The following is a 144,179-nucleotide window of genomic DNA, read 5'->3' as shown; positions in this document are numbered from 1 at the left end:
GCATGCTTGGCCAATCAGAGCGCAGTCTGTCTAGCGAGCTGTAATCTGCCAAAGTACACCTAAAACTGGTCTGTATATTGTGCCACCTGCACAGTTTACACCTAAAGCTACCCCAATTGCTGGTGTTCTGCTGGTCCTATACCACAGGCAGCTGTAGCAATTACAGTCGGTGTATTTTGCCACCTGCACAGTGTACACCTAAAGCTACCCCAATTGCTGGTGTTCTGCTGGTCCTATACCACAGGCAGCTGAAGCAATTACAGTCGGTGTATTGTGCCACCTGCACAGTGTACACCTAAAGCTACCCCAATTGCTGGTGTTCTGCTGATCCTATCAGCAGGCAGCTGTAGAAATTAGAGTCGGTGTATTGTGCCATCAGCATAGTGTGTACTTAAAGCTACCCAATTGCTGGTGTTCTTCAGATCCTATACCACAGGCAGGCAGCTGCAGTAATTACAGTTGGTGTATTGTGTCATCTGCACAGTGTATGCCTAAAGCTACTCCAATTGCTGGTGTTCTGCTGATCCTATACCGCAGGCAGCTGCAGTAATTACAGTCAGTGTCCTGTGTCATCTGCACAGTGTGCACTTAAAGCTATCCCAATTTCTGGTGTTCTTCAGATCCTATACCACAGGCAGGCAGCTACAGTAATTACAAGCAGGCTCTGTGTCTAGAAACAACAGTGCTGGTCATTAACATGGTGCATCCTCATCAGCATGTGGCCCTGAGACATGCTTGTCCTTATTTTCAGCAACTGGGCGTGTTGAGCTACAACATGCCGAAGACTTGGTAGAGTGGATGTCCAAGCCCTCCTTGTCCTCTCTCACCCAAGCTCAGGGTACTGGCAAAGCAACTGCCAAGGCGGCCTCTTCCCTCATCTCAATGGCATCAGTCACTCCTTCCCTAGCCCCACCATGTCCTCCTGAGGAGTCACCCGAACTGTTTGAACACAGCATTGGGTACATGCTCCATAAGAATGCCCAGCGTTTTGAAGGCTCTGATGATGATACCCAGCTAGAGGAAGGCAGTAATGAGGTAGCAATTACAGTCGGTGTATTGTGCCACCTGCACAGTGTACACGTAAAGCTACCCCAATTGCTGGTGTTCTGCTGGTCCTATACTGGAACTGCAGCAAACAACCCAGAGCAGGATAGTGCCACCAGCAGGCGAGCTTAATCCTAACAGATTCCCCCCCTTAAGGAGCGGCATCTGGACACTCCATTAGGCCCCACCACCAGGGTCTACAAGCTGACTGAACACTCCACTGTCCATGTATGAAGGCCTGGCGAGAACCCCACTGCTGGGGTCCCAATACTGGCTGGGTTTTTTGCTTGTCAGATCCCCAAGGAGGCGAAACACCAAAGTCTTATTCTCAAAAGCAGCCTGTGTGCCAATTCTGGGACACCAAAAGACACCTGACCACCCAATGCCAGAGTCCCTGGTCTGTGCAGGTACCCTGATACCAGGGCATTCCTTCATGACTGGACCTTCTCTCCCTCTGTTACTAGTGACCCTCTGCATGGTACCTGTCCCTCGGGTCTGCCCAGCACATAGGTTACCGCACTCAGGTCCCCAAATGCACCAGAGATAGCAGAGATGACTCCTGGGTCAGGACAAAGCTCAAATGGAACACTGTCCTTTCCCATGGGACCTCTACTACCGGGGCTGTAATAGCAGATGTGGCTCTCAAGTTCAAAGTGGAGATCTGGACCTCCTGGCCTTGGCACAACAGGCTCCTCTGGCGGCAAAAAGAACTCAGGATGAGCAAATGTAGGGATTTTGACCCATCTGATCTTGCAACATCTGATCTTGCAGTAGGACCTTTCATGCCCCCAGTCCCTATGGTCACCTACAGATGGGCTAAATCAGTAGGTGACTTTCTAGTCCAAAGTGAGATCTATAAAAGGTTTTGTCTGGATAGGGTCTGAAATAATGAAGGCTGTATGGATAAATAAAAGGGTTAAAATGGATGAACCTGCTATATATGCTTTTGGTAACAACTAGTTTATTTATTTATGTATTTATTTATTTTTTCTCTTTGTAATTTAATTTAATTTATTTATTTATTTTTTATTATTTTCCCAGTTCTGTTATGGTGTCTATCTTGAGATTCTGTATTTGTCTATGTTATTTGTATGTCTACTCTGATTTTTTAATCAAATATAATGTGTTTATCCTTATAAATCCTACCTTGTATATTGTTGGATTACCTGCATATATTAAGATATGTGAACCTTACATTTCTATTTTTGTCTGCTGAATCGTTTTTTAATTTTGATACAAAATGGCATAATTTTTCTGGCTTTCAATATTAAATTTTACAGAAGGGTAGATGTCCTGTTCCAGATATGGCTTGTTGGATCATCCCAGCACACAGGGGCCTCCGGACTGCTTTCCTTTTTTTCAGTCCATAGGCATTCCCTCTATCAGGACTGCACTACACTGTGCACTGTTCGGTAAATAGATTTTTCCCGACGCTTGCACACTGGCGGACCGCCGCTACATGGCCCTCCTGATACACCTGTCCCAACCCTCCAGGTCAGGTGTTTCAATTAAAAGAGTGTCTGGGATAGGTTTCTTTCCCTACCACTCCCACTTCATTTTGTTATTTAAACCAGGTAAGGTGCAGTCATTATTAGCTGCACAGCCATGATACCAGTTGTCTCGTAGAGAGCTGAGTCCTTATGTTTATGATTCAAGGTATTATATATTTCATATATAATTATTTATTTTTTTTCAATAATTTTTTCATGGATCCCTTTTTTTTTATTATTATGCTGTGATTTCCTAGTGCATTGAATGCCTGGATATCTGCTTGGGTTTAGTTACCCGCATATTCATAATTAAGTAATTGATCGATAAATTAATTTTTTATTGTCTTTTGCTATCACTACACTAATAAAATTCAAAAATTATTTGTCTAATATTTGTATATTAGACCTATTCTGATTTTATTTTATGATTTTTGGCAGGCATTACTTTTCAGCCCGTTGTGGCACTCCTAGTATGCCCTGGCCTGACCTGCTGTCTCTGGTTTTGGTGACATATAAAACCCTTTTCTGTTTAAAGCTTCATACAATATATACCCAATTTAGTATCTCAGACAACTGAATAGCTCTGTCTGTAGTCTTTTGATTCCGGAGCTTCTGTCCTTTTGTTATGATTCAGCAGCATCTGAAATGTGAGGGACCTTTGGTATCAAGTGTGCTATAGGATGTTAAGAGGAAATACATGATTTGTAAGTATCATATGTATGAGAGTTTGCTTCTCTGCCAAAAAAAAGGGTAATTAATTGTTATAATAAAGTAGATATTTTGTAACTTTTTTGTATATTGTTTCACACGTCTTTTAATAGAATAATATCACACCATCATAAACACACCACTCTTTAAACCCTGAAGAAGGATATGGATAAATCTCCAATTATGCTTTGTGGCTTTATTTCCCGAAACATGTTTGGTATAGTTGCGACTATCATTTACATCTGACCATTTTTTCGGGTATTTCTGTGTGTCTCAACAATTGGAAGTTGAGTTCTATTTTTATATTTTTCTAGATGTATGTTTTGTATGTATTGAATATTGTAATAAACTTTTTTCACATTTGTTTACGTACTTGTAAAGATTCTAATCTTGTATGGATCCTGCCTATTTTTTCTACCCACAAAATCCCATGGGGCAACTTCTTTCAGTTTTTACAGAGCGAGTCATAAGGGGACAACTTCATAATTTACACTAAAAAATCCTCTTCTTCCTTCCTCCTGCACAAACTTGGTTCACAGACACAGCAGCTGCTGCTCACTCCAACAACTCACTCCAACTAACAATCATTAACCACTTGGCGCCCATACTACGTCTATTGACGTCATGGGCTTTCGGTGGTTATATCTGAATGATGCCTGAGGCCACAGACATCATTCAGATATCAGCGTTTTCAGCCGGCGATTCCCTGCACCATAAGAATGATCATAGCACCTGTTCCGCCACTTGATCGTTCTTACAGGCGGCGGGAGGGGACTCCCCCCTCCCGCCGCCCTCCGGTGCTTGTACCGACTCACCTCTTCCATCGGTGAGTCGGTTACAGGATCCGCCGGCCCCCGCAAGTTACCATAGAGATTTCCGGCGGACCAGATCGTCCCCGGAGTCTCTATGATCGTTCGGAGGCCGGGTGCGATGTTATGACGTCACGCCCGGCCTCTGCATTCAAATTAAAGGCGCCGATTTGGCTAGGAAGCCAGGATCGTTTTTTTTTTGTTTGTTTTTTTATTCTTCCCAGCCTAGAGGTGAGATATGGGGACTTATTGACCCCATATCTCACTGTAAATATGTCCGATCGTGCCATAATCCTATTACAAGGGATGTTTACATTCCTTGTAATAGGAATAAAAGTTATCAATTTTTTTTTTTTTTTAAGTGTCAAACTAAAAAAATAAAAATAAAATTAACAATAAAAAAAAAAAAATGTAAAGCGCCCCTGTCCCCGTGAGCTCGTACACAGAAGCGAACGCATACGTAAGTTCCGCCCACATATGAAAACGGTGTTCAAACCACACATGTGAGGTATTGCCGCAAATGTTAAAGCGAGAGCAATAATTCTAGCTCTAGACCTCCTCTGTAACCCAAAACATGTAACCAGTAAAAAAATGTAAAACGTCGCCTATGGGGATTTTTAAATACCAAAGTTTGGCGCCATTCCATGAGCGTGTGCAATTTTGAAGCGTGACATGTTGGGTATCTATTTACTCGGCGTATCCTCCTCTTTCACATTATGCAAAAAAATGGGCTAACGTTACTGTTTTTTTTTTTTAAGCATGAAACTGTTTTTTTTCCTGAAAAAAACGTGTTGGAAAAATTGCTGCACAAATACCGTGCGAGATAAAATGTTGCAACGACCGCCATTGTATTCTCTAGGGTCTTTGCTAAAAAAACATATATAATGTTTGGGGGTTCTATGTAATTTTCTAGCAAAAAAATTTGGAATTTTACATGTAGGAGAGAAATGTCAGAATTGGCCTGGGCGCGAAGTGGTTAATATTATTTCAGCATAAGCCCATTACAGGCTAGGAACATCCGTCCCTTTGTGAATAAAAGTAGCACATAATGGAATGAATAGCATCACCTTCTGCCTTCCTGTAGATCCTGAGTCCAGTTCTAACTCTGCAGAAGATACCAGCCCACCTGGCTCCTTGCTTCCCCAGTCCTCCTAACTGGCATAATCCCTCAGTCCTCCTGACTGGCACACAACCATGGAGATTCCCCAGGGCAAGGATTAAGACTTAAAGAGGAAGTAAAATTCCCTGGATTGTTTGTACCTATAGGTAAGCCTATAATAAGGCTTACCTATAGATACTGTGAATATCTCCTAAACTTAAAAAAAAAAAAAAGAGGCAGCATTTACTTCCTCTTCAAGCATGCCCCTGTTTTCTGAGAGCATTGTTACAGCTGACAGTCTCTGCCCTTGTTTTGGTCCTGCACTGTGCTGAGCTTTTCTCACTATCCTTGCTTGCTCTCTCCCGCTGCCTCTCCTAAAGGTTCTCCTCCAACTGCCTTCTGTGGTGGGATCTTTCCAGCCAAGCTGTCCCAAGGAGGCAACTGTCCCCCCACCCCACCCCAGTAAGGGGTCCCTCAAGGGGCCATTTACAGCCTCTCCTCATCACTGTTTCTCCATCTTCCCCCCGACTCTCTTGCTGGAATGGCCTATGTCTATTAATGAGGTTGTCTCTGTACCCTGCCAGCCAAGTTCTGGGCATTGGCTAAGGCCCCATAAATATTCATGACAGCTCCTCCTAACTCCTGCCCTCTAATCCTAGAAGGTTCTCCAACCTTCCAGACACCAGGGGAAGGCACCAGAGAGCTGCCAGAATGAGTCACCCAGCCCTGACCTCTAGTGAACCCTGACCCAATTAAGATTCACAGGCTGTAACATGAGTCAGGTCAATTTACCAACACTGCCACTTCTAGTAGCACACTAGAGGGTTCTGCACATGCTTTACTGCATATACACACTGATTTTACTGTTGTGGGTTTAGTAACATTTTAAAGAGTGTAGCCATAGTTTGTTGCTGGAATGTAGCCATAGGTTGCTGTTTGAAGTACTAAAGGCTACAAATGTTAAAACCAGAGCAAGAGGCAACAACACAGTCAAGAAATGCAACAAAGGTCAGAAAAGGTGGAGTTCAAGCAAGGCCAGGACCAACAAGATCAGCAGCAGGATCAATCCACAATAGAGTCAGACAAACAAGCTAAAAAAAAAATTATAATGGCAAAAGTAAGATTGCATTCAGCCTGCCCTTAAAAAGGGAACTTGGCCAATAAAGCATTGTTCTGACACTGACTGGTCCATGATAAGATAAAAAAAAAGTCCAGAAATGTGCAACAGACATGGTGCAAGGTTTAAGAGACTACAAGAACTTGAAGGGATTCTCAAGACAGTAGAACACCAGGGAAAACTTGAGTAGTGGGGAACGAGAAAGAAGTGCCTGCAGGAAGAAGTTACAAAGCTTAATTAGTAGCTGACCACTTAATGCTTACACTTCAGAGAGCTGATCACAAAGTGGATGACCCACTGTCTGCCAAGTTGGCTGCATGCATAGCTGGTAACTTCCGACCATTGGATTGCCTTATCAACATATGCATACATCTTTATTGTCTGCTGAAAATAACATAACTATTAATACCCTGCAACACCTAGGTACATCAAAATTTCTTGTTATTATCATCCTCATCCCTACTACCACCATCAAAGTTCCACATACTGTATTTCCACATCCAATAATCCATACAAGATGTCTTGAGTATAGATGCCAATTTATTCAAAGGAACAGCAGTTACATTTCTCCTCTAGTTCTATCCTTCTAACCCTGTCACCAAGAGTAAGCCCAGAGTTATTCCTATAGCTCATTATCAATGAAGAGTTGAGAAACTTAGATTAGGTCTCTTTATGGATTCAACCATACAACAGAAAAGTGTTCAGTAAACTGCTGCCAGTAACCAGTTTGCACTTTTTAATTTTTTTTTTAATAACTTACAGAATATACAGGATTCTTTGGATCCTTTGGTATGTAACTTGTTTTCAGTGCTGATTGGCTGCCAGTGCTGATTGGCTGACCGTTCGACAAATTTGATATGTATAATGATTTTTATAGAAATACATGACTCATGCACATAAATTCATAGTTTCCCTAAATCATGGAGAACCATGCATTTGGTGTTTGGCTTTAGAGATTTAAAGATTGCCCTTAATAACAAAATAAAAACTTTGGACTAGTGCTTTGCTATTATTGGCTTGATCTGAGATTTTTTTGTTGGTTTTGTATACTTTTTCCTCTCATATATGAGAGTTATATATATTTAGTTATTTTATCTTTTAAAACACCTTAAAAGACAAAATATCTAAACCAGCTGTTGCTATAATATTCAACTTCAGTCAAGAGATTTCTTCTGCAATACATTTATTCTGCTGCTAGAAATGTAATGATGTATTAATACATAGTTAGTAAGGTTGAATAAAGACACCAGTCCATCCTGAGAGAGCGTCTACAATTGTCCCTATCCCTGTACATTGCACACTCACATCGGTCCCTACCCTCAAGTAGCCCACAATCCAAGGTCCCCATTCATATACTAGGGCCAGTTATGGACTGAAGCCAATTAACTTCCATAAGGATTACTGAATGTATGTTTTTATCTGCCAAGTGTTCAGCCTTAAAGCAGAACTTTACCCATAGCATTAGATAAAAAAGAATGTTCTTTAAGAAGGAACATACATTCCACATTTATAATTTTGCTACCAAAATTAGTGTATGCTGTAAAATACCTCCAGCATTGCTCCTGTTTCTTTTTGCTGGAGGCTGCAATTTTGCTGAAGGCCAGAGCCCCTAAACAAAAGTAAATATAAAGTGGAAGTAAACACATTTATTTAAAGATTTAAAAGAAAAGTTACATTCTTGAAATGCCAGGATTGATAACGGTCACATTTACTTGTTTCCTCAACAAAAACTGTCAAACCATCAAATGGCTGGTGCCATAACTGATCACATATGCAGCACCATGGCAGTTGTAGATCAAACAGAAACAGCTTCTTTGGCTGGTTTAATTCTGCTTTAACCACTAGAGATCCGCGCTATAGCCAAATGACGGCTACAGCGTGGACCTCCTTTGCCGGGACTACATCTATTGACGTGATCCCGTGCACGAGCGGCCTGCGCGCCCCCTGAGGGGCGCGCGCGGCACGCTCTGTGATCGGCGAGTCTATGAGACTCGCCTGATCACGGATCCGAGCAAGGGGTCGATCCCGACCCCTTACCACGTGATCAGCTGTCAGCCAATGACAGCTGATCATGTGATACAACGGAGCAGGTAATCGGCTATTTTCCTCCTCGCGCTGTCAAAAAAAAGAGCCGATCACCGGCGGCCGTGATCGGGACATTAGTCCCGATCACGGCCAGCTTTACCAGTGCCCACCTGCCCCCTGCCAGTGCCACCTCATGAATAAATAAGTGCCCCCAGTCAGTGCCACCCATCAGTGCCCATAGTGCCACCCAGCAGTGCCCACAGTGCCACACATCAGTGCCCTCAGTGCCACCCATCAGTGCCCACAATCTGCCTCAACAATGGTGCTGCACCCCAGTGCCACATATCCATGCCCATCAGTGTCATCTACCAGTTCCCATCAGTGCCCATCAGTGCCCAGCAGTGCCACCTATCAGAGCCACCTATCAGTGCCCATCAGTCCCATCTATCAGTGCCCGTTAGTGCCACCCATCTGTGCCCATCTTTGCCCATCAGTGCCGCCTTATCTGTGCCCATCAGTACTGCCTTATCTGTGCCTATCGGTGCCACTTTATCTGTGCCTATTAGTGCCGCCTTAACTATGCCTATCAGTGCCCACCAGTGCAGCCTATCAGTGCCCACCAGTGCAGCCTATCAGTGCCGTCTCATCAGCGCACTTCAATGAAGGAGAAAAATGACCTGTTTGCAAAATTTTATAACAAACTATTAAACAGGATTTTTTTTTTTTTTTTTTTGCATCTTTTTTTGTTTGTTTAGCAAAAAATAAAACTCCCAGCTGTAATTAAATACTACCAAAAGAAAGCTCTATTTGTGGGGAAAAAAATGATAAAAATCATTTGGGTACAGTGTTGTATGGCCGCGCAATTGTCATTCAAAGTGTATCAGCGCTGAAAGCTGAAAATTGGTCTGGGCAGGAGGGGAGTTTAAGGGCCCAGTAAGCAAGTGGTTAAGGCTGTCAGCCGATCAACCTCTTAAAATAAGAAGCAACTGAGCATGTGCAGATCAGAATGAGACAATGGGGCTGATTTACTAAGATGAATGTGCTGCTCAGGTTCATACCTCCATTTGTGCGCCAGATAAATTATCAAGTGAGTGTATGAACCAGCGCACACATAAGTGCAACACATGATATTCCGGCGCAATTGATAATAGCGCACGCCGTATCATTAACAGTTCATTCACACAGGGGCAACACGACTTCCAGCACAACTTTGGGAGGCAACTTGGACATGACTTGAGTGTGAATCAGAGCGCGACTTGGGGCGACTTACAACACGAATTTAAGTTGCCCCCAGGCCAGGCAACTTTAATAAAAGAAAAAAAAACGGCCTGGATTCCCCTCCAAGAGCATACCAGGCCCTTCAGGTCTGGTATGGATATTAAGGGGAAACCCGCACCAAAAAAAAAAAAAAATGAACGGGGCCACCTGGTGACCCCGCCTCCTCTGCAACACGGAACCATCAGAAGAAGAGAAGCGTCACACAGCTAGAGCCACCCATTGCGCTGAGCGGCCCGAGAACGAAGGAGAGATGCCGTGGAGGAATATGCCGAACGAGAACACTGGAGCAAGAAGAAGTGGATCGGAGGAAGAAGAAGATGGAGGAAGAAGAAGATGGAGGAAGAAACCGAAGGATGAAGAAAGGAAGAAGAAAGAAGACCAGAAGAAAGAAGATGAAAGAAGACTCTAATAAAGGACTTGTCAAAAACTGTCTCTTGTCATTTTTAACACTTTTGTCACTTTTTTGGTGAAATGGTAGGCCCTTACCATTTCACACGACGGGACGGGATATGGGGGTCCCCTTGTTAAAGGGGGCTTCCAGATTCCAATAAGCCCCCAGCCTGCAGACCCCCAAAACCACCGGCCAGGGTTGTGGGGATGAGGCCCTTGTCCTCATCAACATGGGGACAAGGTGCTTTGGGGGTGTGCAAATAGCCTTAAAAAAACCCATAGAAGTGAACCAGCGCAAAAAAAGTTGCGCCTGTTCAACTTATGCAAATTAATCTACGTGGCTTGACATTTACTAAGATTTTGCCGGCGCAGTGAACCAGAGCACTTGAACAGGCGCAAATGCCGCTTGGGCATGCGCAGTGTATAAATTGACTTAGCGCAGTTCCAAGTGTATTTGCAGGCGCAGCAAGCTGGCTCAGAGAAACTTACTTTTCCATTCTATTTGGGACATATTTGTTACTTGGACAGTCATATCTATACTTCCTCACATCACCCCACATCACCCCCATAATATTGGCACCTCCAGTTTCTTTTAATTCTGAGTTGAAGATGCCGTGCGCCAGTCTGAAGTGATCTAGTACCACTTAAAGTGGATGTAAACCCTCACATATACCCAATGAAGTGAACAGCCTCAGATGATACACAGGGATGAAACTCCCTGTATAAGTTTTACATACATATCTGCTGTCTTTATCTGTATATATCCTTTAGAATGTGCTCTTCTTGTTAAAGTTGTTCTCTTCCTGGTTAGCACTGGGAGTGGATTATTGGCATACAGTCAAGACAACTGATTGGAGGAAAGGCACACACCCCCTCTCCTCATAGGCAAAGGAATGTGCACAACTCTGCTCTTAGATGGCAAGATGGCTACTAATCTATTTATAGCAACCTCCCTCCAACACACACTTCTATCTCCTGTCTCGGAGAACATGTGAAAATGTATCATGCTGATAATAGAAGAATGGAGCAGGAGACAGCTACGGGACATAGTGCTTTGGGGAGAGATAAGAAAACACTGCAGATATATATGCCCGGCTCAAATTTTATGAATCGGGTTTACATTCACTTTAATTTTCTGATTAAAGTTCCACTTTAAAGAATAGTTGTGATAAGCAATAATGTCTAAAAAGTATTTTTTTTGCAGTTTGTCACAGCAAAGCGAGCCTAAACTCATTCCTCTTTAGTGAGAACAATCCATTGGCCAGCAAGGATATTCCTATTGCACATGGTGGGTGAAAGTTGGAGATTTGCCATGAAATCAGCAAAAGTCAAGTCCAAGTTACAAAGTGAAATGAAATCAGAGAAGAGTCACATAATAGGCCCTTCTGATTATTGGGGCCTGGTAACAGTTGACACCTTGTGATGTAATGTATCGTGTAATGTAATGCTTAAAGTAGAACACAGACTCATTTTATTTTTATTACATACAGTATATAACTGTATTAAAATTGTGTTTTTTACATCTGCCTGGGGTTCGGCTTGTAGAGAAAACAATAATAAAGTAATGAAAGTAAGTGAAACTTGTAGAATTCTATTGCGGTTTATTTGAAATGGACAATGTATCACACAGTGTAATGCATATCAGCAAATAACCCTTAATTTTATTGATGTATTTCCTTTACGTACTTGCCAAGATTCATTAAATTTTGATACAGGCAATTACACTGTAGTTCTGTGTTAACTGCAATTGACTTGAATATAGAAATGCACTGAACCTATGCAACCAAAGTAAGTACAGTAATTAAATTAATGGGATTCATTTGATCCTTATTTTAGCTTTCTGGACTTATTGTGAATTTTAATTTAATTGCCAAAAAAGTATTCAGTGCAGCACTGAATTAAGATCCTCATGGGACTGATGGTAAAATTACAATGCCACTTCTCAGGATCCAAGAAGTAAAAAAAGTAACAAAAGTAAGTTTAGTTTGTGATGATATTAAAGCAAACCTTTAGGAACAATAAAATATTCAACTAACAGCAGGCTCAATGAAGAAAATAGGTCTAGATCAGGGGTAGGCAACCCCTTGGCACAGGTGCCCCAAGCGGCACTTGAAGCCTCTGTTGCCAGCACTCAACTCCCTCCCCATCAGCAGAGCAGCACAGAAAAGTGTCAGTGAGACACTAATGCATTTCAATTTCACTGAGGGGGAGGCACTGTGCCCCCACACATTGTAAAAAATGGGAAACATTGTTTGGTTCTCTAAGTTTGCTGTAGCTGCGATCATCAGATTTTGTGATGGGGAAGAGATTGGGTGCAGTTCTGCTGGGGAGGAGGGCGGTTCCTGTTTCCAGGAGGAGGAGGACTGTCATTGGCCATTGCAAAACCCAATCACATTCCTGCTAGCCGTGTCCACCATCTGGAGCAAGATGACTCGCTTGGTTGCCACTACCAATCTCAAAGAAGGGATTTCACTGTGACTGAGAAAACCACAATCAGGTGACATTTTGTGGAATTACTGTTGAGCTTCTAGGAATTTTGTTGATATTCATGAATCATTGCGTCACTTACTACTGAACCCCTGCACTCTGTGTCCCATTAAGCCACAGCCAGTATTCAGTGCAATTAAAATCACACCCAAATTTTGCTGCAGCGTGTAACACCGCACCTTTTCTCAGCTACGGGGCCAACTTATGATCCTGCACACAGGCTCACTGCTTTCAGAAATTTCCCCTGACCTGAGCTCATCATTGCACATCCATTCCAGATGCTTGTATGTGACATCACATACATCACATACAAGCACGTGGGCTGGATGCGAGAGGTGGATCAGCAGGATGAGTGTGCCAGGACAGGTAGATGTGTCTTATCTCTACTTCCTTTCACCACTCTGCATATCACACATATCATAGATGAGAAGAGGGTACAGCGGTGGAGCAGATGAGCAGGAGGGTACAGCGATGGGGAAACTGAGCAGGAGGGGTTCAGAGGTGGGACAGAAGAGCAGGAGGGTACAGCAGTCAGGCAGATGTGCAGGGAGGTACAGAGGTACAGTGGTGGAAGAGATGAGGGGGTTCAGCAGTGTAACAGAAGAGCAGAGGGTATAGTGATGGGGCAAATGAGCAGGGGGGTTCAGTGTTGAGGCAGATGAGAAGGGGGTTTACAGTGGTGGGACAGAAAAGCAGGGAAATAAAGCAAATGTGAAAGGAGGTGTATTGGTGGGACAGATGAGCAGGGGGTTACAGTGGTGGGGCAGGAGAGCAGGGGGCTACAAAGGTGAGACAGATGTGCAGGAGGTACACTGGTGGGGCAGATGAGAAAGCGGGTTACAGTGGTGGGGCAGATGGGTTCAGTGTTAGTACAGATGAGAAGGTGATTCAGTAGTGAGACAGAAGAGCATGGGAATATTATCAGATGTGCATGGAGGTACAGTGGTGGGGCAGATGAGAAAAGGGGTACATTGATAGGGCAGATGAGCATCAGGGTTACAGTGGTGGGATAAAAGAGCAGGGGGTACAGTGGTGGGGCAGATGTGCAGGAGGTACAGTAATGAGAGGGATGAGAAGGGGGTTCAGTGGTGGGACAGAAAAGCAGGGAGGTACAGTGATCGGGCAGATGTGAAAGGAGGTGCATTGGTGGGACATATGAGCAGGGGGTTACAGTAGTTGGACAGAAGAGCAGGGGGTAGAGAGGAGGGGCAGATGTGCAGAGGGGTGCAGAGGAGAAAGGAGGTAAATCGATGGAACACATGAGCAAGAGTTTACAGCGGTGGGGCAGAAGAGCAGTGAGAACAGAGGTGGGACAGATGTACAGGAGGTACAGTGGTGGGGCAGATGAGAAAGGGAGTTACAGTGGTGGGACAGATGAGCAGATGAATTCAGTGTTAGGACAGATGAGAAGATGGTTCAGCAATGAGACAGAAGAGCATTGGGGTATGGAGGTGGAGCAGATGTACAGGGAGGTACAGTGGTGGGGCACATGAGAAAGAGGAACATTGGTGGGGCAGATGAGCAGGGGGTTACAGTGGTGGGACAGAAAAGCAGGGTGGTACAGTGGTGGGGCAGATGGGCAGGGGGTTACAGTGGTGGGGCAGATGTGCAGGGGGGTTACAGTGGTAGGGCATATGAGCAGGGAGTTACGGTGGTGGGGCGGATGTACAGGAGGGACACTGATCTGAGGTGTAAAGGTGCATGAATTGTTGCTGACCTGAAGTGTGGAGTTGCAGGAATTGGGGCTGATCTGAAGTGTGGAGTTGCAGGAATTGGGGCTGATCTGAAGTGTGGAGTTGCAGGAATTGGAGCTGATCAGAAGTGTGAAGTAGCAGGAATTGGGGTTGATCTGAGGTGTGGAGTTGCAGGAATTGGGGTTGATCTGAGGTGTGGAGTTGCAGGAATTGGGGCTGATCTTAAGCGTGAGATTGCAGGATGTTAATTTCTCACTACTACTCAATAGAGGTGCGCATTTTCACTGGCCTCACGATTCGATTCGATTACGATTATCATGTCAGCGATTAGATTTGATTCCGCGATGCATCACGATGCATCACGATTACTGTGCACGGTTTTCTTAAAAAAAAAAGACAACACTCCGTGCATGCAGCAAAGTCTAATCACAGCAGACAACTTAGAGGAGTTCCAAGCTCCCCCCCCCAAAAAAATATATACTGCAGGAGATGGTCAGAGACTGCAGACATACTACAGGAGATGATCAGAGACTGCAGACATACTACAGGAGATGATAAGAGACTGCAGACATACTACAGGAGATGATCAGAGACTGCAGACATACTACAGGAGATGGTCAGAGACTGCAGACATAGTACAGGAGATGATCAGAGACTGCAGACATAGTACAGGAGATGGTCAGAGACTGCAGACATAGTACAGGAGATGGTCAGAGACTGCAGACATAGTACAGGAGATGGTCAGAGACTGCAGACATAGTACAAGAGATGGTCAGAGACTGCAGACATAGTACAGAAGATTATCAGAGACTGCAGACATAGTACAGGAGATGATCAAAGACTGCAGACATAGTACAGGAGATGATCAGAGACTGCAGACATAATACAGGAGGTGATCAGAGACTGCAGACATAATACAGGAGGTGATCAGAGACTGCAGACATGATGCACCAAGTAGCCAGCGCTAGGTCCTAATGCGCTGCTGCCATGGAGACAGAGACCAGTGCTATCAAATTTCGGTGCCAGGAAAGCAACCCTGGTTGTTCGCCCACTGGTCCACTGTCAGAGGATTCCCCCATCCAACTGGAATGTGTAGATGGGAGAATTGGATCATATTTTTTTTCCAGTGTAAAAAAAATGCAGAGCTCACTGATTCAGGGAGGAGGCTGGAAGTTCTCACAGCTTGAAATGTGTAGCTGCTGACTGCTGCTGTTCATATCTCCTGCGCACACTCCCTCTCTCCTCTCTCCTCTTCACAGCTGTACATCGGGATAGGAGAGTGGGCGGGCCAGGCAGACACAGGGAGAGAGAGGAGGAGGGGCAGACGTATGCAGTACATTGGTCCATTGGTGGGGGGGGGGGGTGAACTTCGCTGGGCTGTGTGTGAGACGAGTGTCAGAGACACTCCACTCAGCTGCAGCCACCAGCCTCTAAATGTATACACTGATCATCCTGTCCTACGGACGGGAGAAATCAGTGTGTTTTTTCTCTGTCACAGGGATAATGGGAGGCTGGAAACACTGCATTGTCCCTCCCACAGTGCAGTGATCTGTCTCACAGCTCTGCGCCTGCCGATGGGGAGATGAGAGGGGTGTCCACCGCTCCAAATCCCGAGGAGGGGGGGAGAGCCTGGGTGGGGGCAGCATGCTGAGGCTACATCATTGACGGGGAAAGGCTCAGCCAGCCGAGCGGTGGCTTGTCATGACCGGCAAAGACACTGCTGTGCAGGGGGGAGGAGCCAAAATGACATCATACATAATCGATCCTCTTGGCTAACCGCATTGATGCTGAATCGGGAAGGGCAAAATGGCGATGCATCGATGCGGCGATCATTTTCAACACTCCTACTACTCAAGTAGTTTTTGTAATTGAGCGTGTGACGTTGACTTTTTTTGTTATAAAATCGGCATGCTCAATTTCTTTGAAAAAAAAATTTCGGCACACTGTGCTCAAAAGGTTGCCTACCCCTGTTCTAGAGAATCAAGTTCCAGAAATAGGTAAATGTATTTGTAAAAGAGGATGCTCGCACAAAAGTGGGGCCAGGAACGGACAAGAAAGAAAGGAAAGTAGTGCAGGGACGGGCATGACAGAGTGTTATGGGGAGACAACGCAGGGGTCAATATGAGAAGTGCTAAGAGGGGAGGTGACAGTGAGGAAAGTCCAACAGGGTGTGGTGTTATCTAAGGAGAAGGCGGTACCAGGCTGGGGAACAGAAAGTTGGGGAGATAGAAAGGAGGAGGCAGTTTTTCACTGCTCCTACAACATGTCTGATGTAGATCTTATTTTGGCATGCTTGAGAGCAGCTGTGGCCACACAGCCAAGTTGTGGCCTTGATTGAGGACCAGGTGAGCAGCTCCGCTGAGGGAGGTGTGGAGGTCTAGGCCTTCAGGGCATTTTTTTCCAGGGCCTTCCCCTTGTGCGGTGCGCCATCCCAGGAGCCCTCTAGGGGATCCATCCGCTCCCCCAGTGAAGAGAAATCAAACAGCCTCCGCAGTTGGGCCTAGGTGGACTCCTCACTGCAGGCCGAGCTCGGTGGGTGGGGCCACGGGCCATCATAGTGCCACATCGCAGGAATGTACAGCATTCGACCCCCCTCCACGGATTCCACTAGGGAGGAGGCTCGGCAGGAGAGAACCACAGGCACGGCCATCGGGCCATTAATGGATGAGGCCGGCAGCTCCGTGGGTGGGGCCTACCTGAGTGGCAGGAGAGGGGACATGATGGAGGTGGATGGACAGGACAGGCTGGTCGGGGCCCATCACTGGAGGGACAGCACGGAACCACGGCAGAGGGCAGAGATTCAGGGGTGAGACGTGCGTTGCAGCAGTGGAGCTCCACGGCCTCCAGGACCACTTAGCTGGGGGGGTGGCTATCAGCACTGGCAGTCCTGGCCCCTGAAGACAAGTCTGAGGGTGAACTGTCAGTCTCGGAGGAGGAGGAGCCTTAGAGATGCGGGCCAGCAAGGGAAGCAGGAGTTGCAGCTGTTGGGGGTGCTCCCGGTCAGCTTGGTAAGTCTGCTAATTTTTCTAATGTTTCTCTGACTACTGCATTATGTGATTTGTTTTAGGGTGGGGGATAGGGGTACACTGGGGGTGGTGGGCATGTCACTGCATAAAGCGGTGGCGGATGCTGGCCCGCCAGTTCTGGGACAAGGTGCAGCTGCAGGATTTGTTTGGCTGTTTTGCAGGGGGCAGGGACAGCCCCCTCCAGTGGCTTCTTGGGTGCAGCCCGGTAACATTGCTGTGGCAGATGACGGGGGGTCAACCCTGGCTGTGGGCCCAGAGGTTTCAACGTCCCCTGCAGTGGCTCCGGCTGGGCTCTCTGGAGCACCGGCAAGTAGCGAGAAGGCGGGAGACAAAGGAGGGTGGCGGAGGCCCAGAGTAAGGTGGAAGTAGTAAGGATTGTGGATGCAGCAAAAGGTGAGGTGTATGTGTGCATTGAGGGTCCACTGGGAGCACATTTGAAGCAGGAGGTCCGAGATAAGATTTGCAAGGGTGAGTATGTGGAGATTTTTTGCCCTATCCGAATAGTGTTAAGCCGAACGACTCCAAGAAGGAGGATGGGGAGAAGTGGCGGTACCGATTGATTCCATGTATGTTTGTTAATTGGCTGCAGAGAAGAACCCCAAACATTGTTCGGCATTGCTCTGTTATATTGATGCCATTGGTGAGGCCCACAGGGTGTATGGGGGATCTGGCTGGCTGCGGTATGATGAACAGTTTAGACAGCACAGGGCAGTCAGGCCGTCGCTCCGATAGGATCATAAGGACATCAGCCTCTGGATGTGGCTCCTGTCGGCAGTGAGGGCCCCCCAATCAGTTTCTTCAGGGGGGGCCGGGGGTACACCTTCCTCAGGACTGCCGGCCGGAAAGAAGTGGGGGTTATGTTGGCAATAAAACAAGAGCTCATGTAAGTTCGGGGGGTCTTGCCATTTCAAACATGAGTGTTCGGGTTGCGGGGGGTCCCATCCCTTGTCCCATTGCTTCAAAAATGGTAGGAGTAACGGCGAGCCTGTGCGCAAAAGGGACGATGCCAGTGAGGGGGGAAAGGATGCAGCCTTTTCTAAATAGATACCCGGATAGGGAAGCTGCTAGGATGCTGGCCTCACCACCTGTAATAAAGCTGCTGCGCCATTTAGTGTTGCATAGCTTGCAGTTGAATATTTTTCTTTATGCTGTTTATCTGCCGGTTATCGACAACACGCTGGCTTACTCCTTGTCTCGTTTTCAGTGGGAAAAGTTCAGAAAGCTGGCCCCAGCCGCAGAGACAGATGGGGTTCCTTGCCCGTGTTTGATATGGGAGCTGGCCTTGGAGTCGCCGCTGGCTGGATTCAGCGATCAGTGATTGAGTCCACATGGGTGGCTTATTCGAAGGTATGGCAGGAATGGTTAGGCTTAGTGCTGGAGGCTGGTGTTAGCATGGGAGGTTCAGAGGTAAGGTTGTTGGTCTTGTACTTTGTTTCTAGGAACATGGAACGTGCGGCGGGGTGGGGGGGTCGGTGTCGGCCATTGAACGCAAGCTAGCTGGGTTGGCATTTTTCTTTAAACTCATGGGCAGGGAGGATTGGACGAAGGATTTTTGGGTTAGACAGTCGGTTAAAGGATACCGTAAGCTACATAAGAAAAAGGATGCACAGCGGTTACCTTTTCCAATCTGCAGGCCATTTGTGGTACCTTGGGGTTTGTGTGTATCTCTAGCAGCATTTTCCTTGGGATTTTATGGGGCTTTTCACATCGGGGAATTGGTTTGCCCATCGCACCGGCTGGCGGGTGGGCTTCTGGAACAGGATGGGTGCGTGATGAAGAACAGGGTATGTTTGCAGCTACACAGGTCAAAAACTGACCAAACGGGAAGAGGAGCGAGCGTGCTGCTGTTTGCACTGCTGGGCTCCAGGGTATGCCCTGTGGGGGCAGTAAAGGAGTTTCTTGAGGTTAGACCGGCCGGGGAGGGGCCGTTCTTATTGCACGAGGATGGGTCGTATTTGTTTAGTTCCAACTTGTTTCGGTATTCCGGAAATGCCTCAAGGAGGCAGGCTTGGATTGCGCTGATTACGCCTCACACTCCTTCTACATCGGGGCAACTACTGAAGTCTGGGAACTGATTTCAGACGTCAAGTCCGATTTTTTGAAACTTCGCACAGCTTTTCCTGACAGAGTGCTTCTGTGGTCCGACATTGTTGCCAGGACGTCGTGGAGGATGGTAAGGTCCGTGGCGAGAATTACCGTATTTTTCGGACTATAAGACGCACTTTTTTCCCCCAGAAATATGGGGGAAAATGTGCCTGCATCTTATGGTGTGAATATATGATTGGCACAGCCCCCCGCCGCGATCCGGAGCGCTCTGTGTCCTTGGCCGTAGGAAAGGCAGCGGCTTCAGCCTAGCTCCGGAGCGGCGACCATCTTGGTGCACCTGCTGTTTACAATGTGATCGCTCCATCAAATTACGGAGCGATCACTTGTAAACAAACCGGCGTCATCATGATACTCATCATACTCTGCCAATACTCTGCAATACTCTGCCATACCCTGCCAATACTCTGCAATACCCTGCCAATATTCTACCATACCCTGCCAATACTCTGCAATACCCTGCCAATACCATGCCAATACTCTGCCATACTCTGCCAATACTCTGCAATACCCTGCCAATACTCTGCCATACCCTGTCAATACTCTGCCATACTCTGCCAATACTCTGGATACCCTGCAATACCCTGCCAATACTCTACGATACCCTGCCAATACTCTGCCATATCCTGTCAATACTCTGCCATACCCTACCAATACTCTGCCATACCCAGCCAATACTCTGCAATACCCTACCAATACTTTCTATGGTAATGGTTGTAAGGAAATGTAGAGTTACTCTTTAGATATTGTAAGTGAAGGTACAGTCTGTTTTAGAAGATAATGTTTTAGAAAATGTTTTTATCTCATGCTAAGCTTGTGCTAAAAGTACCAGACATGCTAAGACAAAGTGTGAAGCAGGATGCGTCTGCGGTTAGTTGCTGGACATTAAGGACATATATGGTGTGTTGAGAACATTGGCCTCAAGCCAAGGTGATAAGGTCAAACATTGTGACGTTGAGTCTGTCTCTAGGCAGAATTACTATGAATATCTTTTAGGTTAATATTAATTGTATATTGTATTAACATAATGCTTGAATGTGATTGGTTGTTTATGGGGCCTTCCCCCTATACGACCCCTTTTTTGTTTATTGCATATTATTCTGTGAAGCCGGAATACATTTTTGTATTCTTGATCATCCACACACTGTGTATGGTGTCTTGACTACCCGACCGGTCAGAGAGTTTTTCCAATGACCACTAGAGTCCAGCTCGAGCATAACTATAGGGGCACACCTTACAATGGTCACTCTGCATTTTCTATGGTAATGGTCACTCTGCATTTTCTATGGTAATGGTCACTCTGCCTTTCATGGGCACTGGAAAATATTTTAGTACACCATTGGCTCAGAATATTTTTTTTCTTGTTTTCAACCTCTAAAACCTAGGTACGTCTTATGAAGCGAAAAATAAGGTAACAAGGCCTGCATAAGAGTAGACAAGGTGGTTGGTAGGTTTGATGCTCAGATTGGGGGCATGGTCATAAGGCATGTTGAGTTAGAAACTAATGTGGGCCTGTATTTGAGGAGTGATGGGGTACACCTATCGGCAGTGGGGATTGATCTCTGGGTGCTAGGGCTGCAAGATGGGATCCAGTGGGCCCTGTGGGTGTGGAGGGGCCCTTAAAGTTAAGGTGTTTTCCTTGCAGGCTGTGGCGGTGTTTTGTTGGTCTTTGATGGTGGCAGTAAACATATGTGATGGAAAGGGGTGGGGGGCTCATCGGTAGTATGCGCCCCTCCGGTGTATTCCAGCAGAAAGGTTAGCTGGAATACTGTAATTGCACTGTGGGAAGGGGGTTGTCTCCGAGCGGGTTATATGGCTGGAGGCCTATCATGCTGAAAAAAGTTCCCGTAGTGTATTGGTGGAATATGTGATGGAGTTTGGGGTGCCATCAAAGCCCAACAGACTGGGGTTAAACAAGTTGTTACGGATGTTATATATTTTATTATATTTTGATATTGGACTTATTTATATTGTGTTAATAAATAGGCTGCTATGGCCATTTATACTCCAAATTAAGGTGTGGTCTCATCATTTTAGAAGGGTAAGAAATGGGGGTGTTGGAGTACATGTGGTTGAGCAGTAAAAGGAAGGTTGGGTACATCTGGACTATACTGGTCATGGGTATCACATGTTTCCTTAATGTGTTTTACACAGCAAGAGCCTAATCAAAAGGCTCATGATTAGGTGGTATTAAATGCATCAAGGCAATAAGTGGTAATTTTGTATAAACCTCCTCTTTTACACATAAATCTCCAGATTTCTATATTTTGTTATTGTGTTGTATTGGGCCAGTCAATGTGTAAGCCCTTGCACACACAGTCGGACATTCTGACAACCAAATCCGTTGGATTTTATCAGACGGATTTTGTCCGAAACTGTTGCATACACAAAGTTGTCGGAAAATCCGATTGTACATAACGTGATGATGTTCTTTCGTTACGATGGGACTACGTTCAGGCTAGTAGCCAATAGCTTTGGTCTAGGAATTTGTTCTGAGCATGCGTGGCACTTTGTCCGTCGGAGTAGGCTACACATGATTGGAGTATGTCCGATCGGAGCATGCTGTCGGAAAATGTTATAGACAAGTTGGAAAACTTGGTCCGTTGGATATTCCGACGGAAACAGTCTGATGGAGACCACACACAGTCGGATTATCCGACAATATGGTCCGATCGGACACATTCCGTTGGAATCTCCGACCGCGTGTGCAAGGGCTTAAAGTTTCCATTAATTCAGATTGTAGGGCAACAGCAGGATCAAATACTTGACAGAATAAGCTGCCAACACACAATTCTTACCTTTAATTGGAACTTCAGATAGAAAAGTGGAATTTTAGTCAGAAAATTAAGTCCTGCTGTATGACTGGCCCCTTTTGCAGGTATAGTTATATAAAACATTACAATTAAGTGTCTACTGTATACTGTTTAGAAATCCAGTAATACACTGTCTCACCCTGCTCTGTACACGCTCAGCCTTAAAGCAGAATTAAACCCTCCTATCCTTTACAGCTAAGGAAGCTGATTCTGTTTGATCTGCAACTGCCATGGTGCTGCACATGTGATCAGTTATGACACCAGCCATTTGTTAAATACAAGCAGAAAATACTCAAGCTCAACCGCACAATTGGGAAACACTTGTTGAGATTCGGTGCTCAGGCTGGGGTATCCCCACTGCCCTGTTCAAATGTCCAAAGCAGAAATTAAGCTGGCAACTGGGTAACTCCTTGGTATTATCCTTTATTTGGCTATATCATATACACAGGATCAATGCTGACATGTTTTGGCTATTACAGCCTTACTCACAACAATGCACATGTAACGGTTAGCATTCTGGGCATTCCAGGAATGTAACTATTTTTTTTAAACTGTTAAATCGATGGGCTTAGTTCAGCTTTATGATTTACAACTGGGGCTCTGGGATTCAGCAAAATGGCAGCCTCCAGCTAGAAGAAACAGGAGCAATGCTGGAGGCAATTTGCATCACACACTAATTTTAGTAGCATAATTGCTAATGTGAAATGTATGTTTATTGCTAAAGAGCGTGATTTTTTTATAAAGATGTTATAGGTAAAGTTCCGCTTCAACTTTAGTCAGTTCTTCAATGGGCAAAGTGACAAGTTCATTTGAATCAATGTACATGTTCACCACTCATCTCATTAAAGTGTATGTACAGTGTAAACTCAATCACTAAAACCACATGTAAGACTTAACATGATAGCCAAAAGTAATTTTCAAACTAATAACTACTTGAGAACCTTAGACATAGCAGATTAGCTCTCTTTTGTTGTGTTTTTTTCCCTCTGTTGCAGCTCTCAAACACTTCTGCAAGTTACAGCCCAGAATTGCTATGTATTATATGGCAGTAGGAGCTGTGAAAATACAGATGCACCTTTGTAAAATGACACTTGCAGATGGTCTGCAAGAGTTATTAAAGTTTTTAACCACCTGCTAACAGCACACAGTAAATATACTGTGAGCAGGTGTAGGCTCGGCAACGTACATGTATGTTGTCAGGTTGCTTTCAGGTTTGGACACAGCATAAGTTTGGCAGCAGATTCTTTGTTATTTTTTTCTAATTGGATAGGCTATAAGACCCCTTTCACCACACCGCCCATTGCATCAGCGGTAAAACGCCGCTATTTTTAGCGGCGTTTTACCGCCGGATTTGCTGCGCATTTCGGCCGCTAGTGGAGGGCTTTTACCCCCCGCTAGTGGCCGCAAAAGGGTTAAAACCGCCGGCAATACACCGCAATAGCGGCGTTTTGCCGGCGGTATTACAGCGCTGCCCCATTGATTTCAATGGGGAGCAGCGGTGGAGGAGCGGTAAACACACCGCTCCTTCACCGCTCCAAAGAAGCTGCTGGCAGGACTTTTTTCTGACGTCCTGCCAGCGCACCGCTGTAGTGTAAAAGCCCTCGGGGGTTTCACACTACACACAATGGTGCAGCTTCTTTAGGGCGGATTGCAGACGCTATTTCTAACGCTATAGCGCCTGCAAAATGCCCTGGTGTGAAAGGGGTGTAAAGGAAAATAAAAAACATTGTAGGTCAAATACAACCAAAAGAAATCTCTATTTGTGTGAAAAAAATGGTATACATTTAATTTGCAAACAGAGTTACATGTTCATGCAATTGCCAGTTAAAGTAGCACAATGCTGAATAGCAAAAAATGGACTGGTTATTAAGGGGGTAAAAACTTCCAGTGGTCAAATGATTAACAAATAAACAAGAGAGTATACTTACCTGCTCTATGCAATGATTTTACACAGAAAGATTTATTTTACCTCTTCTGGGAATCACTACCGGCACTCTCTGCTCCTTCCTCCTTTGGGTGCCTCCAGCAGCAAGTCAAATGCTAAGGAGGCACTGCATATGTTGTGCGATCATGTTGGGTCCAGAGCTAGGCTGTGTGTGTCCATAGACACACACAGCACTGATAAGCCACACCCCCACTCCCTCGTCACATAAGTTTGTCTCCGCAGCCCTCATTTTCTCCTGTGAAAACAGGTAGGAAGGGGAGTGGTGATGAAGCAATGACATGGAACAAAGTTTGTATTTGGAGATAGGAGACAGATAATGTGGCAGTTTTTACCTTAGTGCAGAGAATGCATTAAGGTAAAAAATGTTTACACTTTAGAAACACTTTAAGGCTGGTTTCACACGGGGAATCTGATCAGGTCCGCCTTTTTAGTTTTTCACAACCTTATTGGACCATCCATTATTTTCTATGGAGCCGCAGATGTCAATGGACATGTGTCCGCTGCCACCCGCCATCCGATCCTGTCCGCCAAAATCAGACGGATCCATTCTTCATTCATCTGGTGGATTGGATCAGATGACAGTCAGATAGAAATAAACAAGGGGTCGGTTTCCATCCGACTGCCCCACAGAGAACAGCAGGGCTGTGTCTGTGTCCACAACACGGACTTATCATCTGTCTGTTCAGCTGGGATAAGCATAAAGATCCCCTAATGAGCAGACGGATGCGCTTTATGGAGTTTTCTCCGTGTGATAGTGGCCCTAATAATACAATGTAACAGCGTACTGTGTGTGTGTTTTGCATTTGACATCAGTTACAGTGATTCTAAAGGCAGAAGATTTTTTATCTTAATGCATTCTAGGCATTAGGATAAAAAAAGAAGGGTTTTTTTTCCACCTTAGTTTGCACCTAAGAGAAGGGGCAGCCCAAGGTGGTAAAGATGGCTACTTTTGTGTTATTGGACAAATAAAAGATTAGGATAAAAAACCCTCTGTGTGCAGCAGACCCCCTAATACTTACCTGAGCCCTTTCTTGAGCCAGTGATGTTGCACAAGTGCCTCAGCCATCTGGGACACCCTCTCTGGCAGAACGCCGACTGGCTTCCGCCCGTAAAATCACTGTGATTCTACGGGCGGGAGCATTGTCATTCTTAGACAGGCACGTCACTTCCGGCTTTCGGCTGCTTTACGAAACCCGGAAGTGACGTCGGCAGCTCCGTTCCTCAGCCCGAACGGAGCTGCAAGACAGGCAGGAGGTGAGTCAAGTCACCGCATAAAGACCTTAGTTTCTACTTTGTTAAATGTTCATGCATTTAGCTGAATGAATGGAAAAAAAGCTTTCACACTTCAGCCAGAAAGGTTTCCCCAGGCCAGGCGACTTTTGCCGTGGCCAATCAGAGAATGAGCTCTGAAAGGGAAACTCCTCGCCAAATTTCTGAAAAAAAATTGGCGTGGGTTCCCCCTCCGAGAGCATACCAGGCCCTTAGGTCTGGTATGGATTCCAAGGGGAACCCCCTATGCCGAAAAAACGGCGTGGGGGTCCCCCCCAGATCCACACCAGACCCTTATCCGAGCACACTACACGGCCGGCCATGGAGGGGGGGTGGGGACGAGCGGGCGGCCTCCCCCCTCCTGAGCCGTACCAGGCCGTGTGCCCTCAACATGGGGGGGTGCCTTGGGGGAGGGGGGGCGTGCGGCCCCCCCACCCCAAAGCACCTTGTCCCCATGTCGATGAGGACAAGGGCCTCTTCCCGACAACCCTGGCCGTTGGTTGTCGGGGTCTGCGGGCGGGGGGCTTATCGGAATCCGGGAGCCCCCTTTAATAAGGGGGCCCCCGGATACCGGCCCCCCACCCTATGTGAATGAGTATGGTGTACAATGTACCCCTACCCATTCACCTGTGAAAAAAAGTACAAAAAAAAAACACAACACAGGGTTAAAATATTTTATTGCACAGCTCCGGGGGTCTTCCGTCTTCGGGGGTCTTCTCGCCGGACTCCTCCGCTATCTTCTTGTAGCTCTTTTGCTAGCGGAGGAGTCCGGCTTTCTTCCTCCCCGCCGGGCTCTTCTTCCGACTTCGGGGGTCTTGTCCCCCTCTTCGGTTCTTCTGCCGGGCCACCGCGCCTTCTTATAGCTCTTTTAGAGGCGGTGGCCCGGTCTTCTGCTGCCGCTGCCGCCGCCGCCGCCGCCCGTTCTTCTTCTTCTTCTTCTTCTTCTTCTCCTTCTCCAGGAGATGTTGCCTCGACGATCTCCCTGGCCGGAATGCCAGGGACGCGCTGCGCTGCCACTTTTATAGAAGAACAATGGGGCGGTGTCACATGGGTTGATGTCACATGGGTTGGTCACATGGGTTGATGTCACATGGCGACTGTGACATCAACCCATGTGACCAACCCATGTGACATCAACCCATGTGACACCGCCCCATTGTCCCTATATAAGTAACAGCGCAGCGCGTCCCTGGCATTCCGGCCAGGGAGATCGTCGAGGCAACATCTCCTGGAGAAGAAGGAGAAGAAGAAGAAGAAGAAGAAGAAGAAGAAGAAGAAGAAGAACGGGTGGCGGCGGCAGCGGCAGCAGAAGACCGCCCCTGCCTCTAAAAGAGCTATAAGAAGGCGCGGTGGCCCGGCAGAAAAACCGAAGAGGGGGACAAGACCCCCGAAGTCGGGAGAAGAGGCCGGCGGCGAGGAAGAAAGCCGGACTCCTCCGCTAGCAAAAGAGCTACAAGAAGAGACAAGAAGGTGGGGGGGGCGCCCGCTCGTCCCCACCTCCTTTCCTGGCCGGCCGGGTAGCGTGCTCGGATAAGGGTCTGGTGTGGATCTGGGGGGGACCCCCACGCCGTTTTTTCGGTGTAGGGGGTTCCCCTTGGAATCCATACCAGACCTAAGGGCCTGGTATGCTCTCGGAGGGGGAACCCACGTCAAATTTTTTTTCCGATTACATAAGGGGTGTGTTTTATGAGAAGTGGGAGGGGCCAAAATGGTGGGCGTGGTCATGATGGGCGGGGTCTGGCGCCCCCCCATCCAAAAACTTCACCAGCCGCCACTGCTCTTCACCATTGGCTCCCATTGCTGTTCAAGTCAATTAGCCAATGAGGAGAGAGGGGGCGGGGCTGAACTGTGGCTCCCTGTCAGAAGGAGGGAGGGGAAAGGAGCGCCGGCAAAGGACCCGAGAAGAGGAAGATCTTGGCTACTCTGTGCAAAACCACTGCACAGAGCAGGTAAGTATAACATGTTTGTTATTTTTAAATAAAAAAAAAAACAAGACTTCCAGATTCCGATAAGCCCCCCTGCCCGCAGACCCTGGCAACCAACGGTCAGGGTTGTTGGGAAGAGGCCCTTGTCCTCATCAACATGGGGACAAGGTGCTCTGGGGTGGGGGGCACTGGGCCCCCTGCCCCAAAGCTCCCACGTCCCCATGTTGAGGGCATGTGGCCTAGTACGGTTCAGGAGGGGGTGTGCATACTCGTCCCCACCCCCTTTCCTGACCTGCCAGGCTGTGTGCTCAGATAAGGGTCTGGTAGGGATTTTGGGGGGACCCCCACACCGTTTTTTCAGCGTAGTGTTTTCTCTTAAAATCCATACCAGACTGAAGGGCCTGGTATGCTCTTGGAGGAGGAACCTCGTTTTTCTTTTTTTAAATTTGGCGTGGAGTTCCCCTTCAAGATCATCAGAGCACAAGTCGCATGCCAAAGTCGGATCAGTTAGATGGCGATCCGACTTTGATCCGACTTCAGTAATATTCAATGGGCTAAAGTAGGATCAAAGTAGTGCAGGGAGCATTTTCAAAGTCGGACCGACTTGTGTCGGACCAGTTAAGACGGCTCCCACATTGATTTTCACAAGTCATGCGACATGAACTCTCAATGTCGAGGCATTTGTCATACCAGGGCGAACCCAGCCTTAAAGAAACTGCAAAAAAAAATGTTTCAATGTTTTCTTATTTAACCTCTTGTTAACCCATAATGAATCCTAAACAGGCCTAATTAATCTATTCCTCCCCTTCTGCCCTTATTTATTATTGTTCTTCTTTTTTAACTTCCGTTTTTACCATTATTATTTATGTTTTCATTAATTTTGTTTAATATTTTTATAAAAAAAATTCAGATTGAAAAAGAGAGAGCTAAGGTGGTTGGAAGAATTCTTGGTGATCCTGCAATGATGATCCTTGTTCGGGAACTTCCTGTTATAGGGTGACAATGCTCTGTCCCTATCTTCCAGTTGTTTTCTTGCGTTGTCACAGTTTCACATTCTCTTCCAATGGAGACTACAAGTGATCATGCCAGCAAACATTGTATGAGAATCATACACTGTTGTGACCATCAGAAAACCCCCTCAGAGAAAAAACATGCCGCGTGTAGACATGAAGTGATTACAAGGAGGCTGAAGGAAATCAGTAGGATGATTAGACAGCAAAAGAGGAAAAAAGTAAAACGTATTTTGAAGTATTATTATATTATTATTGTGTTGTTTATTCAAGCTCAGCTTAAAATGACACTTGTGCCCTTAGCAGGGAATGAGGCACAATGTTCTGCTTCTGTGTGCTTTGAATTACAAACTAGACATTACACACAATGCAGTTTGATTAGCCACTTCAGCCCCGGACCATTTTGCTGGTCAAAGATCGGACCACTTTTTGCGATTTGGCACTGCGTCACTTTAACTGACAATTGCGCGGTCATGTGACGTGGCTTCCAAACAAAATTGGCGTCCTTTTTTTCCCACAAATAGAGCTTTCTTTTGGTGGTATTTGATCACCCCTGCGGTTTTTATTTTTTGCGCTATAAACAAAAATAGAGCGACAATTTTGAAAAAAATGCATTATTTTTTACTTTTTGTTATAATAAATATCCCCCAAAAATATATAAAAAAACATTTTTTCCCCTCAGTTTAGGCCGATACGTATTCTTCTACATATTTTTGGTAAAAAAAATTGCAATAAGCGATTATTGTTTGGTTTGCGCAAAAGTTATAGCGTTTACTAAATAGGGGATCGTTTTTTGGCATTTTTATTAATAATTTTTTTTTACTAGTAATGGCGGCGATCAGCGATTTTTATTGTGACTGCGACATTATGGCGGACACATCAGACATTTTTGACACATTTTTGGGACCATTGTCATTTATACAGCAATTACTGCTATATAAATGCAGTGATTCCTGTGTAAATGACACTGGCAGTGAATGGGTTAACCAGGGGGTGGCAGTGTAGGGTTTAAGTGTTCCTAGGGGTGTGTTACTAACTATGGAGGGCTGGGCTTTCATTTAGTGAACACTGATCTCTGCTCCAATCACATGGAGCAGAGATCAGCGTCACTAGTTGCTAGGCAGAACGGGGAAATGCTGTATACAATGGCATTTCTCCGTTCAGCCGCCCCATGAGACGATCGCGGGTATTAAAGATTGGACGTACCTGTACGCCAATATGCCTGCCCGTGCCATTCTGCCGACGTACCGGTTAAATAGATATAATATATATATATTATGTGTAGCATTCACCCCTGAAGGAGTCTCTTCCCTATGATGACCTGCCTTGTAGCTGCAGCCTAAAACTCTTTGACTCACCAACGGTGACAGTTAGGCCTCAGTCACACTAGTTTTAGGCTTGTGCACACTGCCGCATGAGGGCCTACAGCATGTATGGAATGCTGCAGGTGTAGGGGAGTCACAGGGGCAGGGTACAGCTTTCCATCGCAATGAATGACTGATTGCTGCAATACAAGAGTTTACTTTGGTGCTTGTGTATACTTGGGCATGTACACAGAGAACAGATGTTCATTGCAAAAGGAGGCTGAGTGCTGCATCTTTGGGTCCTTTATGCTGGCTTTTAATGCTTCATGCATGTTGCATGCCCTCTTGAAGCTAAGAGCATAAAGTCTAAGGGCCGGTTCACACTGCAGGCGAGGCGAGGCGACTCCGACTTGCCTCGCCGCGACCTGTCGCGGCCTCAGCGGCGACTTGCAAATGACTTCTGTATAGAAGTCAATGCAAGTCGCCCCGAGGTCGCCCAAAAGTAGTACAGGAACCTTTTTTCTGAGTCGGAGCGACTCGAGTCGCTCCTCTCAGAACGGTTCCATTGTACAGAACGGGGCGACTTGCGAGAGCAAGGCGAGGCGAGTCGTGTCGCCTCGCATCGCCCGCTGTGTGAACCGGCTCTAAAGGTTTATTTGTTCAATTTATTTGCTATTTTCTGGAGAGAGGGTTAGGGGTACAAGATAACCCAGAAAACAGGAAACTTCCTCAAGACGTTAAGCTGTGAAACATAAAAAATAAAAATAAATGAATGGTGGCTTCATTATCCACAGTATCAGCTTCCTAATAATAAATTGACACAAGATAAAATGGAAGAAGCCAAGTAAATTTCAGTAAGCTATTAGTAGCAGTTACTGTAAGCAATCTGAATAGATTTCTGGCCTTTGACTCCATACACAGTCACATTTACCTTGAATGGTTTAGTAGCCCAAATTCTATTGCAATATCCTCTGGCTGCAGTTGCCCCCAAGCTCTTCAGGATGCTATACAGCACAGCTGACTCCTTGGAAAATGCTCCCACTGGGTAGCCACTTCTTTTTTAGGCCTCTGCTACAGACCTGCTTTCTCAGATTCCTTAGGCCTCTGCCACGGGTCAGGTTTCGATTTCTGGTCCTCAAGAATCATTCCTGGTCCTTGGCATGGGAGGAAAGACCCACCCCACCAGACAGAAGCTTAGCAGGCAAGGCCAGACAAGACTCCTCTACACTGACCTCCTCCCCAGGCCACAGCCTTGGAGGAAAGGATCCTTCTTGAAGGCTGCTCCACCTATTTATTCTCTTCCCTCACATGGCTGCAATAATGTCCTCAGTGATTGGCAAGGAAGACAAATATTCATAACACAATTGTTAGGTAGACTTCCAGCTTTAGGTTAACATGTTTTCTCAGACACCTGGATGCTACCATCAGCTGGGGGGGTAAAGAGTGCGGCCACATGCCCTCTAGCTCGATTGGTCATTGGCACAGGTGGTGCCTTATTTAAAGCTCAGCAGCCCCTGCTTGTGATAGCATCGGCTTCCTGGCTCCCTGTCTGTTTCCTTGTCTGACCTAGATCTGCTATCTTTCTTTGTTGCTGGCTGTCCCGTTTCTGAAAGGAGACTGTGATGATGAGGCTAGCCTCTCTTTTATCTCCTGCCAAAGCGCCCCTGAAGGTGAAACAGAGGGTGCAAAGGGACAGGAGGAACACGAGTGCTGGAGGATTTCATTTGAAGAACCTTAAACTGCAGATGTTGACTAGGAAGATCCAGCAGGACATGCAGGCAGGAGCACCAAGCGAGGAATCAGCATGATAATTAGCAGAAGTTAAAGAGGAACTCTGGCTAGTTCAAAGGTTCAAGATGGCAGAGCTCACAGACGATGTCAGCAGGCATGTAATAGAATGATGTATAGAAGAAGGCAGCTGCATCAGCATGTAAAATAAGTAGGCACTCGACAATGGTGCAGAGTAGAATCAGAGGCAGAAATGTAGTCAAGATCAAGCCAAGGTCAGGAACAGGCAATGGGCAATGAAGTATCAAATCAAGAGCCACATTAGGGAAGAAGTTGAGGTCAGGAATGAGTAGAACCAAAGTACAGAGCAGGATCCAAATCATGTCAGGAAGATGCCAGGTCGATAACTGGAATCACATGCAGAACATGAATCAGGGAGCAAGGAAAACACTGAAGACCAGTCAGTGCTGACACTGAGTTTGATCCTCTTATAAACAGGCCATCTGGTGCCAATGCTGACTCTGGCTGTGCATGTCCGTGCACATGCACAACTACATGCATACTTGCTCAAGCATACATGCCTGGCTAATGTTTGTGCATAAGTATGCACATGCACATTTTTCTAAGACAACTGAGTAAGGCCCCTTTCACATGGGCTTTCCATTCAGGTCCGCCTGTCAGTTTTTTAGGTGGACCTGATTGGACACTCTATTCACCTCTATGGAGTGGCTGATGTCAGCAGTGACACCCGCTGCTATCCGATCCGATCCTGTCTGTGAAATCCAGACGGCTGGTGGTCCAATTTTCCATCTGTCTGGCAGATCAGATCAAATGAAAAAGGACAGGTGGTCCATTTTTTCATCTGATCTCCCCATAGAGGAGATCGGGGCTCTGACAGGTCTGTCTCTGCACAGTAAGCGAAGATGGACCTGTCATCCGCCTGCTCAGCGAAGATCAGCAGAGCAATCTGCCATTGAGCAAAGCGAAGTCCACCAGGTGCCCCGCCCGTGTGAAAGGACCCTAACAGGAATTTTCTGATACTGATCATTGTCTTGTACCCAGATTACTGTTTGAATTACAGCCTCAATGTAATTTCTTACTGTAGTATGCTTGCTCGATACCTGCCCTGACCCCAGAATTGCCTATTGGATTATGCTTATTTGCTACCTGCCCTGATCTTCGAACTGTTTTTGGACTTGCTTGCTACCTGCCCTGACCTTGGACTTTCCCAGGATTTTGCTACCAACCATTGTCTTTTGCCTGACCAACACTGGGACTACAGTTACTCTTCCTTGTCTCAGTTGCCATCTGGCAAGGAACTATAGCATCATATTCTAAAACCAGAGAGCAGAAAGTACCAGTAGGCCTGCTTGCCTTGAGGGAACAGGAGCTGCTATAGGCAGGGCAAACACCAGCCAGCTATAATTTCTGACCTAGGCATCAGGCTTTGCATTATAGCAATACATTACAGCAATACATTATTACTTCTTATACATAAAGTCTTGAGCTTAGAAGAAACTTTGCAAACAAAACTCAGGCTGGTTATAGCCAAGCTGCAAAAACACTAAGGACACTCCAGCTTAAGGTAAGGTACCTACATTTGCAAAATTATTAGCTATTTTTACCCAGACTGGAATTTTCTTTTTAAAATAAAAGAGTGTTAATAACATAAAACACAGACATGTACATGTTAAACTTTTAGGCTGGACATCTCAAGGCATTTACTTGACATTTACTTCACTGGTCAGTTTCATCTCCTCTACTTAAATATAATGGTCACTTTGCGAATTAAGAGTTAGCAAATGATCCTTGGCTCTTGCCCAGAACTTGGTCTCAGGTCTCTGTGGGTTAACAGCTAATGGAGTAACATAGTGTAAAACTCAACAAGGCGTTCTATTGAAATAACAATCTTTGGATTTGAAATGTACATGTTGTATGCAGCAGAAGCCATTATTTTACAACTATCAATGCATGGTATTACTCAGCTGCTCTAATTGGTTATAACAAGAGCAGAAGGGTAATTTAATTTCCCCACTGCAGGATGAAAATGACAGAGATATCAAGGTAAGGTAATGCTGGAAGGGTAATTAGGAGGCAGCTTGTGAAATGAAAAGCAGAGGGGAAGAGTTAACGTCTGAAGTCTGTTACACGTTAGTATTCCCTTCCTAGCAGGAGATTGGATTATTGACTAAGATACAAAATAATCCATCTTATTTGTGCACACTATCATTTGTGTTTATAATAGCCAAAATATTCTAACAATGTACAAGGAAAATGATTTTTAGTTGTTTAAAGAAAAGCTATAATGACTTTTTTTATTTATTTTTTTAGAACATTTATTAGTTCATAGAAATAATGTTCTTTATCATTTTTTATCGTTTATATAAACTCTTTTTTTTTACCCATAATCAGTACAGAAAATCTGTCATAAAAGAAATAGGCAGGATGCCACTGGTGACCTTTCTTTCTAAAAATGCTAGTTGCCTCACTATCTTGCTGATGTTTTAGGTCCAATACCTTCCTATTTGCTGGCCCAGAAAAAAAGATAAGTAATTCTGACTTTTTGTGGGGGTTTTTTGTTATAAGGTGAACTGTAAAGAGTACCTGTTCTATAGAAGCTTTGTCCAAAAACAGTAAGTAGAAGGTAATGAACTAGTCACATGGATTGTCTGTAGGCTCCCTGCAGCTGATTTGTATCCAATTAATGACTTACCATGTTTCACACTGTATCTCTGTGCTGGCAGCCATCTTGGTAAAAGCATGCTTTGCTGCATACCAATTGATTGCTGTTCTCATAAAGGTAATTATCAAGAAGCAGCAGGAGAGCAATAGAAAGCACAGATCCATAGAATGGTTGAAGCATAAACAAGGATATCCTTGTACCGAAGGTCCTCATGTACAGCTTTCTCACCAGAAATCTCTCAGAAGTGCAGTGAGCAGCACAGTAGTGACATCACAAAATCTCACTCCAAATCTTGGAAGCTAACAGCAAGAGGCAGCAGTGCTTTAGATGATCTCACACTGCACATAAACAGCTATGTGGTTTATGACATAGGAATTCCTATGCATGTATCAGAAAGTACATATCAGGAAGTACATTGTTACATTTAGATTTAGAAGGCAAAAAGTAGATTTTTTTAGGGGACCACTTAGACAAAATGAACATTTCTATATGCAGCATTGTCTATAAGACAGCACATCTTCATATTATGAGTGTAGCTCTATTTTAATAAAGGGAGTTTTCATAATGCAGCATTCAATAATAAATACCAGCACCAGCTCTACATTTGTGACTGCTCCTGCAAATTAAAATGCAGAGGGGCAACATTTTTAGTAGCAGGAATGAGAGGTATTTCCCCCCCCCCCCCCCCCCCGTGACTCATTCAACTGTGTGTGTATGTGATTTGCTGTCCTGCTTCTTAAAGCAGACGTCAAGCCTGTGGAGAAATAGAACAGTTGCATACAGCATTGTTACCCATATTCAGTAAGCGTTATCTCACTTCTTACATTTTACTGGCAGGATTAACAAGTCATGCTTTGCAGCAAGGCAACAACTAAAATGGAAAGCAATTTGATGCCTAATGCTGCAGTGCTTTCTATGTTACAGTGCCTAATTTTGCCTGTACATAAATTTCAAGTCTAACCCCAATACAGGCTACCGTCAAAATAGCAGTAAGTCAGCCTGGTGCTTTTTTGGCTCTCTTGCCTTGTACTTGCTACCTGATGGTAGCAGTGATAAATATGACAAATTCCTATGCCATAGTTGCAGCAAAATGTGCTACCAATATGTGTTCATTTTGCTGCAATAATGGGCTCTTTAGTTGCTAGGCTCGTTTTTCATAGATGCCTAGTATGCGCAGAAATAGAAGGTATTCAAGATTTGCTATACTGTTGCCTAAAATATTTAGTTGATCAGTTGACCTAGTTTGATGGTTTTCACAATACATGTCTATCATCATTTATACAGTCCAATCACTTCATTATGTGGTGATGACTGAAGACCAGTATCTGTTGCAAAAAAGTAATTTGTCCCTAAACTTTAAACTTTTTTTAACTTTAAAATATCTTAGTGGTTTACTTACCAAATCACATACAATAAAACTACATGCATTATTATTTTAAAGCAATGTACTTTTTCCTGAATCTGTGCATTTATTTATATGTATTATTATTGCTTACTATCCTGTTTGTTAATAAAACCTGTTTTTTAAGACTGATACTTGGATTAGTATGCTGATAATACTGTGTTTTTTTAAATTGTTTCATAAGTGCAGCATGTAACCAGTATTGCAAATAGTACGTGGCTGATACCAAATATTTGCATTTCAGTATGAAGACCATCCTCTATTCAAGCTAAAATAGTCTGGTATGGCACCTGCAGGCTGCTAATTCTCCCCACGCTGTTACTTTTAATGATCTTGAAATACCTGGTTGGAAAATTGTGGATTTATGTTTTTATGGAATATACTCTTGTATATTTATAATTGTTAAATGTGTAAGGAGAATGTACAGTAGCAACACATCCATCTATGATTCAAATTTCTAGCTATAAAATGATATGATGGCAATGTGAAAGCAGTAAATGGCATAATAATGTATAACTTTTTCTAAATAGAACATATTCCTGAAAATTAGCCAAGTTGATTGTACGGTGGTCCTGTCTCATTTTGCAGCCTTTAAACGATTGTATCTGATTTAATATACCAGAAGTAATCAGAATATAAAGCTAGAAAATATTAAATTGAATGATTCATGTTAATGAAATAATAGATTTCCTCTTTGCCCAGACATTGTGTTGTGTAGTTCTGGTAAATGTTATAACGTATTACACCTTAATGTGCCTCATTAGGCTTTGATTTTGTATATATTAATGGTGGCTAGATTTATATATATATATATATACATATATATATATATATATATATATATATATATATATATATATATATATATATATACAGCTGTGCTCATAAGTTTACATACCCTGGCAGAGTTTATGATTTCTTGGTCATTTTTCAGAGAATATAAATGATAACACAAAAACTTTTCCTTCACTCCTGGTTCATGTTTGGCTGAAGGCATTTATTATCAATCAACTGTGTTTACTCTTTTTAAATCATATTGACAACAGGAACTACCCAAATGCCCCCGATCAAAAGTTTACATACTCCAGTTCTTAATACCATGTATTGCCTACTTTAACATCAATGACAGCTTGAAGTCTTTTGTGGTATTTGTGGATGAGGCTCTTTATCTTCTCAGATGGTAACGCTGCCCATTACTCTTGGCAAAAAGCCTCCAGTTCCTGTAAATTCTTGGGCTGTCTTGCATGAACTGCACGTTTGAGATCTCCCCAGAGTGGTGCTATTTTGGTCAGTAGAGTGAGATGGGCACTCCAGAACCTTCACTTTATTCTGCTGTAGCCAATGACAGGTCAACTGTGCTTTGGATCATTGTTATGTTGGAATGTCCACGTACGTCCAATACGCAGCTTCCTGGCTGATGAATGCAAATGTTCCTACAGTATTTTTTGATAACATACTGCATTCATCTTGCCATCAATTTTGATCAAATTTCCTGTGACTTTGTAGCTCACACATCCCCAAAACATCAGCGATCCACCTCTGTGTTTCACAGTAGGAATGGTGTACCCTTCATCATAGGCCTTGTTGATTCCTCTCCGAATGTAGAATTTATGGTTGTGGCCAAAAAGCTAAATTTTGGTCTGATTGCTCCAAATGACTTTGTGCCAGAAGGTTTGAGGCTTGTCTCTGTGCTGTTTGGCTTATTGTAAGTGGGATACTTTGTGGCATTTGCGTAGTAATGGCTTTCTTCAGGCGACTCGATTGTGCTGATTATTGTGCATCTTGAGTTCTAGATTTCACCTGAAGTTATTTGTGTGTTTTTCTTTGCATCCCAGACAATTTTTCTGGCAGTTGTGGCTGACATTTCAGTTGGTTTACCTGACCATGATTTGGTTTCAACAGAGCCCCTCATTTTCCACTTCGTGATTAGAGTTTGAACACTGATGATTGGCATTCTCATTTCCTTGGATATCTTTTTATATTCCTTTCCTGTTTTTTTACAGTTCAACTACCCTTTCCCGAAAATTCATTGACAATTCTTTTGCTTTCCCCATGACTCAGAATCCAAAAAACGTCAGTGCCGCACTGGATTGAAAATGCAAGGGTCTGTCAGGAGTCCAGAAACTGATTGACTTTTTTATACACATACACTAATTACAAGCAAACATATCACAGGTGAGGATGGTTACCTTTAATAGCCATTCAAACCCCTTTGTGTCATGTTGTCAGGCCAAAATAACCAGTGTATGTAAACTTTTGATCAGGGTCATTTGGGTAGTTTCTGTTGTCATCATGATTTAAAAAGAGTAAACACAGTTGATTGAGAATAAATGGCTTCAGCCAAACACTTACCATGAGTGAAAGAAAAGATTTGTGTTATCATTCATATTCTCTAAAAAAAAGGCCAAGAAATCATTAACTCTGTCAGGGTATGTAAACATATGAGCACAATAGTGCATATCTATATATATAACTGTATGTGTGTGTATATATATATATATATATATATATATATATATATATATATATATATAAACTATCCAAATGACCCTGATGAAAACTTTTGCACAATAAGGAGGCACTTGAAGAAAGATGGGCTGCATGGTCGAGTCGCCAGAACAAAGCTATTTCTACACAAATGCCACAAAGTATTCTGCTTACAATACGCCAAACAGCACACAGACAAGCCTCAAACCTTCTGGCACAAAGTCACTTGGAGTGATGAGACCAAAATTGAGCTTTATGGCCACAACCATAAACGCTACATTTGGAGAGGAGTCAACAAGGCCTATGATGAAAGGTACAGAGGTGGATTGCTGATGTTTTGGGGATATGTGAGCTACAAAGGCACAGAAAATTTGGTCAAAATTGTTGTTAAGATGAATGCAGTATGTTATCAAAAAATACTGGAGGAATATTTGCATTCATCAGCCAGGAAGATGCGTATGGGACGTACTTTGACATTCCAACATTACAATGATCCAAAACACAAGGTCAAGTCAACCTGTCATTGGCTACAGCAGAATAAATTGAAGGTTCTGGAATTGCCATCTCATTCTACTGACCTCAATATCATTGAGCCACTCTGGGGAGATCTCAAACATGCAGTTCATGCAAGACAGCCCATGAATTTACTGGAACTGGAGGCTTTTTGCCAAGATGAATCGGCAGCTTTACCACCTGAGAAGATAAAGAGCCTCATCCACAAATACCATAAAATACTTCAATCTGTCATTGGTGTTAAAGGGGGCAATACACGGTATTAAGAACTGGGGTATGTAAACTTTTGATCAGGGACATTTGGGTAGTTTCTGTTGTCATTATGATTTAAAAAGAGTAAACACCGTTAAATGATAATAAATGGCTTCAGCCAAACACTAAACATTCATATTCTCTGAAAAATGGCCAAAAAATCATAAATTCTGACAGGGTATGTAAACTTATGAGCACAACTGTATATATACACAAACTTTTTTATGGGAAGGATAATAAAAAACAGAGGTAGTGTCTATTTTATATATATGCACAGTATAACCAATATATTATGTTGTATTTTCTTTTGTGCATTCTATTGGCTAAAAGGTCAACCAGCCACTGCATAAGGAACTCCTAGCAATCTCTAGAGAAAACCTAGAGTTTATGGTTGAGAATGACTGCTCTTTATCTTGGATTATAAGGACAAGACTGCTGGAATTCAACACACCAAAAAAATATAAAATCACAATGTGTTTGTTAGGTGCCTGCCTGGAGTGAGGATTTTAGGTGTCGATGTGTCTGAACCAAAATGAAATACCACCACTCTGACTTGCCACTGTAATTCAGTGTATTCAGGTAAGAGGGAGCATGCAACACTCCTTCTATCTGCCACAATACAGTGCTTGGCGCCTGAGTGATTTTTACAGTACCTGGAGTGGGACAAAGCATATAAGGTTTGCATTTCTCAGTAAGTTGCTGGGGGGTCTAGAAGAAAGTCATAGCTGAAGGGGAAGAAAGTACACTGCCTTTTATAAAGCAAACCTGTTACTTTGCATTTCATTGTGGGATTCCCACATTTTTCCCAAGCAATGCAAAACATTTTTTAATAACATACAAAGCTGGTTTCCTCCACAGGATATACAAATGCATGCATAACCAGTTCAATTATGCATGTTTACAGTGCCTTGAAAAAGTATTCATATCCCTTGACATTTTCCACATTTTGTCTTTGGTGTGATGTTTTGCCTTTTATTATTTTTTTATTTTTTGCTCTGGCCACACAATACCTCTTCTATATATACAGGTGTGTCCTCCTCTAAATACAATTACTAATACTATGTGTTGTTGACATGTTATAGATGCCCATATCTCCTTGAAGAAGATCACAAAACAAAATTATGATTTTTCTTTTTTTTTTTTTCCACATCAGAAATCCTATGCAGGAGACTTAATCACCTTTCAGCTCATTTATGTCTCAGCATGATTCCTCATCATCGTGGCTTATAATGATTATTTCCAATCTTCTTTATTAAGTTTTCCATCAAAGGTTACAAAACGTTCTAAAAACAAAGAAACTAACTAACAACAACAGCCTAATTTTACTCCTTCAACTTTTCCCCCCATACTCCTTTCCACCCTCCCCTCTCCCCCCCAGTCCCCTCCTCCCTCCCCCTCCTTCCCCTGCCCCCCCCCCAACCCTCCCCCTCCCCCCTCCCTCACATAAGCACGAGGATTACGGTAAACCACCACCACAACACCTGTATCACCCTCTACTAATTCCTTTTAATCAATAGGATAACCCATCTCATTTATCCAGGGCCTCCAGATTTCTTTCCACTCTCTAAAATTCCCTCTCTTTACATATAGTGTCTTCTCTTTCCATACTAATTCATTAATACTTTGGGTCCATTCACTCACCAGCGGGGCCCTCTCAGCTTGCCATCTTTGCGCGATCAGCCTACGTGCTTGGAACAAGCAACGTACCACTGCCGCCGTAGTACTTTTTGATTCTCTCCGCTCCTGTCTACAACCCAGCACACACAGGATCGGGTTCATTACCAATTCTAACTCATAGATCTTATTGATAGTGTCCACCACCTCCCTCCAATACCGAAATAACTTTGGGCAGCGCCACATCATGTGGAGAAGGTCCCCCTGTCCCCGACATCTAGGGCAGTTATCGTCGACTCTCCTGCCAAACAGGCATAGTCTCTTGGGTGTATAATAGGCCCTGTGTATTAACATCAAGTGTGAGATCCTTTGAGAGGGGGAGACCGACGTCACCGGCCCAAGCTCCATTATTCTCCTCCACTGTACCTCTGATATTTCCCCTATGTCCTCTTCCCACTTCCTTTTTAAGTTCGGGTGATCAACTTCCAGGTTTCGGTTCATACCTAACTGGTTATAAATTTCTGATATACACCCACTTGCCCTATCCGTTGTAAGTAATTTCCAAAGTAGGGGTGTTTTATCCCACCATATCGTGTGCCCCCCGAACTGTGCTACTAAGGCGTGTCTCACCTGTAGATAACTAAAATATGATTGTTGGGGTATATCATAGATCTGCTTTAAGTCCGGGAATGTTCTTAGGGCCCCTCCGTCGTAGAGTTGGATCAATTTGGTTATGCCTTCCACTTCCCACCTTTTAATCTTACCTATTTTAAATAATTCCGGTAGGTTTTTATTGTCCCAGAGTGGTGTAAATTCTAGCAGCCCAGTGTAGCCCATTTTTAATTTCACCATTTTCCATATCTTGCCCAGCATCTTAGTTACAGAGTTACTGTGCTGAAAGGAGTCTGCCTCCAAGGCCTCGGCCATAAGTTCGTGTGGGGCTCCTACCATCCTGATCCCTCCCCTTAACTTTCTTCCCTGCTCCGAGTCGCAACCCGCCAGATGCTGCAGCTGCGCCGCCAGGTAGTAATTCCTAGGGTGTGGCACCGCCAAGCCTCCTCTATCTAACGGTAACTGTAACGTCTGGAGTCGTATCCGGGCTGTGCCCTTCCTCCAAATAAGCTCCCGGAAGAGGGTGTCCAGTTTTTTGAACCACTTTTTGCATATCCATACCGGTGCATTATGTAAGACATATAGCAATTGTGGCATCCATATCATCTTTATCAGGCTGGAGCGACCCATCACTGATAACGGCAACCTACTCCAGACGTCACACTTAGATCTAAATCTATTCAGCAGTGGAATTAAATTTTTGTTGATGTACTGATTAGGGTTCACTGTCAAATATACACCAAGATACTTCATAGCATCTACCACCCTCATCTGTATCCCCCCCGGCGCAGCCGCCCCATCCAGGGGGTCGACCCGGAGCAGCTCAGACTTCCCCCAATTTATGGCCAATCCTGAAAATTTTCCAAAGCCCTCTACTAAGGTAACTGCCTGACTCAGTGACGGACCCGTATCCCCCAGGAAGAGTAGGACATCGTCCGCGTATAAGGCGATCTTTTCCTGTCTCTCCCCCTTTCCTTGAAATCCTTTAATCCCGGGGCTTTCCCTAATTGCTATTGCCAATGGCTCTATAGCCAACGCAAAGAGCAGAGGAGACAGCGGGCAACCTTGCCTTGTCCCTCTGCTCATTTCGATCTTTTCAGAATACCTGCCATTAACCCTTACCCTAGCGCTTGGGGCGTTATACATCAATTTGACCCAACCAACAAAGGAAGGGCCCAGACCTATTTTCTCTAGCACACGCCAAAGATACTTCCACTCCAGGCTATAAAAGGCCTTTGTTACATCCAGGGACATTATAGCCCTTGCCCCTATATTCTCTGAGGGGATCTGCATGTTTAAAAAAGTCCTTCTAATGTTCATGCTAGTAGACCTTCCCGGGATAAATCCCGTTTGGTCAGGGTGTACTAACTTTGTGATGAAATGATTCAGCCTATTTGAAAGTACCTTGGCCAAGATTTTTTCATCCGTATTTAATAACGAGATTGGCCAGTATGAGGCCACTTCCAGAGGGTCCTTATCCGCTTTGGGGATCACAATGATAGTTGCCTCCGTCATTGAGTCAGGCAGTTGTCCTTCCCCCAGTGTACCCATTAAGGTCTTATGTAACTCTGGGAGCAGCAATTCTCCATAATGTTTATATATTTCTACCGGGAGTCCATCCGGGCCCGGGGCCTTTTGATTGGGCATCCCAGCCACTGCTTGCTGTAATTCCTCAATAGTTATCGGGGCGTCTAATACTTCCCTCTCCTCCTGAGTAAGAGTCACCATTTCCAGGCCTTGCAGAAATCTATCTATTTCCCCTTCTTCCCCTACTCCTTGTGATCGGTACAGCTCCCTATAAAAATTCCCGAATGTTTCTACTATCTCCTCTCCCCTTTGGGTCGGTTCCCCATTTGAGGCTCTGATGCTAGAAATGGCTGAGGGAGGGGCGTTTGTTTTTACCAGCTGGGCAAACAGTCTGCCCACCCCCTCTCCTTCTCCAAAATACCGTTGTTTCAAAAAAATTTGTTTACTTTCTTCTTTTTTTATGATTGCTGTCTTATAACCTTGTTGTTTGTTCAACCATATTTTTTGATTTTCTGGGGTTGGGTCCTTTACATAGTTGTTTTCCGCCTCTAATACTTCCTTCCTAATACACTCCTCCCACATCCGGGATTTTCGCTTCATCCTTGCTACCTGCTGGATCAAGGTACCTCTAAGAAAGGCCTTTAAGGTATCCCAGATTACGGTAATTGGGGCGGTACCCACGTTAAAACCGATAAACTCGCGTATTTTTGACATAACTTCCTCTTTATCCTTTATTAGTTCCAACCAAAAGGGACTAATCTTCCAGTTCGGTTGAGTTTTTTTCACCCCTGTGCTTAATACTACCCTTACCAAGGAGTGGTCCGAAATCCCCCTGGGCATATATTCTATATCTCTTACGTTTTGTGCCATCTCTGTATTTCCTAATGCCATATCTATTCTAGAGAGGGTGGCGTAGGTTCCCGACAAGCAGGAGTATTGCTTAACTTTCGGATTTCTCTCTCTCCACAGGTCCATTAACCCAATTTCCTTAAAAAAAAAGCTCAATCTAGTTTCTCCCATACCCCGGGGTCGCACTTTAGGGGGAAATCTGTCCATATCTACATCGAGAACTTCGTTGAAGTCTCCCAGCACTATAATCGGGATACTTTCTTTATCCCCAATAAATTCCATCAATTTATATACAACCTCCATTTTAAACGGTGGGGGTATGTATATATTTGCCAGGATGCAGTAGCTACCCTCTAATTTACCATACAAAAAGACATAGCGACCTAGTTCGTCAATGCTGACCTGCCTGCAGGAGAAGCTCACCCCCTCTTTTATTAACACACTCACCCCTCTTGAATAAGAGGAATATACTGAGTGATACTGCTGTTGAACTCTCCTGTTGTTCAGTTGTAATTTAGACACATTTGTTAGGTGGGTCTCCTGCAGGCAGACCAGCCCCACATCGAACCTCTCCAACATAGCAAACACTGCCGCCTTTTTTACTGGGGTACCCAAGCCCCTCACATTCCAGGACCCGGCATTAAGAGTTTTAGCCTGTGTCATCTATGCTATCAGGTGCGAGAGAAAACAGGCCAAGAAGAGGGGGACTCCACACAGCTAAATAACACAAGTGTATATACAACTTGAAATACGTAAACCCTACCAGTGTACCCTTCTTCAATAAATACACCAACCCCGGTTTCACCTCCAATCAAATTTTCCAAATTTGGTGTAATTGTATTTGTGCCTTAAATTTAAATTTAACCCTTAAATGTGTTACCCTGTAGCATAACTTAATATTATTTGTCTTATTTATCTTATTCTGCTGTGCGTTTATCGTGCTATAATCATGTTTTACCTTCACGTGATTTTCTTTAAACATTTTTCCCCTCCCCATCCCATCCGCCCCACAGCATCCCCCAAACCACCCCTCTCCCCTTTCCCTCCCTTTTACCCCCCCTCCCCCGCTACCCAACCCTCCCTCCCTACCCTCCACCTATCAAGGTGCTCCCTTAAGGGGTTTACCGTGACCGTAACATCCATACCCCACCTATGCTCACACTCACAACCACCGTCCCCGCTATCCCCCCCCCCCGTCCTATCACACGTGTTCCAAGACCGAGTAAATTTCTTTCCTTCTCCTTTTCCCTTCCCCTCCCTCCTCCCTTCCCCCTCTTTTCCTTGTAACCTCCCCTCTCCCTCGCTATCTACCCTCCCTCTCCCCTTGGCTACTCCGTAGAGACTCCTTATTAACTTCCAGCCAGTGTAATGCAGTCTCGGTTGACTCAAAAATCTGTGCCCCCTCCGGGGTCATCACGCGCAATCTTGCTGGGTATAGCAGTGCGTATGTTACTTTATATTGCTGTAAGGTAGCTTTAATTGCCCGAAATTCCGCTCTGCGTCTCTGCAATTCAGGGGAGTAATCTGGGTAAAATGAGATCCTTGAACCTTTAAAGGAGGTATTCCCCATTTCCCTCGCCTTACGCATTAGTGTCACCTTGTCTTTGTAATTAAAGAGCTTCAACAGCATAGGTCTAGGGCGGCCTCCAGGCGGCGGGGCTCTAAAGGGGAGCCGATGAGCTCTTTCTATCGCAAAAAATGGTGAAAACCCTTCTCTTCCAAACGTATCTACAAACCAGGACTCCAGGAATTTTATTGCGTCCGGGCCTTCACATTTCTCGGGCAACCCCAACATCCTAATATTATCCCTACGAGATCTATTTTCTAATTCGTCTAGTTTAGTAGCATAGCTGTCCATTTGTTTTTTCATATTCTTAACTTCCAGCTGTAGTGGATAAGTGTCATCTTCTAATTGACTTATTCTCGTTTCCAGCACCGTTGTTCTTTCAACTACTTTTTGAATATCTTGACGTGCTAGTGATATTTCCTCCTTCATTCCTGTAAACTGGAGTGCCAAATCCCCCAGGGACGATCTACATGCGTTTACCGCTTGCAGAACATCCTTCAGGGTTGGAGTCTCCTCCTCCGATGTGCCATTACTCACAGCCGGGTCCAGGTCTCCTTGGGTGTCCCGCTGGCTCTTACTACCTTTGCTCTTACACTCGGATACTGTCATGGCCGAAGATGCCATTTGGCCTTGACTTTTTCTATCAGTAGGGCCCCCATGATGAATTTTAGTTTGTATCGTCTGTCCCCCCTTTGTTGGAGTTTGAACCGGGGTATGCACAAACCGCTCTAATTTTGCTGCAGCTGTAATTGCTGCCTGATTACTTTTTTCCTTTTCCTTTTCTTTAGCAGAGCGAAGGTGTTGTGACCCCGTACCTTCCTGTTGCGCCTGGTCCTCTCCTCGTCGCCTTGACATTTTTCTTTTTCTTTTTTTTTTTTTTTTCCTTTCTCTCCCCTTAACTTTTACAGAGAGAAAAAAAAGGGGGGGGGATTCCTCCGTCCAGTTCCAGGCTGTTGAGAGGGGAAAGGAAGGAGAGGGAGGAAAAACGCCAAGAGGGAACAAAAAAAAACAAAAAAAAAAAAACCCACCAATAAGGAAGATCAGGGACAAAGATGCTATGCTATGAGCGGTGGATCCACCTCCCCGGGTAAAACCCAGAAAGTGATCCTAGAAGTCCCGGGTATTAAGTCCCTTCAGTTATAACTCCGTGCTACATAAAGGGGCAGAGGGGGAAAAAAAAAAACGGAGGAGAAGGAAAAAAAAAAACGCTTTTTACAGGTTGCTGTTTGCGGGTGCATACTATCAGAGCATAACCTGGGATTTTTTTTTTTTCTTTTTTTTCTTTCCCCCTTCTTTCCTCTTCCTTTCTTTTTAATACAATATATTGCTGTGTCATCCGTTATTTTCTTTATATCTCATCCAAATAAACACAGAAAAAAACAAGAGTATGCGATTATACAGCCCACCGCTGGAGTGTCATTTAGTGATAATTTAAAAAAAAAGTTCTTGCATTCCATAGGGGGACCGCACCAGGCGGGCAACTAGCAGGTACCTATATAACTAGGCATATATACCATACAGTTCTATACAGTTCCGCCGACAAACAGGTCTTATGCAACACGTTTAAGTGCTCTATGAACCAGGTACCTCAGGGTATCAACTAGGCAACTGAACCACGCCACTGGGGGTCTCCTCCTAAGCTATTTCCCCCATAGGGGGTACTCACAGATACCACAAACGGTCTGTAGCCGTATCTCCGCTCCTGTGCTTATTCGGTCTATCCGGGGTGTCCTGGGTGTCCTCGGCCGGCTTCGGCTGGCGTCAGTGACTCTCGGCCGTTCCCGGCGGTGTTCGGCGTGCTCCGGTCCTTTCACTTTGTCACGAGGCTCTCCCTGGGTGTTCCAGCCTGGTGCCTCCCCCAGCTCACGTCTTACTCGGGCTGCATCTTACAGCTCCGGCGCGGGGGAGACAGCGTGGCGGCGTCGCATTCACATCAGCCCCACTGCATTCTCACAGCGCTCTCCGCGCACCTCGCTCCACGCACATCCGGTCACTCCCCTCCCAAGGCCTGATTATTAGAAGGGACGAAGGTCCAGAGACGTGTCCAGAGTACACAGAGTATACATGCGATAGATTAGAAGGGATGGAGGCCTCCTCTGTTTTCTCTGGGCCTCCATCCCTTCTAATCTATCCCGTGTATCCTCTGTGTTCTCTGGACATGTCTCTGGGTCTCCATCCCTTCTAATCTAACCCATGTATCCAATGTGTACTCTGGACATGTCTGTAGGTCTCCATCCCTTCTAATCTATCCCATGTATCCTCTGTGTACTCTGGACATGTCTCTGGGCCTCCATCCCTTCTAATCTATCCCATGTATCCTCTGTGTTCTCTGGACATGTCTCTGGGCCTTCATCCCTTCTAATCTATCCCATGTATCCTCTGTGTACTCTGGACATGTCTCTGGGCCTCCATCCCTTCTAATCTACCCCATGTATCCTCTGTGTTCTCTGGACATGTCTCTGGGCCTCCATCCCTTCTAATCTATCCCATGTATCCTCTGTATACTCTGGACATGTCTCTGGGCCTCCATCCCTTCTAATCTAACAGGGGGAACTCTGCGAACCCTGATGCAAAGGGCAATGCTGCAGACCCTGATGTAAGTGGGAACTCTGATGTAAATGGGAATGCAGTGGACTCTGATATAAGGTGGTCTCTGGTGACCAGAGCACCCCTTACATCAGAGTTCCTCCTTAGATCATGCTCTGTAGCATTTTCCTTTGCCTTGGGGAAGAATCCTGCGGACTCTGATGTAAAGGGGAATGCCAGGAAATGTTATGTGGGGGGGGGGGGGGAACTCTGGTGACCAGAGACCACCTTCCGCAGAGTGAATACACTAGGGGGGGTGTTACTGAGATGATAGGAAACCTTTATATGAGTGCCCTCTTGTCACTGACCTCCTCTCCAGTGCAGCGTGCAGGGCTCAGTTAGACGGCTCCAGGTTGGTGGTTCTGGTTTTTATTCTATAGTCTCTTCTCCACAGTCCATACACATCTGACTCCTCACGTAATCCCAATCCTGGCGGTGCTCTCACTCTTGATTCCTCTCCATACTCCCCCTAAGAGACTGCAGACACATTAAAAGACAAGAGATAGTCAGAGATTGCAGAAAGGACACAGGAGGTGGCTAGAGGCTACAGACATTGTACAAGAGGGGGTCAGAACATGTGCACAGGATACAGGAGGCAGTCATTGGATTAAAATGGTACAGGTGGTGGTCAGAGTATGCAGACATGTAGGGGGAGCAAACAGAGGGGTTCCCCGTGTAAGTTTTGGACACAGAGGGATCAGTCATGTAGGGGGATCACACAGTGGGGTGAAGTCCTTATAAGAGATGTCACAGGAGGGCCCTCACACGGGACACATGGCCGGCAGGGCATTGAGGTTGGCGCACACAGGGTGATCAGGTTCCTATTCTTAGGGGAGGTGGGGTCCTGATCCCCAGGGCAGATGGGGTCCCTAGGTGAGATGAAGTCCCCGTTCCCAGGGGAGATGGAGTTCCTGTCCCCAGGAGAGAAGGGGGTCCCTGTCCCCAGGGGTGAAGGGGGCCCCTGTCCCCAGGAGTGAATGGGGCCCCTGTCCTCAGGAGAGAAGGGGGTCCCTGTCCCCAGGAGAGAAGGGGGTCCCTGTCCTCAGGGGGGAGAAGGTTTCCCTGTCCTCAGGGGGAGAAGGGGGTCTCTATCTTGGGGGGAGGGGGTCCCTGTCCTCAGAGGGGGGGAGGGGTTCCCTCTCCTGGGGGGGGTTGGAAGGGGGTCCCTGTTCTCGGGAAAGATGGAGTGGGATATGAGATGGTCTCACTTACCATGACATGCAGGTCCCTCATGTATGCCCGTCTGGGCTCCCTCCAGCAGCACAGATGGGTGATCAGCATATCCCCAGGGAGCACAGCTACGGCTTGACAATCTGGCAGCAATTGATGGGTACAGTGGCTGTGTTTGATAGCACAGTGGCAGCAATTTATGGGCACAGTGAGCCAACGTTTGCTGGGCAGGGTGAGGCGCCATTTTTTGGGTGCAGTGAGGCGTTTGCTGGGCACAGTGAGGCGTTTTCTGGGCATGGTGAGGTAGCGTTTGTTGGGCACAGTGAGGTGGCGTTTGTTGGGCACAGTGAGGTGGCGTTTGCTGGGCACAGTGAGGGGCATTTTTTGGGCACAGTGAGGCATTTGCTGGGCACAGTGAGGTGGCGTTTGCTGGGCACAGTGAGGTGGCGATTTCTGGGCGCAGTGAGGTGGCGTTTGCTGGGCGCAGTGAGATGGCGTTTGCTGGGCACAGTGAGGCGGCGATTTCTGGTTGCAGTGAGGCGGCATTTTTTGGTCGCAGTGAGGTGGTGATTTCTGGGCGCAGTGAGGTGGCGTTTGCTTGGCGCAGTGAGGTGGCAATTTCTGGTCGCAGTGAGGTGGCGTTTGCTTGGCGCAGTGAGGTGGCGATTTCTGGTCGCAGTGAGGTGGCGTTTGCTTGGCGCAGTGAGGTGGCGTTTGCTGGGCACAGTGAGGCGGCGATTTCTAGTCACAGTGAGGTGGTGTTTGCTGGGCGCAGTGAGGCGTATTTATTGGCAGAACAATGTACTGTATATGTAGTTAGTGCTATGCACGGGCCCCCGCCCCCTCTCCAAGCTCCGCCCCCTCTCTAAGCTCCGCTCTATCTCTCCCTCCCAGCAAGTCTCCGCCCATTTGAGTCCATAATTTTGGTTGACGGCTGAACAAATATCCCGCGCATGCGCTAATACAGCTTGAAGCCATAATTTTTCTTGACCAGTGAAGAAAATCTTGGGGTGGGCGGGGCTGCTGCTGACGTTCTAACCATCTTCTCAGCTCTGCCCGCCCACCCGCAAGTCTCCGCCCACTCGAGGCTAGAATTTTTCTCCACCGTGAAAATAAATATACAGCGCATGCGCTGTTAATAGCAGGGGATTGGCGTATCTGCGGTACAGGCCCGCCGTCAGCTGTTTCAGTGACGGAGCCGCACCGGAAGTGACGGGGTGAGCAAATTTCATAGGTCGCAGGAAATTTTACAACAGGGGCTGGTGCTAAACTTGTCTTCCTCAGCTCCAGACCTCAACCCGGTCCATCCTGATTGGCCAGGAGGAGAAGCCGGAAGACAATAGCGAATATTAATTGGGTATGTTCAGGGTTCAATGCTCTGCACTCTGAGCCCAACCTTTTTCAAGCCAATTAGAGACGCAGGCTCTAATCATGTGGCTTGAGAAAAAAACTCATACAAAAGTATGAGTCTGTCGCCCTGCAGGGGGGTGGTGCCCCTAATGGACCGGCCACTCTTTATAAGAACCCTTTCATATGGAGCGGACTCTGTCAAGCAGATCCGTCTGCTCAGTGGGGGATCTGTCTGCTGATCCCCGCTGAGCAGGCGGATGACTAGTCTGTGTCCACACCGCTGACACAGAGGACATGGGCACAGCCCGCTGCTCTCCATGGGGCAGTCGGATGGAAATTGACCACCTCTCCAGTTCCATCAGATACCATCCAATCTGCTAGCTGGATGGGGAATGGAATCCCCATCCATCTGTTTTTAGCAGACTGGACTGGACCGGATGCAGGCAGGTGTAAAAGGACACGTATCAATTTACATCAGCCTCTCCATAGGAAACAATGGTTGGTCCGATTGGGCCCACCTCAAAAACAGGCAGGTAGACCCGTTCAGTCTGCTTGTGTGAAAGGAGCCTAAGGCCGCGTACACAAACAAAGTTTCAGCGGACAGTTTTTCGGAAATTCCGAAAAACTTTGTTCAGCAGACTGTTCGCTGAAACCGCTGAAAGCCCACACACGAGCGGACTGTCCGCCGAAACACTGTTCAGCGGACAAAGTTGAGCGAACAGTCCCCGCGTGTGTACGCGGCCTTAGGCTTTGTTCACACAGGGCATACACAGCGTACCTTTACAGGGATGCACAGGTGTTCAGAGCATCTCCAAGCAGTTCCATTGATGTCATTTGGGATGCAGCAACTGCACGAACAGAGCCGTTGCTCCCAATTTTACATCCATGTAGGTCTGCATGCATGTCCCTGAGCTCATTGCATCACAATTAACATAAATTGGACTGCCTGTACAGGGATGTATGGAAAACCTGTGCATTCCTGTGTGGGTAAACAAGGTTCTCCATAGGCATACACTTTAGTATGCCACATGTGAAAGATGCTTTAGTAGCAATTTTGCAGGTCATTTTGTAAGTTATGTTTTTATTTGCACTATTAATGATTTTAGTGTATTTAGTGTATTTTTTGCAAAAATATTGTTTTGATAAATATTTGCACAAATATTGCGCTGCCTTAAAAATCAATAGCACCTTCATTTTATTCTACTGGTCCTATGCTTTCAGAAAATTCTGAATATTGTAAGGGAAAAATTACAACCTTCTGATTTTTTGAGAAATTTGTATATTTACATTTTTGCGTTTCTTCAAATTTAACCATTTTGCAAAAAGGCGCAATGTAAAAATTACAAATAGTTGTTATGTATTAACTCCATACAAGTTAAGCTTTTATATTTAGTTGGAATTTAGCAGGAATTTAGTAAAATTAGCTCTGTTTTTACATGTTAATAATGGTTTTAGTGTATTTTTAACAAAAATATTGTTTTGCTAAACATTTGCGCAAATACCGTGGGGCCTAAAAAAATCAGTAGCACCTTCTTTGTATTCCAGAGGTTATGTTCTTTCAGAAAATATATGGCTGGGGGGGGGGCTTTTACAAACTCTGAAAGCTGTAAGTTAAAAATGAAAATCTCCAGATTTTTTGAGAAATTTTTGGGTGTATGTTCGATTTTCAACTGGTCCTATGCTTTCAGAAAATTCTGAATACGGAAAGGGAAAAATTACAACCTTTAGATTTTTAGAGAAATTTGTATATTTACATTTTAGTGTTCGTTCAATTAACCATTTCGCAAAAAAGGCGTAATTTAAAATTTACAAATATTTGTTATTTATTAATGCCATTTAGGTTAAGATTTTATATTTAGTAGGGGTTTAGCAGGAATTTTGTAAAATTTGCTGTGTTTTTATCTGTTAATAATGGTTTTAGTGTATTTTTTACAAATATATTGGTTTGATAAACATTTGTGCAAATACTGCGGGGGTCTAAAGAAAATCAATAGTACCTTCTTTTTATTCTAGAGGTCATATGCTTTCAGAAAATATATGGTTTTGGGGATCTTTCACAAATTCTAAAAGCTGTAATGGAAAAATGAAAACCTTCAGATTTTTTGAGTAATTTGGATATTTACATTTTTGCATATATTCGATTTTTCCCCATTTTACAAAAAGGCGCAATGTAAAAATATTTTTTAAAGTTATTTATTAACTCCATACAGGTTAAGCTTTTATATTTAGTAGGGATTTAGCAGACATTTGATAAAATCAGCTGTGTTTTTAATCTGCTAATAATGGTTTTAGTGTATTTCTTGCAAATATATTGGTTTGATAAACATTTGCCCAAATACCGTGGGGTCTAAAAAATCTGTAGCACTTTATTTTTATTCTAAAGGTCATATGCTTTCAGAAAATATATGGTTTTGGGGGTCTTTCACAAATTCTGAAAGCTGCAAGGGAAAAATGAAAACCTTCCGATTTGTTACGAAGTTAGGATACAGTGGTGTGAAAAAGTGTTTGCCCCCTTCCTCATTTCCTGTTCCTTTGCATGTTTGTCACACTTAAGTGTTTCGGAACATCAAACCAATTTAAACAATAGTCAAGGACAACACAAGTAAACACAAAATGCAATTTGTAAATGAAGGTGTTTATTATTAAAGGTGAAAAAAAATCCAAACCATCATGGCCCTGTGTGAAAAAGTGATTGCCCCCCTTGTTAAAACATACTATAACTGTGGTTGTCCACACCTGAGTTCAATTTCTCTAGCCACACCCAGGCCTGGTTATTGCCACACCTGTTCACAATCAAGGCATCACTTAAATAGGAGCTGCTTGACACAGTAAGGTCCACCAGAAGATCCTTAAAAGCTACACATCATGCCGAGACCCAAAGAAATTCAGGAACAATTGAGAAAGAAAGTAATTGAGATCTATCAGTCTGGAAAGGGTTATAAAGCCAATTCCAAAGCTTTGGGAATCCAGCAAACCACAGTGAGAGCCATTATCCACAAATGGTGAAGACATGGAACAGTAGTGAACCTTCCCAGGAGTGGCCGGCCGCCCAAAATTACCCCAAGAGCGCAGCGACGACTCATCCAAGAGGTCACAAAAGACCCCACAACAACGTCCAAGGAACTGCAGGCCTCACTTGCCTCAGTTAAGGTCAGCGTTCATGCCTCCACCATCAGGAAAAGACTGGGCAAAAATGGCCTGCATGGCAGAGTTCCAAGGAGAAAACCACTGCTGAGCAAAAAGAACATCAAAGCTCGTCTCAATTTCTCCACAACACATCTTGATGATCCCCAAGACTTTTGGGACAACATTCTGTGGACCGATGAGACAAAAGTGGAACTCTTTGGAAGGTGTGTGTCCAAGTATATCTGGCGTAGAAGGAACACTGCATTTCATAAAAAGAACATTATACCAACAGTAAAATATGGTGGTGGTAGTGTGATGGTCTGGGGCTGTTTTGCTGCTTCAGGACCTGGAAGACTTGCCGTGATAAAAGGAACTATGAATTCTGCTGTCTACCAAGAGATCCTGAAGGAGAATGTCCGACCATCTGTTCGTGTACTCAAGCTGAAACGAACTTGGGTTCTGCAGCAGGACAATGATCCTAAACACACCAGCAAGTCCACCACCGAATGGCTGAAGAAAAACAAAATGAAGACTTTGGAGTGGCCTAGCCAAAGTCCTGACCTGAATCCTATTGAGATGTTGTGGTATGACCTTAAAAAGGCCGTTCATGCTCGAAAACCCTCTAATGTAACTGAATTAGGACAATTCTGCAAAGATGAGTGGGCCAAAATTCCTCCAGGACGCTGTAAAAGCCTCATTACACGTTATCGCAAACGCTTGGTTGCAGTTGTTGCTGCTAAGGGTGGCCCAACCAGTTATTAGGTTTAGGGGGCAATCACTTTTTCACACAGGGCCATGATGGTTTGGATTTTTTTTCACCTTTAATAATAAACACCTTCATTTACAAATTGCATTTTGTGTTTACTTGTGTTGTCCTTGACTATTGTTTAAATTGGTTTGATGTTCCGAAACACTTAAGTGTGACAAACATGCAAAGGAACAGGAAATGAGGAAGGGGGCAAACACTTTTTCACACCACTGTATTTGCACTTTTGCGTCTGTTCAGTTTTCACCATTTCGCACAAAGGCACAATTTAAAAGTTACAAATATTTGTTATTTATTAACTCAATACAGGTTAAACTTTTATATTTAGTAGGATTTTTTTTTTACATTTTCTGTGTATTTATCTGCTAGTAATGATTTTAGTGGATTTTTAGCAAAAATATTGTTTTGATAAACATTTGAGCAAAGATCGTGGGACCTTAGAAATCAGTAGCACCTTCTTTTTTTCTTTCTACTGGTCATGTGCTTTCAGAAAATATACGGTTTGTGGGTTCTTTTACAAACTTTGAAAGCTATAAGTGAAAAATAAAAAAGCAAAGAAAAAATTGCAAAAATGGTCTGGCCATCTGAGTGTACACAATGGAACACAAGGCCTGGCAGTGAAAGGGTTAAAGGGGAGAATGTTTACTAATGTATACACAGGGCATTGTGCTAGAAAATGTTTAATATACAGATTGCGAATGGAAAGGGGCGTTGTGTGATCCAGTGATTGCTTTTACTTGTTGCCTGAAACTGCTCTTTAGGTGATACATATTTAACCATACTGAATATCCATAGCTTTTTCTGCCTGAGTTTCTAATCAACCAGGTATTTGGCTGACCTCTAAAATATCATTTTACCCTACAAGTTTTGGGTCTCTGCACATTTTTTAATGTAGTATACAATCTTTCATGTAATTAAACCAACAATGAACTGTTTGAAAAAACAAAAATATCCTTAGGGTATTCTAAAATCCCCAATCAAATTATTCCTGTTTCTTTGGTCAGGTAGATCTTTGTGCAGTATTTATGCAAGTGTATTCTTGAACTCAAAGTTCAAATTACAGGATCATTAAATAAAATGAGCATTTAATTGTAATTTTATTTATTCTTCCAGTTAGTTAACCACAAACTCAGCAAGGTACAATTTACCTGACTGGTGATCCATATTAATATTCAATGTGTAATACCAATTAAATGTGTATATGTTAAGTTAATGTATTGTCACATATTAGCACAAAAACTTGGTGTGCAATGTACTCTGCCCAGACTATGCATCTGGGAAGAATTTAAAAATCATTTGAAAAAAAAGTACTGAGAGCAAAGATATATCTAAAACCTCTATGTTGCCAAGAGGTTGAAGGTGGGGAAGGCACTATAGATTCCTTCACTGATCAGGTTTACCAGTGGTCATAGCACATGTGTGATCTTGAGCAACTCCCCTTTAAAAGGTCAGACCACCCTAAACTATCTGGCAATTTTCTGTATATTAGAAATGAAATATAATCACAAAGACGACCGCAAATGATTACCATATAACCCCTTTTGTTGTGATGTATTTTATGTATATAAAAAATAGGGACCACCCTTAAAGCGGGAGTTCCGCCGTTTTTCTTTTTTTAAAAGCCAGCAGCTACAAATACTGCAGCTGCTGACTTTTAAAATAAGGACACTTACCCGCCCAGCGTGCCCGCGATGTTGGCACCCGAAGCCGATCTCTCGATCGTTTCTCGGGTGCTGCCGCCGCCATCTTGGGTATGGGAATCGGGAAGTGGAGCCTTGCGGCTTCATTTCCCGGTTCCCTACTGCGCATGCGCGAGTCGCGCTGCGCAATAAGGATGGTCCCCGCTGTCTCTGGGATCCGTGTGTTTCCCAGCAGACAGCGGGGGACCCGCGGGAAGGGGCGTAAATATCCGCAGATTCTGCGGATATCTATGCCGGAAGTGGGTGCAGATACCTGTACTGTACAGGTACCTGCACCCCCTTCCCCCCTGAAAGGTGCCAATTGTGGCGCTGGAGGGGGGGGAGGGTTCCAATGAGTGGAAGCTCCACTTTAGGGTGGAGCTCCGCTTTAAGGTGTATCAATTAGTCTTTTATATTTAAGCAAAGACTCCCATGAGTACAACTCTATAAAAAAAATGTTTTATATATAAATTCAGTTTTTTTTTTAATTTTAGAAGAAAAATCAAGATGGATAACAAAGACAATTCAGAATTACACAATTGTCAACAAAAAACAAACTGGCTCCACTCCTTAAAATGTGGTTGATCAGATTATTATCAAAGTATTGGAATGCAGTGCACAATCTTTGTGAGTGATTTATCTTGGTTTTAAAGAGGAAGCAAACTCTCCCACTCTGATGCTTCTTTTCATTTAGTCCATTATAATAAGTCATTATCAGACTATAGCCACTGTAATCCAACCCAAATCGCATATTACTTACTGTTTAAAGAAACTTTAAAAAACTTGTTTCCAGGGGTTAGGCAGCACCATCTTAAGTATTGTTTTCTGAGTCCACAGTGGAGTGTATTTCCACCCTTATATTGAGCACTTCCTGTACTGTTAACCAAGCCTCCTTCTCAATCCAACGTTTCTATGGCAACCCTGCTTCCCTGTTCATAGCTTACTTGTTTATTTCATAGTATTTACTTGTGCCGATGTCTAATGTTTGCCTTTGTCAGACTTATCAGCTTCAGCTGATAAGACTGCAGTAATGGCCAAGTTTAAACTGTATGTGAGGTCACATGGTCACATGGTGTGTAGGAGGAAGCTCTGAGTGATTAGCAGAGTTCAGTGGTGTGCCGTAGGACGTCCTGATAACAGCTAAATAAGCACATAGGGAGTGTGCCTTAAATCAGGGGAGATCTGGGCATGCTCAGTGACTTCATTCTACAGAACAACAAGGATTACAACAATTCTAAGCAAGTAAGGAGATATCTACAAGCAGTGTTCATTACGTTTTTTTTTATGCTGATTTACAATACTGCTTTTTTTATTATATGCTGCGCAGTGAAAGACTTTTTATATCTCTGAGCTTTTGCTGCTGGAGGAGCAAGTAGCCGTGCAGAGGAGTGCAATACTGGGTGGTGGTGAAGCAAGTGGCAACATAATACATAGAGAAGATTGAGAGTCCTAGCATAATAAAGAGCAGTGGCCATATTTAAAGGGCAGGGCATATTTAGACCTTACTGCAAAGTGTGTCAACCTTTTGGGTAAGAAGGCTTTGTGGATGGTGGAGAAGTATGGCACTGGTGGTGAACAAGTAGATTGGTGGCACAGTCATGGTCCAACACAACTGGCTGCAATTGTATACAGAAGATATGTTACTTTAAGGACTTTTTTATGTAATGATTGCCATTTGGATGGTATTAAAATCATTTAAATTTCACACAAGAGGCATTTTTTTATTCTTTTAATTAAATTGATCACAACACAGACTTTTGGAACTATTTTAGAGCAGCAAAATAATTGATAAGTAAAATATACACTATATTGTCAAAAGTATTGGGATACCTGCCTTTACACGCACATGAACTTTGATGGCACCCCAGTCTTAATTCATAGGGTTCAATATTGCGTTGGCCCACCCTTTGCAGCTATAAGAGCTTCAACTCTTCTGGGAATGCTGTCCACAAGGTTTAGGAGTGTGTCTATGGAAATGTTTGAACATTCTTCCAGAAGCGCATTTGTGAGGTCATGCACTAATGTTGGACAAGAAGGCCTGGCTTACAATTTCCGCTCTAATTCATCCCAAAGGTGTTCTATCAGGTTGAGGCCAGGACTCTGTGCAGGCCAGTCAAGTTCCTGCACCCCAAACTCACTCATCCATGTCATTATGGACCTGTGCACTGGTCCAAATCATTTGGTGGAGGGGGGTTGTTTTTCAGGGGTTGGGCTTGGCCCCTAAGTTCAGTGAAATGAACTCTTAAGGCATCAGCATACCAAGACATTTTGGATAATTTCATGCTCCCAAGTTTGTGGGAACAGCACTGCAGTGCTCAAGCAAGGTCCATAAAGACATGGATGAGGGATGTGGGATTTGGGATTGAGAAAATTGATTGGCCTGCACAGAATCCTGACCTCAACCCGATAGAACACCTTTGGGATGATTTAGAGCGGAAACTGTAATCCAGGCTTTCTCATCCAATATTGGTGCCTGACCTCACAAATGCACTTCTGGAAGAATGGTCAAACATTCCCATCGACACACTCCTAAACCTTGTTGACAGCCTTCTCAGAAGAGTTGAAGCTGTTATAGCTGCAAAGGGTGGGCTAACGCAATATTGAACCCTATCAACTAAGACTGGGATGCCATTAAAGTTCATGTGCATGTAAAGGCAGACGTCCCAATACTTTTGACAATATAGTGTATGTCTATAAAATGGACAATTACGGTGGTGGTTAGATAGCCTTTAGAGACCCGTATCAGTAATACTGAGGATGGCTTGGCTTCTATGTTGCCGGATTTCAAAGCTGCACTAAATATCACATTACTCATATGGATGATATTGAAAATAGCCTCCAAAGGAATAATGTGTGGATACTTAGCCCCCCGGAGCATATAGAAGAGAAAAGTCCTACGGAATTCAGAGCAATGGATTTTGGAAGTTTTCTCAACCTTTTTTCGGTTGAACGCGCATATAGGATACCATACAGAGCCCGTCCCCCTGGGGAAATACCCATGCCCACTTACTGTAAAGATGCTACACTTTCATGATAGAGATACATGAGACCTGATGCACTTGTCCTCCCATCAGGCACCCTGGGTGGCGGGCAAAGGTTGTCCCTGCAAGGAATTTGAATTGTCAGTGGAGAAAACCAAACCAGGTCATCCTCCCACTGTCCCCATGAGTCTTCAATGATGTCCATGGTTTGGGCTGGGACATAAGGGTAATCTAAGTCCCAGTCCACGGCAACCCTCCGTTGTACCTTCCATTGGAAATGGAAGAGCTGGGGCAGCTCTTTAAGTTTTCCTCTTCCAGGCAGGACGAAGGCATCTGGGGCCTTGATGACCTACTGCCTGTATGTGGGCGCCCTGGTCTGGGTAATGGTGAGCAGATTTACAAAAAGTCTGCTGGTATGTGCTGGGGTCTATGCCGGGGATTCTGGTTCCTCCATTATTTCAGATGGGGTACCTTTTCACTGTAGTCCTCTTCTGGGGAAGACCAAGAGAATAGTTTCTCCACTGATCCAAACCGTTACAGCACTCTGGGCAAACCCCAGGCTATGACCCGTCCCTTGCTCACCTCATCCAGCTCACCTGAGGGTTCTCCCTCCTCCCGAAGCATGGGCTCCTTCCAAATGGGCACAGCAAGGGTCTTACTTGGAGCTGGCTCTTCAGGGATATCAACAGGAGGCTTCACACTGACTCCTGCAACCTCCGGGCCCCTGGCCAGGCCACGGGTCTCCCCAGCAGTCTTTTCTCCCAAAATGTCCCAAACCTCTGAGATGGACATACCCGATGGCAGCTCTCCTCCATCACTGGCAGGTGATCCTTCGCCCTCTCTGGCACTCCGAACTTCCTGTGGTTGTGGTATGCACAGTCCTGTGAGCAGGTGGATAGCATAATACCTTGATTCCTGCTGCACTGGCCCTAAGCAGGTTAATGGCTCTCCACAATGGCTTCACCAGGCCCAGGCATTGACCCTGATTGTGGGTATACTGCACCTGGGGCATAGCACACACTGCCGCTCCACTTCTCAGATCACCCCCAAGGCAAGTCCTCCACAGAGATCCAAACGGATGCCGGTGTCAACCAGCACCTGATCCTCCACTATCTTCATTTGCCTCGAGGTGTGCACAGCATGCTGGTCTGTCTCTTTGTTCTCCACTGGGGCGTGACTCCTCCCACACTCTCGTTGGTTCAGTGTGCGAGAAACTGTAATCAGGCTTCAGGCAGTGCGTGCTGTAGTGACACCTGGTGGCAGGCACTGCGGAATTACAGGCACTGTCCAGGGTGAAATTTTAGAAACTGTGTCACTGAGGCTGTAAAATAAAGGCAAGCAACTATACAGAGATCAACATTAACATAGAAAAAGTATCTCCTGTAACATCCTACTGTGTGGGATTGACTGTGCAGCATCCCGGCATAGACACCCCCTTGTTGCATTCCATTACTAGGGGCAATAGCGGACATTCACAAACTCCTTTTACTGCAATGCAGTGTGAAATGACCGCGCCCTACAAAGCCCTGGACATATTTGTAATCCATGGTGCGATCACTCGCCGTGGTTACCATGGGTGATAGCACATAGTTACAGTCACTGGTTGAAGGGCGTATTGCTGTAGTGAGTGTCCATTGAAACAACTGGGTGCAGGGGTGTGATGGCAGTGCTGATCCTGGACGGTTGCTATTGGCAACAACACATGGCAACAATCTTGGATTTGGTTGCTAAGGGCAACAGCATGTGGCAAAAGTAAATTTTGAAGGCAAGACACAGTCCTTTCCAAGCTTTGGCAAAACAGGCAAAGTCCCCCCTCTCTGATGGTTGGTTGGGGCGACGGCCAGCAGGTTAACCATGAAGGTGGATCTCGGTGGGACCTCCAAAGGTAGTGGTGTAGTTGCCACTAGTAACAAACATCCACCATATCACCCTGCTGCCAGACCTTCATATATCACCTGTTAGACAATGAACAGTCATTTGCTTTGTTTTGTTTTTGTTTATTGGGGGGTATAACTTGGTTGGGGAAAAGGGTATATGGGATGCCCATAGATCAAAATACTTTGCCATCATATTTATAGATTTTATAGATTAAAACTTTGTTTGAGCCTATGGTGAGCATATATAACAGCTAGAGTCTCTACCCTGCATCACCATGCAGACCATTGCTCTTCCTCTGCATAACTCCTGCAGACTATTGCTCCCAGAAACTCCTCATCAATGACCGTGTAAAGATGAGGACTTCATCCATGACCGTGTAATTGTGAAGTTCCCAGAAATCCTCTCCTCCTGCACAAACTTATATTGTAGCACATGAATTTCTTGTCACATCTTCTTCTGTATGTAAAAGAACCCACTCTGAATAGTCTCTAATGCTGACTTTGATCGGTTGCTGCTACTAGGCCAGAGTCCTGCAGTACCTCTCCCCGGAGGCCTAGTAGTTTAATAACATGTGCTAAATGGTGGATTACTGTTCCCAGCTAGCCTAGCTTGCAAATTCTGTGCCCCCGGGACACATCGATTTGACACTATTCCCCACAGTCTTTCCGTCCGCCGGGCACTCGTATTGGCTCCAGGGTATGGTGCGGGCACGTGCACGCCTCCTACAGCACTTTAAAGAGCCAACGTACAGCTACGGCCAGGGGGAGCCATCCTGCCTCAGTATAATTGCGGTGGCTGGACGGGAACTGGTTCGTAATGTATGCAATCCAAACATAGATTGTCACCCCACGGGTACTGGGTCGGAAACTCCATTCTCCAGGCAGCTACAGGAATTGGGGTTGTATGATTTGTGGTTTACTTCGGCTGCTCCTCTACTTATAAATCCTTATCTAGGATTGACCTGGCTGTGGGCACAGAGCTAATGCTCCCATTAATATCCGGTATACAATATTTTGCGAAAGGTATTTCAGACCACTCGACAATATTATTGTCCTTGAATAAAATGAAATGGTTACGGGTACTCCCGCGGGGAAATTACATTAATTGAGCCCTCACTGATTTTTTTTACTATAATGACAAGTGGGATACCATGAAGGCTTTTTTGAGAGGGCTATTGATACAAGCCTTCAGCACCTTTAAAAAATCTATTGCAGAATGGGAGTCAACCCTTGCAGCGGAGGTGCAACATCAAGAATTTCAATACATTCAGGATTGTACACCCCAAAATCACTCTGCATGGAAAGATATACAGGTATTATATAGAAGAACAGCTACGGATAAAGCTAAATGAGCACAATTCTTTACAAGATGTAGATATTTTGAGGAAGGAGACAGAAATGGGAAAATGTTGGCAGTGATTGCTGAATCCCAGACTCAAACCAGTGTTGTTTCTTCAATCCTCATGCCAACGGGTAACATTTTGAATAACCAAGAGGATATTGCATCCTCTTTTTGAACTTTTTATAAGAATTTATACCAAAGTAAGGTCTCTATTATTTAAAGCAGCTTAAAGATTTCTTGACCCCCCTGGACATACCTTCTATCTATAGTAGGGATAGAGAAAGTCTAGATGCATCCCTAACATTAGAGGAGACAGCTAAGGCAATATCAGAATCTCCCAATGGGAAGACATGGGGAAATATATAAAATATATGGTGATGTATTATTACCCGAGTTGCTGACGATGCTTAACCATGCGTTTACATCGTTTGAGCTTCCAGAATCCATTAAAGACGCCAATATTATAGTAATACCTAAACCAGATAAAGATTATAAGGATTAAAGTCTTACCGACTTATAGGGATGAGCCCGCGGTCTGAGTCGAATGTAAGTTTTACTCAAACATCAGGTGTTCGCCCCTTTCGCCGACTACCGAACATTATGGAGCATTCGCAGGAATTTCAAGCACCTGCGGAACGGGCCATAATGAACGGCGAGACCATCATGCACTGCGAGAGCGTACAGGACTCTACTTAAACTGTATACGTGGGGTAGGCATGATACATTGACCTGCCTGAGATGCTCGAGATGTCCTGCAGATTTACTGTATATGTTGTGGAAATTATTTAGATATTGGCAAAGTTTGGTAGACACCATTAATGGTGTTTATCAAACCCCCATAGAAATGGACCCTAAGATGTGTATACTGGGCTATTTGAAAAAAGGAAAGATATTTGGTGGAAGTAAAAATACCTACTAAAGTGGTTGTAAACCCTTACAACCAACTTTGACCTACAGGTAAGCCTAGATTATGTCTACTTGTAGCAGAGAAATGTAACGATAGGATTCCGGGTAACCCGGGTCCTTTCCCAGTTTGGGGATAAGAACTATCGTTGCCTCTCTAATAAAGGTCTTGAACAAGGGATTGGGAAGAGCGAGTAGTTTTGGAATGAATAGTTCACTAAATTGAGTAAAACTCGATAGGGAGAACATCCGAGCCTGGAGATTTGGATCTGGCAAAGCTGGCTATTGCAGTGGTTATTTCATCTGTGGTCAGGGGTGCTTCAAGGAGGTCAATTTGGTCACTTGTTAATTGGGGAAGGGTGATACTATGGAGGAATGCCATTCTCAAGTCTGTGGAGTCTGTGACTGTCATCTTATATAGGTTTGCAAAGAATTCTCTAAACATAGAGGTTACACTTTGTGGGTCTGTGATCAGTTGGCCCCCTGAGCTATGTAGAGTGATGACCACTGGGGGTCTGTCTTCACTATGCACTAAGTATGCTAGGAGCTTGCCTGCCTTTTCCCCGTGTTCAAAAAGTTTTTGTTTAGTAAAGAAAAGCGGTATCTATGATCTGTGGTGCCAGGATACGTGACATAAGGATAAAATCTATACGGGACATGGAATTGTAAGCGGAGGAGAAGCATGAGTAGGCATGTGCGTGTGGGAATTTATGGCGCCAGGTGTCTATTGAGTGAAAGGTGGAGATTCATTTTTAAAATTTTGTCTCTTCAGTGCTGATAGCTGTTGAGTGTGCTGTTTGGAGTTTGTTGAGAGCTGGGCGTAAGGTGGTATTAAAGTCCCCAAGCCATATTGCTGGTATTGTGGGATAGCGAGCCATGTAAGAGAGTCCCTCCATGACCACAGCCATGCTAAACAGAGGGGGTATGTAGAAGGCCATAACAAGGAGTGGTTCACCATACAACTTGGTCTGTGATTACCTCATCCAGCTCAAAATGCACTGATTTGGCTATTAGAATTGAGACTCCTCTAGCATGGGGTGTGTGGGTGGCGTGATATGCCCACCTGACCCAGGGACGGCGTAGAGCCATCTGAAGTCTCCCCTCTATATCCATCAACACCAACACATTTGTTTAGCCCTTTGTTTTTTTAGGAATGCAAGGGCAGCTGAGCATTTAATTTTCTCACGCAGGCCCCGTACATTCCATGTAAGGAATTTTATAGATACCATGTGCTTAAAATTAAAACATAATACCTCTCCATTGTATCTTGTGATGTGTAATTTGATGAAAGCACTTGAGGAGCCCCAAATATAGACTAAAATGAGAACATCGAAAAATCAAACCATATATGTGTTAACCATTCAGTATGTATACATATTCCAATTCTCACCTCCTGTAGTAATGCCTGTACACTTAAAACTTGTAGAAATAACTGTGTAACATCCCCCACCCCCTCCCTGCCCTACTCCCACCCCAACATGTGCAGGCATAATCCCTTAACAACTGTAAACCACCAACTGGGAAAATCAGTGTCTGTGAACTGAAGAAAAAAAAAGTGTAGAGCAGTTCCATCCATCGGGTTAAACAGATGCATTGGGCCAAGCCCCTCTGTACTGAGGAATGTTGAAGTGCCTGCCTTAAGGAGTGATTATTAAACACTGGTGTCCAGTACCAGTTTCTTTTCCCGTCTGCATGGTAGTGGTTCCCAGTGGACAATGGGGAAAAAACTCACTGCACTGTGCACGCAGTCTGCAGAACCAGCATGTTCCCACAGCTCCAGGAAATTTGTAAATACAGGGGTGCAAGAAAGACCCCTCAATGAGGGTGATAAGATGTATTGGTTTGACTCACATTTTGTAGGATAGGTCAGTTCCTTGGCTGTCACTTGGAAAGTTCCCTGATTTCAATCCTACAGTATAGTATTTGGGGTTGGAATGTTCCTTGCAACACTAAACCTAGTCTCCCAGTTCCTGCCGCTGAAAAGCATTGCCACAGCATGATGCTGCCACCACCATGCTTCACTGTAGGGATAGTATTGGCCAGGTGATGAGAGGTGCCTGGTTTCCACCAGACATGATGCTTTCTATTCAGGCCAAAGAGTTCAATCTTTGTTTCATCAGACCAGATAATTTTGTTTCTCATGGTCTAAGAGTCCTTCAGGTGCCTTGTGGCAAACTCCAGGTGGGCTGTCTTGTGCCTTTTACTGAGGAGTGGCTTCCGTCTGGCCACTCTACCATACAGGCCTGATTTGTGGAGTGCTGCAGAGATGGTTGTTCTTCTGGATGGTTGTTCTTCTCCTCTCTCCACAAAGAAACAGTGGAGCTCTATCAGACCATAGGGTTCTACGTCACTTCCCTGACTAAGGCCTATCTCCTACGATCACTCAGTTTGGCCAGGCAGCCCGCTCTAGGAAGAGTCCTGGTGGTTTCAAACTTCTTCCATTTATGGATGATGAAGGCCTCTGTGCTCTTTGGGACCTTCAATGCTGCAGAAATGTTTCTGTACCTTTCCCCAGATCTGTGCCTCGGTACAATCCTGTTTACAGACAATTCCTTGGACTTCATGGTTTGGTTTGTGCTCTGACATGCACTGTTAACTGTGGGACCTTATATACACAGGTGTGTACCTTTCCAGATCATGTCCAATCAACTGAAATTACCACAGGTGGACTCCAATTAAGTTGTAGAAACATCTCAAGGATGATCAGTGGAAACAGGATGCACCTGAGCTCAATTTTGAGTATCATGGCAAAGGCTTTGAATACGTATGTACATGTGATTTTTTTGTTTTTTTATTTTTAATAAATTTGCAAAGATTTCAAACAAATTTCTTTCACGTTGTCATTATGGGGTATTGTTTGTAGAACTTTGAGGAAAATAATTAGTTTAATCCGTTTTCGAATAAGGCTGTAACATAACAAATCTTGAAAAAGTGAAGCGCTGTGAATCCTTTCTGGATGAACTGTATGCACCTACTTGGACTGTTTTTGGTTGTTCCTTTAAATCACTCCATTGGATGTGGGCATGTTTGTTATAGACTATTGAAGGATCCGTGGATTTCTTACATTCACTTTTATTTTGATTTATGTATTGCAGTTGTTTATGATTGATTATGTATAGGTGGCAAATATTATTTGCAACATTTTTAACAAGCGCACCATTCATTAATAATATATATTTTGATCAATAGGGATTGAATTCACTTTAGAAATGGTTGCAGCAGCTCTCTAATTACAGTATCTCACAAAAGTGAGTACACCCGCACATTTTTGTAAATATTTTATTATATCTTTTGATGTGACAACACTGAAGAAATTACACTTTGCTACAAGGTAAAGTAGAGAGTAGGGATGAGCCGAACACCCCCCGGTTCGGTTCGCACCAGAACTTTCGAACGGACCCCAAATTCGAACGAACTTTAGAACCCCATTGAAGTCTATGGGACTCGAACGTTCGAAATTAAAAGTGCTAATTTTAACGGCTAATATGCAAGATACTGTCCTAAAAAGGGTTTGGGGACCTGACTCTTGCCCCAGGGGACATGGGTCAATGCCTAAAATGTTTTTAAAAATGGCCGTTTTGGTGGGAGCACTGATTTTAATGATGATTAAAGTGAAAAAAAAAAGTGAAATATTCCTTTAAATATGGTGCCTGGGGGGTGTCTGTAGTATGCCTGTGAAGTGCCATGTGTTTCCCGTGTTTAGAACAGTCCCTGCACAAAATGACATTAAACAGAAATAACGCCATTTAAAACTGCTTGCGGTTTTAATGTTATATCTGGTTCCTGCAATATGGTTGAAAATCATTGAGAAAAATGGCATGGGTAGCCCTCCCTGCCCATTACCAGCCTATTTGGGTCTTGTACGCATATTAAGGGGAACCCTGTACCCATATTAAAAAAAGGAAATGCGTGTGGCCCCCAGGCCCTATATACTCAGAACAGCAGTATACAGGCGGTGCAAACAAGACAGGGACTGTGTAGGTTTGTTGTGTTAAGTTGAATCTGTTTGTAATTTTCAACTGGTACATTTTTAAAGTGTAGCTCCAGTCAAAAAAACTATTTTTTAGCTTTTTGGAAAACATAGGGAAGGGTTATCACCCCTGTATAATTTGTTTTGTCGTCCATCTTTTTTCATCTCACTTGCTGTTGTCTCCTTCCGTTTGCAAGTAGGAGATGTTTGTAAATTGGATGTTTGAAAGTAGGGGCCTGCCCTATATGCTCTGCAGAAATGGCAGAACAAGGTGTTGGTTTTGCCACAACATTGTAAGCCCTCAAAGTGACTCTTGGTGGGCGCTGGAGCGCCCTGCTGTGAACGATTATATCAAGAATTGTAATTACATGCCATTGTTGAACAGTGGTAGAAAAATTGACCTTTGGTGGTTGTGGTGCTGGTGCCACAACACTATAAGTCCTCACCGTTACTCTGGGTGGGCACAGGAAGGGGCCCTCCTGTGAAATATTATATCAAGAATTGTAATTACATGTCCCTGTTAAACAGGGGCAGAAAAATTTGGCCTTAGGCACTGCTGCTGGTGCCACTGCAACCTCTCCCATATACTCTAGTTTTATTGCAGGAATTAGCCCTGCAGCAAGGCATTGCATCAAAAATTGTAATTAAACGCCCCTGTTAAACAGGGGCAGAAAAATTGGGCCTTAGGCACTGGTGCTGGTGCCACCACACTGCAACCTCTCCCATATACTCTTGTTTGATTGCAGGAATTAGCCCTGCTGCAAAGCATTGCATCAAAAATTGTACTTAAACGCCCCTGTTAAACAGGGGCAGAAAAATTGGGCTGATGGCATCAACCAGAACCAGAAATGTTCTTCCAACATATCAGCGGAGGAGGAAGAGGATAGACAATCAACATAACAGGACAGTCACTCAGCATCAGCATAGGCAGTCTTGAAGGGATGTGATATTTCAAAAAAAAAAATATTCTGTTACATCAGCTTCAGGTGCTTGGTAGCTGTGGGTGATCCAAGACTGATTCATCTTGATGAAGGTCAGTCGATCAACTGATTCGGTGGACAGGCGCACCCTGTGATCGGTAACAAAGCCACCAGCAGCACTGAAGGTGCGTTCCGAAAGAACGCTGGATGCAGGACAGGCCAGTAGCTCAATTGCATACTGTGCAAGCTCTGGCCAGTGATCCATCCTCAAGACCCAGTAAGCCAGAGGATTTTCGGTGGGAAAGGTGTCCAAGTCTGACCTTGCCCCTAGGTATTCCTGCACCATGTAAATCAGACGCTGGCGATGGGTGCTGGAACCGATCATACCTTGGGGCTGCGGACTAAAAAATTGTCTGAAAGCATCAGTCAGACGGCCACCTTCTCCACCGCTCCTTCTGACCGATGCCTCAGCAACACGTTGTCCAGGACCAGGAGTTTGTAACCTCCCAGTCTCTGGGAACGCGTTGCACAGACCTATCTGCAAGGCCTTCCCGGAGATGTCTCATCCTCTGCTCCCTCTGCGATGGCAAGATAAGGTCGGCAACCTTACCCTTGTACCGTGGATCAAGGAGAGTGGCCAGCCAGTAATGGTCCCTCTCCTTGATCCGAAGAATACGAGGATCCTTCCGCAGGCTTTGCAGGATCAGGGAGGCCATGCAGCGTAGGTTAGCTGAGGCATTCGGTCCGGAGTCCTCTGGGTCACTAAGGACAACATGATCCGCAGCTACCTCCTCCCAGCCACGTACAAGTCCACGTGTTTCTTGGGACTGTAAATCATCCTTACAAGACTGCTGCTGCTGCTGCTGCTGCTGCCGATGCTGAGTGCCAGCCTCCACCTCCATGCTGACACAATCATCCTCCTCCTCCTCTTCCTCCTCCTCATCCTCTTCCTGTGTGATGAGTGGCACAGCAGGAACACTGTCTGGATAAAGGGGGCCTTGAGAGGCAAGGAAGTCCTCCTCTTCCTGCCTCTGTTCTGCCTCAAGTGCCCTGTCCATTATTCCATGCAGCGTATGCTCCAAGAGGTGGACAAGAGGTACAGTGTCACTGATGCATGCACTGTCACTGCTCACCATCCTTGTGGCCTCCTCAAACGGTGACAGGACAGTGCATGCATCCCTGATCATGCCCCACTGGCGTGGTGAGAAAAAACCGAGCTCCCCTGACCCTGTCCTGGTGCCGTAGTCGCACAGGTACTCATTGATGGCCCTCTGCTGCGTGTGCAGCCGCTGCAGCATGGCCAACGTTGAGTTCCATCTGGTGGGCATGTCACATATAAGGCGGTTCTTGGGCAGGTTCAACTCCTTTTGGAGCTCAGCCAGCCGAGCACAGGCATTAAATGATCGGCGGAAATGCACACAGACTTTCCTGGCCTGCTTCAGGACATCCTGTAAGCCGTGGTACCTGCCCAAGAACCATTGCACCACCAGGTTAAGGATGTGAGCTACACAGGGCACATGGGTCAGTTGTCCCTGTCGGAGGGCGGAGAGGAGGTTGGTGCCATTGTCACAAACCACCATTCCTGGCTTAAGCTGGCGTGGCGTCAACCACCTCTCGGCCTGCCCCTGCAGAGCTGACAAAACATCCGCCCCAGTGTGGCTCCTGTCCCCCAAGCAAACCAGCGCAAGCACGGCATGGCATCGTTTTGCCTGCGTACTTGCGTAGCCCCTGGAACGCCTACGAAGCACCGCTGGTTCTGAGGACAGAGCACTGGAAGAGGCCATGGAGGAAGAAGAAGAAGATGAGGGGGTGGAGGAGAGAGGTGTGTCACAACCAATAGTAGCATTTTGGATGCGTGGTGGCGGAACAACCTCCAACACTACTGCACCTTGTCCTGCATCCTTCCCAGCTGCCAGAAGAGTGACCCAATGGGCTGTGAAAGACAGGTAACGTCCCTGTCCATGCCTGCTGGACCATGAGTCAGCGGTAATATCGCCTTCCGTGAGAAAAAGTGGCGTTTGGGTACCTGCCACTGAGGAACCACACATTGTACAAACTCACGGAAGGGGGCCGAGTCTACCAACTGAAAAGGCAGCAGTTGAAGTGCTAGCAATTTAGCCAAGCTAGCATTCAACCGCTGGGCATGTAGATGGCTGGGAGTGAACTTCTTTCGCCGGTCCAGCAGCTGGGGCAGGGACATTTGCCTGCTATAATCGGACGTGGGTGTACCGCTAGCAGAGTTCCCGGAAGCACTTGGCTGTGACACACCTAATTCTACACCTTCATTCCTCTCAGAGCAGGTTTCAGAGAGGACTGAAGGTCTAGTGGGGTTGGAGATCCCAGCTGATGAGGCGCAAGGAGAGGTCCGCTTTGTTCTTTGGTGTGGGTCTTTGAGGTACGCTTGCCAACGAGCTGCATGGCAGGTCAACATATGTCTGGTCAAGCATGTGGTGCCCAAGCGGCTGATGTTTTGGCCACGCGAGATACGCTTGAGACATATGTTGCAAATAGCAGCGGTGCGATCTGATGCACTCGTCTCAAAAAAGGCCCACACCAAAGAACTTTTAGAATAACGCGCAGAGGCAGCGCCCTGCACAGGCGGAGCTCTGCGGTGTGATTCAGTCGGTGTGCTGCCCCTAAGCTGGCCCCCGGAGGGCATCCTGCCTCGTTGGACATGTGCCTCCTCCTCCTCCTCCTCCTCCTCCTCTCTCCTTCCAGGCACCCACGTGGAGTCAGTGCCCTCATCATCCCCTCCCTCTTCATCGCTGTAGCAAACCTGGCAGTATGCTGCAGCTTGTGGAACATGACTGCCAGATTGCTGTCCTTCTTGAGCATCCCCTCTCTCTGCGCTCACGCTACTGCCTTCCTCTAGCTGAGTGTCATCATCAAAGCCCACAAAACACTGGGCATCCTCCTGGAGCATGTACCCAACACTGTGCTCAAAGAGTTCAGGAGACTCCTCAGGAGGACGTGGTGGGTCTAGGGAAGGAGTCACTGATGATGACATTGAGAAGTGGGAAGACGATGCGTTGGCAGCTGCTTTGCTAGTACCCTGAGACTGGATGAGAGAGGATGAGGAGGATGAAGAGGGCTTGGTCATCCACTCTACCAAGTCGTTGGCATGTTGCGGCTCAACATGTCTGTCAGGAATCCGTCCGTTCTGTGCGATCGGGTCTCCGTACGTGCACGCGCGTTCGTGCCGCGGGTCGTCATGGGCACGCGCGTCTCCAGACGCGCGGGTGCACGCCGTTCGTATCTGCGCACGGCACACGCACGCACGGGTGCGCGATAGCGCGATTGGCGCCAGTGGCCCTTTTTAAAGGCACAGCTGCGGATGTTCTGTGCTGTTCGTCTGCAGCTAGTACCTGAAGCTATCTGTTATTCTGCCTGAACCCTACCTGATACCTGACCCGGCTCCGTTTGACTCTGCTGACCTCTCCTGCTCCGACCCCGGCTTGTTTGACCTTTCTTGGACTGATACCTGTTGCCGAACCCCTGCTTGTTATCTGATTCTTCTGCTGGCTCCTGCTTGCTCCTGTGTCTGCTGCACCCTCGTCCAGAGATCCATCCGGGCCTGCCTCTGCCTCCCAGATCCGTGCCCCACCCGTCCTGGTACCACGGCCTGTTGCCAATCTTCACCGGCAGCCTTCTTGCTACAGAGAGCTCCTGCACCTGAAGATCTCCATCTTACTAGCACCTGCTGCTGCATCTGGCCGGACGCTCCTACTCCACTGTGCTCCTGTCCCTCTGTTCCCACTCCAGAGAGACTTGAACCAGAGTCGTAAGAGAGGTCTCCTTCCACCAAGTCAGACTCACCATCTGAAATCCTAACAGTGCGAACAGCCATGACTGAGTCTGCGGAAGGGGCCTCCGCCATGAAGGAGATCTGCTCGCACCTTGCGGCTCTCACCCAGGCCGTGAAGTCCCTTCAGGATGGTTACACCAGGTTGGAGGAGCGTGTTCAGCATCTCTCTACTCCCCGTTCATCAGTCACCGCACCTCAGCCTCCTCCTGTTCAGCCAGCCACCCATTCGGCCGTTATGATGCTTCCACCTGAACCTAGGGTTCCCATCCCGGAGAGGTTTGCAGGGGACCGCTCTAAATTCCGGGCCTTTCGCAACGCCTGCCAGCTTTATTTTGCTCTCCAGCCCAGGACCTTCTCGCTGGAAGCAACTAAAGTGGGTTTCGTCATCTCCCTTCTGCAAGGAGAACCCCAGTCCTGGGCCCATCACCTTCTGGAGAATGACATTCCCCTTACCCAGACTCTCTCTACCTTCTTCGAAGGGATGGCTCAACTCTACGATGATCCCCAGCGAGCCGCTACTGCGGAATCCGCTTTAACTGCGCTCCAGCAGGGCCGTAGGACGGCTGAGGACTATGTCTCGGACTTTAGACGCTGGAGCGCAGATACCCAGTGGAACGAGTCGGCCTTAAGACATCAATTCCGCACGGGCCTGTCTGAGGGCCTTAAGGATGAGTTAGCCCGTGTCGGTACCCCCGACTCTTTGGAAGATCTAATCGCCTTGGCCATTCGGATTGATTGGAGACTTCGCAAGCGTAGGGCCGAACGCTCCTCCCAACCCCAAAGACCAGCCTGGATGACCGCCAGAACCCCTTCTTCTGCACCTTTCTTCACTCCTCCCCCTCAAGGGGGGCCTGCCAGTGTTGCTCAAACTACTGAGGAACCCATGCAGCTCGGATTACTCCGGCCTACCCTGTCACCTGAAGAGCGAGCCCGCCGCCGACAGATGAACTTGTGCTTGTATTGTGGCGGTTCCGGACATTACGTGATCAACTGCCCTGTTAAGACACGTAAGTGCCTCTCTTCTGTGTCTCACAGTTCCGTAACTCTGCCTTCCAACACTTTCCATGTTGCCCTTCTGCTCTCATTTCAGCTGCAGGAAAGAACGATCCACGTCAACGCCATCCTTGACTCCGGGGCCTGCGGTTGTTTCATTGACGCTGCCTTCAACACCTTACACTCCATTCCTCTTCAGAAAAGTCTCAAGGACTTTCCATCTTCCTGGCTGATGGTTCCCAAATTAAATCCGACCGAGTCACCCAGGAGACACTTCCACTACCAACCACCACCTCCTGCCAACATACGGAACTATTAACATTGCACGTCATTTCATCACCACTTTTCCCTGTGATCCTGGGCATACCATGGCTACAGGCACATAATCCCTCCATTGACTGGTCTTCCGGGGAGGTGAGGTTCCTCTCCCCTTACTGCCAGGACCACTGTCTTTCTGGGACTCCTGTACCGCCCAGAACGCTACTCTGCCTGGACCCAGACCTGGACTTATGTCAGTCAGTCCCCGAGCCTTACCACGAGTTTCTGGACGTCTTCAGTAAACGGGGGGCTGATTCCCTTCCCCCGCATCGCCCTTACGATTGCCCCATTGAGCTCCTTCCTGGGGCAGAGATACCATTTGGGCGTGTCTTCCCTTTGTCCGAGAAGGAGCAAGAGGTCCTGAAGGTCTATATCTCTGAGAACCTCAAGAAGGGGTTCATCCGCCACTCCACATCTCCTGCCGGTGCCGGAATATTTTTCGTTACAAAAAAAGACCAGACCCTTCGACCCTGCGTGGATTACCGGGAGCTAAACAAAATCACGATTAAGAATCGCTATCCCCTACCCCTGATTCCGGAACTTTTTCAAAAACTGAGGTCAGCTACTATTTTCACCAAGTTGGACTTGAGGGGAGCCTATAATCTGGTCCGTATACGAGCGGGTGACGAGTGGAAGACTGCGTTCCGAACTCGTTTTGGGCACTACGAGTACCTTGTGATGCCTTTCGGGCTTTGCAACGCCCCAGCCACCTTCCAGCACCTGATTAACGATGTTTTCCAGGACTTTTTGGACTTTTCGTCATTGTATACCTAGACGACATCCTGATTTTCTCCGGGTCCCTGGAACAACACCGTGGGCACGTCGGCAGAGTACTGCTTCGGCTCCGGCAACACGGACTTTACGCTAAAGCCGAAAAATTTAAATTTGAGCAACAAAATATCAAATTTCCCGGCCTGGAAATCTCCCCAGCAGGCATCAAGATGGACCCGCAAAAGGTTTCTGCTGTCCTCGAATGGCCAGCCCCCACCGACAAAAAAGGAATCCAACGCTTTGTGAGCTTCGCCAATTTTTATAGGAAGTTTATTAAGGGGTTCTCGGCCATTATCTCTCCCATCACCCAGCTCACTAAACAAAATATGCGTTTTCATTGGGGTCCTGAAGCCCAGGCCGCCTTCAAGAAACTCAAAGACTTATTCACCTCTGCTCCCATCCTCAGCCACCCGGATCCATCTAGACCCTTTATTCTGGAGGTAGACGCCTCTGAGGTAGCAGTAGGGGCTGTGGTTTCCCAGCGTCTAGGTAAAGATGACCTGATGCACCCCGTGGGGTTCTTTTCTCGAAAACTCTCTCCGGCAGAGAGGAACTATGATGTGGGGGACCGAGAATTACTTGCCATTAAGTCTGCTTTGGAGGAGTGGAGATACTTTCTAGAGGGGGCGGTACATCCCGTACTCATCTACACGGATCACAAAAACCTCGAGTAACTCCGCTTCGATCGAGAAAGAAGGGGAGAATTGATCCTTCAAGTCGGGGACCAGGTATGGCTTTCTTCTTCTAACTTAAAATTAGCTTGCCCCTCTAAGAAGTTGGCACCCAAATTCCTGGGTCCATTTCCAGTCAAGAGGAGGATTAACGAGGTGTCATATGAACTGTCCTTACCTGATTCCTTAAAAATACAACCAGTCTTCCATGTAGCTCTGCTTAAGCCTGCTGTACCTGATCCCTTCCCCGGTAGAGGAACAAGGCCACCTGACCCTGTGCTGATTGATGGCAGTGAGGAATATGAAGTAGAGGCCATCTTGGACTTCAGAAAACGACGAGGACAAGGTCAGTTTCTGATTAAGTGGAAGGGCTATGGCCTGGAGAGTAACTCATGGGAACCTGCTGCTAATTTACATGCTGATTGGTTAATCCAGGCCTTTTTTACTGCACATCCGGAAAAAAGACCCGCTAGGGGCACCCGGAGGTTGCCCCTTGTGGGGGGGCAATGTCAGGAATCCGTCCGTTCTGTGCGATCGGGTCTCCGTACGTGCACGCGCGTTCGTGCTGCGGGTCGTCGTGGGCGCGCGCGTCTGGGTGCACGCCGTTCGTATCTGCGCACGGCACACGCACGCACGGGTGCGCGTTAGCGCGATTGGCGCCAGTGGCCCTTTTTAAAGGCACAGCTGCGGATGTTCTGTGCTGTTCGTCTGCAGCTAGTACCTGAAGCTATCTGTTATTCTGCCTGAACCCTACCTGATACCTGACCCAGCTCCGTTTGACTCTGCTGACCTCTCCTGCTCCGACCCCGGCTTGTTTGACCCTTCTTGGACTGATACCTGTTGCCGAACCCCTGCTTGTTATCTGATTCTTCTGCTGGCTCCTGCTTGCTCCTGTGTCTGCTGCACCCTCGTCCAGAGATCCATCCGGGCCTGCCTCTGCCTCCCAGATCCGTGCCCCTCCCGTCCTGGTACCACAGCCTGTTGCCAATCTTCACCGGCAGCCTTCTTGCTACAGAGAGCTCCTGCACCTGAAGATCTCCATCTTACTAGCACCTGCTGCTGCATCTGGCCGGACGCTCCTACCCCACTGTGCTCCTGTCCCTCTGTTCCCACTCCAGAGAGACTTGAACCAGAGTCGTAAGAGAGGTCTCCTTCCACCAAGTCAGACTCACCAACTGAAATCCTAACAATGTCCAGCTGCCGAAAAGAAGGACAAGCGTGTCCCATGGCCACGTGCTGATGACAATGCACCGCGTCCACGACCAGCACTGTTGTCTCTAGACACAGAGCCTGCTTGCCCTCTTTTATCGGCTCGCGCCTGTCTGCCTCTCCTTGCTGGCCTTCCAGACATGGTAATGGCCTGAAGGGAGTTGGGTAAAAAAGCAGTTGGGTAGTGTATATTGTGCTAGAGGCACACAACACCCACTAACTCCTGCAGATGCCTTTATTATAGAACATCAGAGATAAAGGGGTATATACAGATGTATACCGTGCTGTGCTGGAGGCACACACAACTTCCAATAACTCCTGCAGATGGCAAGTGGTCTCAAATAGAGAAGAGCTATGTAGGTGGATATAGCGGTATGTACTGGGTACAGAGCACACAGACAGCACGCACAAGCTCCTAACACTACTGACTGCAAGCTCTATTATAAAAGATAGATCACTAGCTATATAGGTGAGGTGAATATAGCGGTGTATACTGCGGTCAGGGCACGCAGACAACAACCACTACACAACAGCAAGATCGAAAATCGTCCGAAAACGATCGGTGTGTACTGTGTTGAAGGTACACAGAACACCCACTAACTCCTGCAGATGCCTTTATTATAGAACACCAGAGATAAAGGGGTATATACAGATGTATACTGTGCTGTGCTGGAGGCACACACAACTTCCAATAACTCCTGCAGATGGCAAGTGGTCTCAAATAGAGAAGAGCTATGTAGGTGGATATAGCGGTATGTACTGGGTACAGAGCACGCAGACAGCACGCACAAGCTCCTAACACTACTGACTGCAAGCTCTATTATAAAAGATAGATCACTAGCTATATAGGTGAGGTGAATATAGCGGTGTATACTGCGGTCAGGGCACGCAGACAACAACCACTACACAACAGCAAGATCGAAAATCGACCGAAAACGATCGGTGTGTACTGTGTTGAAGGTACACAGAACACCCACTGCTTCAGACGCCAACACACTACACAAGGCCGCCGCGCTGGCGGCCTTATATAGTGTGGGGCGTGCACTACATAGCCTGAGCTATGATTGGCCACAGGCATCCTGCCTGTGGCCAATCATGGCTCTCCTCGCTGCTGGCGCTGCGATTGGCCAAGCATGCGGGGTCACAGTGCATGCTTGGCCAATCATGAGCCAGCAATGCACTGCGCCATCGCAGTGCATTGTGGGCCGTGAGCGCCACACGAATTTGGCGCGAACGGACCAAAATGTTCGGACTTCGCCGAACGGACGAACAGCCGATGTTCGAGTCGAACGTATGTTCCACTCGAACACGAAGCTCATCCCTAGTAGAGAGTGTACAGCTTGTAAAACAGTGGAAACTTGCTTTCCCCTCAAAATAACGTAACACACAGCCATTACTGTCTAAACCACTGGCAACAAAGTGAGTACACCCCAAGTGAAAATGTCTCTCCCTGGTCTCATGTGACTCTTTAGTGTTACAAGGTCTCAGGTGTGAATGGGGAGCAGGTGTGTTAAATTTGGTGTTATCGCTCTCTCATACTGGCCACTGGAAGTTCAGTGTGGCACCTCATGGCAAAGAACTCTCTGAGGATCTGAAAAAAAGAATTGTTGCTGTACATAAAGATGACCTAGACTATAAGAAGATTGCGAAGACCCTGAAACTGAGCTGCAGCATGGTGGCCAAGACCATACAACGGTTTAACAGGACAGGTTCCATTCAGAACAGGCCTCGCCATGGTCGACCAAAGAAGTTGAGGTCATGTGCTCAGCTTCATATCCAGAGGTTGTCTTTGGGAAATAGACATATGAGTGCTGCCAGAATTTCTGCAGAGGTTGAAGGGGTGGAAGGTGAGCCTGTCAGTGCTTGGACCATACACCACACCCTGCATCAAATTGGTCTTCATGGCTGTCATCCCAGAAGGAAGCCTCTTCTAAAGATGATGCACAAGAAAGCCCGCAAACAGTTTGCTGAAGACGAGCAGACTACGCACATAGATTACTGGAACCATGCCCTGTGGTGTGATGAGACCAGGATAAACGTATTTGGTTCAGATGGTGTCAAGCATGTGTAGCGGCAACTAGGTGAGGAGTACAAAGACAAGGGTATCTTGCCTACAGTCAAGCATGGTAGTGGGAGTGTCATGGTCTGGGGCTGCATGAGTGCTGCCGGCACTGGGGAGCTACAGTTCATTGAGGGAACCATGAATGCCAACATGTACTGTGACATACTGAAGCAGAGCATGATCCCTTCCCTTTGGAGACTGGGCTGCAAAGCAGTATTCCAACATGATAATGACCCCAAAACACAGTTCCAAGAAGACCACTGCCTTGCTAAAGAAGCTGAGGGTAAAGGTGATGGACTGGCCAAGCATGTCTCCAGATCTAAACCCTATTGAGCATCTGTGGGGCATCATCAAACGTAAGGTGGAGGAGTGCAAGATCTCTAACATCCACCAGTTCCATGGTGTCATCATGGAGGAGTGGAAGAGGATTCCAGTAGCGACCTGTGATGGTCTGGTGAACTCCATGCCCAAGAGGGTTAAGGCAGTGCTGGAAAATAATGGTGGCCACACAAAATATTGACACTGTGGGCCCAATTTGGATATTTTCACTTAGGGGTGTACGCACCTTTTTTGCCAGCAGTTTAGACATTAAAGGCTGTGTGCTAAGCTATTTTGAGGGAACAGCAATTTTACATAGTTATACAAGCTGTACACTCGCTACTTTACATCATAGCAAAGTGTAATTTCTTCAGTGTTGTCACATGAAAAGATATACAGTTTCACCATATAAAGTCATTCATAGCTTCAACTTAATCAAATTTTCATGTACTATTCCACCAAAGCAAAAAACATTCATTGCAAATTTTATAATACATATACGTTGCAGACAAAGTGAAAGCTGATTTAAAAAGTAATTCACCATCTAATGGTATAAATAATTGGCATGGTAGAAGTAGTGTCAAGTTATTTGTATGGCTCCAGGTCAAAGGCCGTACCAGAAACCTAATAGCACATACCTGATATGTTTCAATGGACTGATTGAATATCCCCCAAAGAGGCTGAACCGGCTGCATCATGTGACCATACGTATATTTTCGTTCTGCATTCCACATTGGCTGGAAGCTCCATCAAGGTGGATACAGTAGGAACCATGAAATATAACTTCAGATGGAGCAACGCTGTATCATGGAGCCCTATACCATGAAACGATGTGTGAAACCTCAATAAACAGCAAATGTTGATTTCTAAAAAATGCAATATATATACACAAAAACTTACAATGAAAAAAGATATGTGAAAACTGTATTGATATACAAGTAGGAATATAAGAAAAAAAAGATATACTTTTTCGTAATATTAATGTTGGTTATGGTCCCTAATTAAAAGCATAAGAACAATACTCAAAATATGCAAAACATATAATATATATTTAATATATAATTTAGAAAATATAAAATAATTTAAGATATAACATAATAAAAAAAACACTCACACCATCACCCAGCCTATAAATTTAACACTTTCGGCAGAACTATAGCTGGAAAATCATGCAATTTGGAGCATCAAAGACTTAAAAAGTTAGGTGCTGACCCGTATAACGTTTCATCTAATAGCAAAATCTCTCTTTAATAGTAGGTACACAATTTGACATACTTGCCCACAATGTATATGATTGCAAGATGTCATCCTGTGAGTGCTGCAGATTTTTTAAAGAAACAGCAGGGTTTTCATAGAGAAAATGTGTAAAAAGGGAGAGACAGTTCAAATCTGCTTTGGAAATCTGTATCTGATTGGTCATGCATCAAGCAGAAAGGTAGTTACACTTACACTACATCTAACAAGCTATTTATTATCTAGCTGTAGTGCATATAAGGTAAATTGCATTTTTCGAAAATTTAGCACAATTGCACTCTTTGCTGGATTTTTTTGTCTGATGTGTTTCACTTGCTTCAGTTTTTCACACAGAGCCGCTCTGCTCCATTCAGCAGGGGATCCGTAAGTGGATTTCCTGCTGAATCAGAGCTGAATGGGATGGACATCTGTTTTTTTACATCCACCCCACTCAGTTTGTGTTCAACAGACGCAGGTGGATATGTGATAGCTCTATGGGCGGTCGAATGTAAATGGGCTTGTGTCTGTTTACATCAGGCTACTTCTGATCTGTCATGTTTAGGTAAAAAAAAAGAAAAGGATGCAGTCAGTTTTTCTCTTCCAGAGCTGAACAGACTTGGAGGTAAGTGGATGTACAGTTGTGTGAAAAAGTATTTGTATATTTCTCACACTTAAATGATTCAGATCATTAAACAAATTTTAATATTACCCAGCGATAAGCCAAGTAAATCCAAGATGCAGTTTTTACATTTCTATTTCATTTTTGAGGGAAAAGGGCTGTTCAAACCTGCCTGGCTATGTGGAAAAGTAATTGCCACACCCAGGCCTGATTACTGCCAGACCTGTTGAATCAAGAAATCAAATTAATAGAAGCTGTCTGACAAAGTGAATCATGCTAACAGATCACAAAAAGCCACACATCATGCCATAATCTAAAAATATTCAAGAAAAGATTAGAAACAAAGTAATGTACATGTATCAGTCTGGGAAGGGTTTCAAAGCCATTTCTAAGGCTTTGGAACTTCAGCGAACCATGAGGAGAGCCATTATCCACAAATGGAGATAACTTGGAACAGTGGTGAATCTTCCCAGGAGTGGCCGGCCTACAAAAATTACTCCAAGAGCATGACGATGACTCATCCAGGAGGTCATAAAAGAACCCAGAACAACATCTATAGAAATGGAGGCCTCACTTGCCTCAGGTTAGATCAGTGTTCATGATTCAACAATAAAAAAGAGAATGAGCAAAAATGGCATCCATGGGAGAGTTCCAAGGCCAAAGTCACTGCTGACCAAAAAGAAAACAAATCTTGATTATCCCCAAGACATTCAGGAAAATATTCTGTGGACTGATGAGACAAAAAATGTACTTTATGGAAGGTGTGCGTCCCGTTAATAATAAAATTTGTTTGATAAGCTGAGTCATTTAAGTGTGACAAATATGCAAACAAAAAAAATAAAAATCAGAAAGAGGGCAAATACTTTTTCACACAACTGTATATGGACACTTGTCCATTTACATCAGTCTGCCCATACAGCTGCATGGAGCTTCCTCATAAGTGGACCTTATCAGAAAGCCCATGTGAAAGGGCACTTAGTGATCATTTAATGTAACTTCATGACTTACAGCAATTTATTGCAGATAATGGTCTTTTTTAGCTTTCAATAAAGACTTTTTTTATTTAACTCTTCATTAACCACTTCAGCCCAGAAGATTTGGCTGCTCAATGACCAGGCCATTTTTTGCGATACGGCACTTTGATGCTTTAACTGACAATTGCGCAGTTGTGCAACGCTGTACCTAATATCTTTTAATTTTTGCTATAATAAATATCCCACATTTAAAAAAAACTATTTTTTTCCTCAGTTTATGCCAATATGTATTCTTCTACATATTTTTGGTAAAAAAATCGCAATAAGTGTATATTGATTAGTTTGCGCAAAAGTTATAGCGTCTACAAAATAGGGGATAGATGTAAACTTTTGAGACATTTTTGGGACATTGACAATTATACAGCGATCAGTGCTATAAAAATACATTGATTACTGTATAAATGCCACTGGCAGGGAAGGTGTTAACACTAGGGGGCGATCAGGGGGTTAACAGTGTTCCCTAGTGTGTGTTCTAACTGTGGGGGGATGGGACTGCCTAGGAGGAGATAGAGAGATCGGTGTTCATACTTAGTATGAACACACTATCTGTCTCTACTCCCCTGAAAGAACCAGGATTTGTGTGTTTACACACACAGATCCTGGTTCTCGCTCCATCACGAACGATCACAGGTGCCCGGTGGTCATCCCTGCCCGCTGGGCACTCGCATCGGCTCGGGGCACACGCTGCAGGTGCACGCACGCCCTTAGTGGCCAAAAGGCGAAGCGATGTAAGGCAACATTGCTTCACCCAGCCAACATTAAAACTGCGGCGGCTGGTCGGCAAGCAGTTAAAGTGGGTGTAAACCCTCTCCTATACCCAGTTAAGTGAACAGCCTAGGATGATACACAGAGATTAATCAAATCTCCCTACATACATTTTATTTGTATATCTGCTGTGCAGAGGGTGGGGAGTCTGGGATTACACTGTGTGAAAGCTGATTGGAGGAAAGGCACACACCCCCACCCCACCCCAGAACATGCAAAGCTGTGCTGTGAATAGACAAGCTCTCTGCTTATCTATCCCCAAGCTCCTTCCTCAACACAAATTTTCAGCTGCTGTTATCTCATATGTCAGAGAACTTATCAGAAGTGATTCTGCTGATAACTGAAGAACAGAGCAGCAGAAAGACAAGACACTCAAAGCTTTGGAGAGAGATAAGTAAAGAATACAAATATATGTGCTTAGATCAGATTTCCTGAATGGGATTTACAATCACTTTACTTATTTTTAAATAGCTCTAAATTAATTCTCATCTCTCATCATAAATATTTTTCCCTATTATTTTTTTTTAGATATTATAATGCCCCTTGCACACAACACTGATGTTTGAGCTACTACTTTTTTAAAAGTAATTACAGGTGTTTTTTTGCATGCACAATACCTTCCTAGGGAAAATTCATCCATATTTATGCTCATATGGGTCAATTTGTGTGCATATGCACGTATATGCATGCCCGGCACAAAATACTAACTAGTAACACATATTTTCCTATTTTTTTTTTTTTTTTACTGAGGAATACTACATTTTGGCTCAGTAAAAAAAAACACTGGAATGCCCTTTTTCAAGCTGCATTGTGAAAGAGGCCTAACTACAGGGCTTAACGTAGGGGCTATTGGAGCTGCAGCTCCAGGCCGCTACCTTAATATAGGCCCAGCCACCCAAAAAGGACATGGAAAGCAATGGGTCAACGGGAAGAGATCTCCCCGACGGGTCCTGCATTCCACATGAACCGCCTGGGCAGGGTGGTGGGATTGATAATGGGCACTGCATGAGTGGTCCTAACAGAAGCCTGGTGCATGCCAATACAGGGCTCTTACAGACGTCTGGGGCTTCCATAGTGTTAGGCCTGCGTAGCTGCACTCTTTCAGCTCAGAGTGCACGCCAATGCACGGCCCTTACAGAAACTTGGCAAATAAAATGCCAGGCTTCCCTAGTGTTATGCCTGTGCGGTTGAGCTACTTTTGAGTTTGGGAACATGCCAGCACAGGCTCTTGGAAAGCAGAAGGGTGCCCATTAAAAGGCCCACCAAAATCCTCAGCACCAAGCACATGATGCTCTTAATCCGGCCCTGCTTAACTATACTTTTTACAATTCATATGTTTGAATGTTTAATTTTCATGCATTTTTTTGCTTTTTTAAGTGTTGAAATAAAAAAAAACACCACACACACACATACAAATGCCTTGTTAGTGGGCAATGAGAATGGGTTTAATACTTTTACAAGCCGCATGCTTGATTTTCAGCAATGAACAAACATCTCTATAACATGGGTAAAGTGATTATGGTATGTTGCCCATTTTGGATGTAGTGGATTGTGTGCATTGCTCTATGTATTATTCATGCTTCTCTGCCGATATATTCCAATTTCCTTGCAACCAGGTTGGTTAAGTATCACTTGGATTATTTGACCAAGTGAAACTTGAAAATGACAACATGTACTGGCAGCAGTTTACCTGTATCTGTCTATGGCACAACTCCCAAAATGTTATGTTTGTTTGCCGTGATGAAATCTCACTCAGTGAAGGATGTCATCTAGACAATAGCAGTACATTTACAGTTCTGCATTGCATAATATAAAAAATTTTCATGCATTTTTAATGTAATTTCCTTGTGATGTTGTGCATTTTTGATGCATTTTACACCAGAAAGCAGGAAGTAGGTAAAGGTTTCCTTTTTATTAGAGGGATGGCACCTATTACCTACTACATTATGCATCTTAAAGCTAATAGATGTGTTTTATGTAACAGCATTTACAGGTTATATAAATATTCTACAATATTCCATATCTATATTACTCATGTATGTCAACAATATAACATTTATTGTTTAATATATAAATGTATAGTATTCATAATCTATTTTAGGTTATTTGTTGCAAAAGAAACCGATTTTCAAAAGCTAAAATTTCCAGTCTAATAAAATAGTCGATGAATTGGACCACTTTAACTCTATACATTCTGCTTCTATTTTCAGTATTTCAGCAAAGTGCAATAGTCTGTAAAATCTTTACAGAGCAATATGCATCCAGCAGCAATGGAGTTAAATGTGACCATGCTTATCAAATCTGCTTTGATTGTGTAGGCATCACAAAAGTATAGTATGACGTTGTCCAGTGAACAGAGGCTCCCCTCTTCCACAAGGGACCAGAGACAGCTCCCTTCCGACAGGTAACTGATTGGATTAAGAGGCCCATTTGACAGCATGTCTGCTCAGCCATGGAGGCTAATCAACCTCCCCATCCTGCCTGCTAATAAATCCTGCGCTGGGGACCATTCGGCTTGATGATCTCTCCTCTGGGAGTTTTTATGGCTTCTCCTGAAGAAAACTATTCTAAGTCTATTAAAATTGCAGGTCTACGCTTGTCAGGTATTCTTAGGGAGTCATGGGAAATGCCTATCAGCCAAAGAGAAGTAGCTATTAAATATGCAAGAATAACAGCATATTCCTGGTTAAAAGGAATAATAATAATCATAATAACAGCACTGCAAGTGAGTGAAATCCTGTAGTATATTTATCTGTTACACTGAAAGGGACCCATAAAGGTTATAATAAAAGTTATTTTATTTATATGGTGATAATGTTCTCCACATTGGATAAGTTGCACAATTTCTAAAGGATATACTTTGTTTATAGCTCTTAGGAAAAGGGAAAAAATGGGTTAATATTATTACTGAACACAAAAAAAATTCTCACGGAAGAAATCACAAGATGTTCATTCAATGACTGACATAATTTAACAAGCAATGATGCATAATGTTGGAAGGATGGGCCTACAAAGCTAGAAATCTAAAAGAAATAGGAGATTTTGCACATTAGAAAGAAGTGTTTATTACTGTATATACAAAGGACCAGGTATGTCTTATAATAAAAATATAACTATTTTATACTTGGACAGCACAGTAGCTAAGGCCAGGTTCACATATGTGCGGCGGTGGGTTCGTGGCTGAGGTCCGGGTTGCGCCTGTTTAGTTTAGGTGCGATTCATTTCTGAATTTTTGCCTAAATTTGCACCTGAAACAGGCACCGGACCCCGTTTGCAATCTGCTCCATGGCCGCACCGGACCTGTGTGAACCGGCTCCATTGAGAGACGGTCACACTCACCTGTCATGCGAATTGGATACGGGAAACTCGCATCCTATCGGTATATATGTGAACCTGGCCTCAGAGGTTAGCACTTCCACCTAGGAGCATCACATCTACACACCCTTGTAATGGCTGTCTCCCCTCGCATGCATCCCCACCATGTTTCCTATGCTGCACACGCCCATCCTCGCACCCTGCAGCAGAATGGCAGGTGCTGTCTTTTTAGAGCCCTGATGTCTTGTTAACCCCTTCCCGACCAGCCACCGCAGTAATACTGCGGCAGGTTAGCTCCCCTGGGTGAACCATCGTAGCTATATGTTGGCTCGCCTTTTGACCGCTAGGACGACGCCGGTCATCGCGATCGCCGGGCACCCACGATTGCTCCACACAGAGACAGAACCAAGATCTGTCAATGTAAACAGACACATCTCCCTGCTGTCAGGGATGAGGAGTGCAATCTGTTGTTCATACTAAATATGAACAACGATCGCTCTCCTCAATCAGGCAGTCCCATTCCCCCACAGTTAGAATCACTCCCAAGATAACACAGTTAACTCCTTGATCGCCCCTACTGTTAACCCCTTCCCTGCCCGTGACATTTGCACAGTAATAAGTGCATTTGTATAGCACTTGTCGCTGTATAAATGCCCATGGTCCCAAAAATGTGTCAAAAGTGTCCGATCTGTCTGCCATAACGTTGTAAAAAAAGCTGATCACCGCCATTACTAGTAAAAGATAATAATACTAATAAAATGGCATAAATCTTTCCCCTATTTTATAGACGAAAAGTATAACTTTTGGGCAAACCAATCAATATACGCTTATTGCAATTTTTATTACCAAAAATATGTAGAAGAATACATATCAGCCTAAACTGAGGAAAAAATCAGCTTTAAAAATAAAAAGAAAAAATTGGGGGTATTTATTACAGCAAAAAGTACAAAATATTGGGAGTTATTTATGAAAGGCAAATCCACTTTGCACTGCAAGTGCACTTGAAAGTGCACTGAAATTGCACTTGGAAGTGCGGTTGCTCTAAATCTAAGGGGTAGATCTGAAATGAGGGGAAGCTCTGCTGATTTTATCATCCAATCATGTGCAAGCTAAAATGCTATTTTTTATTTTCCTTGCATGTCCCCCTCGGATCTACAGCGACTTTACTTTCAAGTGCACTTTCAGTGTACTTTCAAGTGCACTTGCAGTGCAAAGTGGATTTTCCTTTAGTAAATAACCCCCATTGTGTTTTTTCAAAATTGTCAGTCTGTTTTTATTTATAGCTACGCAGTGCCATATCGCAAAAAATGGCCTGGTCACACCTTCCAGTGGTTAAAGGGAACCTGTCATCAAAATTGCATCACACAGGGGACTTTTTGTCCCCATGCAAAGAAAAAGGTAGAACTAAAGGCAAAACTTTTTACATGATGGCTAGAACAAGCAAGGGTTATAACTCCTGTCAGGTTTTATTTTTAGCCATCTGAGGAAAATTCCCTTCACTTCCTGTTCCATAGCTAAAATAAAAAGTGGGAGGAAATCCCTCCAAAGTGAGGCAATCCCCGGTTTTCCCCAGGTTCACCAGAACTAATGCCGTCATCGGATGATTTCCCCTCTGTTATTGTCCCAGGGACAACCCACAATCCCTCTCCACTTAAGCTAAAAATAAAAACGTTTTGGTTTTAGTTATGCTTTAAGTAAAAAAAAATGGAAAAAAAGTGTAAAAATTTAAAGTTACAACCATTCACTTAAAATCCGCCCCACTTATATGCTTGTACAAATGTAAATGCATGCTTTGGTGGCGCCTAAGCATGAAAACGTTGATTGCGAGACACATGTTACATATCATCACATACACCGTAGTGAGAGCAATAATTCTACACCCATTATATCCAATTAACTCTGAACTGGTGACTTGTAGGAGCTTTTAAAGCATTGGGCCTAAATTATTTTTTAACCCCTTCCGGAGCAGCCACCACATTTTCACTTCGGCAGGTTGGCTCCCCTGCGCGAAACCACGTAATTATGCGTCAGCTCGCGGGGTCCAGATAGTAGGCATGCTCGCACACCCGCTGCACAGGGGGGTGCCGATGCTCGTGGCTGACAGTCACGATGACTGCCAGCCACAAGCGATTGTGAGCTGGAGACACAGAACAGGGAGCTTCCCTGTTCTGTTCTGACAGGATTGACAGATCGTGTGTTCCTATTAGCTATGAATCACGATCTGTGACTTCCTGTAGTTAATCCCTCCCCCTTCAGTTAGAATCACCTCTCAGGGAACACATTTAACCCCTTAACTGCCCCCTAGTGTTAACCCCTGAACTGCCAGTGACATTTTTACACTAATCAAGGCATTTTTAATCACACTGATCGCTGTATTAATGCTATTGGTTTCAAAAATTTGTCAAAAGTGTCCACCATAATGTCGCAGTCCCAATAAAAAATTGCAGATTACTACTACTACTACTAGTAAAAAAAATAATAATAATAAAAATGCTATAAATCTATCCCCTATTTTGTAGATGCAAAAAGAAAAAACGCAGAGGTGATCAAATACCACTAAATGAAAGCTCAATTTGTGGGGGAAAAAAAGGACTTCAATTTTGTTTGGGTACAATGTCGCACGGCCGTGCAATTGTCAGTTAAAGTGACGTAGTGCCGCATCGAAAGAAGTACTCTGGTCAGGAAGGGGATAAATTCTTCAAGTGGTTAAAAAATGTCTCTGGCAGTGAAAGGGTTAAAAGGTCAAAAAAAGTTGTTTTATTTGGATAGGTTGGCCCTCATAACTTTAGCTAAGATAGGGCAAGCATAAGCCCCTGTACACACGGTCGGAGATTCTGCCAACCAAATCCGTCGGATTTTGTCCGTCGGATTTAGTCCGACGGATTGTGTCCGAAACTGTTGCATTCATACGGTCAGACTAAGTTGTCGAAAAATCCGATCTTTCAGAACGTGATGACGTAATTTCGTTACGATGGGACTACATTCAGGCTAGTAGCCAATAGCTTTGATGTAGGAATTTGATCTGAGCATGCGTGGCACTTGGTCCGATCAAAATTCGCTACACATGATCGATCAAACCAGTTGGTCGGGAAATATTTCCAACATGTTGGAAAATTGGGTCCGACGGATATTCGGATGGAATCAGTCCGATGCATACCACACACAGTCAGATTATCTGATGACGCGGTCCGATAGGACACATTCCGACGGATTCTCTGACCGTGTGTACAAGGGCTTAGGAGTCCTGCTGATAAAGTGCATAGAGACAGATTAGTGTAGGAGTTGTATGCACTGGCTGCCCTGTTGAAGTAGATGTGTATCCTTAGTAATTATCCTGTAGTTAACAAAATGCTGTGTATCTTGAGGAATTTTGGGGATTTTACATGTGAATGTTGCTGATGAACTGCATACTTTTTACAGCTTGTCTGTGCACTACAGTGTTAATAGGCTGTGCCTGTTTTTTTTCACAGGACTTTTTTTCCATTTTTAATTAGCTGCATTTATTTTTTCACAACTTCTTTGTAACTTGCCCCTGTCTAGATGCATTACAGTGATAACAGGCTGCATGTGTTATTCGCAAGGCATATTTCCAAATTTGTTGCCGACTGGAATTGTTTCTATCACAGGTCTGCTTTTAAATGGTGACATCAGTGTATATTGCCTGGAAAGTTTTCATCAGTGTATATCAATTGGGAAAACTTGTGGCAGGGTGGTTTGCAGGCAGAAGATTGTGCGAAACAGGGACACAGCATTGTCACACATAACACAGAGTGCTCAAAAAAGGACCATTATACAATAAAACCTTGGTTTGAGAGTAACTTGGTTTGAGAGCGTTTTGCAAGACAAGCAACATTTTTAAATACATTTTGATTTGATATACAAGCAATGTCTTGATATACAAGTATGTCACAACTGAGTATAAAAGAGAAGAGAGCCGCCTCTAAGTGTAGCCAAACAGTAATATTTTTTGAAGGTGCAGCATTTAGAAACTCACATGGATGATGATTAAAACAGGCACATACATCTAAGTATGCAGGCATCCGGGGTAAAGCTGTCCACATAGACGATCCTCCTCACCACCATTGATGCTGTCCCTTCCACGCTATGCTCCATGGTTCAAGCATCGCTTTCAGATAGCTCTACTGCAGGGAAGTCATCCTGGTCATGATTACAGACTGACAGCGATGAGAGCCGGCGGTGCAGGGGATGCAGCTTTACCCCGGATGCCTGCATACTTATATGTGCCTCTTTTCATCATCAATCATGTGAGTTGCTAAATGTTGTACCTTCATTAAATGTAACTATATTATCACTACACTTAGAGGCGCCCCGCTTATCTTTTATACTCTGTAGCTCCTGCTGGATTTTGCTTCTAATCGCCTTGTGGAGGCTTCAATTTGTAGATGGACATTTTATGGTTACACAATCACATTGCTATAATCTTTTTATATGGACTATAAACTGAAATACCTATGAATAAATGGTTGTGGAATGAATCATTTGAGTTTCCATTATTTCTTATGGGGAAATTTGCTTTGATATACAAGTGCTTTTGATTACAAGCATGCTTCCGGGAACGAATTATGCTCATAATCAAAGGTTTTACTGAATCTGTATCACCAGCAGTTATTTTCATGAAAGCTAGTCATTAAAATAAAAAACAATGTTCAATCTAAAATTATCATACTAAAGCTTATATGGGAATTTAATGGTTGGGTTTACATCTACTTTAACAAGACATGCTTGAGTGCTTTGAATTGCAGTGCTGGGGTACATTTTCTTATCTACCCTACCTGTGTGCACAGATCTGTACAATCCAATACAAAAAGGAACAATATCTTCTTCAACAACTGATTGATAGTTAACTCTTCAATTAATAAAATCTTAGCCACTTTTTCTATAGGGCTCATTTACACTTGCTTCAACTTCAACACACATTGAAGTGCCTACAGCTTCAACATGCTTTTTTGATGTGTTTTTGATGCTTTGGGGATGCTTTAGTAAAGATGCCCTGTGTATATGCTGATTTTCTATTTGTGTTTAATAGACTCAGTAAAACCCAGGCCCTTTAGTACCCCTGTTAAGATTTGGTACACTTGTTCAGCAAATCCCCAGCTTATTAGTACCCTTGCTCAGCAGATCCCCTGCTCTGTAGTACCCTCAGCTCTGTTGATGCCTCACTCCTCCTCCTCTCTTCTATCAGGCACCCAAGTAGAGTCAGTGACCTCATCACCCCCTCCCTCCTCGTCACTGGAGCAAATTTGGCAGTATGCTGAGGCTGGGGGAACATGACTACCAGTTTCTAGTCCTTCTTGGGCACCCCCTCTATGTAGGCTCACGTTACTCCCTTCCTCAACCTGGGAACCAACATCGGAGCCTTTCAATTGCTGTGCATCCTCCATCAGCATGTACCCGAAACTGTATTCAAATAGTTTGGGGGACTCCTCCATGCATGATGGTGGGGCTACGGAAGGAGTGACTGTGGACAAGAAGCCAGTGGAATAGGCCACCTTGGCAGCTGCATTGGAAGGCAAACTACTCTGAACCTGGATGACAGAGGATGAGGAGGATGAGGACAGCTTTGTTATCCACTCCACCAACTCTTCTGCATGTTCTAGCTCCATATTATGGCCAGCAGCAGAATAAAAAGGACAAGCTTACCCCATGGCCACCTGCAGAGGATGCACCATGTCCACGTCCAGCACTGTTTACTGTAGACACAGAGAATGCTTGCCCTCTTTTAGTGGCCTGCGAGTGTCTGCCTCTCCTCGGTGGCCTTCCTGGACATGATGAATATTTTGTTTTGCAACACCCCACTGCACTGTATTGTGTACTGTGTACACCATCAAAAAAGTAGTAGCATCTTGTCAGGGACGTTCCCAGAATGGATGCAGTACTGGGCGCCCTGGGGTGCGCTATTGTGTGCGTGCCTGCGCGGGGCCCTGCAGGTGCGCGTGTGTGCTCCTGTGCGCATTCACGCGTGTGCATGGCGCTTGGTGCCAATCATCCTACTTAGGTTGTCCCTGCACTGAGCTCGGTGCTGTCTGATCTGCAGCTCCCTGTATCCTATCACTTTGTCTGAGCATCTGATCTCTTGATTACCCGGCTTGCCCTTTGGATTATCCTGTCTTCTGCCTGCATCCGACCCCAGCTTGTCTTTGACCTTGAACCTACCTGCTCCTCTGTACTGTGCTGCCTGCCTGTTACCAACCCTGTCTGTGACCTGGGCTTCGAACTTGCCTGACCCCCTGTACTGCACTGCCCATCTGTTGCCGACTGTGCCTGTGATTGGACTTGCCTGCTCAGCTACTGCATCCGCTGCCAGCCTCCAGCTGTCTATTGATCACCAATCTACCTGCATCGGGACCTTTGGGCCTTTCCTCCTGCAGTTACCCACCAGGCTCTCATATCACTCTGTGCTCCCATGCCTCTTGTCTATACTACCAGGGGGCGTGAACCAGACACGTAAGGGAGGCCTTCCCCTGCTATCTCGGGCTCAGCAGTCAGGTACTGCACTGTATTGTGTACTGTGTACCCGACCAGAAGTATAGTAGCAACTGCACTATGGTTGCACTGTAATGTGTACTGTGTAGATCACCAGAAAATTAGTAGCAACTGCACTACGGTTGCACTGTATTGTGTACTGTGTACACCACCAGAAGTGTAGTAGCAACTGCACTACAGCTGTACTGTATTGTTAATGTGTACACCACCCAGAAAAGTAGTAGCAACTGCACTACGGTTACACTGTATTGTGTACTGTGTACACCACCAGAAGTGTAGTAGCAACTGCACCACGGCTGCACTTTATTGTGTAATGTGTACACACAGACTAGACTGTCTGTATATATATATATACACAATACACTGCCTGAAGTATATATATATATATATATATATATATATATATACTAGACTGACTGCATATATATATATATATATATATATATATATATATATATATATATATATATCAAATACACTGCCTGAAGTAGATTAGAAATAGTACACCACGGAATGCACTGTAGAATGCAGATCTAGGCTACACTGACTGGATACTGCAGCATATATATATATATATATATATATATATATATATATATATATATATATATAATATATATATATATATATATATATATATATATATATATATATATATATATATATATATACTAGACTGACTGTATATACATCAAATACACTGTCACTTACTGAATAACCTGCATGCTTAATCTAAATCACACTATCTCTCCTTCCAAGCCAACAACACTACACAGGGCCGCCGTGTAGGCAGCCTTATATAGTGTGGGCATGGACTTAGTCCCCCTGAGCCATGATTGGCCAAAGGTACCCTGCCTTTGGCCAATTATGGCTCTCTTAGCAGAGCCAAAGCGTGCAGGTCAGATGAAGTTCATTATGGGGCATTCCGCAGGGTGCTCAAATTTCCCACGAATGCCCCATAATTTTCGTTCTTCGGCAAACGGGGCGAACACCCAATGTTCGAGTCAAATTCATATTCGACCCGAACATCGAGCTCATCCCTAGTAAAATACTTCCTTATATTAAAACAGTTATAGACTCCAGTGAGAGAGACATCATTTTGGACCTGTACAAATCAATAGTTAACCCTCATGTAGAATAGACAGTTCAATTTTGGCCACCAGTCCACAAAAAGGATATCAGAGAACTGGAGAAAACGCAGAGAAGGGCAACCAAACTGATAAGAGGCATGGAGGAGCTCAGCCATGAGGAGAGATTAGCTGAAGGGAAAATGATTCTCTGTTGAGGAGAGGGATGATAGGATCAACATGCATAAATACATAAGTGGTCGATATGGGGAACTTGGTGTAGAGTTATTTAATATTCAGGTCACTACAGAGGACAGGGGGCACTCTTTACATGTGGAGGAAAAGAAATGTAATCTTCACATAAGGAAAGACTTCTTCACAGTAAGAGCTGTAAAAATGTGTAATAAACTTTGTAAAAAAAGAACTGGTTCTGGCCAGCTCAGTAGTTTGTTTTAAAAAAAGAGCTGGATGCACAAAATATAACTGGATACTAATTTCAAGAGGTAGTATTGCTAGCACAAATTGGATATGCTTTATTGTTTTTTTCCCTTCCTCTGGATAAACTGTTGGTATAAGATAGTGTATATTGATGTTTTCTATGTGTATGTGTGTTTTTTACCTAATACCTAGGTTTTTCAACCTAACTATGTAACTAGGTAACCATGTAAAAAAAATATAATATATATATATATATATATATATGGAACCCTCAGTAGAGTTATGGTTAGAGGTCGACCGATATATCGGCCGATATTTGCCGTTTTTTAAATAATCGGCGTCGGCCGATTGTGCTGATAAAAAACCGATTTAGAACTACAGCGGGACTTTGAAATGACTTCTGTAATAGAAGTCAGTGTAAGTTGCCCGAGTCGTCATAGAAACGTCTTTCCTCCTCTCTGGGCAGGCTGCCAAGAAAAGAACAAAATGATACAATGTTTACACTTGAATGAATGAAGTCATCTCTGTGTGTAGAAGTTCTCAGTTTAACCATTTAAAGACTAAGGCCGTGTACACACGGGTGGATTGTCTGCCCAACTAAGTTCGTCAGACAATCCGACAGACAGTCCGTCCAACTTTTAAATGAACGGACTTGACCACACACGATGAACAGACAGTCCGCTGAAAGCTTGCGCGATGACGTGTACAGCACGTACAACGGGACTAGAAATACGACGTCCAATACACTGCAATGCAACCTTCGGCGTGTAAATCCTTTCTGAGCATGCGCCATACTTAGTCCGTCCAACTTGCCTACACACGAGCGGACTGTCCGCTGAAACCAAGTTTGGACGGACAAAATTACGGAAATTCCGAAAGACTTAGTCCGTCAGACTGTCCGCTGAAAAAGTCAGCTGAAGCCCAAACACGTTTCAGCGGACTAAGTTGGACAGACAATCCGCCCGTGTGTACGCGGCCTTAATCTTTTCTGACACTTGTTGCTTACAAGTAAAAATCCTGTATTTTCTGCCAGAAAATCACTTAGACCCCCCAAAAATTATATATATTTTTTTTAGCAGAGATCCTAGGGAATAAAATAGCGGTTGCTGCAATATTTTATGTCACACGGCATTTGCACAGAGGTCTTTCAAATGCATTTTTTTGGGAGATTTAAAAAATAAAAATAAAATAAAAACAGTAAAGTTAGCCCATTTTTTTTTTTCGTCCAAAAGTTTTGAATACCTGTTTTTATTTAATATATAGGTTTTTTTTTTTTATCTAAATCATACATACAAGTAAACTGATTGGAGGTTTGTTTTGTTTAATAAATGTTTAAATGTGAGAAATTTTCATTTTCTGTAAAATGCAATGCAATATGGCTACCAGAATGTGTACAGAACGCTCAACAGAAACATAATTTCTTGCTTGTGTGATTGGCTCATTGATTTTCCCAGAAGTCTGCACTAAGATACAAGTCAGATATCAGGCATTCCCTGCAACAAAAATGTAATTTTTGCTAAGATACTTCCAATAGGAAATTACGCCTAAAGAGATACAGCCCCAGCAGCTTTCCTCATTAATGCTCTGCAGGTGCAGCAGATGATTGATAATTATAAAACCACTCCCATTAGATTCACTTTCCCACATGGACACAGACAAACACACAGGGCTTCTTCAGAATAACAAAGAGTAGGAATCTGCAACAAAGTTTGTTAAAATCCTTGTAATGCACACAGAACACCCAGAGGAGAATCTTTTTACTCTTCAAGCTCTCACTTCTTAGCATGACTCCATGACCCTCTTCCCCATTTGATGTGGTATATCCTAGGCTAAGGCTTTAGAAAATCCTCTTGAGACTTCTCTTCTCACTAAAAGCAGATGATTTTGCCAAGTATGCAACAGAAGAGGACTGCAGAAGGAGGAATGGATAGTGAGAAATTAGTAGGGGGATTAGGAGTAATTAGGAACAGTGTGTTCCTTTCCTTGCTGATCAATGGTATGGAGTCAAGTATTTTCTTATGTATGTGATGCCTAAATGGCTGGTACTTTTGCCACGGCTGATATGCTGCAGGCAGAGGTTGTAGACCATAATGGTGCTGTCAGCTGCAGATACATTAAAAAAAAAACACACTGCAGACAACTTTCTATTTCCTGCCTATTTAAGTGCTCACAAAATGTCCAGACTCTAGCTAGTTTAGTTATGAAATGCATACCTAAGCAATTGAGAGGCTATGCAACAGTGCAGGCAAATGCTTCCATTCTTTTTTTTACTTGGTATGCCTGGGCAAAATAAGTTACTTTGGAGCAGAGATTGCTTCAGTTCTGCAATGACAGAACCATCTTGTGTCAAGAAAGGTTGAGTGTGACAATGGCACCAACCAACCTACTGTCCATCTATGCACCTTGCCTGACACTCATCCTCAACCTGGTGCTGCAGTAGTTCCTCATTCTTCTGAGGAAGGCCAGAAGAGTGTCAGTTGCAACTTAACATGCCTGCAAACCACCTAATAATTTTCACATTCTGCAATTCCATTCTGGCCATGCTGCAGTGGCTGAAGTTGCATTATTGGGCTGACAATAAGTGTTAGTATGAATATGAGGACAGACTCATGGGTTTTATTTATTTTTTTAACTATGTCAGTGGCTCCTCATACAGGTCTTTTAAAGAGTAACCCGTGATGAAGATTGGATCAGTGACACAATCCCTTTACTGTTTCTGCTGGAGCGCACATTGTGTATTTAAATAGACCCAGCACTGAAGCCACAGCAGCAGAAAGAATAGAAAGATTTCCTAGTGTCTCAGGCCCCACCCAATCCTGACTCCATTCATTCATTAATGCAAGGCAGCACCAGACACAGAAGGAGCATGAGGAGGAGAAGGAAGGTTGTGATGACGAATTTGAGGATGAGGAAAGCAGGCTTCCATGGATTCAAACCCTGGGAGTTGAATGTGAGTGGGGGAAGATAGTTGATGACAACATTATCCTCAGCTACCCTGAATACTCAGGTTCTTCTGCCTTTGTGGATGATGAGCCCATTAATGCTAAAGTGCCTCGTGAACAGATCAGAGGCCTCAGACCATCAAGGAGAGTAACCATTATTACCCTCAGAAAAAACAGCCCCTTGACTATTGGATAACAAGAATGGACAACTGGCCAGAGCTTGCCCAGTATGCAATAGAGCTTCTGGGCCACCCCACAGCCAGCGTGCCTTCAGAATGTGTATTTAGTACAGACAGAGTGGGTATTTTTAACAAAAAAATGAATCCCGCCTCTCCCCAGACACAGTGTCTGACTTGTTTTTATTAAAAAAGCCCCCTTTATAAGTCCAACAGGCTGACGCTAATGATTACATTTTTGACTTGAACCAGCAAAAAATATTATTGTACTGTACAGTCTAAGCAGGTCCTTCCCCTGCTGAAATGCTGTAACAAATTAGTTCTGCCACCATTTTCGCACTGCTGGCCTGACAACATAACCATATCCTGTCACCACTGTGGGTCTACCTGCAATACTATTTCATGCTGCCTCTCCAACCGTTGTCCAGCGCTACAGCACTTTCAAGGTGCAGCATGGAATGTTTCAACATCTGTTTCTCATAAAAATGTATTCATCTTTTTTGAAGGGTCAGCCCTGGGGTTCCGCATAAATATTTGTGTTAAATTATTGTGCTTCGGCACTAAAAATACACAACACCAAATGTTTCCACAGATGCTTTTCAGTTGTTAAAATTGTTGATTTTTTTCTGCTCATTAATGTTTTGTGACATTATGGTCTCTTGGTTTGAAAAAAGTATAACACCTATTGTTTCTGCATTTTGCTTCAATTAGAACATCATGTTGCTTTGGTTCAGGAAAAATCATCATGGGCATATTATGGGCATGTGTGTGTATAGTCTCTCCCTCTGAAATTGCAGTCTATCAAAATGTGTGCAATATTTTTAAAATTTTGTTTAAGAAAAAATAAACTATAATATTCTAGCTGAAATATGCCTGCTGTCTCCCTCTAAAATAGCTTCATGCTAAGAAGGATAGTATATTAGTGAAAATACACTGTAATTGTTTTATTTCCAGATGAAATATGCCTGCTCTATCCCTCTGAAACTGCATTAAAGAAAAAAAAAAGAGCACTAGTCTAGGAAAAGAGACTGTATATTTATTTCTAGATGAAATCTTTCTGCTCTCTCACTCTCAAATTGTATCCTAGAAAAAAGGGAATAAATACTGCACAGCAAATATGTACAATGTGTCTGCCTGTCTCAGAAAAAATGCTGTAATTTTTTAAATTACAGATTAAAGCTGCCCGACCTATCCTTCTGATGGTGCATCTTATTAACCTCTTCCTGAGCGCGCTATAGCTAAATGACAGTTGCACATTTCCGGGTGGCCTCTATTAACGTACTCCCGTGATCAAGCTTTCTACACGCCCCTTGTGGCATGCATCGGCAGGGATCTGTGATCGGGATAAAGGGCCAATCAAAGCGAACCTTTACCATGTGACCAGCTGTGTGCAGTCACAGCTGATCACAGTGTAAGTACGGTTTGTCAGTTATCGCAGTCCTCACACTGACAGCGCAAACAAAAGGAACAAAAAGCCGGTAAAAGGCAATTCACACAGGAGACATCTACACTGATAATCAGGGCACTGATCATCAGTGTCCTGATGATCAGTGCAGCCCCAACAGTACTGATCAGCACTGCCTGTCAATGACCATCAGCGCTGCCTGTCAGTGCCCATCAGTGCTGTCTATCAATGCCGCCTATCAGTGCCCATCACTACCCATTAGTGTTAACTATCAGTGCCCATCCGTGCTGCCTATCAGTGTCCATCATTTCCGCCTATTAGTGCTCATCAGGGTCACCTATCCATGCCCATTAGTGCCGCATATCAGTGCAGCCTCATCCGTTCCTCCTCATCAGTGCCCCCTGATCAGTGCCCATAAGTGCAGCCTCATCAGCGCACATCAGTGAAGGAGAAAAATTGCTTATTTACTAAATGTTATAACAGAAACTAAGAAAAACGTTTTTTTCACAAATTTTCAGTCTTTTTTTCATTTGTTTAGCAGAAAATAAAAAAAAACTTTTGTGAATAAATACAACTAAAAGAAAGCTCTATCGGTCTCAAAAAATGGATAATAATTTTGTTTGGGTACAGTGTTGCATGACCGCACAATTTTCATTCAAATTGCGACAACACCGAAAGATGAAGATTGGCCTGGGCAGGAAGGAGGTGAAAGTGCCCAGTAGGCATGTGGTTAAAAAGAATAACACTGTGCAGTAAATCTGTACAATATTATTACAAGAAAAATAAAAAAAGGAGGGGATTTTTGCGGTGCTTTCATACCAAGAATCAGAGAATATTGCTAAAAAATTATATATAATTTATTGAATATAATTAAAAAAACACACGTATAATGCGATAGCACAAAAACTATGCACAGACATTTGTTACATAAAAGGGATCCCAGAAGCATAGGATGAAATGTTGACAGCACTTTATCACAACATGTTTCGCGTTAGCTTCATCAGGGGAAGTGCGAACTAGCAACAAATTTAATTAAAGAAATAATAATTATTAACACACATTGAAAAGAAAACCAGTTAAATACATGCAAAATTATATAAATAAATTATCAGGAAACCCTCCATGTATGAATTCTACCAAACGGCGCTTACCATCCGCCATCTAGATCCCCAGACACACTGAAGGTCGACCAATAGGTGTGGAATGAAATGTATGACCCTGCGCTCACCAGTAGCTACCCACCACAGGAAGACATAGACGGAGGTAAGCCAAGGCTACAAAATTACTGTACAATTTTTCTGTCTTTTGTCTCAGAAAAAAGGACACTTTAATGTCTTTTTTGCCCTTCTGCTCTATTTTATTTGTGTATAATTTTGTTCGTGGCCTTTTATTTTTATTTTATTTTTACTCGTGGGGTCAGCAACAATATTATGAGGTTGTTCGTGAAACCTCAAAAGCCACCCTCTGTTTTCAATAGACCATTACATATTTTTATGGTACGGTTTAGTCCACAATACCATCACATTCTCCAGTGCAGCCAAGCACTACATCCCCCACATGCAACTGTTGCCAAAGCTGCTAATAAAAGTAGTGAATAAGCCATATGTTAAGAGCCCTATGTCTGGAGGGCCCAAAGTGTGAGACAGAAATGGTTCCCATGCAGCTATCTGGGGGGTTATCAGCATCAATATCCACAGTCCAATGCAGTCATCAGGGTGCAGCAATAAGTCATATATGTCTTTCTTCTCTAGCAGTGGGTGTGTTCAACACCCACCTTCATCATAATCCACCTACTCTGTCTTCCTGGTGCAAAACAGCTTGAAAACAACAGCAGCTGCTAAAATGCCCTGTTCTGTCTCCTCATCCACAGCTACCCCTGCCCTTGCTCTGTATCTAACTGTACTTGGGTGCCAGATATAGCAGCGGAGGAAAGTGGGGGAAAGGCACAGTATCAATGCAGCAGGATGTCTTCCAGTCATATGTCAAACCTAATAAACTTAACCTTAGTCCAACAAATCTAGTTTTTACATATCCAACTTCCAGATGACATTCCAGGCTAACATAATCTTTACAAATTCTAATTTACTGGTACCATCACAAATAACTCCCCATCCCTGAATAATACTCCAGCCTTAAACACTCCAAATATTGGCATATTAACTTTTTATAATATAAAAAAAGAGTTATACATAAAACAATACCTATTACCTCTCAGAAAAGTTGACACAAAGCTCTTAGATAAAGGTATATCCTTTTTAACCACTTGCCTACAAGGCACTTACTTCCTCTTCCTGTTCAAGCCATTTTTCAGCTTTCAGAAATGTCGCACTTTGAATGACATTTGCGCAGTCATGCTAAACTGTACCCAAACAAATTTTTTATCATTTTCTTCACACAAATCGAGCTTTCTTTTGGTGGCATCTAATCTGATCACTGCTGTTTTTTTTATTTTTTACAAAAAAAGACCAGAAATTAAAAAAAAATTTTTTTTTTACTTTTTATTGTCAGTAAATTCTGTAACTAAGTAATTTATCGCCTTCATTGATGTGCGCTGATGAGGCGGCACTGATGGGCACTTATAGGCTGAACTGGTGGCCATTGATGAGGTGGCACTTATGGGCACTGATTAGGTGGCACTGATGAGGAGGCACTAATATGCCACACTTATGGGCACTAATAGATGGCACTGATATGTGACACTGATGAGCACTGATAGCCATCACTGATGGGCACTGTTAGGTGGCACTGATGGGCACTAATAGGCAGCACTGGTGGGAACTGATAGGCGGCACTAGCGGGCACTGATAGACAGCACGGGTAGGCAATACTGATGGGCACTGATGGACATTGATGGGTGACAATGATGGGCGACACTGTTGGGCATTACTGATGGGCATTGATTTACAGCTCTGATGGGCATTGATGGCAGATCCTGCCCCCCCCCCCCCCCCGTGTGAATTGGTAATGGAGTACAAATGTGCCCCTACCATTTCACATAAAAAATTTCAAAAATGTTAAAAAGACAAGAGATGGATGTTGACAATTCCTTTATTAATTTCTTCTTCTTTCCTAGCTTCTTCTTCCATCTTCTTTCTTCTGGTCTTCCTTCTGTGTTCTTTTTCTTCCTCCATCTTCTTCTTCCCCCGCTTCTTCCTCTATCTTCCTCTGCTTCTTCCCCTGGTCTTTTTGTCCAGGATCATCCAACAAAGGAATATAATTTATTACATAGATTTTTCTTAGAGACGTGGTGTTGTGGAAAATTTTAGATGCATTTTTATATGTATTGTCATAAGAATCCTCCTGTGTTCATTCTCCCCTAGCCCGCTCTAAAAGAGCTGACTGGGGCAGACTGACACTGGTTGAGATCTGTTAGGTAGTGGATAACTTCTTGGGATTGGAAAAAGGTGTTTGTGGAGTGGGGGTATGTCCGCCAGCAAAAGGGCCCCTGTACACTGTACAGACGATCGTCTGGGGGCATATGCTTGCTTTGCAGGGATTGGTTGTAGGTGGATGTGTGCACATTGTTTCTGCTGTGTCTGATCACCACATGGAGATAGGCAGTGCACATCTGTGGATAACTTTTCATCCACAAGGAGGTGTAGAATAATCCAGGTATACATTGTTCTCTGGAACAATGTATATTAAGGATTTCTATCAACGGAATTATAGTCATTGTTCATTGGTTTTGTATGGTTTCCATCATTGAAAGCCTTTAGTCAGTTTGCATCACTGACTATTTGAATGTATACATGTCTGTGATTGGTACTTTCTACTGTATTGTATTGTCCTTATATGGGCATTCACATCCTGTGTTGCTGCTGTGAGGTCACAAGCTTTGTAGGAGGTGTTCAGCTGTTGGAGGCAAACCCTCCAGGGCGTGGCTTCCAGTGGAAAGGTAAATAAAAGATTGGTCGAGGTCAGAGAGGACACACATGCTGACCGTTTGAAGAATGTAAGAATGCTGGTGATGTCTCTTTAATGGGGAACCAGGGGGGCCTAGCTGAGGAGCAGTCAGGCTGAAATGAGGATGTAGGAATGCGGGTCATATCTGTTCATGGGATGAATGGGTTGGAAAGTAAGCTAAAGTATTATATCATTAAGATGGAAATGGATGCTTATATGAGCACAGCAGATGTGGTTGTATGCATAGCATACAGCCAAATTGCTATTACAGTGGATAATCAGATTCCTAGGTATTGTAAACTCTTCTTCCAAGGGAACTGAAATACTGTTTTCAAGTTCTCTTCTGCCTGGCTATTTATGTTGATGTTCATAATTACTGATTTACTCATATTGATTTTGAAGTTTGAGATGTCACCATACTCTCTCATGTAGGTCTTCTGTAGATTTGGCATTGTGATCCTAGGTTCCGAGATGAAAAACAGGACATGATCGGCAAAAGCTGCCAACTTGTGCTCTTCCTCTCCTATTTTTATGCCCTTTATGTCCAAGTTATTACGGATTGTCACCAATAATGGCTCTAAGGCCAACACAACAAGATGGGTGATAACGGACATCCCTGCCTTGTTCCGTTTTCCATCTTGAAAGGCTGGGACAACACGTAATTTACTCTGAACAGGGGGGTGTTTGGCCCATCCCTAAATACAAGCCTTGATTTAGGTTTTCTGTATTTGTACAAGAGGAGAAAAGTTTTAACCCTTTCTGTGTCTGTCATGATCTGGAAACAAACCTTCTTTTTATCTACTAGAGTAATTAATTCAGAAGTAGTTTCAACATTTTCTTGCTGAACATAATGTATGATTATGGTAACACAAATGAAATATACTTTTGTCTTGATTAGGTAAACAAATAACTTTAGACTGGAATTGTAAACATGATGACAGATCTAATTGTTCTAATCCAAAATTGTCTTTGTGAAATGCAAAATCTGTATACTGTAATTTATAATATAATAATTGAGTATTGCTGACCGATAATCCCAAGACAGCAATTGGAACCAATATTTGTTCTTTGCCTACTATTGGAATCATAGAAGAACTATAACACACATCCTGATTGCATCCTATCCATTTGTTTACTCATAAATCTGTATGATTTATTGCATATACATAGTCTCTGGGTAAATTCTGTAAAATGCCAATGGAATTATTCCACTCTGAAATGCTTGCACAATTATTTTAACATTAGTATAATATTCAGTTTGGATCTATAAGCATACTCTGGCTATATGAGAATGTTGTTCACTTGTCATTAAATTGAGAGTAATATTTTGAAGATGTAATAAAGATGGAGTCATTACATTAGCTGTTTTAAAACCGTATGTTCTAATATATGATTTCAAATTTTTTGTACCTTAATACCTTTACTTCCCACTAAACCAGCTGTTTCAAAATCAGACTTTAAAGTGTTAATATCTATACTATTTGTTATACTTCCAATAGTACCAATTCCTCCTAAAATACCTTTCAACAATACCGCGCTTATTTCTGTTATGATTCCTACTATTAATTCCAAACCATCTTTCAATATTCAATTCCATATTAACCAAATGTCCTTGACATTGTGGAAACCTTGTAGAAATTTTCCATTCTGAAATATTAAAATTCCATAATATAAGGCAAACTTTCCCTCTCTCAAGAGAGCTCTGTATTGGAAATGGTTAATCTGAAAAGGATTGGCAGGAACACTTTTCTTATCATTCTATTCTTTTGTCATCTGTATTGATATCAGTATCTTGCTCAATTTTGTTATCAATATTGACATCAATGTCTACATCTCTTTTTGTTTCTGGATAATGTAATTTGTTTGTTGTGTAAATCTTCAATCCTGTTAATCCATGTATAGCTGGAACAGTTTGTGATATATTTTACCACAGATAAAATTGTCACTAGAGAAACGATGAATTCTATGATGATGATGATAAGTCTTCTCTCTTTAAAACGTTTCTTTTATTTTGTTGACATCTTTCCTTCTTTTTGGAATCCATGATTTCTCCAGGTCAGATTTTTAGAAATCATTCCTGAAAAAAGAAATGCAGCATCATTATCTTGGCATATACAATTTGCATTGATCAGTATGTACCCACATTTTGTGTTGTCTACATGCATTTTTCACTCAATTAAGAGGTCTTTGGACTTGCACCATTACACCTTGAACATCCAAGATGTCAAATGAACCCTCCCAATTACTTTGTCACGGTCAACTTTCCTGAAATTTTTTATCATAAATTGTGCTCCTTTCTCAAACTTAGAAATATGTGGAGGAACAATTTTTTGCATACAAGTAGCTGCATGTGGCAAAATATTGTTCAGATTTTCCTGTTACCACTGTAACCATTTTGTTTTCTCTATTGCTTTTTGCAGCCGACCAAAAAGGTTAATTGGGAAAGACAAGCGTCATTTTCCTTCTTGTCATTAATTCAAAAGGAGAATACTTTGCTGCTGAAGATGCTGTGCTTCTGACACTCATCAGAACAAAACAACCCATGTATTTCCTCTGTCCGACAACATTTTTGCAATTCTAGATTTAATAGTCCTATTCATTCTTTCCACAATGCCTGCAGACTGTGGATGAAATGGTACATTAAATCTCTGTTCTATTACCAAGATTTTACATATTGCCTGCATGATTTTACCTGAAACGTGGGATCCTCTGTCGCTACTGAGGTTTGTTGGTATACCTCAAACTGGAAAAAACATGATTAATTAGCATCCTAGCAGTTGTTAAAGCACCATCTTTGCGAACTGGGAGGATCTTGATACACTTTGAAAAAATGTCAATCAAAACTAAAGCAAATCTGAATTCATTTTCCCTGATGGTAATGGTCCTATATAATCTATAGGTCCATCTGCTGGAGGAATTCTTTGTAAAAGAGGTTTCTAACCCTTTGGTCTAAGACTCACTTGTGCACAAATTAGACAAGATTTAATTACACTGTCTACAGTCTCTTCCATTTTATCCCAATGAAACTTCTCTTTTAGAATTTTTGCTGACCACAGGTAAATTCCACTTGTGGTATAACAGGAACGCAGAAACCCATCTAAGTCATGACACAAGATCCCGTTTTCACAAACAAAGGAAGATTTTGGGTCACCGGAGAAGAAGAAAAAAGAGAAGCATCCCTTTTCAGTTCCTCTGCAAATGAAGGAATCTGTGTGTCTGTTTTCTTCACAACATTAATTGGGATCGATTCAGGTTGAATCACTAATTTTCCATGCAAAGCTGCTGCCTTTGCTAAAGTGTCTGCTGTACAAGTACCTACAGTTAACTCATTATTATCTTTTTATGTGATGCAACATGATTCGCTAAACCTTTAAATTCCAATTTTCTTTTATTAGCTAGACAATCAACACATTCCATGATTTCTACTCACCGAATATAGGACGCTTTTCCTTTATGCGCTGATCTCAAATAACCATCTTTCAAGACTTCTGATTTCCGCACAAAATACTCAGGTCTTCACAATCATCAATCTATCGATTTTTCTTTTAGGTTCATTCAATAGTTCCGAAGTTTTAATTTCAGTACATCTCTTTCTCCCCTCTGATCAAGGAAGGAAGTGGTAAAACAAAATATCAGACAAATTAATACTGGCTGCTATGCGCCAATGTTAAAAGTAGCTTTATAGCTTTGAAAAGTCTTTTGTTCCTTTTCTAGATGATTTTGAGACTCATTTCTTAATTGTATAACTGAGTCAGCTTGAATCAAACCGTGTGATTTATTTTCTCACAAAAGTTACAAAAATACTTACAAAATTTGTACTTTCAAATACAAAAATAAATGTTGCTTCAAATAAGATCAAAGATATGAGATAAAGTTGTTTGTTTCAAAATATAAGTTTAAGACATGTGCTTAAAATGGCTGCTGTTTCCTCTGTTCTGAGAGCAGCTGTAAAGCGTTTGTATGCTGGGTTTCTATAGTAGTGAAGAATAAGAAGGAAATGTAAAATAGAGCTTCCTTCATGCTGCTCTTCACTTAAGTAAACTTGATCTCTTTGTTAAATTTCACACCAAACTAACTACTCCCATATTACTCTCATTGTCACCTCCCATCTACTCCCCTCTAAGGGTAGGGGCTAAGAGTAGGAATGTAATATGAACAGCATAAATAATTAAAGACAGAGCAAAAAGTGGGTTTGAAAGACAGCTTGGCTCAGAGTAATTATATAAACACCCAGTTTCTCAAACAAGATATCCGTTACATAGGAATACCTTCATGAAAATATAACCAGAAATATCAATCAAAGATCTTGACAGCTTCTTGAAGTTGAGAACTCAGTTCAAATGTCACATCTGTAAGTTATTAGTTCAAAAGACTTTTCATATACACAGAATTGCAGGGAATTTCATAACCTCAGTTATATGCTTATCGGACCGAATTAAAATTTAGATATAAAGAATATAACACCGGTCTCCTGTCAATTTACTTGCACCTTATGGGGTTGATTTTCTAATAGTAAAGAGTGAGAAATCTGGTGCAGCTGTGCATAGAAACCAATCAGCTTCAAGATCTTATTGTCAAAAATTTATTGAACAAGTTGAAGTTAGAAGTTGATGGGCTACCATGCACAGCTGCACCAAATTTTGCTCTCTCCAGTTTTAGTAAATTAACCTTCATATGTTTTTATTTTTACTGTAGACTTCTATCTACATGTGCCAGAAGTTTATCCAACACATCCTGGGGAATATGAGTAAACTGCAAATAACTCAGAATTATTTTAGATAGATGCTCTTTAAAGTAGTTTGGCATAACAGTAATTCTTTAAATTGAAATCACCCATTCACATGTCCTAATTCGGGATTTTTGCATTTGTGCAGCTAATGTTTACAATTTATTCTCCTTTTGCAACAGGAGGAAAACAATACTATACCCTAGTAAAGAAATAAGCGTTCCAGTGCATCAGTACCATTATAATTTAGTGTCTTTGAAAAAAAAACATTCTAATTGATTATTTCTACCGGATATGGGATTTTTTTCTGCTTCTGAAATATCCTATAGAATAAAAAATATGTAATGTTGTGCATCAAAACTATTAAGTATTTATATATTTGGGGAACTACATTTTATCATTACATATTTCTGCCTGATAAATACCTATTACCTGACTCTAAAACGCTATCCTATTAAATCGAATGAGAGTTTGTGCCTTTACTGTGTACAATGTTTATATATTATATCTGTAAAAATAAAGTTTTTATTAATATTTTTGGGTGAAAAAATATTAAAATATGCACTCAAAATTTGGTGGCAATGCCCGACAATTACTATATTTTGGATTCCTATATTTAACCTCATATACACAGTGACTGGGGTTAATGTTCGTAGAGCCCCGGAAATTGCACTTTTCCAAAAACTCCCTGAAGGAGTTCCTAAAAAATCTTTGAAACTAATAATATATATAATTTTAGCTGCCAGGATAACCATTGTTAAATACTGGAAGCAGTCGATGGTTCCTAATGACTCTGTGAAAACTAAACTTAACTGGATCATGGTTAACGATAGACTCACCTGGATTCTCTGCAATAATACCAAGAAATTCGATATGATATGGGACCCTTGGATAAGATATGTATCTCCCTTGTGATTTACTACTGGTTGACCCTCTCTCTCTCTTCTTCTTTTTCCTTCCTTTACCTCTCTCTTCTCCTTTTCCTTTCTTATATTTTTTTCTCTGTATTTACTGTCCAACAGGACATTCTTAGGAATACAAGATAACTTGATATTATGTATAATTTTATGTTGTTGATACTTGCGGAAGAAGGGCGCAAGGGAACCACCCCCCCTCTTTTTTTTCTCTCTCTCCCTGCCCTTTTCCCTGCGCTATCACCATTCCTAGCAATACGGGCCTAAACGGCTCCCTGGATGAGATGTAACTGGGCCCAGCAGAATATGATGCATATTTCATGACTTGGCTGACAACGAATTATATTCTTCTATGTTAATAAATAGTGTGCATCTCACCAATATCCCTACCAAATATAGTTTATTTTTCAACTTAAAGTTTTGAGAGGCTGCATTTTCAATTATGCTGTCTGAAGAACTTACAGATGTTTATGTTTAAAATTACATCTCTAGGATCTGATGTTTACTGACTGTACCTTTTGTGATATTATCTTGTTATCTGACTTTGCATAATAAATAAAAACATATTGAAAGTAAAAATATGCACTCAAATTTAAAAATGCTTCTGAGAACAATACAGATTAATTTAGTATATTTATGGTTAAAATATGCCAACTTCCTGCCTCTAAAATTGTCTCTGTTGAGCAAATTCTTACAAATTACATATTTCTGTTAGTACTTTCATTTATTTTTGTAATGCTGAACTAAAATCATTCCCTGTTTTCAAATGAATGAGATTCTTTGTAGCTAATCCATAAAACTTTAATTTAGTATCTTTCAAGAAAATACATGTGTTATGTATAATGTTGTCTCAAAGAAGCTGACTCCAAATATACCTTTTATTAAAAAAAAGATGATAATAATCAAATAGAAAGTGATAGCATTGGTGATATAAACAGTGATTCAATGTAAAAAAAAAGGTCCACACACATATGTGCATAGTGATGCAAGTCCATATGCATCACACAATCCTCTATTAAAATCTTCACCAAAACGTTGACAGAAGTCCACCACAGTGGTAACCCACACTTAGATGTGCGCTCACCTTAGAGCTGGCCCTCTAAAAAACATATTACCCTTAGGGGTAATTCTTGAGGACATACCACATGCACTTTCCTCTTTCAGGTTTGAGAACTGGACTTCTTAAAGTGGATGTAAACTCACTCTCATCCTTTCTAAACTCCTGCCATAGTGGTTATCTATAAGGATATACATGCCTCCTGTATGTATCATTACCTGTCAAATGTTTCCCCTCTGTCTTTTATGAAACCCAAAAAACTGCAGATTCTGTGGGTCGGTCTGTTGTCTGGAACTCGGTGGGTGAAGTTGTGATGTCAGTAGACTCCCCGCCCACCTCTACACTCCCCTTGTCAACATGCATTTTCTCCTGTGTATTTCTTACATTGAACTTCTGCTATGATCACTAACATCCAGGCAAAATCCAGGAAAGTCACCACATGACTTCAGCATGCCCAATCATGCTGAGGTGTGGAGCAGCAAATCCTGGGAGAGCTGGAGAAGAAAGGAGGAGGGGATCTGAAGTACACAGAATGCCTCTCTCAGGCTTGTGTATGATGATATGTAAATCACCTGTCACTCACAGTAAGGGGAAGAACTGACTGTGTGTCAGTTTTTATCTCACTGAAAAAAGATAAGAGGACTGCTCAGAACTGGATTAACTCTTCGTGGCAAGACTGGGCACAGATGACATGAAATTCTATACTGTACAAGTTTCAAGCCTTAATAATAAATAATTAAAAAAAAATTGGGTTTACATCCACTTTAAGTTACAGAAGGTTTAAGCAGTAATTTCAAGCACAATAAAAATCATAGTGCCTTCTGCTTTACTTTTATTTACTTTTATAAAAAAAAAAATGGTTAAAAACACGCACATCTAAATGATGAAATATGAGCACTAACAACCGTTCTAACAACCGTTAGAATTTCAGGCTTTGAAAACATAAACATTGAATAGAATTTCAGTAGACTTTTTAAGCTTTCTTTGGAACAGGTCACAATTTTTAGGGAAGAGAATAAACACGAAAAAACATATGAATATCCCAAATGTGTCTGCTCACAGCTGCTCATATCCAACTCACGCACCCTTTTGAGACAATCTCTAAATATGTTAAACCAACTCACATCCAGACCAACTCACATCCAGTCATTATGTGCCAAAGGGTAATACAACCACACCACCACATGGTACCTACTGATGTGGTGAATGTTTGCATTGCCCTGGGTTTATTAAGACCAGGGTATCTACCTACTGAATGGCCAACGGCATAAATCATGGGCCTTTGCCAATTGTACTACACAGGGTGTGATTTACATTATGCTTTGTCGATGCAAATCTTTTTATGTGGGGAAAACTATAAGACAATTTGGACAAAGAATTGGAGACCATGTCTATTACATAGGAAACTGAACTGTGACATCTATCACTAGACATATTGGTGTGCACCATAAATATCACAATGAGATGGTCTCCTTCTTTGTCCTAGAAGTTATTCAGGCTGAGGAGATTGGGACAAGAGCATATTACAGCGTGAAACCCTGTGTATTAAACACTTAAATGCCTTGTTTCCCCCGGAATTAATAAAGTGAATTCCTACAAACCCTTTCTATGAAACATCTTTTTATTGATTTGCATTTGAAATGGTTTCCCCGTTGATCTAGAATGGATGATAATAGGAACATGCTTCCTTAGTTGGAGCTACCATGTTAAGGTTCCATTTTTCTCAGATTCTCAATATAGGGCATCAACTACTTATTCAGTATAAAAGAGTAGTTGATTATTGTCATTATTGCTAATTGTTATATTTTGTCATATTCATGCTTTAATGATGATTATATGTTGATGGTAATTGTGTTAGCTATCTCAAAATGTGCTTGCACTGTTGATCCAGGGGCTGTGCACCTTTTACCCTTATTCAACATGGTGCCTTGAGCTTTACCCACCCTTGTTTGGTTGTGTCTGCTGTGTTGGGCCTTTGGAAAGTTTGTTTACTGGTGGGTGTGTAGATCTGCTGTGGGAAGGTGCCTGGAGTGTCAGCTGCATCCCTCAGCCCCTCCCCTTTGTATTTTGGGCCGCTATAGGATTGACGTGGCGGTCCTTCCCTATTTAAAGGGGTATAGTGGCCAGGTCCCATCACTGATGCATTGCGGGGGATGCCCTTACTCTCTCCGTTCATATCGTGAGCTATGACTTTGCATGGTTAGATGTTTTTATATGTGGATTTAGAGTTGACCTACATGAATACTTATTAAGCTTTTTTTAATATAGAGTACCTGCACGCACTTTGTTCCTAAGTCTAGTCTGCCTTTGCTATTCTGGTGACCCCCATGGTGAATTTGTTTACTACGCTTGTATATTCAAGGTGAGCTATTACCCTCCTTTGATGGCCCTTTGTGGTATTCTATAGGTGTAGCCTCCCTTTGGTTCCCAGCTTTAGTAACCCTTTGCTGTTTGTTCTAGACCTGTTTACCATTAATGTTTAATTAGCATTACACCAATACTCACCTTAATCCAGAGTGTTTTATGCACTCTTTTGCTATCTACCCTGGACTATCCTTGTGTTAGTTTAACTCAATATAGTGAAGTGCATTTAAGTGAGCTTTACATACTATATGCCCTTTTGATCTTATAAATTATCACACAGACCCAGTCTTTCTGAAACCTGAAACCTTTTTTAGGTGTATATATATCTTGTTGTCTTTATATCTGCTTCTATTTCTGTGATGGATGTGTTACCAATCTATAAATCAAGGAATTTGTGTCATCATTGAGGATTATTCTAGTAAAGACATTTTGATATAGTATGTAGCCTTACATAAAAACATTTTTAATCTTTGAGCTTCATGCTGGGGTCTCTGATGTGATCTTTTCCATCCCTAGATGGGTAATATATGCCCCTTGTTATAGTGTTACCACACTCGCCATGACTGACATGTTCCATAGTGCTGCACATGTAGTTACTTCTTGGGGGGCGGGTAAGATTATGTATAGCCCTTCTTTGGATCTTTATGTCCAAACATATCATACTTCTATTATGTTTGTTATATTTGGTATAACTGTTGTTGTCTTCTTATAGATAAGGTTTCTCTCTAAAACACTCCTGAAGAAGTGGACATTACAGAAAAACATTTTGAGAAGATATGGATATACGTTATGTGATAGATCATGAGTATTAGACATGTGCATTGTTTTCGTCCGAATGCATTTTCGTCGGAATTTCAGGTATTTTCGTTATCATTTTAACAAATGATAACGAGCGTGCAGAATCCAAAAACAGAAATATCCAACATAAACAAATGCTTTATTTTCATTTTCGTTGTGACAACAGTTCGATATAGAGAAGGAGATTCGACATGACGCTGACTATAGCGATCTGTGTCCATTGAAACTGTGGTCAAATGTGCTAACCTTAGCTCTATTAGTTCAAGATTATTCTACATGGAGAGAAAAGATTCGACATAGAGAGAAAAGACTCGACATATAGAGAAAAAATTCAACATTATAGTGACAATAGCAAAAAAGGTTGAATGTGTCTAACCTAACTCTATTAGTCCAAGATTATTCGACATAGAGAGAAAAGATTTGACATGAAGATTCAATGAAGCAGTCGCCGCGAGTGGACATTTATGGTCAAATGCTCTGACCATATGCTATAGAACAATTCTAATTTTGGTTGACTAGTAATAATATTTAATAAATATAATTATTACTAGTGTCATACAACATTAGAAACCTACTATAGCTTATAGGCAGAACATTCGACCGGAAATGTACAATTGCGGCGTCGTACAGTTTAGCTGCTCCGTTGAATCTTCTTAGAACATTCAACAGACACCATAAGCCTTCAATGACAGATTCGACCTTAATTATTTCAGATTTTCAGACTAATGCATTTCTTAACGAAACAAAATAAATAAAAAAGAATTTCGGGAGTAACTAAATAAATGTATTTTTTGGACGAAAGCGAAATTCCGAAACAAAATATTTCAGTGTGCACATGTCTAATGAGTATCAGCCTTCTGCTATCACTGTATTACTATCAATTTATTAGAGAATGTTTTTAGTGCATTACTGTGGCACAATTTTTATACATGTTTTCTTAAATTGTTGTAATAAAAATCCTTTTTTTGTGTTGATGTCTTTGTACAGTGCCATTCAAGTCCATAACAGCCTCCAAATACATATACATATTTGTTGTATATTTCCAAATAGAACATGTTCTCTCCCTCAGAAATTGCTTCCTATCCAAGAAAGACTTAAAAGGTGTGCGATAAATGCGTGGAATCATTTTTATTTGAAATTTGAAACAAATAGGCACTATTTTTTTTAGATGCAATATTCCTACTTAAGTCCCATAGTCTGTTCCTTTTCAGTTTCTGAATATTTTTGTTAATTCCAGATGCGCCCAGTCACTCAGAAATTGCTGCCTCTCCATACAGGCTTAATATTTGTGATACTAAACTGTAAAATTTTGAATTAGTAAGACTCTGAATCAGGACCTTAAGCTCCACAATGGAACCTTGTGCATACAGACTTTATACCCGTGTTTCAAATCTATAGAATGTTATCATCTTCAGTCTCCTAATAAAAACATAATTTTTTTAGTTGCAGATGCAATGTGCTCTCTCCCTCAGAAATTGTGGCTTATCCATAAAAAGGCTTAAATGTGTGTGCAAATCTGTGCATTTTTTTAAACACATAGACACTAATTTTTGTGCTACAAACCTGTACATTTTTTCAATCTTCAGTCCTATGAAATGGACAATCATGTTTTTATTTTTTGGACATACAATCTACTTGCTTTTTCCCTCTGAAATAGTAGAATATCAAAAAAGTCTCAATATAACTGCTGAAAATATGTACTTTTTTCAGTTTTCAACCTCAAAAATGCTTTTAGTTTTATCAAGATTAAATCTCCATGCTCTCTGACAGCGCACCTTAGATAAGATGAAATATATATACTGCCCAACAAATCAATGTTGTTTTTCTTGCTCGTGACTCATTTCACTCTAATTTAGTTACATAAAACACCTGTCAAGTCTCTCAGTCTTCCATTGTGGCCTAGAAAAATCATTTCACAATGTTCAGCGTGTCTGTGAAATATTTCTGGCTCTACTGTAGATTGTGACATAATAAAATATTATTTTTTTAAGATAACATATGCCTCATCTATTCCCACGAATGTAATGGCATAGTACAAATGCTTGCATAATGTGCAGCAAGTCTATACAGTATTTATGGCTGCTGTCTTTGAAATATTATACTCTGTTATTTCTTGAAAAAAAATGGCTTATCTTTCCCTCCCACATTGCTGACCTGAGCCCAAATTAAATTGCTTTCATTGCTTCATGTTTCAGAAACAGTCATTGTGCCATTAGTTTGGCTATTTCTGAAACATGAAACTGTACTTTTTTAGTTTAACTTAACAAATACCTCATCTCCTGAGCATGAGTTTGGTTTTCTAATGTTTTAGTGCATTCTGGATTTACATCTTGTTTAACTTTATGCACAATACAACGCGGTACTGAAATGCAGATCACAATCTATGCTGTGTGACTTGTTTTGACACCATTTGGTAGTTTGTATACAGTTAATAGCATTAGCTTTATTTTTTTTCAATGTATATACTTTTCAATAGATTGTAACAATAGTATATTGTCAATGCTAGTTGAGTGCTTATTATGGACTATCCGTGTTACATCCAACAATCTTTTTTTGAAAAAAATAAATCAACCACATTGGGCTACTGCTACTGCTTCTACTGTGTGAGAAAATGAATAATGTAAAATAAACAAAATTATTACACATGCAATTAAGTTGATGCTACCACTATAAGGTAAAAAAGTAACAGTACAGCGCATAAATAAATAATATAAGTGAATAATAAAGTGACACTCTATTAGTGCTTCTAAAAACAAAAGTCCATAGATACAAAAAAAAAAAAAAAACAGTAGAGTTGTCAAGGAAAAGATCCGCTTGTGCAGTGTGCCTTCAATCGACAAAACAAGTGATGATGTGATTCCTTCACCAATAAGCAAGATGGACTCTCACCTCAAAACATGGACCCCTTATTTAACAGACAGGTCAGAAAACGCATGTTCCCATCATGGGTTAATCACAGCATTCAGTAGATATAGCGGCAGTGCTCAAAGATTGAATCCTTTTCAGTATCCTCAAGTTAATATGATTCCATATAAAAACATAAAGAACAAAATCTAGTGCTCTCCGTTTAAACAAATTTATTTAAAAATAGAAATGAAAGAGATACACTCACATTCTGGTGCACTGATCTCCAGTGCTGAGTGCTGGGCATGAAAACGAATATAGCACAGCGTCCATGCATGGATCAGTATAGCAGCTTGCGGATGACGTCACGGCTACCACTATGGTGTCGCTGGTGCTATCCTTGATAATCATAATGTTCTAAATTCAACAGGTGGGAAAGAGGTCAGCTCCTAAACAAAAAAAGGTGCCAACATCCCTAAAGATTATAAAACCAAAAGCCAAACAGAGGGAATGGGACTTTAAAGGTACATTATATAGAAACTGACACAGAATTTAATATAAAAATATAGAAATCATTTATTTAGAAAAACAAAGATAAAAGTAAGGAATGCAGTTATAATCATGGTCATGGGTATAAACACACATCCTATCCCTGACAGATGAGAGCACTGCAGCCACATAAAAAATACACACATCCAAAACGTTCAACATGTTTCACCATAAAGGCTTCATCAGAAAAAGGACAAGGATATTCAATTAATAAATATTCATACAGCAAAATATGCACAACCTTAGGTGTGTAAAAAAGAAAAAAGCCAAAAATTAGTACATCACACTGAAATAATTTATTAACAAATTAGCAGATTGACATAATATAACATTACACATGCGTGACTCCACATTGTAAACAAGACACCCCCATCAATAGCCATCCCAAAAAAACAAAAACGCCCACCCCTCCACCCCCAAGCAAAAAGCCCCCCTCACCCCTCCTAACTCAAACACACAACCGCCCAAAAAAACACTAACTCCCTACCTCAATGATGAGTCCTGGAGTGAGTGCTATTGGGAAAGTTCCAAACAGCTCCACATGCGTCAGAACACCAGTCCAAAATATGTCAGATCTCCCGTAGGGAGGGATGTCGTTTTTGTTATCAAGATTATCATATAAAAGTGCAGCAATACCTGACCGTGCATTGTAATAACATTATATAGTTTTAGGGATAGAGAGAGCACAAGTCCATAACAGAAACTGAAAAATTAGCTGTACTCAGCAAAATTCTAGTCTTGATAACAAAAACGACATTCCTCCCTACGAGAGATCTGACATATTTTGGACTGGTGTTTGGATTCAGGTCACTGGAGCTCTTTGGAACTTTGGGGTTTTGGGGTTTTTTTCATTTTTTTTTTTTGGGATGGCTATGGGCAGGGGTGTCTTGTTTAGAATGTGGAGTCACCCATGTGCAATGTTATATTATGTCAATCTGCTAATTTGTTAATTCATTTTTTCAGTGTAATGTACAAATTTTTGTCTTTTTTTTTACACCTACGGTTGTGCATGTTTTGCTGTTTGAATATTTATTAATTGAATATCCTTGTTCGGTCAGGGATAGGATGTGTGTTTATACCCATGACCGTGATTGCAACTGCATTCCTTACTTATATCTTTGTTTTTCTAAATAAATGATTTGTATATTTTTATATTAAAATTCTGTGCCGGTTTCTATATAATTTACCTTTAAAGTCCCATTCCCTCTGTTTGTCTTTTGGTTTTATAATCATAATGCTCTGTCAATGTTCTGTCAAACCACTGTCAGAATCAGTGGGGAAACCTACAACACAGCTTATGAAATTAAGGTGAAAAAATTGTTTTCATTGGTACATGTCCCACAGGTGACTCTCCAGCCTCCCATGCTCTTTGGCAATCCCTTTTCTATTAGCCAAGAAAGTGGTCATTACTCATTTCTAAGATTTGGCTCCCATTGGCTTCAGTGGGGCTTGGACTAAGGATCCGAACCTCAGTCATGTTTGCTTAAACTTTACAGAGCTGAACCCAGGTATGTTTGGCTCATTATATAAATATATACAGGTGCACTTCCTACTTGTGTCAAATATAAACAACTATATAAAATACAACTGTCAACTGCTTCAATCAAGAAAATGCGTACAAAAAAATGCTGAATGCGTGCATAGGATCAATCAATGATTATATATAAAAAAAATGCAAAAAGTGATAGTGAAAAGTGTTAAGTCAATGTGGATAAATCCGGACTATCTATAAAATGCAGTAAGCAGTTCAAAAGAACATTTTCCTGATTAAACTATTCGGGAGGAGCTACAGCAGTGACTTTATCACACCCGCTGGGGTGTCTGTGTGTGATTAATTGTTTTATATGGGATTTTACGCCTGCCTTCTTAGGTTTAACCTTCATTAAAAAGCCTGGATTTTTAAGTACTACACTATGAGTTGCTCCTTTGTCTCTCCCTTTTGCTGAGCCCGTTGTGGAACACCCTGGTTGTATGGTAACCCATCCTGAAATGTTGGCTCCAGATTTTCATCCATCCCACGGTAATACTGGGATAAAGTGCAGCCAGACCCCCATCCTAGGGTCAGAGTAGCTGGTAAGTGACTTGAGAGTTGGGTGTGCACTTTTGGGTGTGAAGGTTTTGCTATCTACACTGAAATATGGATCTTTATTGGACTTTACTGGATTATTTATGATTTTTTTAACACAGTCTTATTTACAGTTTTTGATATGTATATATGAATGTTTTACTTAATTGCTATGAATTTTCTATAAATTTTTAAAAAAATGGAATCCAATTAGGCCACTTAGAAACTTTCTGTACACCTCTGTGGTATTGAATTTCTACAAAAATTAAATGTTCTGCTTGTGGAATTGTTTTCCTGATTTTAGAATACAAGTAAAATTGTAGGCACTCCCAGCAATAGGAATTTCATTTCTAGGGAAAAATTCAATACATTATGGCAGCCGTGGATCATCTTTAAGTAATCTGACTCTTATGCCACTTTCACACAGAAATAGACCTTTAAAGTTTAAAGAATCGTGAACAATCAATATTCTTCTCCCATTTTTATTTATTCTTCTCTCCTTCTCTTTTCTTTCATTTCTGTTCTATACTTTTAAGGGCACTGCTCAGAGGCCCACAATTTCATTCTTCTTTTCAAACTAAATAATACATTTTTCTACACAAACTCAGAGTATTTCTAAATTGCACTGATCGGATGATCACAAAGCAATTTTGTTGGTTTTACTAGTAATATACTCTACCACTGAACTCAATTATACTTTGTTATATTTTAATATGATACTCCTGTACAAATGTTAGTATTATTGTACAATTATTATATCTAAGATCCAATAAAAGCTTATTGTTTATAAATGTAATTTCTAGTGAGATACTCCCATGGACACGGACCTTCTAATTCAGGAATTGGTCTGGAAAGGACCTCACAAAATAAACAGCTTTTTCTTCAGAACAGAGAAAAGAAGGTCTCAAAGTCTGTTAAAATATTTGCAATGCACAGAGATGACCAAGAGTGGATTGTTTTATTTTGTTTTTTTAAACAAAAGTGGAGTTACACTTTAAAGGATTTGTGTATTTTAAATGTAAATGTTGCCCTTTATTTGGCATGAAAATACCCTCTCTTCGCTGAATGGTATTTTATTAAACTTTTGTGCATTGGTATATTTTCCCATCTGGCAGTGCCCAGCTCTAAATGGCATTTATTTAACAATCCCAAGAATATGTCCAGAATTGATTTAAGAAATGTAGCTGTATTTTAATGGAGTTCGGATTAACCGAACAGTTTGGCGAACGTCTCACGAACCAAACCCAGGTACCCAGGTACATTTGGTTCATTAATAATGTCAAGCAGGGATACGTTGCAGATAGTTAAAAGCATCATAACTGTCTAACCTGTATTTCTGCATGATTTTCTGCTGAATCAGCCAAATCTTGAGTCATGGGTGTCTTTGTCAGCAACACCTGGCTTGACAAAAGCTGAATTCAAAATCAAAGGAAGTTGGTAGAAAATTGTCAGTCAAACAGTGACTGTATCCAATGAGATACAATCAGCATCCTGGATTTTAAACAGCTTTGTCTTCTGTAGTTGTCTGCATACAATAGCTAGTGGTGTAGATTCCATGCATTTTGCAGAGCTAAATGTGAAATAAACAAGAGAAAGCTAAGCATGTATGGCTAGCCATATGGTCTAAAAGTGTATATGTTTTTGTAATACATAAGTCATTTTTCAGAAAGTGCCCCTGCGGATTGAATTCAGTGCCACAAGTCCACAATATTAATCATCAAGGCATTTTCTGTCCATAAAAGCTTCTTTTATTTTAGTTTTCTAGGGAAAAAAAACATGATTTTGGTATTTTGTGGACAGTGTTGCAACAAAAGGGTGGGCTACTTTCAAATTTCTTATCTCTATGGGCCAGCTATTTTTCAATGCACCAAATATACCCTAATAGACTAAAAAGGTCAGACATAGTAGTCACATACAGTATGTCATATCAGTGGGGGTAGAGGAGTCTGTATGCCTCTAGCAAACCCTGCTGCTACAGTCATACTCTAGTACAGGTTTAATTTTAAGTATATAGACCCAGAGTGGGTGAACTGTAAGTACAGGGACCAGGGTACACTATTCTCCCAACAAACACACAAATAGCAACAAAGGATCCAGCCAGCACAGGGAAGCAAGCAGGCAGGCAGGCAGGCAGGAGGGCAGTATAGAACCTTTTATCATACATGGGAATGTATTACTAATAATTAATAACATGATGTGTGGGTGGATTCACTTTTTAGCAGTCCTGCCAAGGGCTTTGTTGGCTATAATGCCCTAAAAAGGCAGTTCATGGGGTAATGTTTTAGATGAAGTTTTAGTAATGGGTGTACTTAGTGTTTAAGCAGCCATTTATCACAAGCCCTTTTTTTGCATTACTTAGTAAACACAGCCCACAGTCTTCTGGGAATAAGAAAATCACTCATCCTTACACTAATAATATGCAAAAAGCACTGAATGTCTTTAGAAATATTGTGAAACACTGACATTTCTATGGATTTTGATTGCCTTTAAAGTTCATGCATTATTAAGTTTAGCATTGCATAATTTGGTCATGGAAAATGGCACAAAAGGTTATAAAATTTGTTTGACAAAGTATAGAAAGTTTTACAACACAGAACACATTTCATGTTCATCAGGGTATAAGAATTGTTGGAGATATGTCTCTGCATCATAATGTGATTCCATCCTTAAAACGAACATCAGTTTTTTTTTGTTTTGTTTTTTTTACATTTCATTACTTTATTAGAAACTTCTCTGCATTGGCCATATTATTGGTAATGAAAGAAACACAGGTATTTCCTTTTAATTCATAATTTTTTGTTTCTGTCATTGTATTCCGTCTATTGTAAAAATGAAAAATGAACAGGTGCCGTTATCTTCAACTGAATTTTCATTATAAAAAAAAACCTTTCACATTTTTTAAATTATCCAACATTTCCTTTTGTGTTTTTGAGAAATTCCCTAAAAAAAATAGCTTTTTTTGAAATGGAATAAATGATAAAATGATAATGATATGGATGGACATGAATAAGTCACAATGGAACATTCAGTGATGGTCACATCCACTGTCATTGTGACAAGTCTGTTTTTTGGACATGCAAATGCACACAGTGCAATATAGTATTGATTTATCTGATAATACTAGAAATAAATGTCAGCAAGTACGATAAAAAGTCTCATCACACAAGGCTGTGTAAGTAAAGGCAGGATGTCAGGGTGGAAAATTTGTAAAAAAAATAAAAATGATAAGACCAAAAACTGACACACAGAATTCTGTTGAATTCTGGGATACTAGATTAATGATTACTTTAAATGGATTGTCACATTATTTAGTGTTCATAATATTATGGTATGTAATAATCCTGTTGTAGTGAAGTATGTTTCTTAAAAGTTACTGATCATCACTGTGTGTGACTAGTAGTATTCTCAATTTTCCTTTATGCTCCGAGAAGAGATGAGAGAACCGATTTGTTGACAGATGTACTGTTCTTAGTTCTTAGTGCTTTTACATCTGTAAATTAAATTCTGCATTGTTAACTCAGAATTAGATTACTGAGTGCCTATACATAAGTCAAATTGTAGAAATTGGAAACTGACAAGCAATGCTTAGAATTTTGTTCCTTGCCAACAAAGCTGACACTTACTACTATTACACAATTACATTTGTAAACATTAACTGTAAGCAGATATAAAACCATACGTTAAATCATTAGAAACATAATACATTGCTTTTTAAATGCAACTAATTTGTCCTGATATCAGACTCATGTGATCTCCTGTAACTCAATTCTCAGACTGGAAGAGGGAGGCCCAGTACTAGGAGCCAATCAGGCTCTGCTTAATTCACAGATGCTGACATGGAAGGAGACGTGAGATGATCTGTCTCTCCTACTTTAGAAATTGGTACTTCTGGCTGCCATCACATTTGAAACCTGAAGCATGCAGCAGCCATCTTTGGTGAGGGTGCTTTTTGAGTTTTAAGAGTGGATGAAGGCTTTAATTGATGTAAGTGCAATATATGTATTTATCTGAGTAATAAAAATGTTACTTTCTTCATGTGGGACTCCTCTCCTTCCTTATGCATCTAATATAGAGAGCAAGTTCTGAGCTGCATTTAGGGGCAATTGTTCACTCATTACAGAGAGCTGGAGGAAGATCTGTGGGAGAATTGGAGCTGTATTATCCTGTTCCTGTGTGCACATGCCATTTTGACTCACTTTTTACCACAATAGGTCAAAACCATCTGGCGAGTGTGGTGTGAAATACGTTTGGTTCATCTCTATTGGAGGATCAACACTTTGAAATACTTTGTCCTGGAACTCTATTGTGTGTCACTTTTTGGAATTGTCTCTAAGCACAGACAATGTAGCATTGTTAACCTGAGGTATTAGGTGTTCAGTTTTGGTATGCATCATACAATGCCACATGCCTACAATGTAGGAATGGACCACAGGCTTGAGCTGTTTGAAGGCTACATCCCAAATATTCCTACTAAAGCTGTTAAAATATGTAAGGACATTTACCATAGGATCAGAGCTATGTGTACAAAAACACAAGCAAGGAGAATACACTTGAAAACTCATGCAAAATGTGGCAAGTATACAATGCCATTAGGAGGTACATACGTCCTAACATATTTGAAAAGAAGATATTTTGTTGAGGCTATCATGGAGGCTATCATGGACCATACAAAGGCTTTACACACACAACACAACACAATTATACAAATTATTACAAAAATGATATGTATAACCACTTCCCGCCCGGCCTATAGCAGATTGATGGCTGGGAAGTAGTTCTGCTATCCTGACTGGGCTTCATATGATGTCCAGCAGAATAGCATGCCCGAGGGGGCGTGCAGCACGGCAATCGTGAGTGCGGCATGTCAGTCTAACACGGAGAAGAGGCGAAAGTGCCTGGTATTGAAGTGGTTAAAAAATACATACATATAAACAATGGAATGTGTCACAAAACACACGGATGCAGTGACACTAAAGGGCTAGCACTTTCAAGCTGTCACTTTCAAGCTGTCACAAGTCATTTGTATATCCATCGCTCGACATGTTTCCGGATGAATTTCTTATTCTTCAGGAGCTTATTGTATATTACAGAGCAAGCATCAGCTTCACACATATAAGAAAGCATAATAGTTTGGTTACAAAAACTGCACACGATCTTACCCATGGCGTGATTAAGTGTGTGGGCTGGCGGATACAAGTCTATCCTGGTGAATGTGGGAGCACTACACCAGGGGGTAGCAAAAGATAGCAAAAGATGCAAGGCATCAAGATCCCTCCACCTCTTGGGTTGGGCTCAGAAGAAAATAGTTCCAACTATATTTATAAGTGTTGGAGCTATCATCTATAGAGCCTCAAACATCTCCCAAATACAGCTGTTTTCATAGCTGCTAAAAATAGTAGGGAATGTTAAAGAGGAAGTAAAGGCACTTTTTTTTTCAAATGCAACCGGCAAGGCAAAGGCATAATGAGCTAGTATGCGTAGTATACTAACTCATTATGAATAACTTACCTGAGAACGAAGCCCCCGAAGCGGTCCTCCCCCTTTATCTTCACCGCTGCCATGTATCCCGGAGTGACTTCCGGGTCTCGCTGCTCCGGCACTGTGATTCGCCGGAACCGTGATGACGTCACTCCCACGAATGCGCACGGGAGCCGAAATGAGCGGCATATCGCCGTGATCATGCTCAGTGCGCCTGCACACCGCATGCGCCGTAGACAGTGGTGCCTGTCTTTTTTTAAATATCTCCTAAACCTTGTAGGTTTAGGAGATATTTCCACAAGAAGATGCATAGTATCTAATTGCGTCCAAGGTTGAGGAGGAGAGCAATGGGAGCATGGGGGGGGGGGGGGGGCATCAGACAGGAAGAACCAATTGGCAAAGATATTCTTACAGCTGCAACTTACTGCCAAGTTGGCTCCAGTAATGGTGAGGTGGACATTATGAAGTCTCTGACCATACCTAGAGAGAGAGAGAATAAAGGAGGAAAAGTATGAAGAGACATATGACCTCTCGCCTATTGAGACAGCACCTGAATGCTAGTCATTGGCAGGAAAAGGGACACATTCCTCCTCCTTCTTCTGGCTCCTCCCTTTCCACCTCTACTCCCACTTTACCATTAGCAGCCTCCAGTGATAGGGATGAAAGGGTGTCAGAGGTCTACCCTATGGCTGTTCCAGTGCAGAAGAAGGTCTGCGTGGGGCCCACTCAAAGTAGGAGCAAGCATAGGATGCATCTTTGCTCTGATTCTGCCAACCCCTCTCCCCCAGTGGCAGCATTGTGCAGGCAACTTTCTCTGCCCCAACTTCTGGAGTATAAAAGTACACCCCCAGCACCTCTATGTCTAGCATCTAAATTCCAGCTTGACCAAACTAGTGGCTTTACAATTCCTGCATTTTCAGCCAAAGGAGTCTGTCCCCTTTCAAGAATTTGTGCCCTTTGCTGTACACAGTGGCAGTTTCAGTGGCAGTTTTCCAGCCCCCATTTCTTCTCTCATGAGGCCATTCCTGCCCTGACACATCATGTGGCAGAGAAAGGTAGCTGAAGGGGGAGAGAGAAGAGAGTATTGACATAGGAACCTATGAGCGATGTGAATTCACAGCCATTGTTGAGAGCTCCTTTACATAGAGGAACCAAAGCTGCTGAACCATGTCACCAGATCAGATGAAAAAAGGTAAGTACACAGAACATTTTATAGATTTTATGCATTATAAGTAGGAGGAGGGGAGAGGAAATATTTTTGAAAATAGAGTTATCCTTTTCTAAAACGTTAAGTTTATGGTGATAGATCAGGTGCCCAGACTGAGAAGTGAAGTGATCGAATCACTGCTTTAAAAAAGAAGGAAGTGTTTGTTGAATACATTGGGGGGGATTTACTAAAACTGGTGCACACAGAATCTGGCGTGGCTGTGCATAGTAACCAATCAGCTTCTATGTTCTACTTGTTCAATTAAGGTTTAACAATACAATTTGAAGAAGCTGATTGGTTACTATGTAAAGCTGCACCAGATTCTGTGTGCACCAGTATTAGTAAATCTCCCCCATTGTCTCGTAATCCATTACATTTTGACTGAAAATGTCCATTTGCTTTTGTAACATATATCCATCATTTTATTATTATTTTATTTTTTTGCTTCAGGTTTTATCTTGGTGCATGATCATGTTTCTGATCTTAAACCTCCAAAGTAGTGCAGCACAATTATTTCATAAAGCGAAGGTGCAAAATCATATCAAAATATTTCATAGTAATTCATTCAATCAATATAAAATTTCCATAATGTACAAAAACATGGCAAATATTCAAAATTGAATCTCATAAAAATCCTTCACCTGTGCTCCCTGGCTGCTCACCTCCCAGAATGACTCCTGTTTTACCAGTGAGTCACGCTGTTCCCTTTAAGGGTATAATCAAATCTGCATAGCTTGGTATCCTTCCATTTTCTTGAGTTGGAGCTAGACTTCATAGATCCATTCACAGGATCACAGAAATGTAAAACAGAAAATACAACATCTAGTGTTCTCTGTTTAGAAGCTTGTTTATTGGTATTTAAAACAAAAGCAATCAAACTCACATAAAAGGCACTTTGAAGCTGCACCAACTGATATCAACTCAAAACAAATACAGCAACTTACCGATGCGTTCTTTAGAAAGGACGCAGGATAATGTCAAATGTCAAGCTCCTTACTACATACGCATTGCATCTTGGGTGTGGAGCTCGTGTTTATGACGTCGCTGCGATTTCTGCTTTTATTCCATGGATTTGATGTCCATTTTCAGCTCTGTTTACAAATGGACCTGTGTAAGTGTTCACCTGTTTTTTAAATAAAAGGTTTTAAATAGTTTTACACTATGTGCGGATGCTTGCTGTCTTTCCAAATGTTAAGAGCCTGTCCTTTTAGGGTTGATATCTCCTACTTTATTCCAGTTTAATTGGATATCTATACCAGCCATTAGGAAGCATTTGGATTCAGATGGAGTGACTTAGATCCTTTACCTGTTTGACTCACTACTTACAGTATGTGAGTTCATAATTTCTGGTAAGCATGCTGGCTTTACACATGGCGGATCACAGATTGATGGTGGAGTTCTTAGATATCTCATACTTTCATGGGTGGCACTAATCTATTTCTCCATTTTCACAGAAAGATTGCTGCTTATTGGATTTATTTATCACTTATAAACATGTTTTATTGCACTTTATCATCACTGGAATCATATAGTTTTCAGACCTATGCTTGGCACCTTGTATTGTCTTGAGTGGCTTATCTCATATTTTTATGGTATTGGGAGTGACATTTTTGTGCCATATTCAACTAATATGGTTTTCCCTGTTGATGTATATTCCTTTTATTTTTAGAGCTGCAATATATTTTATTCTTATGTTTCATGCACTATACAGTATGTCTAGTGAAGAGCCAGCAGCTATGTATATTCTCAAAGCACAGTTCTATTATACTCTCCAACTGATTGGCAAAAGTTTTCCAACATTCTTGTTGGACAGAAGTTGATCATTAGAATTGCAATAGATGGACCGAAATTTGACTGGTTCCTGCTAAACTGGCCACATTTAAATTCATCTATGGCCAGCTTAAATGTATGAATAATTGGTCACAGATAATGTGCTCTCCTTGAAAAAGACGTTGTGGTATATTATCAATATAGCTTTAAAAGATGGTGTTATCTCTAAAGAGATTTCTGAGTATCTCTGGGTACATTACACCAGTCCTCCATACTTTATATAACATGTACAGGAACCCCACCTGTCCACCAGGCTGCCATGTTGCAGAGAGCGTGGGGTCCTTGTTTGTACCATTTGCTAATTTATTAGATAGAGCTTTATCTCCCTTAGTTCAGGGTACAAGAGCATACATTCATGACACTGCTGATTTTATGTCCAAGTTGAACACTGTATCCACCAGGGATTCTGTGAGTTTTCTGGTTAATTGGGATGTTCCAAGCCTTTACACATTGCTGACATATTCAGATTGTATTCATGCATCTGAGTTGCTTTTACAAGGTTGTGGTATTTTTTCCGAGAGGGAGGTGGATTTTCTTTTGCAGCTTTTGCCCTTTTATTCTGAGAAATAATTATTTTGCATTTAAGGGTGTTTTCTATGCACAAAAGATGAGGCATAGCTTTGAGATCAAGTGTCACTTCCTCCTATGCAGGTACATTTATGAATGGACTTGAAGAAATGTACGTTTTTTCCAATGTGGTGTTTGACACATTGGGGGTTATTTACGAAAGGCAAATCCACTTTCCACTGCAAGTGCACTTGGAAGTAAAGTCGCTGTAGATCCGAGGGGGACATACAAGGAAAATAAAAAACAGCATTTTAGCTTTTTACACGATTTCATGATAAAATCAGCAGAGCTTGCACTCATTTCAGATCTACCGCTTAGATTTAGAGCAACTGCACTTGAAAGTGCACTTGCAGTGGAAAGTGGATTTTCCTTTCGTAAATAACCCCCATACTGTTGTTGTGTGGTGATGCTACTTTGACAATGTAGTTGTGGTGTGGAGGGGCAATATTGGATCCCCATTGAATTTTGAAAAATATATTAATAATATTCATGCTCAGATTTTAGTCTTAATATTTTATATAATACAAGACATATTCATTTTTGGATATCTTAATGATAAGGTTTTGTATATTAAATCCTCTGATTGTAATTAATTGTTTTGGTTTTTGACAGATGGTTTAACCCTAAAACCCTGTACACACGGTGGGAGAATCTATCGGAATGCGTCTTATCGGACCGTGTCGTCAGATAATCCGACTGTGTGTGGTATGCATCGGACTGATTCCGTCCGAATCTCCGTCCGACCCAATTTTCCAACATGTTGGAAATATTTCCCGACCAACTGGGCCGGTCGGACCTAATCCAATCATGTATATAGCATTTTGATCGGACCAAGTGCCACGCATGCTCAGATCAAATTCCTACATCAAAGCTATTGGCTACTAGCCTGAATGTAGTCCCATCGTAACGAAATGACGTCATCACGTTCTGAAAGATCGGATTTTTCGCCAACTTGGCCCGACCGTGTGTATGCAACAGTTTCGGACACAATCCGTCGGACTAAATCCGACGGGCAAAATCCGACGGATTTGGTTGGCAGAATCTCCAACCGTGTGTACAGGGGCTAAGAAGGGGAATATCCTTTGTATGTCAATATCACAATTTGTCAGCTCATGTTTTCCTGTATTAAACAATGCTGACACATTTTTAGGACAATATAACCTAATTGAGAGGTGTTTCAGAGTATGCCCATTCGAGCATTTATGTGTGCAGGTCACAATTTCATTTTTAAGAAGTTTTTTCACATACATCATGTGTGCAGAGCAGCCTACACATAAACTGGTTCAAACATTCTATGGTTCTACTAGAAAAAATAATTTTCCCGGTCTGACATGCTCTGAATTTACTAGCAGCATTAAAGGTATATATTTTTAACCTCGGATAGCAGAATGTTTTACAGTATTAACCTTTTCCTTACTTGCCAGAGTAAAATTTTAGATATTTAAAAAAATTGGATAATTTGCTATAAATAGACATTGTTTTTTTTTTAAATAAAGGACAGAGAAAAAAATGTATCTGTACATCTATAGATAAATATATTTTATAAATATATACACATACCTGATCGTTACCAACAGACGTTCCTCTGGTGACACACTGTTTCTCATATTGGTGTCCACAAATGTCAGACCAGGTCGTACTTTTTCTAAGAACAGATCAAATGTGACAATGGACATCCGGCTAAAATTAAAAAACTTGTGGGGGTAGGTACGCAGCTGCACATACATGTTTGTGAAATATCCAAGGGACATTCGCTGTCCCATCAACGGATGGGTCCAATATCGATGAGCTCTGACTCTGACTCATAAACATGCCTTATACCACTTGTTGACATTCACAGGAATGAACCCACTTTTTTGCATGGCTCTCCTTGCTTTCTCTAATCTTCCTATAAACCAACTATGTTATTTTCTTCACTTTCACTCAGAACCTAATCTTTTTAGGCTGAAATGTAAAATTAAAATAATAACAATTTAAAACGCATCACACAACCCTGGGAACAATACAATGAGAGAGGAGTCAACTCAGTAAAGAAAGAAAAAAAAGGCTAAAGCTGTTAAAGAAAGAAAATCCATCCATTCTTGTCAAGTTGAAACGTTGGAAATCATTAGCCAATCAAGCTCTATGACATGGACAAAAGTGTTTCTGAAACAAATTGAATTATTGATATTTGTTTAAATTTGCCAATAGCTTAGACAATGGAACATTGCCTAGGTGTTAAAAAACGCACTGTGTCAAATAGAAAGACTATAAAGTGGCACATGCAATAATCTAAATCGGTCATGCTGAAATTGTTTTCCCAATATTCCACAGTTCTTTGTATATCTGTGTGCTCACAATAAATTCCAAAGGGCCCATTGATACTGTAATAAAGAGGTGTATAAGCGCACCTCTGTATTATTCTCACTGTGAAGGAAATGTAAAAAATATGAAATTCCTCTGTAAGTGCCTCATTTTTTCTAATACTTTTTACATGAAATAATTGCATTTATCTCTGTTCAGGGGTGCAGCTTTGGCCAGTGGCGGTTTTTACTTATTTTGCAGCCTGTGCACCATATAAAAGGCTGTTTTTCCAGAAGACATTTGTCAATGTGTTGGTAGTTCAGTGACAGAAAGCTGACATTGCCTTTAGTGTTAGTGAGTTGATTAATGTAGCGTGCTACTACTACTTTGTGTTTTATACAGTACTCAATTCTATATACAGTTCTATATACAGTGCTTTTAAATTTGCTGTTGATACTCAGTGATTTGCAGTTTATGGGGCTAGGGAGAGTGAAGTGTAAGCCCAGCTGCATTCATTGCGATTTCCTAGGACCCAACAAACCTCTTTAGAACTATTTGTGTGTGTGCCTGTTGTAGTTTGCAGGTTGCTAGTGCTGTTATTCTTCCTTTTTTTTGGACGGGGGGGGGGGGGGGTTGGCTCGCTTTTTTTTTTTTATATTAATTTGTTTTTTATATGCTTACATTTAAAACAATTTAAAACAGCCTATAAAATTTGGGGTGTTAGTGGTGCCGTACAAGCGCCTCACCGGTAGGCTGCAGGTCTCATCCGACGCAATCTCCGTGTGAAGACCCGGGTCCTTGTCGGCTCACTCCCCCTCTTGCTCGCGTGACCACCGCTCTGACGCGTTTCGTGTTTTTACGTCTTCGGAGAGCGTGGTCTCCACTAACACCCCAAATTTTATAGGCTGTTTTAAATTGTTTTAAATGTAAGCATATTATGTAAGGGGGGTAGGGAATTCATTGAATCCTAATAAAAGGTACTACACTATATGAGACCCCTTGAATCTTTTTCATGTCCATTACCAATGTGAGAGCAACCAGCGGGACACACAGAATCACACAGAGGAGTTCCACACAGTGGAGACAGGCTCTAAAGAGACTGGGGTTCGGTAAGCAGCCATCTGTATACATACTCACGGAGGTGGAACAGCTTATGGTGAAGGTGTAGGACCACAACCATGCACATCCAGATATTTTGGAAGAGTTAATGAATATGAAGGACTGTATTGATTGACGTGGAATAGTGTGTGCTCTCAGCTTTTAACCCTTTGTTTGTGGACATAAGCTCTGATAAAAGACTTATTGGATCTAAAAATACTACATGTTCAGTATAGATAACTATTGATTACATGGAGATGTGGTATTAGCGCTGTTAGTGGTTGTATTTGAATTTTCAGGTTAATCACTCATTTGTTTCTATATGATAAGGTTTATTTCATAACGGCAGCTAAATATTGAGAATTATTCCCAGGTGGGAGGAAGTTGACTGCACCCTATGAGCGCTGGGGGCAGAGGTAGGCATATCAATTATTGAGTGCATACCCCTGCTAAATATAAATATACACTTTTGCATATTACTGCATTTTTTTTAGTGGGAGCTGGGGGGATTTGTGATGAGTCAGCACACCATTTTTCTTGGGACTGCAAAATGGACTACAAATATTTTGAACACATGAATGTTTGATTCATGCACTTTACTAGTGAAAAATATTTTATTGAACTAAGTACTTTTTGTTCACTGTACCTTTTTTTTGTGATGGGAGGTGAGATGGGGGGGATTTGTGATGAGAGGGGAGCTGGGGGGATTTTTGATGTTAAGTGAGCTGTTGTGGGTTTTTACAGAGAGGGAGCTGAGGGTATATGTGATGAGAGGGGAGCTGGGGTGGGTTTGTACAGAGAGGGAGCTGGGGGATATGTGATGAGATAAGAGGGGAGCTGGGGGGGATTTGTGATGAGAGGGGAGCTGGGGTGGGTTTGTACAGAGAGGGAGCTGGAGGGATATGTGATGAGATGAGAGGGGAGCTGGGGGGATTTGTGATGAGAGGGGAGCTGGGGGGATTTGTACAGAGAGTGGAGCTGGGGGGATTTGGGATGAGAGGTGAGCTGGGTGGATTTGTGATGAAAGGTGAGCTGGGGGGGGATTTGTGATGAGAGGGGAGCTGGGGGAATTTTTGATGAGAAGTGAGCTGGGGTGGGTTTGTACAGAGAGGGAGCTGGGGGGATATGTGATGAGATAAAAGGGGAGCTGGTTGGATTTGTGATGAGATGGGAGCTGGGGTGGGTGTGTACGGAGAGGGGGCTGGGGGGATATGTGATGAGATGAGAGGGGAGCTGGGGGGATTTGGGATGAGAGGTGAGCTGGGTGGATTTGTGATGAGAGGGGAGCTGGGGGGATTTGTGATGAGAGGTGAGCTGGGAGTTTTGTGATGAGAGGGGAGCTGGGGTGGGTTTATACAGAGAGGGTACTGGGGAATATGTGATGAGAGGGGAGCTGGGGGAATTTGTGATGAGATGATAGGGGAGCTGGGAGGATTTGTGATGAGAGGGGAGCTGGGTATATTTGTGATTAGAGGGGAGATGGTGGGATTTGTAATGAGAGGGGAGCTGGGGGGATTTGTGACGAGAATGGAGCTGGAGGTTTGGGATGAAAGGTGAGCTGGTGGAGATTCGTGATGAGAGGTGAGCTGGGAGGGATTTGTGATGAGAGGGAAGCTGGGGGGATATGTACAAAGAGGGGAGCTGGGGGGATATGTGATGAGAGGGGAACTGGGGGGATATGTGATGAGAGGGGAACTGGGGGGATTTGTGATGAGAGAGGAGCTAGGGAGATTTTTGATGAGAGGGGAGCTGGGGGGATTTGTGATGAGAGAGGAGCTAGGGGGATTTGTGATGACAGGTGAGCTGGGAGGATTTGTGATGACAGGTGAGCTGGGGGGATTTGTGATAAGAGGGGGGCTGTGGGGATTTGTGAAGAGAGGTGAACTGGGGGGGGGGGTTGATGAGAGGTGAGCTGGGGGAATTTATGATGAGAGGGGATCTGGGTGAATTTGTGATGAGAGGGGGACTTGGGGGATTTGTGATGAGAGGGGAGCTGGGGGGGGGGGGGGCGGGATTTGTACAGAGAGGGGAGCTGGGGGGATATGTGATAAGAGGGGAGTTGAGGTGATTTGTGATGAGATGAGAGGGGAGAAAGGGGGGATTTGTGATGAGATGTGAACTGGGGGGATTTGTGAAGAGATGAGAGGGGAGCTGGGGGGATTTGTGAAGAGATGAGAGGGGAGCTTGGGGGATTTGTAATGAGAAGGGTCTGGGGGGGATTTGTGATGTGAGGGGAGCTGGGGAGCTGGGGGGGATTTGTGATGAGAGGAGAGCTGGGGGATTTGTGATGAGAGGGAAGCTGGGGGGATTTGTGATGACTGGAGAGCTGGAAGGATTTGTAATGAGAGATGAGCTACGATAAGAGGGAAGCTGGGGGGATTTGTGCTGAGAGGGAAGCTGGGGGGATTTGTGATGAGAGGGAAGCTGGGGGGATTTGCGATGAGAGGAGAGCGGGGAGGATTTGTAATGAGAGGTGAGCTAAGATAAGAGGGAAGCTGGGGGGATATGTGATGAGAGGGGAGCTGAGAAGATTTGTGATGTGATGAGAGGTGAGCTGGGGGGATATTTATAAAGAGGGGAGCTGGGGGATATGTGATGAGAGGGGAGCTGAGGGAATTTGTGATGAGATGAGAGGGGAGCTGGGTGGATTTGTGATGTGATGAGCGGAGAGCTGGGGGGATTTGTAATGAGAGGTGAGCTGGGGGATATGTAAAAAGAGGGGAGCTGGGGGGATGTGTGATGAGATGAGAGGGGAGCTGGGGGAATTTTTGATCAGAGGACAGCTGGGGGGATTTGTGATGAGAGGGGAGCTGTGGGGATTTGTGATGAGATGAGAGGGAAGCTGGGGGAATATGTGATGAGAGGGGAGCTGGGGGGATATGTGATGAGAGGGGACCTGGGGGGGATTTGTGATGAGAGAGGAGCTAGGGAGATTTGTGATGACAGGTGAGCTGGGGGAAATTGTGATGTGAGGGGAGCTAGGGGGATTTGTGATGACAGGTGAGCTGGGGGGGAATTGTGATGAGAGGGGAGCTGGGGGGATTTGTGATGAGAGAGGAGCTAGGGGGATTTGTGATGACAAGTGAGCTGGGAGGATTTGTGATGACAGGTGAGCTGGGGGGATTTGTGATAAGAGGGGAGCTGTGGGGATTTGTGAAGAGAGGTGAACTGGGGGGGTTTTTGATGAGAGGTGAGCTGGGGGAATTTATGATGAGAGGGGATATGGGTGAATTTGTGATGAGAGGGGGAGCTGGGGGGGGGGGGGATTTGTACAGAGAGGGGATCTGGGGGGATATGTGATAAGAGGGGAGTTGAGGTTATTTGTGATGAGATGAGAGGGGAGCTGGGGGGATATGGGATGAGAGAGGAGCAAGGGGGGATTTGTGATGAGAGGTGAACTGGGGGGATCTGTGATGCGAGGGGAGCTGGGGGGATTTGTGAAGAGAGAGGAGCTGGGGGGATTTGTGATGAGAGGAGAGCTGGGGGATTTGTGATGAGAGGGAAGCTGGGGGGATTTGTGATGAGAGGAGAGCTGGAAGGATTTGTAATGAGAGGTAAGCTAAGATAAGAGGGAAGCTGGGGGATTTGTGATGAGAGGGAAGCTGGGGGGATTTGCGATGAAAGGAGAGCGGGGAGGATTTGTAATGAGAGGTGAGCTAAGATAAGAGGGAAGCTGGGGGGATATGTGATGAGAGGGGATCTGAGAAAATTTGTGATGTGATGAGAGGTGAGCTGTCGGGATTTTTGATGAGAGGTGAGCTGGGGGGATATTTATAAAGAGGGGAGCTGGGGGATATGTGATGAGAGGGGAGCTGAGGGAATTTGTGATGAGATAAGAGGGGGCTGGGGGAATTTGTGATGAGAGGGGAGCTCGGGGGATTTGTGATGAGAAGGGGGCTGGGGGGATTTGTGATGAGAGGGGGGCTGAGGGGATTTGTGATGAGAGGGAGGGGGCTGAGGGGATTTGTGATGAGAGGGGGGCTGAGGGGATTTGTGATGAGGGGGGGCTGGGGGGATTTGTGATGAGAGGGGAGCTGGGGGATTTGTGATGAGAGGGGGGGCTGAGGGGATTTGTGATGAGAGGGGGCTGGGGGGATTTGTGATGAGAGGGGGGGCCTGAGGGGATTTGTGATGAGAGGGGGGCTGGGGGGATTTGTGATGAGAGGGGAGCTGGGGGGATTTGGGGGGATTCGCCTCATGTGATGCACAGTTCTATGCCTTAACTCATTACAATTTTTTGGTGCCACTGTAATTCTCTCCTCTAACGAAGGTGTGTATGGTTGGGGTGGAGAGTTGGACAATATCCATTATTGATTTCTAAGAGTCATCTCTCTTTGACTACAAGAAGGTTTGGCTTTGCCTCCCCGAAACCCACCCCAAAGGGAACTTAGGCATGTTTGGTTCATCACTACTGTTGAGTCTCTGGGAGAGAAGAGTGAAGGGAAATCTCCCCAACAGGTCACAAAAAGCAGGAAAAAAATGGTAGGGGTTACAACTTTTATTCCACCGAAATCTTACAAAAGAAAAGATGTACCTATGCATACACTTTAAAAATAAAGAATAGAGATTAGAAAGTCATATAGACATTCAGGGATTTTGAAACCCTTTACTGTAGTTTCATTGACAGAATTTACATACGTTTTTTAAACTTATGTATTTATATCCATTAAGTCCAAATGTCCAGTAGAGTTACATTCAAGAAGAAGAGGCAATATCTGCAGGTAGCCACATTACTTGTACACTAAAGCAATTTATCATATCAATTACGTCTAGTCAGGGAAAGTATTCAAGTCCATGGGTTAATACTTTTTTAATGCAGCACTGCATGATACTGATTTCCTGTATGATCAATATATGTACAATGCTTTATGCTCTACTTTATATGCACATTTTTCTCAACTGCTCTGTTGATTTTTTTTTTTTTGTCAATTTACATAAAAATATTTTATGGATTTATTAAGTAAGATTCAAGCTCGCAATGATTTTCTTTTTAGTATATAACAACCAGCCACAGATGTAAAGTTTATCAACATATTGATCATTAAAGTGGTTCTAAACGCTGAAGGTAAAAAATCCTTCTGCATGCATGCAGCTCTCCCCCAGGCCCTTTTCCATACTGAGCCCAAAGTTGATTCAGTGAAGAGCAGCTGCTCTCCAGCTCCCTCCCTTCTCAGTGGCTCCAGCTGCTGTCAGTCACAGCCAGTGAGGAGGAGCAGGGGGTGGGGCTGAGCCCAGTTCTGTGTGCCAATGGACTTGGGAGTAAGCATGCACGAGTGCCCCCATAGCAAGTGGATTGCTATGGGGGCACTCAGTAGGAAGGAGGAGCCCAGAGCGTCGTCAAGGGACCCGAAAAGAGGAGGATTGGGGCTGCTCTGTGCAAAACCATTTCTCACAGCAGATATGCGTGTATGACATGTCTGTTATTTTCTAAAACAATTGTACCTTTAGTATCACGTTAAATATATGTATCTGATCGGCTGCTACAGGCTGCTTTATTGCTTAAGTTTGACAGTGTAAAGCAAAATTTTAAGAGATACCCATAATGGCTCTTATTAAGAAGAACTTGGTTAAAATGGATGTTCTTTCTTTTGGTAACCAATAAAAATTTGAATATTTGTTCCTAACCAGATCCTGCAAATTATGGTAAAATTTGGCAGGCACACGCAATCGCTCATAACAGAGCAGGACCATGGATCTGTGTGTAAACACACAGATCCACGTCCTATCAGGGGAGAGGAGACCGATCGTGTGTTCATATTAAGTATGAACACAGATTGGCCTCCTCTCCTGGTCAGTCCCCTCCCCCTACAGTTACAATCACTCCCTAGATAACACATTTAACCCCTTGATCGCTCGTGACAGAGCAATAAATGGATCTGTTCTTGTAAACACACAAATCCAGTTCTGTCAGGGGAGAGGAGACAGATCAGATCGTGTGTTCCTACTAAGTAGGAACATCAATCGTTCTCCTCCTCTAGTCAGTCCCACCCCCCATAGTTAGAACACACCTAGGGAACACAGTTAACCCTTTGTTCGCCCCCTAGTGTTAACTCCTTCCCTGCCAGTGACATTTATACAGTAATCAGTGCATATGTATAGCATTGGTCGCTGTATAACTATCAGTTGTCCCAAAATAGTGTCAAAAGTGTCCAATATGTCCTCCGCAATGTCACAGTCATGATAAAAACCCAGATCACTGCCATTACTAGTAAAAAAAAAATATAATAATAAAAATGCCATAAACCTATCCCCTATTTTGTAGGCGCTATAGCTTTTTCACAAACCAATCAATATATACGCTTATATATATATATATATATATATATTGTTATATATATATTGTTATATATATTATTGCGATTTATTTTTTACCAAAAATATGTAGAAGAATACATATCAGCCTAAAATGAGGAAAACATTTTTTTCTTTTAAATTGTGATATTTCGTTTAGCAAAAAATTTAAAAATATTGTGTTTTTGGTCGCTCTTCTTTATAGTGCAAACAATAAAAACCACACCTGAACAAATACCACCTAAAGAAAGCTCTATTTGTGGGGAAAAAATGATTAAAAACTGTCATTTGCATACAGTGTAGCATTACCGCGCAATTGTCATTAAAAATTTTACAGCGCTAAAAGCTGAAATTTGGCCCTGGCTGGAAGCGGGTAAAAAATGCCCTGTATTGAAGTGGTTAAGAGTTGTATAATGTAATTTCCTGTGGGATCATAGCAGAATCATAGCACTGTTACTTTAGTGACTTACCTGACATAGTACGATATCTTTTATATACTCTTTTGTTTGTACAAGCAGATAGTGGGCAGGGAGCATATAGCATGGAAGACCAGGTATTTAGTTTAGAGTCCAATCCTACACTTATAATAAGCTCTCCACGATCTAAAAGCAGAGACAGATTAACAAATAAAGTCCCTACCTAGCCTACCCACACTATTATCTGTGAGGAGCGCCCTTGTCTGACTTATTTCGCCCGGGCTGGACTTTCACTGGAAAAACTCTCTTCAATCGATCGGGGTGGCTATTCAAAAAGGACCAGACACGCACACTGGTTTGATTCTGAATATACACACCTTTAATTTCCTGTTACCAGTCTTTTATGGTTCAAAACATTGTATTACAAACCAATGAGATTTAGACAAAACATTCGCCAATCAAATAGCGTTGACATTCTAGCGCGTCATACAGTCTAGCGGGCTTTTTTAGGGGAATTCTGATATAAGATTTCCAGACATACAGACATATATTTTTATATATGACCTTAAGATTCTATTTATTTTAACACATATAAAATCACCTTATGAACTTATCACTTCCTATAAAATTTCTAACCACAGACACATCCTGTTTTTGCAGACATCTGCAGATCTGCAAAAACAAGTGCCACCGTGAACAATTACAAGTAATATGCTTTTAACTCTTGAAGCTCTTAATATGTATTCCTAGCATAAGCTTAACGGGTGACTCTCCCTACCCTTACAATCCCTCCTTTGATCATGAAGGACGAAGTCCTTTATTGATCATTCTCAGTACCACCTATGTCCTGAGTACAACATGGCCTTGACTGTGTCTGGCTCTGTGTCTGGCTCTGAGGTGGAAAGTTTGATCTTGGTAGCCTTGCTCATCAGACAAAATATAATCTTAATGGTAGCATAGATTGCAATTCCCAGGATAAGTATGATGATGAGGATCATTCCTACTTTCTTAAAGAAATTCATGATACTATCCCAGAATGAACCAAACCAACCTCCCACTCCAGAGAATGGATTCCAGGAGTCTCCCAGACGTTTCATTCGGTCCTGCAATTTTGCCCTCTCATCATTGTGTCCCTTTATTATTTCATAATAATCCGTTATTTGCAGGTCCTCTGAAGGCCGTGTTAGATTATTCATATATGTGCAACACAGGCTTCTGTCTCCTGTAACATCACAGAGCCCAGTGAGGATCATCATGATTCTCTCCTGTCTCTGTTTAATGATTTCTTGCTCAAACAAAATCTTTCTCAGTTCCTCATTTAGCAATCCTATGTCTATGGCAGTTTTATTCATCCAAGAATCCACTAACATCCCGAATTCATCCACCTTGGCGAGAGCATTGTATATACCTGCTCCACCAAATGATGCAAATACCTTATCCCACCAGGTAGTAATTTCCCTCTTGTGCCTCCCGAACTCTAAGTGGCCATGCGCTGGTACCATTGCGACAGGAGAATCTCCTGTTGTGGTTCCCATGAAGGGTATCATTTCTACAAGGGTACACCAACCAGCTGTTTTCCTGTCCATGGGGTAGGGAATAGTGGTGTGGCACCATAAGCCACAACAAACCATCCACCCATGTGGGATATGAGGTGCTGGTACTATTTTGGGGAAACTTAGTTTGGATCGGAGTCCTACAAGACACAGCCAATCTCCCAAGGAGGGGTTATCATTCTCCTCTTCCCCCATCCAAGGGTTTTTCATATGTGTGTCTTGCAGCCATTCAAGTGCTCGGGATAAGTTATACCCTCTGGCACATTTGGATATATTATAAAGGGACATATTGGATATTCGATCATCTTGGTTAGGGATATTATGTGTAAGTAGTCCTTCTACTTCTATTGTACCATTTAAAGCTAGGGGCAAATCTAACATGGTGAAATTCACCAAAGCATCTCTACAGAACTGAGCATTATAGAGATCTCTCCCTGCTCCATTTAAGAAGCAGAATTGGGGTTTCCTGGTATATCCAGTGAATAACAGGGGCTTGTTAATTGTGGTTGTATTGGCCAAAGGGACCTGCTGGGTGATATCTAGCAGCTGTTCTAGGGTGATGGGCCTTCCAACCATGGGAACTGAATGTCGGCCCGTGCCCATATGAGAACATACCCAACATTCAGAATGATTCTGCATCCTTGCGAAAGCATGCATCATTATGAAGTGATGTGGGATGGTATCGGGGACTGAATAGGTCTCTGGGTCTAATTGAGCTCCATTATTATTGCTGTTCAAATTTGGTTTTAGGATCTCTCTCCTTGCCTCTCGAAAGGACAATAATTTTAGGTGTGATTCTGACAAAGGGTATTCAGATTGCCTGTGGGACCTTCTATGTTGTATAGTAATATCAATACCCCTGGCTTCCATTTTCTGTCTTTTAAGTTTGCTCACAATTTTTTTTGTTACTAAACTATCAGGATTCATACACCAGGTTTTGTTCTCTCCTTCATATGTTCCTGACAGTACGAAGGCTGTTATATTACATATCCCATCCCTCCTCTGAAAGCGATACTCAGTTACTGCTGCAGCTTGAGCTCTAGACATTGTATATTCTGTCTGTATACAGCAAGGATGATCATACATCACTCTTGTGGGTGTTGCTCTTGTTACTCTCTCCCTAATCTCTATACTGTTATTCCTATTCATTCCGCATGAAGATGTAAGCCAGCACCCAGTAATAGTTAATAAAACCATCTTCATGGTCAATGCAACTGACAAAATAAGAATAACTTTAACATTGCACCTCCTGAGCTTTGTGAATTGGGGCTTGGGGGTCTCTAGTAGGGAGACAGCTTGCCTGTGGGTCAGAGGGGATCTGGGGCAGGGAGTGATGGGATCAGTGTCTCTTCGGATCCGAGGGAAAGGGGGTCTGGGGCAGGGAGTGATGGGATCAGAGTCTCTTCGAAAAGGAGGGAGTGGGGGGGAATGGCAGGGAGTGGTTGGGTCAGTGTCTCTCCGGATCCGTTTGGTCCTGGCTTTGGGTCCATCTCTGGTTCCTGCTGCTGTGGCGCTTTCTTTATCCTTGATGCGTGGATCCATTGCGGGCCTTGCTCGGTCAGAATCGCTGTCCTGGAGACCTTGAGGACTTCAAATGGACCTTGGAAGATGGGACCTGGTTGCTTGCGGACTGCAAGTTGCTTGATCAACACTTTGTCTCCTGGTATGAAGGGGTGCGTCGGCTCTGAGGAAATAGGGAAGAAAGTGACAGCAACTCTATCATAGTTTTCAGTAAGGCTACTTACCAGATGTCTCACATGCTCTTCCTGTAAGGAATATAGGTTAGACTCCTCACCTATTTTAGGGGCTTTTTGTGCTGGCCTACCCATTAGGATTTCAAAGGGTGAGAGACCTGTCCTGGCATGAGGGGTGGTCCTTATCTGGAAAATTACCCCTGGCAAGAAATGAAGCCAGTTCTTCATAGTACCCTGTGTGGCCTTCTTTAGCTTGTCCTTAATGTTCCTGTTCATCCTTTCCACTACTTCTGCACTCTGGGGATGGTATGGAATGTGAAGTTTCCATTGTATCCCCAGGATTTTTACTAACTCCTGGGTGAGTTTTGCTGTGAAAGCTGGCCCTTGGTCAGAGTATATGGTAGCAGGTAAACCAAATCTACTGATCCAATGATTGATTATGCACCTGGTGGCTATCCCTGCAGTTTCACCCGTCACTGGAATAATCTCTGGCCAAGATGAAAATTTGTCCACGATTACGCAAAGAAATTTAATATTACCCTTTTGTTTTGGCATATGCGTGAAATCTATCTGTATATCTTGCAGGGGACCCAAAGGGGGTGGGAGATGCCCATGTAACCCATATTTCGGACCTTGAACATTGTTTTGTGCACAGGTGAGACATGAGTCCACTAGCTGACTAACCAGAGAATGTGCTTTCTGTGTGCAAAAGCTTTGGTTATACAGTTGCAAAAGGGGCTTTTTCCCTATGTGCCCAGGACCATGAAGATATGACAGGATCAAAGGAGCAGCAGCTTCTGGGATCCCTATGGTTCCCTCCTTGTTTGACCATAATCCATCCGGATTACGTGTCAAACCTGCATGAACCCAGGCATCTATATCTTCTTGTTGTGCCTTTCGTTGCATAAGAGAAACTATCGAGTTGAAATCAGGAGAAAGGAAATCTGTTGAGAACAACATTTGAGTTTCCTGTACAGGTGCACTACTAGCTGCAGTTTTGGCTGCTGTGTCTGCCAAATTGTTACCTTTAGTAGTTTCTGTCTTGTCATAGGAGTGACTTTTCACTTTTATAATATTAACTTTGGATGGTAAATGGAGTGCTTGCAATAGGTCTTCCACCCACTTTTGATTGGCAATTTGTTTGTTGTCTGCGGTTTTAAACCCCCGATTAGTCCAGATCATTCCATAATCATGGGCCACACTGAAAGCATATTTACTGTCAGTGTAAATGTTCACTTCCTGTCCCTGAAATAACTGACATGCTCTAGTTAAGGCATGTAGCTCAGCTTGTTGTGCTGAACTGGCTGTTAGTGGTTTCGCTTCAATAATTACATCAGGCAAAGTAACTATTGCATACCCTGTTTTGTACGTGTTATCTGAGGGCCTTGAACAACTTCCATCAACAAAAATGTCTAAAAATTCAGGGTTGGGAGTGTCAGTGAGGTCTGGTCTTGGTGAAGTTGTATTAGTCAATTCTGTAGAACAGTCATGGGTGGGAGTGATTGCAATGGGCAGTCTCAGTAAGGAATGTAACAGTCTAACTGCTGGTGTGGTCTCTGAGCATGACTTGACTGTGAGTCCATGTGTGTTTAATAGCACTATCTCATATCCACTGGATCTTTGAGCTGTCATGTGCTGTGTTGACATGTTTTGTAGAAGATGCACTACAGTGTGTGTGGTATACACAGTGGTTTCAGCCCCAAGAGTAATTTTTGATGCTTCCTTTACGGTCATAGCACAAGCAGCCACAGCTTGCAAACAAGCTGGCATGCCTTGGACTTGAATTGGTAGTTTTCTTGAAAGGTAGGCCACGGGTCGGTAGTGAGTGCCGTGCATTTGCGCTAGAACCGCAGCAAATGTAGGGCCCCTGACCACACAATATAACACATAAGATTTTCTGTAATCTGGCAAACCCAGTGCTGGGGCACTGGCCAAGGACTGCAACAAAGAGTTAAAAGCTTGCGTCATTTCCTCAGTATATGTGACCTGTTTTGGGGCAGTCAATGCAGTGGCAGGGCGTAGGATTGAGTCATAAAAAGAACAGTCTGGGATCCATTGTCTGCAATAGGTCATCGAGCCGAGAAAGGAAAGGAGTGCCGCCTTATCCTTTGGAGGACCAAGGCAGGTCAGCATCTTGACGCGCTCACGAGACACTTGCCGCGTCCCACCTGAGATAATACATCCTAGGTATTCCACCTTGTCCCTGCACCATTGGATCTTTTTCCGAGACGCCAAATGGCCCTTGAGAAACAGATGGCTCATCAGGCTTCGCGTATCGGCCGAACACTGCGTCCTGCTCTCACTACACAACAGTAGGTCATCTACATACTGTAGCAGTACTGATCCCTGAGGGGGTACCCAATCATCCAATGTGGCCTTCAAAACCATAGAAAAGGCTGCCGGACTGTCTACACATCCCTGAGGAAGACGACTCCAGGTCAGTTGCAGTTTCTGACCCGGGGAACTTACTTCTGGTATCATGGAGCAAGGGTGGCTCCAAGTGAAAGCAAAGATTTCCTGAAAATCTTCATGTACATCAATGCTGAAAAAAGCATTGGATAAGTCTAGTACCGTGTAAATGGTGGATGAGGCAGGTATGCTTAAAAATATAAGAAAAGGAAGTGATAGAACTGCGCAATCCTTAATGTTTAAATTAAGGTGTGAATAAACACTAAGGTGCATATGTGCTCAATGTTGTGTAAAGTATTAACCTAAACCCCAACATGAAAATACATTAGCAACATATACCGTACAGATGAAACCACATAAAAATTAACACCAATTGTTATGAATAAGCACTAATAAAATCAATACTGAAATCCCAATAATAATAGTGCTTCAAGAAAATATGTGCAAAAAAAATTACTGAAGAGATCGAAAAAGATTATATATTATAAAAAATAAATAAAAAAAGTCATTAAAAAGTCCAAGTAAGTGAATTCAACAGACAAATGTCCACAGTGACTTGTCCAAAAATCCAAAGCAAGTGTGATCGTGAGGCAAAAATTAAAGTGCACCACCACCGTGTAAATAACAGATGGCTCCTTACCAGATGCCCCAGTAAGGAGTGCGTATCATAAAGATCGAGACAAGGTATGCATCGGACTCGGATCATCAAAAGATAAGGGACCACTGGTGCTGGACTCAAACGAATACGACCAAGAAGCAGATGTTCACCGTAAGGAGGAAACAGACAATCCAAAATAGTGTAACACCGTTTATTAAAAAAAGAACATAAAAAGAAGTGCACTTACAGAAGTAAATGGACACAGAGCATATCGTCAATGGAAAAGCGTCGGCCGATCGCAAACTCCAAGCGATATCCTTATTCAGTTGCAACTTCCAATGAGGCAAAAAGCGTGTCACGCTTTTTGCCTCATTGGAAGTTGCAACTGAATAAGGATATCGCTTGGAGTTTGCGATCGGCCGACGCTTTTCCATTGACGATATGCTCTGTGTCCATTTACTTCTGTAAGTGCACTTCTTTTTATGTTCTTTTTTTAATAAACGGTGTTACACTATTTTGGATTGTCTGTTTCCTCCTTACGGTGAACATCTGCTTCTTGGTCGTATTCGTTTGAGTCCAGCACCAGTGGTCCCTTATCTTTTGATGATCCGAGTCCGATGCATACCTTGTCTCGATCTTTATGATACGCACTCCTTACTGGGGCATCTGGTAAGGAGCCATCTGTTATTTACACGGTGGTGGTGCACTTTAATTTTTGCCTCACGATCACACTTGCTTTGGATTTTTGGACAAGTCACTGTGGACATTTGTCTGTTGAATTCACTTACTTGGACTTTTTAATGACTTTTTTTATTTATTTATTTTTTATAATATATAATCTTTTTCGATCTCTTCAGTAATTTTTTTTGCACATATTTTCTTGAAGCACTATTATTATTGGGATTTCAGTATTGATTTTATTAGTGCTTATTCATAACAATTGGTGTTAATTTTTATGTGGTTTCATCTGTACGGTATATGTTGCTAATGTATTTTCATGTTGGGGTTTAGGTTAATACTTTACACAACATTGAGCACATATGCACCTTAGTGTTTATTCACACCTTAATTTAAACATTAAGGATTGCGCAGTTCTATCACTTCCTTTTCTTAAGTCTGGTTTATATAGCATTTTTGGTATATATTTTGAATTGCTGCATGACATAATTTTGTTTGTTTTTATATTTTTTTCACTGTAGCGCAGATTTTCTCTTCTTTTTTAACAATGCTTAAAAATATGCCCGAAATGTCCGAAACTAAAGGCGGAAGGGGCTGTATGCATTTGTTTATTGCCCGTAGGTCCTGCACCATCCTCCATTCCCCATTGGCCTTTCTAATAGGATTGATGGGAGTGTTCCAGGGGCTGATGATTGGTTTGAGGATTCCCCTTTGTAAGTAATCCTCAATTTGTGGCTGTATACCCTGTAATTTTTGAATGTGTAATGGGTATTGTTTCTGAAAGACGGGAGAAATGTTGGGCTTGAAAGTGGGGACATATGGAGTGCATTTGATATGTCCTACATCTGTCTTGGACTTCGCCCAAATTGGGTGAGTCTCCAGGGGGGCTGGTATGGACATGTAGTAAAATGTCAGATCCCTTCGTTTAGGCATGGTCAAGTCACAGTTAACTGCTTTAGCTGTCATACCCCCTTGTAAGTCAAATTTGATGGTCAGTCCTAGAGATGACATAAGATCTCTCCCCATCAGACACAAGGGGCATTCTGTTAAGATGGCAAAAGTTTGTTTGGTCAATAATTTACCTTCTAGATCTGTCACCTCTAGAGGTGCAGTGATCTTGTGTGAAACATCAGTCCCATTTATTCCCACAGAGCATCCCTCGGTACAATTCTCATTGATAAATTTGGGGTCATTTAAGCTACTGCTACTAGCTCCTGAATCAATTAAAAATGTCACCATGTGTCCTTCAACTTTTAAAACTACTTGTGGAAGTGTTTTCCAATGAGAAGAGAAAAAATGCATTACCAAGGAGGGAATTATATGCTCCGGGCATCCCTATGTTCTAGGGTGGAAAGGGTTATGGGGATTATTATCCCTGTACCCTGGCCAGTCCATCTGAATTAAATCTACTGAATTTCTCGGCTCTATAGGTTGCCTATCAGTATGTTGCTTTGGATAAGATTGATTTGGAGGGCGATCAGGAGTTCTACTTTCACTTTGTATGTGAGCAGGTATCCGTTCTTGCGGATAACCCGTGTTGTTGTTGTGGTGTTGCTGACCTCTCCCCTGGTATCTGCCTCTGAAATCAGCTCTCCTGGGACCACCTCGCCGGGGTCTGTAGCCCTTTCTTTGAGGACAATCAGATTTCCAGTGGGAAGGATCCCCACAGTTAAAACATCCTTGATTGTCATAGGGCTGAGGATATGACCCTCGTGGTCGGTCATTGAGAGCAGGAAACATGGCAGAAATACCAGAGGAGACCTCAGGTGTGG

This window comes from Lithobates pipiens, unplaced genomic scaffold, assembly GCF_037356315.1.
Source record: "Lithobates pipiens isolate NorthernLeopardFrog02 unplaced genomic scaffold, aLitPip1_a1.2 Scaffold_13, whole genome shotgun sequence".
NCBI lineage: Eukaryota > Metazoa > Chordata > Amphibia > Anura > Ranidae > Lithobates > Lithobates pipiens.
Note: the sequence above shows the minus strand (reverse complement) of the source record.